General features: G+C 40.7%; 2 protein-coding genes across 3 annotated transcripts in view; both read left to right on the top strand.

Moving 5' to 3' along the window:
• Hbegf (heparin binding EGF like growth factor) overlaps window positions 1-6,854 on the top strand; it is a 12,311-nt gene extending 5,457 nt beyond the window's left edge. The window contains exons 4-6 of the mRNA XM_026384390.2: window positions 4,004-4,159; window positions 4,948-5,038; window positions 5,404-6,854. Coding sequence (XP_026240175.1) covers window positions 4,004-4,159; window positions 4,948-5,020 — 229 coding nt within the window. The 3' untranslated portion in view covers window positions 5,021-5,038; window positions 5,404-6,854. The remainder of the gene's footprint in view (window positions 1-4,003; window positions 4,160-4,947; window positions 5,039-5,403) is intronic.
• Window positions 6,855-30,001: 23,147 nt separating this feature from the next.
• Window positions 30,002-96,105, top strand: Pfdn1 (prefoldin subunit 1). 2 transcript variants are annotated; one of them, XR_013343372.1, is made up of 5 exons: window positions 30,002-30,073; window positions 32,732-32,898; window positions 57,351-57,435; window positions 95,685-95,837; window positions 95,994-96,105. XR_013343372.1 is itself a non-coding variant. In XM_077796482.1 (4 exons), exons 1-4 carry the CDS (start codon window positions 30,041-30,043, stop codon window positions 95,766-95,768), a joined length of 369 nt encoding a protein of 122 aa, XP_077652608.1. In that variant the 5' UTR covers window positions 30,002-30,040; the 3' UTR covers window positions 95,769-96,105. The 2 variants fall into 2 exon arrangements, 1 of the variants encoding a protein (XP_077652608.1); XM_077796482.1 differs by having other exon boundaries at window positions 95,685-96,105.
• The last annotated feature ends 34,958 nt before the right edge of the window (window positions 96,106-131,063 follow it).

The following is a 131,063-nucleotide window of genomic DNA, read 5'->3' as shown; positions in this document are numbered from 1 at the left end:
CTCTCTGCAGGGAAGGCAGGACTTGTTATCAACTTGAAAAATGAGGAAACTGTAGCCAGTAAGTCCGAAGTCATTTGCATGAGAGCAATAGTTAAAAAACTGGATGGAAACAGGACAGGGTCTCAGGTGCCTCATTCCTAGTACAGCATGCTTTTCATGCCCCCAGGCTGCACTGGGTGTTGGCTTTCATCCTTCTTTTCTACTACCTTTGTCCTGGCAGAGTTTGAGCAGGGTTTTATAGAGGGCAGCTGTTGTCTTAGAGGACTCTTAGGCTTTTGCTAAGAGTAAGAGCATAGTAATTTGACTTGAAGACTTTACGTTAGTTTCCTGGGCAGATTTTCATGGGGTGGATTCTGTGTCCAGTGTGGCTGCCTCTTGTCTTCATCCCTTGGTACTCAGGATAGCAGGACGCAGTAAGAAGACACAGACTTTATGGTTTGGGGCAATGCAACATTGCGCATTTACATTTGTGGCTTCTCCTCAGCTCCAGACCCAGGAACCACCATCCAGGGTGTGTCCAGGCTGCCATGGTGAGCTGCAGGCTAGTTGGCTTCCTAAACCAGCCCTCTGCAGCCACCACGAACAGGAAAACCCTTCTGTGTCACCAGCCAAAAGTTGCCCTCAAAGAGTAGTTTCCTGGGGCTCCTGACTGGCTGCTGACCCAGAAATTGGCTGCAGAGTTTCCTGTGGCTGGAGGAAATCTGGGAATGGTTGGACTAGGGAGGACTCTGAGCTGGAAGAGAGGTAGGCCTGGGGCCTTTGCTTATCCACACACACACATCTTGGCCCAGATGCTGCCAAGGAATGGAGGAATGGTGAACCCCCTTCTCTTGGCTGTGTCTGACTCGGGTGCCCCATTCTACCAGATATGGGCAGTATCCTCTACAGTCCAATTTTGTAATAACGCACACATATTTGGGGCCTGGCTTTTTATTAAGTGTTCTTACCCATATTATTTCCTTTTATTTTTTTCACAATGTTCTAGTGAGGTGGGTATTTATTATTCAAAGCTTGGAAAGGTAGTGTGACTTTATCAAGATCACCTGTCTAGAAATGGTAGCAGAACTAGTCTGGAACTCACGTATTCTAAGTCTCCTCCATCAAAAGGTGTCCCTTCTACCTCTTCAGGTAGAGAAATCCAATGTGAATGATGTCTCTGACACTAGACCATTCTTGATTTTGCTGTAATGCAGGTTCTGAAATGGGTCACAGACATGGGGAGGAGAAACATGTTCTATTTTCATGGGCACAGGTTCTGGGTAGGACATTCGATCTTGCCCCCACCCTAGGATGCTTGGAATGTACTCAACCCCCTCCTTCCCTAGTAGATTCCTAGTAGTTGGCTGCAAAGGGAGGGGGAGGTGGGTAATATTAGGATGTTTACATTATTATCCTTTTGACTCAGGGTGGAGGTGGAAGGATTATGTAACTGAATTGCGGGACTCTGAGGCCAAGCTTTATTTCTATCATCTGAGTAACTACCTGTGGGGTTTGGATGATGGACTGGAAGTACAAAACAGACTCAAGTTCAGTACTCACCCCCAACAGAATATAATCTCTATGGTCATCTAGACTGCTGGATTGAATCCGTTCACTATTTAATAGTTATTTAATAGAAGTTATGCCTCAGTTCCTTCATCTTTAACATAGGGAGAGTAACTCTCATTTCACAGAGGTGGTTTTAAAATTACATGAGGGCTGGGGATATGGCTCAGTAATAGAGTATCTAGCACACATGAGGTCTCATATAGTAAGGCTTTAATAGTTTACTATTTATTATTAAAGCTATGAATAAAAAAAATAATAATAACAGGAGCAGGGTCAGACCAGGGACTTTTCAGATATCTATTTCCTTAGGATTACTTGCATTGTTCAGAGTGGAAACAATCAATCAGGTGTGGTGGTGCACACCTATAATCCCAGCTGAAGCTGAGGCAAGAGGATGTCAGGTTCCAGGCCAGCCTTTGCAACTTAGTGAGACTCTTTCTCAAAATTAAAAATAAATTAAAAGGACTGGGAAAGAAGTTCAGTGGAAAAGTGCCCCTGGGTTCTGTCCTCAGCACATTTTTTGGAGGGGTTCAATCCTCCCCCGCCCTGCCCCGCAAAATGAAGAGAATCATGAGTTTGGGATTTGCTAAGAGTGATTTTTGACTTGGCTCTATGTTTCCTAGTTGTGAGATTTGGCAAATCACTTAACCTCTCTGCCTACTAATTCCTGCATACAGGTGATTTTCCAAGGACATCCTTGGAAACTTTTTCCATGTCTTGGTAGTTTGGGGGTCATTGAGTTTTTTTTTTTTTTTTTTGTTTCTGTTTTTGTTTTTTCCTAGCTAGGCTAATGGGATAGAGGCATGGAGAAGCCAGGCAAGCCACTGTGTACTGTTCTGTGTGGATGGTTGCCCTGATCTACATTTTCCCTACAGTGAGGTGGTTCCTTAGAGCATCCAGGAGGAGCTAGGGCAGAGAGCAGGGAAGGACAGGAAGGCAGGGTCAGGGATGTAGCACAACCCAGCCTGACCCCTCTGCCACCGCCAGAGACAGTGATACTCAGGGCAGAAAGCAGCAAGAAGACACAGAGTTCCTGGTTTGGGGTGATGAGACATTTATGCTTCTTCATCTGAGGCCCTCTGTGGCTCCTCTTTGCCTCAGATCTGCTTCTTGAATCTTCCCTGGTGACTTGTCAGCAGGAAGAAGGGCTTCCTCACTCTGAAGCACCAAATACACTCCTTCTTTCCCAGAGAAGGTACAGCTTAGAAGAGGGGGCCTCCAGCTTCTCAGTGCTTCCTTCAGCAGCTAGTGGCTTAATGTCCCTGGGCTGTTAGTGCCATTGCACCCCCTGACTAGCAGGTGGGCAACTGTGGGGTATGAGTGGACGGCATGCTGAGCTCAGACAATTCACATCCATGCTTCTATCCTATTGTGAGCTTGGAAAGCCACTAAACCTTTCTGTAGAGTGGGGCTCCCACCTACATCAAAGGACCTCTGGGGTGTTCAGATAAAGGAAGGGATGTGAATGTGCTTCGTTAACTCTGAGCACTTCCAAGTCTTCCTAAAAGCTTCAAGGAAATGCTTTGTGTTATAAGAGGCAGTTGCCACATGATTTATTTCTTGAGTGAGTAGAGCCAAGGAATTGTTTCTGACATTCTTTTATGCTCTGGCAGAGCAGCTGGGCAGGAAGATGTTATCTTGGTTTGTTTGCTTTGTCCTGTGATGGAGGAGGCCTGAAAGCCTAGCATTCAGAGGCCAAAGGCTCCTAGGTTGTGCCCTGCACCCAGGGGGAGCTGGGAGTTAAATGAAGAAAGGGAGAAAAATGACTCTTGGCAAAGGAATAGGCCTATTAATAGGCTGGGCAGTGGTGGGGAGGGACTGTATGCTGGAAGCATTGATGGGCAAGGCTGGGTTTATTTCTGGGTCAGAATGTTGAGGGGCCTCACTGAGGGAGTGATACTGAATCCCCTCAACTCAGCCCATGAGCCCTTGTCCCCAAGTCCTCCTAAGTGGCCTGAGCATACATGTAATAAATCTGCCACACGTGGAATACATCTAAACTGAGAACTTCAAATCCTCACTTCTTCCTGCCTGGAGCAGGACTCTAGGTTAGAGAACCAGAGGGATTGGTAAAGATAAGGTGCCATATGGGGGAAATGCTATGAAACATTCAGAGGAGATTTTCCAGAATATTCTACTAAAGGAGCAGTATAGAAAAAGGGCAGATGGGCTGGGGTTGTGGCTCAGTGGTAGAGCACTCGCCTAGCATGTGTGAGGCCCTGGGTTCGATCCTCAGCACCACATAAAAATAAATAAATAAAATAAAGGTATTGCGTCCAATTACAACTAAAAAAAATATTAAAAAAGAAAAGGTCAGAGCTCATGGGCAAGGATTGACAGGCTAAGGGTGTGAGGAATGGGGTTTGGCTTAGGTAGTTAGGCCATTGCAGGGATGGAGAGAAAAGAGAGAGGAGACAAATCACTAACCCCATCTGCTTGTTCTTTCCTAAACCAGCTGTCACCCAGGCTACCATGGAGAACGGTGCCATGGGCTGAGCCTCCCGGTGGAGAATCGCTTGTATACATATGATCACACTACTATTCTGGCTGTGGTGGCCGTGGTGCTGTCGTCTGTCTGTCTGCTTGTCATTGTGGGACTTCTCATGTTTAGGTGAGTGATGGGGGGCCCTGTTTCTGTAAATCACTCCTCCTCTTCCTCTTATTGGACCTTCTAACTGATGATCACATGAACCCTGTTCTTATGCTCACAGATCCTGGGATAGTTCCTGGGTGCAGGTTCTCCAAAAAATCTCTTGTCTCAGGCTTGATATAAAGCCAGTGCCCAGACCAGGGTAACACTTACCAGGCCATGGCAGGTTCTATACCTCAAAGGAGTTTGTTTCCTACCTCTGTGGCCTGGTAACTCACCCATAGAGCTACTTCTTCACGTGTTTCTTTGTCTTATCTCTGTTCTTTGATGACATTGGTATGTGGTTTGGTAGTAAGGGTACAGGTGGGACTATTAGTCTGTCCTTGCAATTCTGAGGTACCTGGACCTTGGGCCAAAACACCAATCCAGATATGTTGTAGGTTGGGGGAGACCTGCCACGCACACTCTGCCTGTTTTCAAGCAGTGCGACTTATCCATAGTGAGACTTGGAATGTTACCTGTCTTTCTGAGAATTGTAGTCTTTTAGTGGTTGTACACTGTCTACCTGCCTATAAGGCTGTTATGAGGTTCAAACAAGTGAGGTGAAAACTCTTTGTAAAATGTAGCCTGCTGTTAAAGACAGGCATCCTCAGGACAGCTGGGCTTTGACCAGAGTTGTGTGGGGCTGCCACACCCTTTGGGCTTTTCTAAATAATGGAAGGAGCCTCCGTGGCAGAGTTGTTTGGAAGGACCTGCTCTTTGTCCATAGCAGGCAAAGCTTGCTCACAAAGCTTGCTTCTCTTCCTCAGGTACCACAGGAGAGGAGGTTATGATGTAGAAAATGAAGAGAAAGTGAAGTTGGGCATGACTAATTCCCACTGAGTGAGACCTGTGCTTAAGGTAATGGTTCATCCTTTGTTCCCTGGCAGCATCAAGGAATTAAGGCATGCATGGGTCTTGGGTCCATTTCAATGAGTGTTGACTTCTCTTGACTAGGGGTTGGGGGACAGCCTAATGTAGAATCAGGGTCCCATTTCAGAATTGTTTTCAAAAAGACTGTTGGTGAGTCATCACCAGTTAGGATGAAAGTTATTAGAGACATACCCAAGAAAGATACCTGAGAAAAAACAGTTTCTCCCACCCTTGGCACCTCTCTTCCTTCCCTTCCTAGATGATCTGCTGCACTTCTTAAGACTGAACCCAGGAGACTCCTGAGACCTCTTTAGATTGGAGCTGGCTTTAAATGTTTTTGCCTTATCTTTTAGGAATCTGTGGGGGATGGCTCCCTCTGAGAAGACACAAGTTCTCTGCAAACTCTGCAGAGGGAAAGGACTTCCCAACTAGCCATGAAGACTTCTTTGTCCCCAGTTGCTATCTCTATCGGGCCTCGCATCATTGCTTTGCCAAAATACCAGAGCCTTCAAGTGCCAAACAGAATATATCCAGTGGGATCTGGATCAGAAGAAAGTAAAAGTGATCAAAAGAAAAGCAAAAGCAAGGAAACTTCAGGCCCTTCTGATTCCCTTCCACCAAATCCACTTCCCCCATCAGTTTGTTTAGACACTTATTCTGGATTAAAATGCCAGTTAAATTCCATATGCTCCAGGATCTTTGACTGAAAAAGGAAGAAGGAGAGGAAGAAGGAAAGTTTTGTGGACTGGAAGAAAGCAATGAAGATTGAGAAGCCATGTACTCAAATAGCCACCAAGGGATCTGCTATTTGGACCCTCCAGCGCTGGATTTGATGAGCTAACTGTGAAATGCCACAAGCCCGAGAACTCTGAATTTTGGGACTTCTGCCCAGATGAAAAGATAACAACTATTTTTTTTTTTGTTATTGTTTGTTTGTAAAATGCCTTTTAAATTATATATTTATTTTGTTCTATGTATGTTAATTTATTTAGTTTTTAACAACCTAACAATAATATTTCAAGTGCCTAGACTGTTACTTTGGCCATGTTCTGACCCTCTTTCTTGCATCCCCACCATCTGGCTCAATGCCACACTCCTGAAGCAAATATGAGATGGTTCTGTGACCCATCTGTAGTAATTTATTGTCTGTCCACATTTCTGAAGATCTCCCAGTTTCACTGTGCCCCAGGGATGTTCTGTATGGTTGGGATGTAGGGGTTAACTCGGTCAGAGCCACTCTATGAGTTGGACTACAGTCTTGCCTAGGCAACTTTGTCTACCGTTTGTGTTTTTGCAAGCCCAAGGTGCTGATGTCAACGTGTAACAGAAAACAGTGTTTCCCTGTGTTCTCTCCCTGCCACATCTCAGAAGAGATGGAGCATCCATGCCTACAGCTTTCCTGTACCCTCGTCCCCAGCCCTGGACCTACAGAGCGGGGACCCACTCCCTTGTGTCAAGACATTTCTCTTACTCCTGCCATTCTTCTGGTGCTACTCCATGCAGGAGTCAGTGCAGCAGAGGACAATATAGAGAAAGTATTAGCAAAGAAAAAGACTGAGGAGGAACAGGGAACGTTGGAGTTGATTTTTCTTGGTAATTGATTACCTACCAGTTACTACAGAGAAGGTTGGTGGTGGGGAAGGCTTTTGGGTAACCCCACCTATCTCACCAAAACTACAAAGGTATGCTGTATGGTCCCTTCTGGAAGTTTCTGGTGCCATTTCTGAACTGTTACAACCTGTAGTTCCAAACATGGTTCATATTTATACTTTGCAATCCAAATAAAGATAATCCTTACTCTGTAGTCTGCTTGTTTTAACTGGAACTAGTTTAACATAGGTATTTTTCTATTTTTTGCTGTCCTTTTGATTTAATACAGGGTCTTGCTAAGTTTGTGATCCTCTTGCCTCAGCTTCTTAAGTAGTTGAGATTATAGGTGTCTACCACCCCATCCAGCTAACATTGCTTTATATTTCTCCATAACTCTAATCACTACTAACATATTTATTGTCCATCAGTTCTACTAGAATGTTGGCTGAAGATGTGGCTCAGTGGTAGAGTTCTCACCTAGCATGCATGAGCCCTGGGTTCAATCCCCAGCATCACATGCACACACACACACACACACACACACACACACACACACACACAAAAGCCTACTAGAATGTTAACTCCCAAAGAGTAGGAGTGCATATATTGTTTCAGTCTGATTCTTAAATAATATGACTGAGTTGTAGGCATTCAATCTTTGTTAGATGGATAAATGAATATAAGAAACAATTAAAATCCAATCCAAGGCCAGCAAATAGGTAGGTGCAATCCAACACTGCTCTGAAAGTGGTTAAGTTTAGAGAGGGGCTGCTATTGGGGAGGGTGAGTTCGATGACAGGATGAAAGTGGAATTTGGGGCCCATCATGTGGCGTGGTGTCCTGGTGGACTGAAAGCAAACAGATCCACTGGGAAGCCATTGGACAAATGCCTCTGGACTGCCCCTCCTTAACTTCATCTTTTTCCCTTGGAGAGTTGTGACATTCTGAAGTGTCTCCAGGGGGCCACACAGAGATCTTAAATATACTTCGAATATCCTTTTAGAACTTTGGGTAGCAGTAACTACCACAGCTGAACATATGACTTTATATCCAGCAATTCCACTCCTAGATATATATAAAAGAGAAACGAGTACATATGTTTACCAAAAAACATGTAAAAGTGTCATATTATCATAACTTACAATAATCAAAAACCAAAAAAACAAAAAATTACCCAAATACCCATCAGTATTTGATGTGAAATGAATAAGTTGTGGTAGATCTAAACAATGAAGTACTAAATAACAATACAGATGAATCTCACAACATTGAAAGAAATAAGCCCAATAAAAATAAGGACTTCTGTATGATTCCATTTATATAAAACTTAAAAACAGGCAAAACTGAGGCTGAGGTTGTGGCTCAGTGGTAGAGTGCTTGCCTAACATGTGTGAGGCACTGGGTTGGATTCTCAGCACCACATACAAATAAATAAAAAAGGTCCATTGACAACTAAAAACTATTAAAAAAAAAAAAAAACGCAAAACTAATCTATGGTGAAAAAAATCAGGAAGGAGCTCCCAGCTGGGAATGAACCTCCAATGTTTTGATAGTTTTTCTGAGACTGGTGTTCACTTTGAGAAAATTCACCAAGTATAACTCATGCATTTTTCTGTACGAATTGTACTTCAATAAAAAGATTTTGAAAAACTTGGACAGGGAATTCTTTTGCTATTTCATTCTGTTTAGTTCTATAAAGAACCAACATCTGACTTTAGTAGTCAGAAAGAATAGTAAAGATGTCAGAAATAACTATGGAGAAGAGAGTTTCTTTGAACTCTCTGTGGGGCTCCCTTTCCTGCTTCCAAACTTCTAGTCTCAAGCCCCTACATTTGGCTGGGCTTTTTCCAGCAAGCTTTGTTTCTCCAGCTAATGTTTCCTCAGGGCTTCCTGCCTTTCAGATGCTCTCTCCTACTGTCCCTGTTGCTGATGGAAGTTCCCTTGGAGGTCCTCTAGGCTTCTTATTGTTAATACAGTGGCCCTGAAGCCTCTGATCCTGCAGTCACTTCTCAAGATTGGATGCCAGAAGAAACAGACCCCTTAATTTTGCAAAGCATCTATCTTTTCTTCATGGGCTCCCCTTTCAGCCTTCTTTGAGATACTTTCTCTTATAATGGTCAAATAATCACTACTAGGTTAATAAATATTTAACATTCACAGAGTGCTTACTACATATGGGCACTGGACTGTATACTTCATAGGCAATATCTCATTTATAACTCACTTTGTCCTAGAAGGTAGGTGTTCTTGCTATACCTGTGATGTAAGTAATTGAGGCTGAGAGGTGTTATGTCATATGAAAAAGCTGTTAAGTGGTAAAGGCAGAATGTAAACCCAGAAAATCTAACCCCCAGGCTTGTACACTAACCACCAAGTTACACTCCTAAGTGAATTCTGGTCAGACTGGTTTTTTCTTCTTCCCATACCCAGGAATAATATAGTAAAGAAATCATAAGAAAAAGATTTAGTGAGTAACCCCTTTGAGCACAAGAATTTCTTCTCCTGCCCTTAATGTATAGATTCATAAAAGATGGTCTTAGCAGGGTGCAGCAGAAGGAATAGGAATGCAGGCTGACCCAACTTGGGCCCAAGTCCAGGCTCCACTGTTTATTTGCGAAGTACCTTCACACATGATAGCTAGCCCCTCTAAACTGTCCCCTGTTCATAAAATATACTAAAAAATCTACCTGGAAGATATTGTAAAAATAGTAAAACCTGAGTAAACTACTTAACTCAGGCACTTGCTAAGTGCTGAGTAAATGTTGGTTATCTGAATTGTCCAAGGAACAAATGAGTGGCGCATCTGGAATTGAAACCCAGGCCTTTGATTGTCAGTTCACCATTCTTTCCTTAGAAGGAAACAATGCTTTTCAATCACTGTTTCACATTTTAATGTCAACTTCAGTTTCAAAGGAGCCCTAAAAAGTCTTAATAAGTATTTGTGGATTTAAGCAGCCATGGAACAACAAACTCTGTCCAAATATATCACTTCAAATCTGCTGGCCTGAAATTCTTCTCTTTGTCAACAATGCCTGAAATTCAAGCTTCCTCTTTGAGAATGCTAATACTCCTGGGAATAGCTATGCGTTAAGAGGCTGACATTCTTTGCTGGTGTAATTCATTTTAGCTTCATTCACTTAGCAAATATTTGTGGAGCCCTCCCTATCACCTTCCAAATGAGATCCCCATTCTGAAGGAGGAGAGTTGGGGGAGAAAAGAAGTCATTTGGGGGCAAGGATATTTATTTTTTTATTTAAAAAACAATTGGGTACTGCTGGAGATGTGGCTCAAGCGGTAGCGCGCTCGCCTGGCATGCGTGCGGCCCGGGTTCGATCCTCAGCACCACATACAAACAAAGATGTTATGTCTGCTGAGAACTAAAAAATAAATATTAAAAAAAAATTCTCTCTCTCTCTCTCTCTCTCTCTCTCTCTCTCTCTCTCTCTCTCTCTCCTCTCTCACTCTCTCTTTAAAAAAAAAATTGGGTACTTAATTGTAAGGCATGGTGGTTCGAACCGTAATCCTAGCTACTGGAGAAACTGAGGCAGGAGGATTTCAAGTTCAAGGTCAGCTTGGGCAAATTAGCAAGACCCTGTCTCAAAAATTAAAAGGGGGGGGGAGAGAGAAAAGAAAAGGGTTGGGGAGGGGTTGGGGGTGTAGCTCAGTGCTAGATTTCTTGCCTAGCATGCATGAGGCCCTGGGTTTGATTCTTAGCACCACATAAAAACAAATAAACAAAATAAAAGTATTGTGTCCATCTACAACTTAAAAAATTTTTTTAAAGGTTGGGGATATAGTTCAGAGAATCCCTAATATGAGGGGGGGAAGCACTTAAAATGTGCCAAGTACTATTCTTGTCACTGGAGAATCAGCCTCTTGTTCAGTGAAAAACACTAATGCATGAACCAACAATACACATATAAAGAAAGTAACAGACTTCAGAAATAAGTATACACACACACACACACACACACCAGTGATGTTCTGGCATCAGAGGGGTCAGTTATGTAGGTGGGACAGTTATATAGGTGGTTCAGTTATGTAGGTGGTTACCTCCCTGAGGAGGTAACATCTGACCTAAAACAAGCAGGGATCAGTCATGTGAAGGCCTGAGACAAAAACAAGCTTAGTATGCATGAGACAGAAAGGGGCTCCTGGAGCTACAGCATACTTACCAGAGCTTGAGAGGGAGGCAAGAACCAGATCACAAGGAGTCTCGTAAAACAATTTGGAAACCAATGGAGCACTCTGAGCAGGGGAGTTACATGATTTGCTATATGTTTCAGAAGTATGACTCTACTAGGTAGAGAAGGAGTTCTAGGAAACAAAAGTTGAAGAAGCAAGACAATTAGGAGTCTATTGTATTGTAAGAAGCGATGGTGGCCAGGATTAGAGTGGTAGCAGAGGAGATGGTAAGGAATGGTCAGATTTGGGATGTATTCTAGAGAAATGAGCTCTAAGACATACTGATAGAATGAATGTGGTTGTTGGAAAAGAGAGGAACAAAGTATGGCTTCTTGGTTTTTAGTCTGAGCAACTGAGTAAAGGATGATGCTTTAATCAATATGGGGAAAAAGCAAGTTCGAGGGGTCATGGAAATCAAGAGGTTTTTTTTTGTTTGTTTGTTTTTTAGATGTGCTAAGTTCATGTAGGGTGAAAGAGGGCAGTGAGAATAAGGGTGATGTAGGGAGGATTTTAAAAAATAAATAAAAAAGAGGCACCAGGTGCAGTGGTACACACCTATAATCCCAGCAGCTGAGGAGGCTGAGGCGGGAGCATTGCAAGTTCAAAGCAAGCCTCAGCAACTTAGCAAGGTTGTGAGCAATTTGGTAAGACCCTGTCTCCAAATAAAATATAAAAAAGGGCTGGTGATGGGCTGGGGTTGTAGCTCAGTGGTAGAAAACTTGCCTAGTAGGTATGAGGCCCTGGGTTAAACCCCAGCACCATATAAAACTAAATAAACAAAATAAAACATTGTGTCCATCTGCAACTAAAAACGAACAAACAACAAAAACAGAAAGAGCTGCTGATGTGGCTCAGTGATGAAGCACCTCTGGGTTCAAGCCTCAATACCAAAAAAAAAAAAAAGTCAAAAGAAGTATATTTTGTTCCTGAAGATGGGAAGAAATAAAGACACCTGGCCTTTTGTACAGTGTTTCATAGCTCTAAAGTATATTTCTTTTATAAAATCTTATTTAATTCTCAAGAGCCCATCGAAATGGTAGTAATATTAGCCCCAGATTATTGACCAAGGGCCCTGAGGGGTAAAGTAACATGCACTAGGCTGCTATTAGCTAATGCAATGTCACTTAATGTTGGCCTTGCCCAGGACAGCCCCGACTCCTCAAAGTCCATGAACTCCTATACTTGCCATCATTCTCCAGAAAGGAAAGAACAAGTCTCTGTGATTTCCTACTTGCTGTGGTGAGGGGCACAGGCCAGGCCTCCAAGGAACAGGACCCCAGGCAGCACAGCTGCATGGAGGCCAACCTCATCCAAAAGCAGAGGAGGAAGCTAGAACTGTCCCTTTCCATGATTGGTTTCCGGAGTGTCAGTCCACAACCAAATTAATATAATTTGAAGGTTCTTGTGGTTTGGTTTTGCTTTTTGAACTTTTAAAATTGTGCATTTTTTTTTCTTAATTGCCCCACTGATTGATGGAGAAGAGAACAGGGAGCTCTTAGCTCATTGCCACCCACACAGCTGTGAAGGAAGCCAACTGCCCTCTTGTTCTTCAGAGACCATTCCTTCCTCTCTCCTTCTCTCCCTTTCTTTGTTTCTCCCTTTCTCCCTTCCTCTCTCCCTGTCTTCTTGCTTTCCAACATCCTGGCTATTACTAACTAGTAGGGCATCTCAGGAAAAGGGCTTCTTTCAGGGTTGGAGTGTTGTAGTTAGTGGATCATAGCTTGTGTGGGAGGCTTCCCAAAGACAGATGATGTGGGTGTAGGAACCAGACAGGCGGGAGGAATTAAGTCACCCTTTCCCCAACCCTTATTTTCTTGCCCAACCTAGAAGTCACTGGGTTGGTTTCCCTCTAATGAAGGACTGGTTTTATTTCTTCTGTCCCTCAGCTTCAGCACTGGGCAGACTTCAATGGGAGTGTGACAGAAGGAAGAAGCTAACAATTCATTCTTCCTTAGGGCCTCTTGAATGTAAGCTAAGGATGGTATGGAAACCAGGCACTCACCCAAGGCTCTTCAGGAAAGCCTGAATTTCTATTTTCCTACTGGTCCTGGGTGGGCTGGAGGGCCTTGGAAAGCAATATGCTCAGGAAGGGGGGCCTGATCAAGTCTATTTGGGAGTAAGTGCTGACCTGTGAAATCTGACCCAAAGTCAACTCTACAGACACAGATGTCCTTTGCCAGGTGTGCTTGGATACCTTCTGGAGAAAGTCCACCACCAACCCCTAGTCACTCCTTCTCTTGCTTCCATATCACCAGACCTTGGACTTTGCAAGAAAGATTGGTCCTAGCTCCACAGCTACTTTGGTGTTTCCCTCCATGGCTTTCATCCCATTATGCGTTATCATTATCTGTTTGCTGATTCACTTCTGTCACTGTGAACTCTAGGTCATAGAGCATATCCTTTTGCTGCTCTGCATTCCTGTACCCAGTCCAGTCTGTAGCACGTCATAGGCTCTCACTTAATGTTTGATAAATGCATGACTGAACAGAAAATTGAAAAACTGAATAAATGCATGCATAATTGAATGAGTGAAAATAGAGTGAAGATTCAAAGTTCAGGTTCTGAATTATATAAACCTGGGTTCAAATTCCAAATGTGCCATTTGCTGCTTGAATAATAATTTTGGATAAGTTTTTAATCTCTCCAAGCCTCAGTTTTCTTTCTTTCTTTTTAAACATTTTTTTAAAGAGTGAGAGAGACAGAGAGAGAGAGAGAGAGAGAGAGAATTTTTTTTTTAATATTTATTTTTTAGTTTTCGGCGGACACAACATCTTTGTTTGTATGTGGTGCTGAGGATCGAACCTGGGCCGCACGCATGCCAGGCGAGCGTGCTACCACTTGAGCCACATCCCCAGCCCCTCTTTCTTTCTTTTTAAATAGGGGAATTTTTTTATACCTTTATTTTATTTATTTATTTTTATGTGGTGCTGTGTATTGAACCCAGTGCCTCACACATGCTAGGCAAGCACTCTACCATTGAACTACAACCCCAGCCCCAAGCCTTAGCTTTCTTATGAGAGTTTATTTATTTATTTATTTATAATTTTTTGGGGGGGGGTGGATAACAGTGCATATAAAGCATTTATGTGCTTTATATATTTATATACTTACTCAACTGGATGGAGTAAGTACTCATCACATGATAGCTTTTACCATTGTTAACAAACTCTGACATCTAACTGCCAGTTTTTACCCACCTGAGTCTTGTTTGCACCTCCTTTTCTGGATTCATGGATCAATGGAGTCATTTCCAGACTCAAGGTTTGGCCTGCAGGGCTGCCCCTGGGAGTACAAGTCAGGCTATGTAAGTGAGTGTAGCATGGGTTTTACTGAGAAGGGGGAAACTGTGACTGGGGCCTACACAAAGCCAGGCCAATAGGTCAGCTGCCACCCTCATTGTCTCAGGCCTTCTCTGATGGCGGTGTCCTCAGGAAAACAGAAACAGTGCTGCATTTAAGGTGCCCAGATGACAGCCACATCAAATATGTGACCTTTTCCTAGGAAGCCTGGTTTCCATGGTGAGCGAGCCTCACGCTCTTTTCTCAAGCCATGCTCTGTGGCTCTCAATCTGCCCTGGAATGTGATGGCAGTGGCCCCAGCAGCTGGGTGGGGACATGTGCCCAAAGGCTGCCCCCTCAAACATCTCTAGGATGGAGGAGGGGCTGAGATAGCCCCCTAGGCTGTCTGATGACCATACTAGCCCTGCAACTGAGAAGGGTTTGCACTGAGGCCCTGACACTATCCCCTCCACCCCCATTACACACACACACCACACACACACACACACTTAAGGGCTTGAGGCCAACTGGCTGCCAGATTGGGTAGAAAGAAGGGGCCTCTTTCTTTGCACCCTCATCTCAGCAGAGGCTCTGACCCCCTCTACCTCATCTTGGCAGACGGAGCCAGGAGAGAGTGCCTGCCTCCAGGGCTTTGGCAGAGCGTGTGTGCAGCCCAGCCTCTGCAGCTGCCAGATCAGGAGCTGAATGCCCAGTGCCTCTGCCAAAGCTTGCTAGCTTCTTTCTTCTCCGGGCTATGCAAACGGAGTCCTCTGAGGAATGCAGCAACTACCCTCCCCACGTCCTGCCTCCCTCCTCCTGGGACAGCGCTCCTCCAACCCCCAGGCTGGAGTCACATCAGAAAAATGTAGGGGAAGAAAGAAATCCCCCAATGTGTCATGACATTACATTTCCGCCTGGTGCTCAGAAACAAGAAAAGTAGTGGGACGTGGGGGGAGGGGCAAGGGCGGACAGGGAGGGAGTGTGATTGTTGCCAGAGCCCAGTGACTGGCTCACCTCGCTGCCTCCCTGGGGCAGATCACCTGCTCCCTTGGGACTCTGTTTCCTCATTAATGAGTGGGGACAAATCACCCTGACTCAGATGGCAGAGAAACTCTGAGAATTAACTCTTCACTGTCACTGAGAGCACTGATATTCCTAAGAGGCCTCAAGAGGTGCCACATTGCAACTTGAACTTGGCAGTTACTGAACTAGTTCACTGCTCACTTGTAGTCACTTAACAGGCAGACGCTGACTCCTGCTTTGTTCTAGAGGGTAAGAACACAAGTGTGATCAGAGATCCAGGCCCTGCCCTCTAACAGGAAAGACAATTCAACAAGTCAACAATCAAGTGTCAAGAGAGCTGGGATGGACAGTAAGAAGTGCCAGATCCAGAGGTCAAGGAGGCCAAAGCTCTGAGGAAGTGAAATTCAAGCCGAGAGTTGAATGATCAGCTGTGGTCCAAGTGAAGAGGGAGGCTGAGAGTATTCTAGGTAGAGGAAATTGCCAGAGCAGAGAGGGAGGATGATGTAAATGAGGAACCGAAATGAGTTTGGTGTGACGAGTGTGACGGTGGTAGACAGCTGAGTTGGAGTCAGCAGAAGACACTGCTGAGGAAGGCCAGACCAGATCATGTAGAGCCCTGGTGGCTATGCCAAGGAGTTTGGATGGATTGTCAAGGTGCTGGGGACCAGCTTAGGGTGTTAAAGTGAGCATGTGGAGGGGAGTGACGTGAGTCAATCTACTTTTGGGTAGATGACTCAGGCTGGAGAGGGAATTAGAGGGGTAGCTGTAGCAGTGGAGAAGAGAAGCATATGAATTCAAGAGAGATATGGAGGCTGAGAGAAAGGGAAAGGGAATCAAGTATGACCCTGGGTGGAAAGTGATACCATCCCACAGAGCTGAGCCACAGTGGAGAAGGAGAATCTGTGACCCCGTTTTGGCCACGCTAAGTCTGAAGTGGGGACCACCTCATCAGTAACAATGCCCAATAACACAGTTGTAATAACCAAGTCTGTGGTCCTGGGTCTGGAGAGGTGTCATTTTACCTGTAGAGAGTAAGACAGAGAAATAGTTAAGATAATTTTAGCTGCTCTAACAGAAAACTCCCAGCTTACAAAGGCCAGTTGTAAAAGTTCATGAGTAAGCAAAGGAAATTCAGTGTGGTTGGAGTTCAAAGGGGCTGGCAGGAGCACTGCAAGAGGAGACAGAAGGGGCAAGCAGGGACCAGACTCATGGTTCAGCCCACGGGACTTCCTAAGCCTCTGTACTTTGTCCTGAAGTTGTATTGTTCAGTAGCTTCTTCGAAAAGTAGCCATTATATTTCAGGTTATTGTGTAATTTTTTACTTTATCAGTGATTCTTACCTCATAGTCTCAGAAATGTTAGACCAGGGGTCAGAATTAAAGATCCTGACTGTCTGCTTCTACTTCTTATGTAGAAACCTCTTACTTCTTTTTAGCACAATAGGCACTGAGACTCTCCTTCTTGCTGAAAGGTTGGGGAAACAACTGACTCAATTTACACAAGACCTCATATAATTATCACAATAGCCGTGAACAATTGGCATTACTACCCTATTGTATAGATGGGAGGATTAAGTGCTAAAGGAAATGAGAATTTGCAGTAAGGCTCAAGTGCATCTCACTACATTAGAGGGTTTAAGGGAAATGTGTGTTTATGAGAAAAACAGTAGCTCCAAACTGCTCAGGCAGGCTGCCAACTGGCAGAGCTTGGGAGCAGAATTGCAAAGGAGTCAGGTGAGGCAAAGCAACCAGCCAGGAAGTGTTTGTGGAGGACTTTTGAAGCACTCTACACAGTGTTTCAGAAGAGCAAAATATGGCTCTGACTTCAAGGAGCTCACACTCCACCAAGAAAGGACACGCAGATGAGAAGACAGAAGTTTCATTGCAGGGAGAGAAGTTGCCTCCATGAGAATTAGGGGAGCTCAGGAATATCCATAAAGCTCACCAAGTATGCAGTGCTCAGTGAGGGGATATAAGATGCATAAGAACTGGCCATGGAGATACTCACCCACTCTCTCTGTTCTCTTAACACCTTTTCATTCATTCCACCAACACTTGTAAATCACTGATTACATGCCAAGTACTAGGGGTAAGGTAATTAAAAAATAGACATAGTATCCTTCCTCAGTCTAATAGAGGAGATAGCCACTTAATAAATAATTACATAGATCCCCCCAAATAAATAGAATATCTCTGGAAAGACACAAAAGTGATAATACTATTTGCTCTGGAAAGCAGAACTGAAACTCAGAGGGCTAAGAGCAGGAAGCTAGTTTTCTTTTTACTAATTTTACTGTTTGCACTTTAAATCTGGGTATTGTATGAGTTAGCTTTAAAAAAATGCCTAACGCCTATAATGAATAGGCTGAGGCAAAATTTAAGAATGACACAAGTATACTATTAAAAACTGATAGATATCATTAAAAGTATAAAGTGCTCTGAGACAGAATAACAGGAGGAATGAAGAGTTGTAGGTGAGCAGGCAGAGTGCAAGGAAGAGTGTTCTGGAGGCAAGAAAATGCTTGGAGTATTCTATGACTCTGAGGGAAACCATGTGATAGAAACACTAACATGAAAGAAAATATCTCTATACCCCCAATCTCAGACACTAATGAATCCAGCGCCTATGCTAGACTGTAAGGATGATAATAGACACAATATCTATTTTGTTCAGGGCTAGAGCAGTACCTGGCATCCCGAACGCACAAATCCTTAATGCATGCATAATGAATAAAGCAATGTCTGAATAGTTTTTTGTTCAGAAATGAAAAACACCAAGAAGTAACAATAACCAAGAAGCACTAATGCTCCACTGCCCGGAGGATTGAGGATTCACAGAATCTGGAAGTAGCTGGAGGGTAGAGTCAGGGAAACCAGGCAAGGGCTAAGCAAGTCAGTGAAAGAGCTGATTTGCTTGGGTGTAAGGTGGGCTTACAACACAATGTAACAGAATCATGGTGGCCTTCTGAATTCTTCTGTTTTTTTTTTTTTTTTTTTTTCCCTGTGGCTTGTTCAGTTTCAGCTCCCTTTCCTTTTCAGGAATTCTAATTTTCTCTTTGTCATGAACACTAAATATTTACAGCAGAATGACCTCAAACTCCAAGGTAATTTTTCTCCTTTTCAGGAAAGCACTTCCATTAATATTTTCTTGTAGAGCTGCAGCTACTAAGCCTGGTGAACTTGTAAAAAAAAAAAATGCAGAATCTTACTGCCAAATCACAGATCCACAGAATCCACCCCTCCAGGAGGAGGAGTCCAGGTATCAGTGCTTTTAAGCACCTCTGGCAATTTTGATGACGAGCCATGTTTGAAAACCTCATTTTAGAGTAGTGGTTCTTAACCGTTTGAGGAGTATGGGCCTCTGTGAGATGCTGAGAAGACTATGCCTATCCAGATCCAGAAAAACATTTGTACACAGATATTTACCTTACGCTGTTAAAGACAACCTATACATGCTGCTGTGGATACCCAGAATTCCTGATAGCGTCAATCTGAGGGAACACTGAGAATATCTGCCTCAAAGGAGCTGAACTCTGGAGCTTTTTCTATCTCATCTTCTTTAGGTGCTTTGGGATTGAGGTCCTTCTCAAGATCCACTTATTTAAGTGCAATTAAGATTAGTAGCCCCAAAACAGAATCCCATATTCTCAAGATAAGTGGAGACTTCTGACTATAGACTTTTCTCCTGTTTAAGAGGATTTGCTGGAAGTCCCCCAAGAAAGGGTAGGATGGAAGAAATTCTAGAAGAGAGTCTAAGACTCTCAGGTTCCAGTCTTAGCTTGAACACCCATTTGTTATGATTGTGGCAAACCATTTCTGTTGTGTTTTCCTTCCATCATTCTTCCTTCCTTCCTTCCTTCCTTCCTTCTTTCCTTCCTTCCTTCCTTCCTTCCTTCCTTCCTTCCTTCCTTCCTTCCTTCCTTCTTTCCTTCCTATCTTTCTTTTTGTACAAAGGATTCAACCTAGGGATACTTAACTACTGAGTCACACACCCAGCTATAGAAATATTTGTTTATTTAAAGACGGAGTCTCATTAAGTTGCTTAGTGCTTCACTAAGTTGCTGAGGCTGGTTGCCAACTTGAGATCCTCCTGCCTCAGCCTCCTGAGTCACTGGGATTACAGGTGTATGTCCCCACACCCAGCTCCATTTCTGCTTTGCAGGTCTCATTTTCCTCAATTCTAAACAGAGAGGTAGACTAGAAGAACACAAATTTCCCTTCCAGTTCTTTGAGTCTAGAATCCTTGTCTGAAAATTTTACACAGGACCCTATACTTCAGATAGCAAGGTACTATGGAGATATAAGGAGTAACAGGGTCCCTTGGAGAACTTGTCCCTTGATTCTACATGACTTTCAGCCTTCAGATTCTGATGTTTCAGGTTAAGTATTCCCACTAGTGATCTCTTATATCCTCCACTAATCTCTGTAGTTAGAAAGGCAAGGACTTATGAGATCATGGAGGGTGCCTTCCCACAACCAGCCAAGTTTGCCATCTTCTCAAACCCACACAGAGATATTTGACCTTAGCTGAGGGGACAAAAAAAAGTGGAAACTTCTACCTCACCTAAACAGTAGCTCTTTTATTTAATGAAACAGAAAGACAGTATTTAGTCTCTCTAATGTAGGAAAAACAAACAAACTATTGCTTTGTCTTATGATCATTGGACCCTCTATGTCCAATGATCCAGGGACTCCATTGCAAGGTAAAATAGGCTGTTTCCTAAGGCTTTTAACCATTACTATCTGGGAAGAATACAGGCTACCATCATGAATTACATGGACCCATTGAAATGCAATTGACCTGTTCATTAGAAGAGAAGACTTAAAAAGTTGAAAATTGGAAGCTGTTATAACAGACATCTATTTTTTCTCCTTTGGGACATTCAGTATTTATTTCCTTTGATGAGTATACTCTACTCTTTTGGAAAGAAGTCACCTCTTTCACCCTCATTCTTTGTCATCTTGGATGGGGAATGATACCCCTGACCTTCCAGGAATGGCTACAGTACCAATACCTGGCCAATCAGCAAGTTCCATACTCTGGCTATTGTACTTGGTCCAGAGATGGGCATTTGACCTGGTAGCCAGGGAGATCCAATTCTGGGACTCTTTCTGGAACCATCAAGGAGTGAGGTATTGTCTCTTTCCATTGTGAAGATTAAACTGGTCCAATATAAGCAAGGAGTTGCTAGCGGCTATGTATGAGAGCTAGTAACAATGTGGATGGATCTGGGGCTTCCTGTTTTAAGGAAGTTCCTTGCCTATGAGGTATTATGTTCACTCCTGTTCCAGTTTATGAAAGGAACAATGTTAACTTTTTAAGCTTAATGCAATTTTGAAAACCTTTATTTAAAAACTTGTTGTTGCTAAAGTAGGTGCCCTTAGGGAAAGCCTTAATCACCTGTCCTAGGCAGGGCTCCAAGAATGGTATTTTTTGGTGCTTATTTAAAAGTGTATGAGGAGTTATATCCAGATTTCAACCCAACCACATTGTACTCCTTTTCCTGTTCTAAAGAACTATGAATTCTTTTCCTACTTGGTGAGTTGGGGTGATAGAGGCATGGATTCTCTACTAGGCTTTCAGTTTCTCAGATTTTATTCCTTTCCAATTCTTGGGCAGAGACTGTTCTTGGCTCTTACCTCTAGCAGGCTCCACACCCTTACTTTCTCTGGTGAACCATGATATAAATAACCTAGGCTTTGTTATGCTGTTTCCCAACTTTGTCTCTTACTCAGGTTTAAATCAGGAGGATTGATTGAAAATATCAACTTTCTTTGAATTTTTTATAAACAGATTGAATCAGATGTGGCAAGATACATGGGAAAAGCCACCATTAGTTCCTGCTAATGACAACTCACTTCCTCTCCTTGCAGAGTTTCCTATGACTGTTTCATCTAGTAGGTACAGATAAAGTCCCTTTCCAGCCTAGGAAGGTCCCAGCACCAAATTCACTTTGTCAGCTGGAAGGACTTGCTCAGAGTTTCTTGGCAAATGTGTCATTCGGGAAGGTTTCTTAGGCCCCGCATTTCTTAGGCCCTCACATAGTGACGATAGGAACTTACAAATGCCCCCCATGGTCCTACTCCTGCTGTACAGAGTTGGCTTTCATAAGAAATAGGTACAAAATGTCTCATTCTTTTTTTTTTTTTTTTTAGGAGGGTGGCCTTGGGAGGGGGCTGGGGATCACATCCAGGATCTTGTGCATGCTAAACATGATTTCTTACCACTGAGCCATATCCTTAGCTCTTTGCCCAATTCTCCTTTTCCCTACTTTTTTTTTGTATCAGGGATTGAATACAGGGGTGCTTTACCACTGAGCTACATCCATAGTCCTTTTTATTTTTTATTTTGAGACAGGGACTCACTAAGTTGCTGAGAATCTCCTTAAGTTGTTGAGGCAGGACTTGAACTTGTGATCCTCCTGCCTCAGACTCCTGAGTCACTGGGATTATAGGTTTGCTCCACTACCCCTGGCTGCCCAATTCTTGAGGAGATCAGAAGGTGGCCCACTTGGGAGAGAGTCTTAAAAGCTTCGTTTCTGTTTAATTCGATTCAGTATCCTCAGAGGCTGCCTACAGGCTAGAGAGTCTCCAGTATCACAGAATCACTTTTCTTACCATCTTTGGGTGGTGTGACTGAGAACTTGAAAGTGAAGGATCTGGAGACATCAAGACAGGATGATATAACAAGGGAATGTTTGAGACAGGTAAGTGGCCTGTATTTATAATCCTAGCTACTCAGGAGGATATGGCAGGAGGATGGTGCTGAGGGCCATTACCAAGTAGGTATTGACGCATCGTAATCCTTGCCAGTGTACCCCATGTTAAATGGACTTGCCTTGGAAATTTGCTGCGACCTTGCTTGTGTGTTTGAGAAAGATGACCCTGCTCAAGGTGATCGAGGGTGGATCCAGGTTTGAGGAAGTATCCTGCAGGTTTGAGGAAGTATCCCGGTCCTTGGGCTTAGGGTGTTCCCGGTTTAAGGCGTTTCCCGGTTTAAGAATATGGGTTTTAGGGAAGTTGAGGTTGAAGATTATTGCTGCTGGGATTAGGGTGTTCCTGTTGCTTGTTCCCGTTGAGTTCTCGTGAGATTCAAATGGGATTTTGGAAAAAGCCTCGTGGAGTAGGTGTAGTGTGCGGCAGAACGAGACTGCCCCTGAACGTGTGTGGAGGCTGGTGTGAGATCCGGAATAAAGAATTGCTGTTTGAACCTACAGAGCTGTGTGGTGGCTCGTGATTCTGTGCCAAGCCGAGTCATTGGCACTTGGCTTCGGCAGGATGGCAAGTTGAGGCCAGCCTGGGCAACTTAGAAAGACCCTGTCCCTGCCAAAACATACAAACAAACAAAGGCTGGAGTGTAGCTCACTGGTAAAGCACCCCAAGGTTTAATCCCTAGTACTGAGAGAGAGAGAGAGAGAGACAGACAGACACACACACACACATAGAGACAGAGAGAGAGAGAGAGAGAGAGAGAGAGAGAGAGAGATCAGGAGACATGTTTATAATGACTATAATTTCAAAATACTCATTACATTACAAATCCAGCATTCCAGGCACCATTCAAAATATTCAGCATGTATCAATTCATTTAATTTACAATGACCCTGTGAAGGTGTTACCACAATGCCTCATTTCCACTTCTATGTAGGGAAACTGAGGCACAAGTATTTCTTGAGGGTCCTATTCCCTATTACTGATGGGGCTGGAATTTGAATCCAGGCAATCTCATTTTAGAATTTGCTTTTAGCCTCTACAACATACTGCCTCTCCATTAGGCTCTAGGGGTTGGGTACCAACCATCCTGTTCTGCCCAGGACTGAGGAGTTTCTTGGAGAGCAGGACTTTCAGTACAAATGAAGGTAGTAACCTCTCTGTCCTACTTTCTCTCAATCTGAATACACCCTCTGGGTTTTGTCTAGCTCCCAAAGTGTGATGATCAAATGACATGATGAATGTGAAGTGGTTTTGTAAGCTGAAAACTTAAGTCAGAAACTTCTCATTTCCTCTAATTATCAGTTCTTTATTTCCTTTTTATAATAATAGAATTCCTGATGTTTAACTAGGCACATAGTGACCGATAATAATAACTAAAATTCCTAGCCTCTCTTGCAGCCTGGAATGATCATATGACTGTCTGGGCAGATCTGACGGGAATAAAACCATACAACTTCCAGGACATGCCTTTAATGGGGAGCAATCCCCCTGTCTTTTCTCCTTCCTTCAAGCTAGACTATGGACATGGTAGTGGCAAGTGATCTTAGACCACATGGGTAAGACAGAAAGAGCCCAAGAACCAGACATTCTGAGACTCAGACACTTGCTCCTAAATTGCTTATGCTGGATGATTGTAAGGCTTCTATGTTTTTTATAGCTGTTGCTATTTTGGATCCCTGTTATAGCAACAGAACCTATATTCTAGTTTATGAACCTGCATTATACTTAGTCCACTCACAGAGGGAAGGATTCTTTTTCTTATTATTATTCCTATGGAGCAGCCTGGGCATGGCATATAGTCTATATATTAAGAAATAATTTTTCCAGCCAAGTGTGGTGGCACATGCCTGTAATCCTAGAAGCTAAGGAGGCTGAGGCAGGAGGATCATAAATTCAAAACCATCCTCATCAATTTAGTGAGGCCCCAAGCAACTTAATGAGACCCCTGTCTCAAAATAAAAAATAAAAAGGGCTGGGGATGTGGCTCAGTGGTCAATACCTGGTACCAAAAGAGGAAAAAGAATTATTCTTCCAGGCCAGGCACAGTGTTGTACACTTGTAATCCCAGCTACTCTGGAGGCTAAAATAAGAGGATCACAGGTTCAAGGGCAACCTCAGGAACTTAGTGAAAACTTGTCTCAAAATAAAAATAAAAAAGGGCTGGAGGTGTTGTTCAGTTGTATACAACTGAACAGTTATATCCCCAGGACTGAAAAAATAAATAAAATTTTCCATCTGGGAATGGTGGGTGCATGCCTGTAATCCCAGCTACTTAGGAGGTTGAGGCAGAAGGATCAAAGTTCAAGGCCAGCTTGTACAATTCAGGGAGACCGCATCTCAAAAGGGGGGAAAAAAAAAGACAGTACTGGAAAAAGAAACCAAAAAGGAGTTAATTTTTCTTTCTCATTAAAAGATATTATTATTTAATTAGTTTGATCTGATTAAAAACCTAGGAGTTCTTTTTTTCCTTTTCTCTTTTTCTTTTCTTTTCTTTCTTTCTTTCTTTTCTTTTTTTTTTTTTTTAGGTACTGGGGTTTTAACCCAGGGGCACTTTAGCACTAAGCTACATCCCCGGTCCTTTTTATTTTTTTTTTAATTTTGAAAGAGTTTTGCTAAATTGCTTTGGGCCATTGCTAAACTGCCAAGGCTAGCCCTGAACCTGAGTTCCTCCTGTCTCAAGACTCCAGAGTGCTAGAATTAAAGTGGTGCACCACCACACCTAGCAGGAGTCCTTTTTTCTTAAACAGCTTCACTGAGATACAATTAACATATAAAAAACTGAATATGTTAAAATGTACAGTTTGTTAAATTCCCACCTAGGAAACCAGCTTCATAATTGATACGGTAAACACATCTATCATCACATAAATTGTCTCATACTCCTTGGTAATCCCTTTGTTTTATCTCTTTCCTAATCTTCTTATCATGCAACTACTGATATTTTATCACTTTAGATTTATTGCATTTCCTATAAATGAAACTCTATAGTATGTTCTTCATTTTTACCTGGACAATTTCACTCAGCATATTTATTTGGAAATTAGGGGTCATCTTTGATTCTTTCTTTTATTTTGCACAATTCAGGGAGACCCTATCTCAAAAGAAAGAAGGAAAGAAAAAAAAAAAAGACAAAAAACAAGTCCCTCCAAACAAACAAAAGACCAAAAAAAAAAAAAAAAAAAAAAATCAGGGTTGGGAATGTAGCTCAGTAGTTACTTATTTGTGAGGCCTACGTTCAATCCCCAGTACTTGGGGAAAAAAAAAAAGGTGTTAATTTTTCTTTCTCATTAAAAGATGTTACCATTTAACTAGTTTGATCTGGTCAAATCTGGTGATATAGTCATCTTTCTGATGTCATCTTGTACCGTTTTTCCTATCCAACCACACTTCTTCCTTTATGTTATTCAAATATGCCACATCTGACCCATTTAAAATTCTTTGCTCTTAGGGGCTGGGGTTGTAGCTTAGTGGCTGAGCACTTTCCTCACATGCGTGAGGTGCTGGGTTCAATCCTCAGCACCATATACAAAAATGAATGAATAAACGAAGATGTTGTGTCCACCTACAATAACAACACAAAAAAATTTTAAAAAAATTCTTTGCTCTTGAAATTCCCTCTGTCTTTCCCCAGTATTTTCTTGGCTGGCTCATTTTCATTTTTCAGGTCTCATCTCAAATGCTATATCTTCCTGAGAAATTCCTACACCCAAGTGGCCTCCACCCAGCCAATCTCTAACCATGTTGCACTTTTCTTCCTCAATATCTGAGGTTACTTATTTCTATGCTTATGTATTTTTTGCCTTTCCCCATTGGAATGTATGCTCCATGAGATCAGGAAGTTTTCTCTTGGTATTGATCTATCTCAAAGGCCTAGGACAGTAACAGTGCCTCATAGATGTTTAATAAATATTTGTGGAATGAATAAAAATTGAGCATTGATAAGCAGAAGTGAGTAACAATAGAACATCAACTTTTTTTTTTTTTTTTTTTTTTGTACTGGGAATTGAACTCAGGGGCACTCAACCACTGAGCCACATCCCCAGCCCTATTTTGTATTTTATTTAGAAACAGGATCTTTCTGAGTTGCTTAGTGCTTCTCAGAGGCTGACTTTGAAGGAGATCCTCCTGTCTCAGCCTCCCGAGGCTGCTGGGATTGCAGGCGTGTGGGGCGTTGTGTTAAGTCCTGAATGCAAAGTTTATTTTTTTCTACAAAAATAATACAGGCAGACACATCATGGTTTTTCTTCAGGCAAGTATCCAAGGATGGCAAACTCTTCAGAGTTTGCTGATACAGACTTTTCCTGTCATTTCAGAAGCTCTAGAGAGAGAAAGAAAATAACCATTTAGTTTGAAGAGTAGATGAGAGGGAAACATAGCAACACACTCCAGTGACTTCCAGTCCATAAATGTATATCATATACTGTCAACTTTATGCTCAGGGTAAGTTTTATCCTCCCACCCCCCAATTTGTTTTACCAAAGTGGTGCCAAGAGTTAAAGTGAGACCGAGGATGTAGGTCAGTGCTAGAGTGCTTGCCAAGCATATGTGAGGCCCTGGGTTTGATCCTTAACACTGGAAACCCATTTGAAACCCATAAATCTCAGAGGGTTTTTAAAAAATATTTTTAGTGTAATATTTAATATTTTTATGTGGTGCTGAGGATCAAATCCAGTGCCTCACACCTTCCATGCAAGCACTGTACCCACTGAGCTACAACCCAGGTCCTCTTTTGTTGTTGTAAATGTGAAGCCACCCAGAGATTCCACAGCCTAGGGCACACTGAACACAGACAACAGTGTGTCTGTGTGTATGTGTGTGTGTGTGTGTGTGTGTGTGTGGTACTGGGGATTGAGCCCAGGGGTACTCTATCATTAAAATACTTTCCCGATGGGTGTAGTGGGGCATGCTTGGAGGATTTAAAAGCCAGCCTCAGCAATTTAGTGAGGCCCTAAGGAACTCAGAGAGACCCTGTCTCAAAATAAAACAAACAAAAAAAAAATAAATAAATAAAAAGGCAAGGGATGTGACTAAGTGATTAAGCACCCCACGGTTCATTCTCTGATACCAAAACCAAACTATCTTCCTAGACGTTTTTTTTTTTTTTTTTTTTGAGAATTTTTAATATTTATTTATTTTTAGTTCTCGGCAGACACAACATCTTTGTTGGTATGTGGTGCTGAGGATCGAACCCGGGCCGCACGCATGCCAGGCGAGCGCGCTACCGCTGAGCCACATCTCCAGCCCGTTCCTAGACGTTTTAAAAAATATTTTAGTAAGTGAGACAGGGTTTTGCTAAGTTGCCCAGACTGGACTCCACCTCAGCCTCAGCCTCCGAGTTACTGGGATTATAAGACAGTGCCACACTGCATCTGGCTGAAGATGGTTCTTACTAAAAATCCCTGAGTTACTTGAGAAAATTAATTGTCAAAAGAGAGAGCCAAGCCTGGTTTGGTGGCACATGCCTGCAATGCCAAAGACTTGGGAGGCTAGATAGGAAAATTGCAAGTTTGAGGCCCGCTTCAGCAATTTAGTGAGAACCTATCTCAAAATAAAAAATAGAAAGGGCTGGGATGTAGTTCAGTGATTGAGTGCCCCTGGGTTCTTTGAATTAATACCCCCAAAACTTCAGGTGATAGGACATTGAAAAAAAAATTTAATATAATTATGTTCACTATGTTTTATATTTATGTTTACTATTAGGCCAAATCATGTCATTACAGAAAAGAGCAAGTGAATTTGAAAATGACCAAACAGGGGTTGGGGTTGTGGCTCAGTAGTAGAACTCTTGCCTAGCACATGTGAGTCACTGGGTTCTATTCTCGGCACTGCATATAAATAAATGAATAAAATAAAGGTCCATCAACATCTGAAAAATATTTTAAAAAATTTACCAAACAGAATTTAAAGAATTAAAATCTATAGTTACTGAAATAAAAACCCAATAACTGGCTTACATAATAAACTAGACATGTTTGAAGAGAAAATTATTACACTGACAGATAAAGTTATAGAAACCCAGGGTATAGAACAGGGAAATAGTGCAAAGTAGAGGTTGAGAGATGTAGATGCATCAACATACTTCTTCTTAATAAGGAATACTTCAACATTTTTCTTCTTTTTTACAACATTTTTTTTAGTTGTCAGTGCACCTATATTTTGTTTATTTATATGTGATGCTAAGGATCCAACTGGTACCTCACACATGCTAGGCAAGCGCTCTGCCACTGAGCTACAACCCCAGACCCACTTCAACATACTTCTAATGGGAGTTCTGCAAGGAGAGATGAGAGTCAACATTCCATGAGATACTCGTTGAACATTTACCAGAATTGACATGAATCTTCAGATTAATGAGGCATACTGTTCCAAGCAGGAAAAACAGACAACACACATCAGAGCAGATTGGCAGAATTCAAATGTGTGTGTGCCAATATGCTCTGTTTCAAAGTGTATATTTTAAAAGACACCAGAGAAAAGAGGAAATTTCTAACAAAGTCATAAAAAGCAGTCTTAACAGAGGCTGCTTTTCATCAGTATCAGTGCCTGTGAAGCACCGTGATAAGTGTAGAAGTTGATATAAGTAGTGAGAAAACTGCCTATTTTAGAGGAGTATATAGTCTAATACAAAGAATGTTTTTAGAAGGAAGAAAGTGTTGTCTTTTTTTTTTTTTTCTTCTGGCATTGGGGATGGAACCCAGGGTTTTGGGCATGCTAGACACATACACTCTACCACTGAGCTACATCCTTAGCCCTAAAGGGTCATGTCTCAAGAGAGGAACAGATGTCTTGAGCTGAGTTTAGAGGAGAAATTATCTTTGTTCTGTATGACAGGGGATATGGTACCAATTTGCTAGACTTTGAAAGACAAACAGGACAATGCTAACCACATCAATTTAACTATTTATTGAACACATATTATGTGTATGGTGCTACATTTGGAGCATTTCATCCTGGGTTCATTTATTTTTCACAATAATACTGTTAGATCAGTATTGTTATTCTCAATTAAATATGAAGAGATTAAAACTCTTTAAGGATAAATGAATTCCTGAAAACCACACAGCTAGTAAATTGTCCACCTTGGTTCAAGGTGGACCAAGCCTTGAATCTAGATCTGGCAAGTTCCCAATTCCCTGCCCCTTTACCTCTCTAATGGTTTTTAGAGTAGGTACAAAATTTTCATTTCCAAAAGCCAATTATCATCTGTCCCTTGGGTTCAAATACCAGGACTTGTCACAAGATGTGGTTTGCAGGCGATTTGCATCATCAAATCATGGGAAGAGTTGCCAAATTTCCTGGCCCTACTCTCCAAGGTTCTAAGAATTAAGTCTGGGAGGAGCCCAGAGAATATTTGTTTGAGGTGTTCCATATTGAACCCAGGGTTTGCGGATACTAAGCATGTGTTACACCACTGGGCTACACACCCATACACACCCAGCCCAGAATTTGTTTTGCTTTTTTTTTTGGGGGGGGGGGTACTGGGTTTTGCATGCTGGAGCGCTTAACCACTAGCCACATCCCCAGCCTTTAAAATTTTTTATTTAGAGACAGAGTCAGGCTAAGTCCCTTAGGGTCTCACTAAATTGCTGAGACCAGCGATCCTCTTGCCTCAGCCTCTGGAGCATCCCGGGATTACAGGTTTGTGTCACTGCGCCTGGCTCCGTTTGCTTTGTAAAGCAAATTTATTTAGTCTATCTTGAGCATACTGTATCTAGAAAGTCTTCGAAGAAACAAGTTCTGCTTTGGAAGAACACTCCAACTACACTTCAAGTTTTCGAATGGTCTTTTCCATATTGGTACGCCTAAAGCTTATCCTTGACAGCACAGGGACTAGTTGCAAGACTAAATGACTGAGTGGTTGAGGTGATCTTCATATATCTCAATTTGGAAGCACGAACGAAACTATTTGTCAAATTGCATAAAATCACACACAAAAAAATCTGCAGTTTCGGCTTGGAAGATGTAGAGGAGCAAGTTAGGCCTGACCAGTTACATGGTAAAGGCCAACTAAATTGGCATCTACGTCACCGGTCGGAGATGCTTGGGTAGGGTTGCGGGGATAGGGCTGCGAGCTTTAAACGAGGTCGTTTGAGTCTTGCACAGGCGCAGAAGGACAGCGGTCAACCAAACCTCAAGGCGCGCCCTTCCCCCACCCTCTTTCCAGCGTTCTCCCAGCGCGCAGGCGCATAGAGCACATCAAGATGGCGGCCCCCGTGGATCTCGAGCTGAAGAAGGTAAAACGGGTTTTCAGTAGGCAGAACCTCTTCTTTGGGGGATGAGGGACAATCATCCCTAGAATATCAACTAGAATATCGAGGGGGCTGGGTCTCAGAAGGAAAGAGGCTACAGGGGAGGGGGGAATGGTTTCCTAGAGTCTTGAGGCGGCACCAGCTCTTCTAGCTGGGGTTGGGGGCGAGCGGCTCTTGCTGGGTAGAACTGGTTAAGCTGGGGTAAGTGTACCTGCCAATCCCCGGCCTGTCTCCAGTCTGAACTCTAGAGCCATTTCACTGCGTTTGAAACCTTCAGATATTCAGCTTCATGATAAGAACTGAAGAGAGCGTTTCAAATGGAAGCCCCTTCGGACCGCTTGCCCGAGCTGAGGCATCTAAAATTCGACCTCATTATTTCCTTTGAAAAGCCCCGAGTTCAACCTTTGTTTTTGGCCATTTATTGGATACCATACCTTGAAAGGTAGCAGTATCAACGTTTCAAAAAATCAGACGTTGTTATAGCAGTGTTCTCCAGGGGTTAAGCTCCCCGCCCCGTTCCCTTTTGGAAAGACTTGTCCAAAAAATCTAGTAAAGTTTTCCAGTAAAGTATCAGAAGGAATTGTATTTCTCCCTTTGTTCAAACAATTACTTATAAATAGGTTGTTACTCAGAAACATTTGCCACCTAGGAGTGGGTCAAGGATTTTAACGACACTGCGGACCCCAAACCCTGTGTAATGTACCAGTTTAAATGTTTTTCTAGAAAGGTTTCAAAGATGGGGACTATGTCCAGTAACGTCTGTTTTACCGTTTACTTTTTTTGTTCATTAGTTAGGTTATTCAGGTTAGTAACATCTTACTTTAATGACTGCCTTTGGTTAACCTTTGCATAAAAAGCAGGACAGCTGAAATAGCTGTTTTGCCCAAGGAAGCTGTTATTCCTCTGGGGATATTAGGTGTCTGTGTCCTGTTTTTTTTTTTTTGCCATTCTTGAAACTTGTAAATTTAGTCCTTATATGGTGTTTTCTTACTGTGTAATATCTTGGCTTTAACAGTACTTGCTTCCTTAGCAAACTGTATACAGAGCAATCAGAGATACTTGGAATTTACATTTTAAAAAATCGTACATTTAAAAAAAATTACCTTCTTTTCCTGTTTAAATTTAAACCATTTCATGGTTTAGTGAAAAAGCTAACAGGAGTACAATTGTACTTACCTACATTAGAATTTGTTGCTAAGAAACATGGACTATGAATGCAAATAGAAAATGATTGCATACTTTAATAGTTTGACAACCGTTAAATAATTATAAAAAAGAACTTGTTTAAAGCTCTTATCTAGTGGCTTTCAATTTCTTTTCTTCTTGGTGAAAACTAGTAGGAAATTACAGACACCTGTCCAACTCCAAAGGAGATCTTTGGAACATCACTAGTATGTGACAACAAAGTCAGGATAAAAGTTAAGTAGTAGTCTTTGCCATGTATTGGTCCTACCAAATGTTGTTAAGGCATAAATCTGACAGCATGTGAAAGTCATTCCAGGCACTTCAATAAAAGTATCCAAGAACTGTGTTTATCTTCCCAGTTAAGTAGTGTACACAAGGGTCACATTTGGCCTGGTATGTGCAGATGAAGATCATGATGCAATTCTGCCACTGCCTAGCATTTTCTCTTTTTGTTTTGGTCATTCTCTTTATAATGACTGCTTTCTGAGTTGAGACAGTAGAATGAAAAGATTCCTGAACTAAGGGGTCAGAAGAATGGGTTGAAATATCTGTCTTTTCCACCTTTAGTTGTTCAATCTTGTGCAAACCAGTTTTCTTTCTTAACTCATTTAATTACTTGTTTGTAATATGTGAATGATGAAACGGCTACCCCTTACTTAGGATTATTGGGAGAAGTGAGATCTCTTTAAAGTTCTCAATAATATTTCTAAGCTAATATTTTGAACTAATGTGGGAAAGTGCTTTGAAATCCAGTTGTGTAATAAAAATCTAGTCAGTTGTTACTTGATGTTTCTTGCTTTGAGTCTCTGGGTTTCATCCTCTATTGGACTTATTGTTTTTATTATTTTTTGGCTACTTGATATGTTTATATTTAATGTGCATTTATTTTGCTTTTTTTTAAGAGAGAGAGAGAGAGAGAGAGAGAGAGAGAATATTTCAATATTTATTTTTTAGTTTTTGGCGGACACAACATCTTTGTATGTGGTGCTGAGGATTGAACCCGGGCCGCACGCAATGCCAGGCGAGCGTGCTACTGCTTGAGCCACATCCCCAGCCCCTTATTTTGCTTTTTAAAAATTGATTGCATCATATATACATTTATATGTGTGTGTGTGTGTGTATTTGTAGACACAATACCTCTATTTTATTTATTCACTCTTATGTGGTACTGAGGATGTAACCTAGTGCCTCATTACATGCTAGGCATTACATGCTCTACCACTGAGCTACAATTACAGCCTCTGATTGCATCTTCTAGGGAGAGGATAAATTCAGTATTTAGCATAACTAATTATAATGTTAATTGTAGTTAACATTACACTTATTGACTCTTTTATGTTTGCATTAGTAAATTTCACAGCTTAGTCTCTGGTTAGGATGTTCTAATAAATTTGGATTTGACTTAAATGTTTTCTGTAAAATGTTTAAACTGCTAAATCAAGAACTTGTTTTTATTAGGCCTTCACAGAGCTTCAAGCCAAAGTTATTGACACTCAACAGAAGGTGAAGCTTGCAGACATACAGATTGAACAGCTAAACAGAACGAAAAAGCATGCGCATCTTACAGATACAGAGATTATGACTTTGGTAGATGAGACTAACATGTATGAAGGTGTAGGAAGAATGTAAGTAAAATATGTCCTTAATGTTGTTATTTTGGGAGAGCTTTTGTCTGAAGTAAATCATAGAATTTGTTGTTCCTTTTTTTTTTTTCTAATGAGGAATTGAACCCCACATAGGTATTGTTTAAATTTACACTTTGAAGATGGTTGAGGTGATACATATCTATAATCCCAGCTACTAAGGAGGCTGAGGCAGGAGTATTTCAGGTTTAGGCCAGCCTTGGGAAACTTAGCAAGACCCTGTCTCAAATAAAATATAAAAAAGGTGGGGGATACAGCACAGTGGTACAGTGCCCCTGGGTTCAATCCTCAGTACCACCACCACCAAAAAAAAAAAAAAAAAAGGCACTTTGAAGTACATTTCTTAAATATTTTACTTTTTTTTTCTGTGATTAATTACTTAAGTGTGTTGCTTCAATGCTACAAATATGATTTTTTAAAAATTGGAATATGTTTATGTTTATGGGCATTTTGTATGTGAAGATTTATTTTGGTACGTATAGTTTTAATCTCCTTTTCCCTACGTATTAGGAATCTACAAATCACAAATCTTTTAGATGTCTGACCGGAGTTGTAAAATAAAATATAAAGATTCGCTTGCCATTTAAATACACTCATTCTAAGTGTCATGCATTGTTCTAATAGGACAACTTGTGAAAAATTTAGTAAGTCAGTTTACCTTTTCTAATTATTATTATACAATTAACCTCCAACATTTCGTTTTTTTCCCCCTCTTTTTGTTTTTAAATTTTTTTTTGTACTGGGGATTTGAACCTAGGGGTGCCTTTACCAGTAAGCTACATCCCTACCCCTTTTTTATTTTTTATTTTGAGACAGGGTCTTGCTGAGTTGCTAAGGCTGACCTTGAATTTGTGATTCTACTGCCTTAGCCTCCCAAGTTGCTGGGATTACAGGTGTATACCACTCAGCCTGTCTTACTTTTTTTTTTTTTTCCCTTTTGAAAAACATCATTCTTGGGACTGGGGTTGTGGCTCAGTGGTAGAGCGCTTGCCTGGCATGTATGAGGTGCTGGATTTGATCCTCAGCACCACACAAATAAATAAATAAAGGTATTGTGTCCATCTACAACTAAAAAAATATTAAAAAACCAAACAAACCAAAAACAACATTCTTGCTGGGAATGGTGCACGTGGCTCCCAAGGCTGAGACTGGAGAATCGTGAGTTCAAAGCTAGCCTCAGCAATGGGAATGGTGCACATGGCTCCCAAGGCTGGGGTTGTGGCTCAGTGGTCAAGTACCTCTGAGTTCAATCCCCGCTTCAAAAAAAAAAAAAACACATTCTTGGCCAGGCTCAGTGGTGCTCGACTGAAATCCTAGTGGCTCGAGAGGCTGAGGCAGAAGCATCTTGAGTTCAAAGCTAGCCATAGCAACTTAGCCAGGCCCTAGAGGAACTCAGTGAGACCCTGTCTCTAAATAAAATATAAGAAAAGGGCCAGGGATGGGAGGGATTGAATCTGGGGCACTTAATCACTGAGCCACATCCTCAGCCGTTTTTATATTCTTATTTACAGAGACAGGGTCTTGCTGAGTTGCTTTAGGGCCTGGCTAAGTTGCTGAGGCTGGCTTTAACTTGCAGTCCTCCTGTTTCGGCCTCCTGAGCTGCTGGAATTACAGGCATGCACTTCCTAGCCTGGCCAAAACGTTATTCTTAAAGAAAGAATAGGTCTGCTTCATATTCTCTAAGCAGAAAATGAGGAATGGAAAAGCTTTTAAGTTACAGATCACATTCCATTACTATGAGTTAAAAGGAAAAGACTTTTATTTAGGTGTGGAAGGTAGGGGAGGAGGGTTTTTCTGGAATTTGGTCTTTATTTAAAATGTACCATTACTTCAAGTTTGGAGGTCTCTTAGTTAGAATGGAATTTGACCTCAGTCTTGGGATGACTTGTTTTGTGATTGATTTGAAGGAAGCATAGCATGTGTAAAATTTAGTAATGACTTCAGGATGACATCATGAGAAATAGACCCCTGCTCAGGGGCTAGGGTTGTGGCTCGCCTCTCACGTTTGAGACCCTGGGTTCCATCCTCAGCACCACATAAAAATAAATAAACAAAATAAAGATATTGTGCCCATGTATAACTAAAAAAAAAAAAAAAAAAAAAAGACCCTGCTCATGACTGGATAGGAGATGGATTTTTTTTTTTTTTTAAAAAGAGAGAGTGAGAGAGGAGAGAGAGAGAGAGAATTTTTAATATTTATTTTTTAGTTCTCGGCGGACACAACATCTTTGTTGGTATGTGGTGCTGAGGATCGAACCCGGGTCGCACGCATGCCAGGCCAGCACGCTACCGCTTGAGCCACATCCCCAGCCCGGAGATGGATTTTAGTAAACTTTTCTGATTGGCTTTCTTAGAATGAAAGATATATCACATATAAATTTTATCTTTTCATTTTGGTTCCTTTTTAAGAGAGTGAGATTCCCAAATTGAGAATTTATTAATGGGACAAAAGAATTGGATTAAGAACAAGTAGAATCCTTGATTATGTGTCTGTGTAGTACATTAGTATTAACTATAAGGTGATTTTTATCCTTAATGTGAATATCCTGAGGTCTTTAAACAGTATTGCTAGCTTTTCTAGCACGATTATTAACATGTTGTGCTTGGATTTTACATCCTTTGTATAGCTAAAGAATCTTTTCAAAATAGAAACACTTTTTCAGCATCTTTGGTCTTTTGAGCTACACTGAAGTTTTTATTTTTTATTTTTTTAAAAATATTTTTTATTAGCTATTGATGGACCTTTATTTGTTTGTTTATATGTGGTGCTGAGGATTGAACCCAGTGCCTCACACATGCTAGCAAGCACTCTACCACTGAGCCACAACTCCAGCACTATTTTTTAATTTTTTAAAAAAATATTTTTTTAGTTGTCAATAGGCTTTTATTTTATTTATTTATCTGTGGTGCTGAGAATCAAACCCAGGGCCTCCTATGTGCTACGCAAGTGCTCTACCACTGAGCCACAACCCCAGCCCTGAAGTTTTTATTTTTAATTGCAATACTTTCATTTATTGAACATTCTACAGAAGTGATAGAATTGCTTTTTTAAAAAATATATCTGAAGTACTCCAGATAGATTATATTCCATGCAAAGAATGTTAGAGTTTAAAGGCTTGGATATGAATTAGTTAATAGTAGAATGATGTTTTCAAAAGATTTAGTTTATATAAATTATGTTCCTTTAAAGAAATGTGTAGTTTTAAGTGTTTGGATAATCTTTGGTTTTAAATTTGACTTTTGTGCTTTCTGCATCTTACTGGTAGTATAAGTTTGACCCTGCATTGTAGGGCATGTAAGGTGAATACTGTTTGTTGTTTGGCTAGAGTATTAGTGCCCTGAAAGGAAGAAAAGACTTGCTGAGTATTAGTCTGGTCATGAGGATGTTCTCTTTCTTGATGCTAAACCTGAAATATCTATTTCTGAATTTATGGTCTTGAGTAATCTTGGGTATCATTGTGATTCACTTCTTTAATTCTAGTGTTTACCTTAAATTGTTTTTTGACTATTATTTGTGAATTCTGATTACAATATTAATTTTTCCCAAATTCTTAGTTTTAAACCACAGATTATAAGATCCAAATTGTTTTTGTTTTAGAACCTGCAGTAGATTTTTCCATTGTGAAATTCAGGCTTCATTATTTCTTGCTTAACTATTATAATGGCATCTTCATTGTTCTTCCTGCCTGCATTCTGTCTGTCCACATCCATTCTTTATATATCTGCCACACTTGATCATATTAATGTTTTTTGTAAAATCCTTTGTGCATCCTGTTGTCCACAGGATAAAATCTAAACTTAGCCTAGCATTCATGGTCATTCATAAGCTGTCCTTAAATTACCCATCTAGCCTCAGGTCTACCAGCCTCAGGATAGCAAATAAATTTTATTTCTACTAGTTTTGTGTTATCTGTTGGGGACTTAAGGTTTCTTTGGTCTTTAAACATGCTCTGAGTGATTAGTGACATCTGTCATGGGATAAGGGTAGATTACTATCATCTGTACTAGCAATTATATCTTTACTCTGGCTATTTGGGTTTTCTCATCTATGTTTCCTTATTTCTTGGTATAATGTCTGGCACAGAATAGGTGTTAAATGTGTGTTGATTTGAATTGAGTCTGATTTTCTTTTTTTTTTTTTAATTTTTTTTTTTAAATATTTATTTTTTAGTTCTCGGCGGACACAACATCTTTGTTGGCATGTGGTGCTGAGGATCGAACCCGGGCCACACGCATGCCAGGCGAACACGCTACCGCTTGAGCCACATCCCCAGCCCTTGAGTCTGATTTTCTTTTGCTTGAAATAATTGCATTTTTCTTTTGGTTCTTCAAAGGAAAGGTTATGGTTAGAAAGTGTCAGAGCTTTAAGAATCAGTGTTATTCTATTTTATTATATGATTTAGTCAAGATGAAATTATAAAAGTAACATTTTGAATAAGGTCAGAGTTTCTAACCAAATTGTCCTTTTTCTGAAAGGATTAATCTAATAGGATTGTTTATTTGATTTTTCAAAAGTATTTTTAGTTGGAGATGGACACAGTACCTTTATATTATTCATTTATTTTTATATGGTGTTGAGGATCAAACCCAGTGCCTCACATGTACAAGGCAAATGCTGTATCACTGAGCTGTAACCCCAGCCCCTGATTGTTTGTTAATTCCATTGAGAAAGTTGATTAATTCTAGATGCCAGTCAGAATTGACAATGTAGAAAATCCAAACCTTTAGAAATATTTGGAGGGAAGTATAATTCTTATAGAATAAAGGCTGTTCTGTGCAAACTAATATCAGTATAATGGTATCTATTTTACCTTCTTCATCTTACATAGATTAGAAGTCAGATTTTTCTTGTAAGGGTATGTATTTAACAAATCATTGCAGACCTGCATGCACTTTAACTCATAAGTATGGAGAGATTTGAAAGTGTTAAATACTTCTTAAACATGGCTATTTTTGGTTTAAAACAAAGAAAGTCAAACCAAGAGGATCAGAGAAGATGAATTGCTATATACTGTAGGCTCCTAGTACTCATTGCTCAAAGCTATATTCCATCCAGTCCTTTGGCATGTTGCCAGCACATTTTAGTTCTCTTACTTCATATTCTTTGGAGAGGCTGTTATGTAGCCTGATACTACTACCACCAATTTCTAGTTTTGCTACTTAAGCTGTTTGTGAGCTGACCTCACCATACTGCTTTGAGAACTATGATGAAAGTTACAACTGTGGGATGATCTGTCTGAGTATTTGGAAGTGTTCATCTTTGCATCTTTCTAGCATGCAAGCAGTGAATACAAATCTTAAATGTGATGTGAATATTTCTTATATCCATTCAATTTTTTTCATGAATAAAAACTAACATAATTACTTGTAGGAGTTTTCTTCTTTGCATAGTAGAGGATAATAATTTAAAAAAATTATTTTTAGGGCTGGGGTTGTGGCTCAGTGGTAGAGCACCCACCTCGCATTGTGTCCATCTACAACTAAAGAAAAATATTTTAAAAAATTATTTTAATATTTTTTGTAAGAATTATATTTTAAAGTTCACATAACTGAAATTTAATCATGCTAGCATTTCAAAGGATCATCATTAGAGAATAAATGTCAAATTTATTTTATTACAGTAGATAATTTATTATCAATATAATCCTGACCCTGATTTGATGTGAGGACTTATTATTCTGATTCCCTTTTTGTTTGAGCATTACATAAATAACATTTCTAGTTTCTAAAAGAGACAAATTAGGCTTTTATTTTTTTAATAAAGGAGGAACTTGAGTAGATTAGCCTTTGGGAAAAATCATAAGTGCCTTTTTAAAGCTTGAACCTGACTAAATATAACTTTGTGCCACATTTAAACTAATTTAGAGGTATGTTACCATTCTGTGGGTATTTTTTACATTTGAGGAACTAAGAATGAACAATGGTATAAATCTACCAACTAGATAAGTGTCTAGCAATGCAGAAATTGCTGTTTGGGAGCAGGGTTGCTATTTCTACTTGTTGAAGTAATTTAGTGGTTGATCTCTGATGGCTGAAAGATCCAGAAGTATAAATTTAAGGTAAAAGTCATACAGGTAGAAAGTTAAATAGTAGTATTCTTGATAGGTAACACATTTTAGCCTAAATAATTAAGCAATTTTTCACCTAATTAGGTTGTAGAAATCTTTTTTTGTTTTTTTGGTGGGGTAGGGTGGTACCATGGATTGAACTCAGGGGCACTTGACCAGTGAGCCCTATCCCTAGCCCTATTTTGTATTTTATTTAGAGACAGGGTCTCACTGAGTTGCTTAGCACCTTGCCATTAATGAGGCTGTTTCTGAACTGTCGATCCTCCTGTCTCAGGCTCCTGAGCCGCTGAGATTACAGGCATATGCCTCCATGCCCAGTTTAGGTTGTAGAAATCTCAACTTTTTACGACAGCTTGGTTGAACTATCCTTAGTTTAAAATTTTAGGTTGGTTTTGTGGGGATTTTATTATTGTGGATTGTTGCCCTAATTTGAATTTTGTTGTTTGTAAAGGCAGGATGAATAATTTACAATTTTTCTAAGTTATGTTAAATGTTAATAGAAAACCTGCTGCCTTAGGTAGCCCTTTTATATTTTCATTTAGATTTAGAGTTGATCTTCCAGCCAATTTGATTTGTTGGTTTTATTTTATTTTATTTTTTTATACTGGGGATTGAACCCATGGGTGCTTACCCATTGATTCACATCCCCAGACTTTTTATGTTTTATTTAAAGACAGGGTCTTGCTAAGTTGCTTAGGGCCTCCTAAATTGCTGAAGTTGGCTTTGAACTCAGGATCCTCCTGCCTCAGCTCCCCAAGCCACTGGGATTACATATGTGTGCCACTGCACCTGGCCTGATTTGAGGTAATTTTAAAGTTGGAGAAATAGTCATACTATATTTTATTACTGAGAATAGAAAATAAAGTTAAAAAGTCTTGGTGTGGTAAATACTGTTGATAGTGTGGTAAAAATAGTCATGTTGTTGCTTTCATCAGAATCAAGTTTAAATTTTTAGTGCTTTCTACAGAAGGGGGAGAAAATGTGTAGAATACTTTTGGTGTAAGAGCCAAATTGCAAATTTATAAATTCTTTTAATGCTCTTTAAAGGTGTTAGTCTGTATTTTAGAGTAAAGAACACAAAGCAAAGATAAAACAATTTTAAAAGATAAGAAATTTTCGTGGGTTCAGTCCTCAGCCCTAGGGAAACAAAAAGATAAGAAATTTTGTAGTTTTCTTATATTTTGGATTTTATTTTAAAAGTTCTTGGTGCTCAGCTGCTTTTACTAGTAGAATATGACCCACCCTTTTCTTCTGTTTTTATACAGAGCCATTTAAAGTCATGGCTTTCATTGCTCAGAGTTCCAAGGTTGGGGGGGGAAAGAAAGAAAAAAAACAACTTTTCCTGTTGTGCAGGGGGAAATGACTTCAGTTCTGTTGATGTCAAATATGTAAGTAACCCCAGATGGACACGAGCTTCTCTTCCACAGATGTGGTACTCTAGGGAGAGATTTTTGAGTAATGTTCTTAATTTCCTTAAGTTGTCAGTGATTTGAAAAGTTGATGTTCATTATAACCCTGTCCTACTGCTGTCTAGAATGACATCACTGTTTTTTTTTTATGTCAGGAGATATTAGCAAACATTTTTGTAAGAGGTACATAATTATGTTTTTTCTACAGAAGAGTACTTTTAAATAATTCTTTCCCTTATTCCTCTTCCATGTCCTTCAGAATCTAAATATTTCACTGAAATATGAGAAATTAATTTTGAAAATGTCATGCTAATTAGAAGTCTGTTGTTAAAAAAGTAAAAAGAAGCCTGTTATCTTGAGTATTAACATGTTAAACTAGAATATTTCATGTGTGCCTGTTATGGGCTTACTTATTTTAGGCTCTGAATTTGTTTGAAAAACATAAATGTAATCCACTCATTGGTTTACTTGGAGGACTTTGTTTCTGTAGTTCCTGACATCAAAAGACCTGGCTTAAAAAAAAATATATATATAAATATATATTTAAAAAAAAATATATATATATATATATTGTGTGTGTGTACATATACATACATATATATATAGTGTGTGTGTGTACATATACATACATATATATACATACAAATATATATATATATTGTGTGTGTACATATACATACATGTATATGTACACACACACACACAATTTAACAAAATTAGCTTTTGTTGGATAAAAGTAGTAGTTTTGCAACAATACAGTGGTACTTCAGTGTGTCCCAATTGGTGATAAGCAAGAATAAATGTAGTTAATTGAAGGAAGGTTGAAAAGTACCATTGTACTTGTTGTTCCTATGTAAATAAAAACAAAGGTAGCAGCAGTCTTGAATTGTTGCTTTGTCCCTGGGGAACCGTGTGCTGTAACTGACTTAACTCTAGCTGAATTTCTGTGAAAAGAAAACAGTTTAAACAGTACCAAGAATTTTCTGATTTTAGCTGCCATTTATAGAGGCAGATTCAAGAACAATTTAGTGTCTGATCTGTTTGAGATGACTGAAATGTTCGTGTCATGGAATATAATCTGCTTAAAGAAATATCCAAAAATGAGCTCAGAAAAAATATTGACCTAAAAGGCAAAAGAGTCAGTCCACATGTATGAACAGATGGTTGGCAGTGGCTTGTTACTTTTCTTTCTTATCACTTATATTAAAAATTTGCTGGGTACTGCAAATAATTTTTACCCTGATGGAGTAAATAAGCTTAGAGTGTGTTGCTTGCATCATTTATGTCTGTGCTTCTGTGAAGAATGTATGCACATTTTATTTTTAGAATTTAAGTTTGGATATATCTGGGAGAGTACCCCATTGTCCTGTCCAGGAACTCTTACCACTTCTTGTTTTGAGGAAGATTAGTTAACTTGAATTGGACTAGATTTCTTTTTCTTTTTTTTTTTTTTTTATTAGCTACACATGACATTACAATGATCTTGGCAATTCATACATTTGAATTATTGGGGTATAATTTCTCATTTTTCTGATTGTACAGATTGCAGAATCACACTGGTCATAGAGTCACCTATATACATACAGCAATCATAATGTCTATTCTGTTCTGCTGCCCTTCCTATCTCCCCTACTCCTCCCCTCCCCTCCCCTCCCATCATTTCTCTCTATCCTGAATTGGACTAGATTCCTTTAAGACAGTATTCTTTTGGCTTTGGAGAGAATTTGAGATGTTCTTATGTAAAAATTTGCACAGTATTAAAAATGTGTCTTTTTTTTTCTTTTCTTTTTTAGTTGTAGTTGGACACAATACCTTTATTTATTTATTTTTATGTGGTGCTGAGGATTGAGCCCAGGGCCTCACACTTGCTAAGTGAGCGCTCTACTGCTGAGCTACAACCCCAGCCCCTTAAAAATATATCTTTAAATAGATAAGAGTGGGACCACCCTAAGCCCAACCTTTTATATTGTTTCAGAGTAAAAAGATTTGAACCACAGTACGCATCCTCTATGTGTGTATCTGAATACATATATATATATATATATATACACATATATATAGTTATTGTGTTTTTTAGACTATTTATTTATTTATTTTTATGCTGTGCTGAGGATCAAACCCAGTGCCTCACACATGCTAGGCAAGTGCTCTACCACTGAGCCACAACTGCATCCCCCCACTGGGCCATATTTTTAAAATATTTTATTTAGAGACAGGGTCTCACTGAATTGCTTAGGGCCTTACTAAGTTGTTGAGGCTGTGTGCTCAAGTATATTTATATTTCTCTATGACTCTCTCCTTTTGTACCAGGAGTTTTTTGTTCTGTATGTCTTTCAGTACTTGTGTGACAGTACTTTTTTTTTTTTTAACTGTCTAATGGTTATATTTTATTCAGTGTTGTATTTTAACCTACTAGTAAAATACAGGTCACATCTCAAAAAGTTGTAGAATAACTCATTGCTTGCTTATGTGTGGAAATGTTTGGGGTTTGAAACGGCCAGTGTAAAAGTGGTAAACATCAGAGGTGATTATTTACCAGAATTCTTAGAATGCCAGATAGTAACCCAAAATAAACATCATGTTTAAAATAGATTAACATAGTACAGCTTCTATTTCAGGAGGAGTAGTTTTGACTTTAAAATAGACAGTGATTTTTAATTCGTACAAATTGAACCTTGCAGTGTGAGTTACTTATCTAGAACAGGGAATGTTTTTATGTGGGATTGATTTCCTGAAGAGACTGTGATTCTCTTAGAAATTTCAGTGAATTCTCAGTTCTAATTTTACTTGATGTATAGGTAGTCTTTAGTCCAGCTGATCTTTCTTCCTTAATGCATTTTCTTCCCTTGGCTTCAGGGTTATCACCTCTTCTTGGTTTTCCTCTTACCTTGGTCTCCTTTACTATTTCCTTTTCTTTCACATTTGTAAATGTTAGATTAACCTTGGGTTTAGCCCTTGGATTTTTCTTTTCTCTACACTCATCATGATTTTACCCAGGCTTCTTTCTTTCTTTCTTTCTTCTTTTTTTTTTTTGTACCAGGGATTGAACCTAGGGGCACTCAATCACCAAGCCACATCCCCAGCCCTATTTTGTATTTTATTTAGAGTCAGGGTCTCACTGAGTTGTTTAGTGCTTCGCTATTACTGAGGCTGGCTTTGACTGGAGATTCTCCTGTCTCAGCCTCCTGAGCCGCTGGGATTACAGGCATGCGCCACCACTCCTGGCTGGGGCTTATTTCTTTAAATGCTATTTTATATACTGACAAGCCCCAGATTTTTATCTTCAGCTTAGAACCTTCCCCTGACTCCACAGTTGTATACCCAACTGCCTATTTTATATCTCCATATGATGGTGTAACAAGCATCTCAGAATTAGCTTGACCAATAAAATTCTTGCTGTTTACGAATAAATCATCTTTCTCAGTCTTCCTCTTCATAAAATTCAAATCTTTCCCAGAAGTCTTCTAATGGGTCTCCCCTCACATTTCATGACAAAAACTGAGCCATGTGCTTGGACTTAAATCTTAAGGGACATGCCATGATGGATGACATGAATTAAGACTAAGACTTGATTCAGCTTATACTTCACTTTCCTGGGGAAAGTGAAGATTTCACTTTAATTGGGGAAGTAGAGGGACCCAAAACTGAGATTATACATCAAAGAAAAAGAAACAGACATTGGGTAGCCAGCTGGGAGCATCTGCTAAAATCGTGAACAGATGGGCTGGGGATGCCGCTCAAGCGGTAGGTAGCACGCTTGCCTGGTATGCGCATGGGGCGCTGGGTTCAATCCTCAGCACCTCATAAAAATAAAAATAAAGATGTTTTGTCCACCGAAAACTAAAAAATAAGTATTAAAAAATTCTCTCTCTAAAAAAATAAATAAATAAAATAAAATCATGAACAGATAATCATTGTGGTGATCTACAATTAAGGGCTAACTGCATGAAAGCTGTTGATATATTTTGGATGAATTAAGTAGAGTTTAATTAGGGAGTATAGACAGGTGGAAAACCACTGAAATAATTAAGCAATATAGTAATGAGGATGTAAATTAAGGTGGTGGAAGTAGAATGAAGACAGAGGGTCAGTATGAAAAGAAATGGTAAATTGGGAATATAGAAAATGAGGAGGATACCTAAAGTTTTGGGACTTAGATGAGTAGGAATGTGATGATAGCATTAATAGAAGCTGAAGCTGAGGTAGTGAAATTGCTTGTCTGGAATGTTGGTATGGGTAGATAAAATGAGCTTAATGTGGGACATGCAAGTAGAATGACCTTTAGATACTGGATGTAGTGCAGATTATAGGGGTTGACATTGTATCATTGTACCAGTTGAACCTTTGAAAATAAATGAGTTCTTTGGATAGAGAGCTTTAGCAGAGAGCCTTGTATAAGTGCTTCAATCTGGGCAGTGGAGAAGAAAGGGAGGGGAAGGTTTTATGGGTGTCGCACTGGAGAGTACAGTACAGAGATACAGCAGCATCCCTCAGAGTTAAGACTTGAGCCTACCTACAGTGTTCTCTGTAGATTTCTTATGCCTGAGGTACAGCAGGTCTAAGTGCTCTATTTCTCAGTTATAATCTAGTACTACGTTATTGTTATCATTTTGGTAGTGAGGATTGAACCTAGTGGGGCTTTACCACTGAGCTACATCTTCAGCAAACCCTCCCTCCCCTCATTTTTTTTTAATCATTAGAATACTTTTTTTTATTGGTTGTTCACAACATTACAAAGCTCTTGACATATCATATTTCATACGTTAGATTGAAGTGGGTTATGAACTCCCAATTTTACCCCAAATGCAGATTGCAGAATCACGTCGGTTACACATCCACATTTTTACATAATGCCCTATTAGTAATTGTTGTATTCTGCTACCTTTCCTATCCCCTACTATCCCCCCTCCCCTTCCCTCACATCTTCTGTCTCTACCCCATCTACTGTAATCCATTTCTCTCCTTGTTTATTTTCCCATTCCCCTCACAACCTCTTATATGTAATTTTGTATAGCAATGAGGGTCTCCCTTCATTTCCATGCAATTTCCCTTTTCTCTCCCTTTCCCTCCCATCTCATGTCTCTGTTTAAAGTTAATCTTGGGGCTGGGGATGTGGCTTAAGCGGTAGCGCGCTCGCCTGGCATGCGTGCGGCCCGGGTTCGATCCTCAGCACCACATACAAACAAAGATGCTGTATCCGCCAAAAAAAAAACTAAAAAATAAATATTAAAATTCTCCCTCCCTCTCTCTCTCTCTCTCTCTCTCTCTCTCTCTCTCTCTCTATCTCTCTATCTATCTATCTCCCCCTCTCTCCTCTCTCACTCTCTCAAAAAAAATAAAGTTAATCTTTTCTTCCTGCTCTTCCTCCCTACTCTGTTCATAGTTGCTCTCATTATATCAAAGAAGACATTTGGTATTTGTTTTTTAGGGATTGGCTAGCTTCACTAAGCATAATCTGCTCTAGTGCCATCCATTTCCCTGCAAATTCCATGATTTTGTCATTTTTTAGTGCTGTGTAATATTCCATGGTGTATAAATGCCACATTTTTTTTATCCATTCATCTATTGAAGGGCATCTGGGTTGGTTCCACAGTCTAGCTATTGTGAATTGTGCTGCTATGAACATCGATGTGGCAGTATCCCTGTAGCATGCTCTTTTAAGGTCTTCAGGGAATAGTCCGAGAAGGGCAATAGCAGGGTCAAATGGTGGTTCCATTCCCAGCTTTCCCAGGAATCTCCATACTGCTTTCCAAATTGGCCGCACCAATTTGCAGTCCCACCAGCAATGTACAAGTGTACCCTTTTCTCCACATCCTCACCAGCACTTGTTGTTTGACTTCATAGTGGCTGCCAATCTTACTGGAGTGAGATGGTATCTTAGGGTGGTTTTGATTTGCATTTCTCTGACTGCTAGAGATGGTGAGCATTTTTTCATGTACTTGTCGATTGATTGTATATCCTCCTCTGAGAAGTGTCTGTTCAGGTCCTTGGCCCATTTGTTGATTGGGTTGTTATCTTATTGTCTAATTTTTTGAGTTCTTTGTATACTCCCCTCATTTTTTTTTGATACAGTGTTTCACTGAGTTGCTGAGGCTGACCTCAAACTTGCCATCTTTCTGTCTCAAGTCTCTTTTAAGTCATGGATTACAGGCATGTGCCACTACCCCCAGCTAGCACTACATTGTTTATTCTGTTGCTCAAATAGAGGTTGGCTTTCAGGGTCAGTCAGGGAAATGTAGTGAGATACGTTTGGGCATTGAGAGTTCTTTCAGATTGTTGCCTGTGTCCTTTTAACATGTTCCTAACATTCATTCATTCATTCATTCATTCATTCATTAAAATATAGTGTAGTTGGACACAACACCTTGTTTATTTCACTTGCTTATTTATTTATTTTTGTATGTGGTGCTGAGGATCGAACCCAGGGTCTCACCTGTGTGAGGCGAGCGCTCTACCGCTGAGCCACAACTCCAGCCCCTAACTTTTATTTTTTTGAAGCAGTTTTATGTTTAAGAGAAAAATTAAACAGAACAGACAGCTCTCACAACCTCTTACAACAGTATGGTGTAATTGTTAAAATTGGTGAAGAAATATTGATAAAACATTGTTTCAGCATTTTCCATATTGTTCAAATTAATGGGTTTAACTATAGTGTTTCCACATAAGCATATATCATGTTCCAATTGTATCCTCCCTTCTGGTTACCCTCTCTTATTCCTCCTCTTCTTCTCTAGTATTCATTCCTTCCACTACTTTTAGACTCTTTCTTTTAATTCTAGACTTGAATTAAAGAAAATTTAATTTCTTTACAAGAGAGAAAACTTGTCATACTTGTCTTTCTTTCTGGCTTATTTTATTTAACATGATGGTCTCTAGTTACATCCAATTTGACATGATTTTGTTCTCTTCTTCTTTCTCTTCTTGTGCACTGGGATTAAACCCAGGGATGTTCTACCATTGAGCTACCACTTAGCTTTTTATTTTGAGACAGCATCTCTCTTCCCAGGTTGGCCGTGAACTTGTGGTCCTCCTTCCTCAGCCTTCTCAGTAGGTGGGATTACATACAGATGTGTGCCACCAAACATGACTGATCTTTATGACTGAATAATACTCTAATATGTATATATACCATATTTTCTTTATTTGTAGACAGGCATCTAGGTTGATTGCATAGTGTAGATGTTATGAATAGTGCCTCAAAACATGGGTATTCAAGTTGACAGGTTATTGTAGACTAAGATTAATAATTTACATTAGGTATCATTCTTTGTCCAACCCTGGGTTTTGACAAATTATAATGTCTTGTATCCACTGTACATACCATATAGAATATTTTCCCTGTCCCTCAAATCCCATGTGCTCCATTTATCTATTCACCTTTTCCTTCCTCCCCACCACATCCTGCCTGCCTGCCTGCCTCTTCTTTTCCATGGTGACTGCTTGTTGATCTTTCTTCTATCTCCATAGTTTGGCCTTTTCCAGAATGTAAATTGGAATCACGTGGTATATAGCCATTTTACAGTGGCTTCTTTTACTTAACAGTAGGTATTTAAGGTTCCTCCCTGTCCTTTTGTAGTTGATAATACATTTTTTTTTGTTAAATAACATTCTATGTATGAAGACACAAATTGGTGTGAATATACTTTGTGTACAACTGTTTCACTGAGTTAGTTGTTCAGTGCCTCACTGTTGCTGACGCTGGCTTTGAATTTACTATTCTCCTGCCTCAGCCTCCAAAGCCGCTGGGATTAGAGGCATGCACCACTGTGCCAGCTCAGTACTGTTACTTTTTTTTTTAAATATTTTTTTAGGGCTGGGGATGTGGCTCAAGCGGTAGCACGCTCGCCTGGCATGCGTGCGGCCCGGGTTCGATCCTCAGCACCACATACCAACAAAGATGTTGTGTCCGCCGAGAACTAAAAAATAAATATTAAAAATTCTCTCTCTCTCTCTCTCCCCTCTCTCTCCTCTCTCACTCTCTCTTTAAAAAAAAATATTTTTTAGATGTTGATGGACCTTTATTTTATTGATTTATCTTTATGTGGTGCTGAGAATTGAACCCAGTCCCTCATACATGCTAGGCAAGTGCTCTACCACTGAGCCACAACCCCAGCCCTCAATACTACTTCTTTAAGGTTACTTTTTTTAAAAAAAATATTTATTCTTAAGTGTTAAATGTTAGGTGGACACAATATCTTTATTTTACATTTATGTGGTGCTGAGGATCGAACCCAGTGTCCCGCACATGCTAGGTGAGCATTCTACCACTGAGCCACAACTTCAGCCCCTAAGGTTACTTTTATTTATTCATTTGCAGTAGGTAAAGTCATTTTATGATAAGGCTGTTATTTCCATTTTGTTGGAAGTGAATTCATTTATTCATTTCCTGTATTGTTTATTGACCTTTTTTTTTTTTTTTTTTTTAAAGACATTCACTATGTTGCCTAGGGTGGCCCTGAACTGCTGGGCTCAAGCAGTCCTCCTGTCTCAGCCTCCAGAGTTGTTGAGACTGTAGGAATGACCATCATGCCTGGCTTTGGCTTTTTATTTTTTATTTTTTGAGGTGTAATGTACGTAGAGTAAAACTTATTCTTTATAGTTACACAGTTTTATAAGTTCTGACAAGTGCATGCTATTATGTAATTACCACTACAGTCAAGCTAGAGAATAGTTACATCAACTCAAAAAGCATGGCTTCATGTTTGGTACTCTCCTTTTACTTCCATTTCCTGACAACCATTGATTTTTTTCTGTCCTTGTAATTTTGTCATTTATTTATTTATTTATTTATTTATTTATTTATTTATTTATTTAAAAAGTGCTATGTGAAAAGAATTATACCATATGTAGACTTTTTGTATCTACTTTAACTTAGCATAATGTTTTTGTGATTTCTCCATATTGCTGCATGCAACAGTCATTTGTTCACTTTATTTGCAGCCACTTGGGAAAAAGAGTTAGTGGTTTCTTTTTTTAAAAAAAAAATATTTATTTTTTAATTGTATTTGGACACAGTACCTTTATTTTATTTATTTATATGTGGTGCTGAGGATCGAACCCAAGGCTCCACATGTGTGAGGTGAGTACTCTACTGCTGAGCCACAACCCCAGCTCTGAGTTAGTGGTTTCTTATAGACCAATCATATTCCATTCAACCCATCATTTCCATCTGTAGGTAACTGTACAGCTACACACTGAAATGCTATTCAATAATAAAGCAAATCAGTGATTTTTAGGGGTGGGAGAAAAGGATAATAATAATAATAATTATTATTCTGTGTTTTAACTTTTTTGGGTACCGGGGATTGAACGCAGGGTGCTTTACCACTGACCTACATCCCCAGCCTTTTCATTTCGTTTCGTTTAATTTCATTTTTATTTTTGAGACAGGGTCTCCCTGAGTTGCTTAGGGCTTTGCTAAATTGCTGAGGTTGGCCTTGAACTTGATCCTTCTGCCTCAGCCTCCAGAGTTGCTAAGATTCCCAGAGTTGCTAGGATTCCCAGTATGCACCACCACGCCTACTTCTCTTATGTTTTAATTTCTTAACTTCCAAACTGTTTTCCATAGCAGCTGTACCATTTTGCATTTTACACACACACACACACACACACACACACACACACACATACACACACTTTTTTTCATACCTTTATTTATTTATCTTTTTATGTGGTGCTGAGGATGGAACTGAGGACCTCACACATGCCAGGCAAGTGCTCTACCACTGAGCCACAACCTCAGGCCCCCATTTTGCGTTCTTGCCTGCAATGTGTGAAGATTCTGGGATCTCTCCAGGGTCTTATTATCTTTTTGATTATTGCTGTTCTAGTAGGTGTGATTATCCTTTTAATTCTAACCTGTTTATGTGTTTTAATTTGAAACAGTTTTCTTGTTGACTGAATGTAATTGGGTCATGCTTTTAATCTAGTGTGATAGTCTTTGTCTTTTAGTTTATATTAATTATATTTCTAACAATGGTTGCTGTTACTGTGTTTAAATCTACTACCTTGCTACTTGTTTTCGTTTCATTTATTCTTTTTAAAAAAATTATTTACTCTAATTTGTTATACATGACAGCAGAATGCATTTCAATTCATAGTCCAAATATAGAGCACAATTTTTCATGTCTCTGGTTGTACACAAAGTAGAGTCACAATATCTGTGTTTTCATACATGTACTGAGGGTAATAATGTCCATCTTATTCCACCATTTTTTCCTACCCCCATGCTCCCTCCCTTTCGCTCCATCTCCTTTGCCCTATCTAAAATTCCTTCATTCCTCCCATGCTCCCCCACCAGTCCCCATTGTGGATCAGCATTCACATATCAGAGAAAACATTCAGCCTTCATTTATTCTTTATTCCTTTTTTCCCCTGCTTTCTTGGATTCTTGGATTAATAATTTTTTATCTTTTTGCAGTGCTGGGGATTGAACCCAGGGTTTCATGTGTGTTAGGGGAATGCTTTACCACTGAGCTGAGCTAAATCCTCAGCCCTGATTTTTTTTTTTTTTTTTTTAATGATTCTGTTTTATCTTCACTTTTGGTTTACTAAGGTTTCCTTTTTTTTTTTTTCCCTTCTGTTTCAGCAATTGAACCCAATGGCACTTAACCACTGAACCACATCCCCTCCTTTATTTAATTAATTAATTTATTTTTGAGACAGGTCTCACTATATTGCTCAGGGCCTCATTAAGTTGCTGAGGCTGACTTTGAACTTGTGATCCTTCCGCTTCAGCCTCCTGAGCTGCTGGGATTATAGGCAGCTCCTGTTAAATTTTCTAAATTTAGTGTTTGTCTTGTGTTTTCTATTATCTGTCTCTAATTTATCATAATCTACCTCAGATATTATTATACCACTTCATCTTTATATGTCAGATTTGTCTCTTCCATCCTTTGTTTTATTGTTACACATTTTACATATGAGCTCATGGTGTGTTGCTATTGTTTTTGTTTTAGATGAGGGATTAGCAAGCTTTTTCTTTTTTTTTGGTAATAAGTCAGTAATAATGCATTTTGATTTTGCTAGTCATAGGATCTCTGCCACTACTTAATGCTGCCACTGTAGTGAGGAAGTAGCCCTTGACATTATATAAACAAATGAACATGGCTGGATTGACCTGCAAACTAGTTTGCCAACTAGTTTTTAAAATGATACCTCTGTTGTCATTATAGGACAAACATTTATTATATTAATTCTAATTTATACGATTTTCAGTAGTTTTGTTTATATGTTGCCATGTTATACTCCTTTTTAAATGTTTTAATTAAATTTTAATAGCATGTGTGAATGGTGTATATTAATGTGGTTCAGTGTGATATTTCCATGCATATAGTGTGTACTGATAAAATCCAATCACCATCCTGCTTCCAGGCTCTACTATTCTATCAGGTTAACTGTGTTTAGCTTCCAATATATAAAAAGAACATGTAATACTTTCTGCATCTGGCTTCTTCTTTCTTTCTTTTTTGAAGTTTTTTTCCCTCTATTTTTAAAAATTGGTGCATTATAATTGTACATATGGTGAGATTTGTTGTTAAGTATTTGTATATGCAGACAATATAACAACATAATTTGGCCAATATCATTCCCCAGAATTTTCCCTTTCTCTCCTCTCCTCTGCTCCCTCCCCCTTGTCCCTTTCCTCTATTGATCTTCCTTTGATTTTCATGAGACACCCCCCCCCACCCCTCTAGCTTCCACATGTGAGAGAAAACATATGATCCTTGACTTTCTGAGTTTGACTTATTTCATTTAACATAATATTCTCAAGTTTCATCCATTTTTTTTGCAAATGATGTAATTTCTTCTTTTTTTTTTTTTTAAAGAGAGTAAGAGAGAGAGAGAGAATTTTTAAATATTTTTTTTAGTTTTCGGCGGGCATAACATCTTTGTTTGTATGTGATGCTGAGGATCGAACCGGGCCGCACACATGCCTGGCGAGCGTGCTACCGCTTGAGCCACATCCCCAGCCCAATTTCTTTCTTCTTTATGGCTGAATAAAACTCCATTGTACATATATACACTACATTCTCTTCATCCATACCCCTACTGATGGACACCTAGGCTTGTTCCATAGTTTGGCAGTTGTGAACTGTGCTGCTGTAAACTTGGGTGTGCATGTATCACTGTAGTATGCTGACTTTTTAATTCTGTAGGATACATACTGAGAAATGGTATAGATGGGTCATGTGGTAGTTCCATTGTGTCTTGTGTATTTCATTTAATATATGACCTTGAGTTCATCCTACTTTTTGTTTTTGCAAATGGCAGGATTTTATTCTTATGACTGAATGATACTCCACCGTGTGTGTATCACATTTTCTTTATCCATTTATCTGTTGATGAGCTGCTAGGCTGATTCCTTGTCTTATTTATTGTGAATAGTGACACAATAAACATAAGTGTGCAGGTATCTCTGGTGTGTTATCATTTTCTTTGGATATATATACCCAGAAGAGGAGATAGCTTGGTATTTTTAGTATTTTTCTTTTTTTTAAAGAAACCTCTATACTGTTCTCTGTAATGGCAGTACTAATTTACATTCCTATCAACAGTAAATGAGTTCCTTTTTCTCCGCATCCTAGCCAGCATTTATTATAGTTTTTTTTTTTGGATAATAGCCATTGTAACTGGGGTGAGATTATTGTGTTTTGATTTACATTTCCCTGATAGCTAATGATATGGAGCATTTTTTTTCATATATTTGTTCCATTTGTATTTCTTGTGTTAGTGTCTATTTAGTTCATTTGTCCATTTTATAATTAGATTACTTTTTTTGTTAAGATTTTGAGTTCTTTACATGTTGTGGATATTAACTCTTCAAAATGAATAATTGGCAAATACTTTTGTCAGTGAGAGAGGGAGAGAGAGAGAGAGAGAGCAAATTTTAATATTTATTTTTTAGTTATCGGCGGACACAACATCTTTGTTTGTATGTGGTGCTGAGGATCGAACCCGGGTCGTGCGCATGCCAGGCGAGCGTGCTACCACTTGAGCCACATCCCCAGCCACAGAAGCTTTTTAGTTTTATATAATCCTATTTATCAATTTTTGCTTTTACTTCCTGTGTTTTGGGGGTCCTAATCAGAAGATCATTATCTGTGTGAATGCCTTCAATGTCTTGAAGTTGTTTTCTTCTTGTAGTTTCTGACTTTCAGGTCTTACATTTAGATTTTGATCGTTTTGAGTTGATTTTAGTATAGGGTGAAAGGGGTCAAGTTTCAGTCTTCTGCATGTGGACATCCAGTTTTCTCAGTACTGTTGGTTGAAGATGCTGTCCTTTCTCCAATTTATGTTTTTTTGGCACTTTTGTCTCAAATCAGTAGGCTATAGATATATATATATAGGCTTATTTGTGGGATTTCTGTTCTGTTCCTTTGGTCTATATGTGTGTTTTATGCGAGTACCATGGGGATGAAAATAGACACCTTTTTTTAAAATTTTTTTTTTTAGAGAGAGAGAGAGATTTTTTTTTTTTGAGAGAGAGAGAGAGAGAGAGAGAGAGAGAGAGAATTTTTAATATTTATTTTTTAGTTCTCGGCAGACACAACATCTTTGTTGGTATGTGGTGCTGAGGATCGAACCCGGGTCGCACGCATGCCAGGCGAGTGCGCTACCGCTTGAGCCACATCCCCAGCCCGAAAATAGAGACCTTTTACAAAGTAGTAACTCTAATCTAGGTTCTATAATCCTGAGTATTATAAGCATGTTATCTGTATATCATTTGTCATATTAGAATACTTTCTGTCTTCAAGGTTTATTTTTCCTTTTATGGCACATTATGAGCTCCAGAATTCTTTTTCTTCCATTTGGCTTTTCATTAACAATCAGGGTCTCTATGAGATTCTTTACTTGGAGAAATTGTGTACCTAATATTTATCTATGATAATAAGACTTAAAATTGTATTATGATATATCCTCTCAATAGAATCTGATATTGGGCTGGAGATGTGGCTCAAGCGGTAGCGCGCTCGCCTGGCATGCGTGCGGCCCGGGTTCGATCCTCAGCACCACATACCAACAAAGATGTTGTGTCCGCCGAAAACTAAAAAATAAATAAATATTAAAAAAAATAGAATCTGATATTTCACTGCCTTTTTATTTTATTTTTATTTGTTTTTTTGAAAAGGAAGAAGTAATACAGTCTGTATTTGTAGATTATATTAGTGTCTATCTGGAGAAGTAAAAAAATCCTAGGAGAAAAGTAGTGTTAAAGGTGGAGCCTGGTCCATCAGCCCTGAGCCAGCAGTGACATGCAACAGTTGGCTATAATGGATAGCAAATTAGGGGACTGTCATTTAGCATTACCAAGCCTGTCCCCAGTGATGCAAATAGAGGGCAATAGGAATCCCGAACAGGGCTGTTGGAGGTGAAAATAAGAGAACATTTTGATTGGAGGTGAAAATAAGAGAACATTTTGATGATTTCTAGTAAAGTTGACAATTCAGATACCCTGAATCAGCAATTCCACTCCCAAGCACATACCCTAAACAAACTCAGGGATGTGATTGTGAAAGCACACACACATTCCTGTACAATGTTCACAGTGACATTTAAAAAAATTCTCAGGTTGTCAATAAGCCACATGTCCATTAAGAATGAAATGAGTAAGTATGCTGTGGTGTATTGAAACAAGATGTACAAGCATGAATGAATTAAAATGAATTAAGAATTAGCTACATTAACTGAAGCGCTTTTTTTTTTTTTTTTTGTGGCCCTGGGGTTTAATCCCAGTGGTACTTTACCCTGAGCTACATTTGCTTCACTGCCTTTTTAAACAGCAGATAATGTGTTTCCTAAAGACTGTTTTCACAGAAATCTAGGCATTTCAATCTCCTGTAATGTATCTATGCCCTTTCTTGAATTGGAAACTAAACCAAATTTTTCATGAATTTTTATGTGTGAATATTGACCATGTAATTATTCTTTAAGGTAAACAGTTGAGTTTACACAGTACTCATCCTTGTTTAAAATTTCATGGCTGAGATGCCTTAGGCTTATGGTAGTAGGTTGGTCAGCCTCAGTCCTTTAAAGTTGGCACAGTCCAATATAACTACCTCGGGGATGTGTGACCATGGAAAAATGTTTTTGTTGTTAGTGTTCTTGCTTTCTAGTAATTTTATTTTCTGCTCAAGGGATTTAGTATCTGTGCAGATAGTTTCTTTTTAAAGGCCACATAAGTAATGACTTGACCTCTAATCTTAGCTTTGAAAATTTCCCAGACACTAATAAAGATTTGATGTCTGATGACCTATTATTTGAGAATACTACTAATTGGCCAGCAATCAATGCTATTTAAAAATGTGCATTTTACTTTGAAAATTATTTTCGTGGCTAAAACACTTGGTGAAATTATGCATGCAATGCTAAAATTTGTCAACTCTTGGGCCTTGTTTTATAATGCCTTTTACTTGGTGTCACTAAGACCTAATGCAGTTCAAAACAACTCTTCTTCTCAAATACTAGCATGATTCAGTTCTGAAAAAAATATTCTATTCACTATAGTCTTATCCAAAGTATTCTTGGACCCAATAATAAGAACATTTTAGACACCAAGTGTTCTATAGGAAAAGACCTAGATTTAATCATTGTTTTTCATGAATATGGTCCGTCTTTCTAGTACATGTATGAGCAAGTTGACTTTTTTTTTTAAAACAAAGGATCAAGTTACTGCTGAAGACTTGATCATTGATTAAATTATCTAGGATGACTATTATTAAGTCACAGTGGTAGTGTGACTTAATAATTACTAGAGTGAAAAAGAGTAGTTCACCAGATTGTATTAATATATGTGACAAAGTGTAATTATGAGTAAGGAAAAATAAATTTCCTCCCAAAATGTCAAGGAGTAGCTAGGTGTTTTTTTTTGTTCTCTTTTTACTTGTCTTGTATCTATGATAACACATATATCCTCTGCTTGAGAGCCTAACTAGATGGTGGTGTTTTTGTGGAGCTAGCAGAGAAAATTGAATATTGCTACCTTGATATGTTTTCTTTGTTGACTTTTTTGTTAAGAAGTGTTATTTAGTTCTTTGTTGTTAAACTCTATGTGCAAAGAGAAGAAATAGTCTGATTAATTAATTATAATCTTTAATTGAAATCTGTTTTAGCTTAGATAATCCTGAAAGCGGTTTGAGCACTGGGGTTTTCTCTTGGTTCCAGTTGAAGGAAACTCCTTTAGTTCATTTGAGCAATAAAAGAGCTTGTTCTTCCCTTCCCTGAAGCAAAAATTATGAACATAAAGCCACAAAACAGATTCAGTGTTAATTTTTAAAGAAGCTTCCCCATATTTCCACCCTCATCAGTGGTGAATAATGTGCCTATGTTGGAAAAAGTTGAAATTTTCCACTTGTGCATTTTGAGCTTTTCAGAGGTATTATACACTCTGGAAATAATAATAAAAGATACTGGGCTTATACAGTGCTTTTTGTGTGAGAAACTCATATAACACTAATGCATTGATCCTAACACAGTACTTGATTGTGACTTTAAAAGGTCATGAGTTACTGCTGTTACAAGGAAAAAAGAAAAGAAAAAAGATGAAGGGAAGCTTCAATTTACAAATATTATTTAAAAAAATCCAGATAAAATTAAATTGTATAAATGTAAAAATAAAAGTTATAGGGATTTTTATCATTTGTTGACTTTTTTGTTAGTTTGTGGTATTTATTTTTTTATTATTTTTTTTGTATCTATGATTCTACTTAAAGTCTGATTCCCTTCTTAAATTAGAAAGCAGAGTGTACTTTTAAGCTTTTATTCCTTTTTAGCTAAGAAGGCTTAATACCTGTGGTGGTTTTTGAGTTTATTACAATATAACAGTGTATTTTATTTGTTCTGAACTGGGAAATTATCCTCTTAGGTTTTCTTAGTTTTATATTTGTGGTATATAGCTATTGATTTTGACAAATACAGTGGTCATGTGGATTAATCTTCAACTTTTTGTGTTTTGTAGGTTTATTCTTCAATCCAAGGAAGTAATTCATAATCAGCTATTAGAGAAACAGAAAATAGCAGAAGAAAAAATTAAAGAATTAGAGGTAAGGTTTGAGTGAATATTGACAATAGCAGTCAGCTTTTATGAAAAAGTAATTATTTTGTGTCATGTTAAATGAAAATGTATGTCTGCCAAGGTTCATGTCACATTTTTATTGTTTATGTTAGAGCTGTGAAGTGGTCATATTCATGGCAGTGCATAAAACAAACCAAACAGTTTCTTTGGAGCTGTAGGCAGTTTTGAAGCTAGGATGCTATTAATCTGAATGTATTTTCTCTATTACCTTTGAATGGATGTTTCTATTTATTAAAAACCGTAAACAAGAGAGCAATGCATATTTAAAAACCATGTAGGTAGTGGATTGTGGAGGATGGTAGGAGTGTGGGTAATGGTAACAGTTGTTAGAGACTCCTGGTATAATGTCTCTTATGTGTCGTAATTCCTTTAACCTACTTTAGGTTCTAGACAAGTGAGGAAAACAAATTTTGCTTTATTTGTTTTAGTTATGGAGAAAGATGAGAGGTAAGAGTAAGTTAGTAAATCTTTGGGACCTGGAGTTTATTGTTATAGTTCCTTTATACATATTAAGATTCGATGGGGTGTTTTGGGCTTTAGTGAAAAGTCCATCATGCATACAGTAAAAGTTAGATTTGACAGACCACTGGTAATTATTTCTTAGGGATTAAGATTTCCCAAAGTGGGGGTGGATATGTCATGATTTCATAGGTCACTTTATCTAATTTCTGTATTATTTGAAGCACTGGTTTAGAAACTGACTCAGCCGTCTGCTGGATTGGGGAGCCGCCTCCTATAGTCTCCTGGGGATTTTTCAGGGCACTGACTTGGCATTGCCTGGTAGTGTATAGTATCTTAGGTTTCTTAGTTTGACTAACTGATCATTTAAACAAAGTCAATGAAAGATTTGAGTTTGAAAGATGAATTGTAAAAACAAAAAGAAGCAAACAGTGAAACCTAGTGAAGAAAAAACTGTTGACCTGTGGTAACCAGGTAATTGTTGTATCTAGTCGTATCATTTTTATCAGCACACCTGTTCACAGTAAATTTTATATCCTGTAGTGTTTTCACTTAAAAGAAACAAAATATCTGGAAATCCCCCACCAAAGTATTTTCATGTGTAGGTAAGACAAATACTTTGCAACTAGATATATGATTCTGAAAATTTTTCTTATTCATAAGTAGCAATAAGGGCATTAAAGTTTTCAAATGGTAATTTTATATAGTTCTCTTTTTATGAAAAGAAAGATCTGTGTAAGGATATTGAAAATGATATATGGGCTTTAAAATTGTTAACACTGTTTACCCTAAGGAAATTAGAGAGTTCTAATTTTCTGTTCTGATTTTCTTTTGCTTATTCAGTTAGTTGATCAGAAAGATGTGTGAGGTCTCCTAGATGATATTAAAAATTTCTCCATAGTCTGTTTAGTGAGCGGTGGTATTTAGAGACTTTTATCTGATGTGCAAATGTTAGTCGTTACTGCATACAGAACTCAAAGTTGTGTTTTATGTTTTTAGGAACTTTCAGCTGTTTTAAATAGCATTCCACATTTCACTGACCTCTGATTTCCATTGTTGCTATGAGGTGTTTAATTGTTACTAATTTGTCTTTTCTCCTTGGCTACTGTGTGTGTGCGTGTGTGTGTGTGTGTGTGTGCATTGTACGTTTTACCAGGGATTTATCTCAGGTTCTTGCACACACTAGGGAAACTATCTATGTCCCAGCCCTTTGTTTTGTATTTTGTGGACTAGGGATTGAACCCAGGGGTACACTACCACTGAGCTACATTTCCAGCCCCTTTTGTTTATTTATTTATTTTATATTTTATGACGGAGTCTTGCTAAGTTGCTCAGGGCCTCTCTAAATTACTGAGGCAGGCCTCGAACCTGCAATCCTCCTGCCTCAGCCTTCAGAATTGCTGTTTCCAGCCTACATTGCATTTTAACTGGTTTTCCTCCTTCTAGCCTTCCCTCTTTTAGTCCTTTTAGCACATTTAAGTTAGGATGACCTTTCTGTGATGTAAATTTGGTAATATTACTCCCTTTTGTAAAAATTAATTGTTGTTCTATGGTAAAAATCAAACATTTTAATATATTTTCAGGACTCTTTATGAAATGACTTCTTTATATTTCTCTGTCTTCCCTCATTTCCTCAGCCTTCTGAAATATTCTGAACTTTTGGAATTTCTTGTGCTTTCTTTGTTTCTAGTAGATTTTTCAAAGATCCTTCCACCTGAACATGTCCTTCTGCCTTTACCAGCTCCATGTACTAATCCTTCAGTTTCTAGAATAGGGCTACTTTTCTCAAGAAGCATTTTCTAATTTCTTAAATTATGTGCTGCTTTCTTCTACTCCCTATTTATTCTTTTAGCTTCTTAGCACAGTTTGGGAATTTGGGAATATAAACTATGAATAGTTGAAGTAAATCACAAATATGATTTTCTATTGACTAAGATAGGATAGGGAATCCTATTAAGGCTTTTATTCCCCCAAAGTAAAGGCCACTCCATGAAAATAAACCAGAAGCATTCCAAACATTCCAGCCAAGCCTTTGTCTCAAATTGGGGAAAATGGAAGTGGGTAGGAGTAGACTTGAATAGAGGGTATAGGAAAGTTCAATTTCAAGGACTAAAAGGGCATAGCCAATTAGAAGGTCATGGGCTGAACCAACAGCATTGGTACTTTTCTAATATCTGTTTACCAGAGATTTTGACCAGTAGCACTGGTACTTTTCTAAGACCTGATTAGCATAGATATTGATCAGTGCCCCTACTCTATAGCTGTATAACCCCCAAGACTAGTACATTTAAATGGCAACCTCTATTTGATTCCCTCTCACCCTGTAGGAGCTCTTTCTCTTTTCTTCTCCCTTAAAGAACTCCTGCTCTTAGGCTCACTCTTCCTCGTCCAGGGATTTCATTCTCTTCATTTGTGAGATAAGAATCTAGAAGGGAGGCACTGGTAGGAGGCTGGGTTCTGCTGTAACACTAAAGCAGCAGAGGCTGAAAATCTAATTTCAGTGTTACTTAGAAAGCTTGATGTAGATTTTAGAAATCTAAATGTTTTTTTCTAAAGCCTCCCAGTTGTTATTCATCTTCTAAATACAGTCTTTTCTTTTGTACCCTAGTATTTATTGCCAGTACAATTTATTTCATCTTAATCCTGTATAATTATCATCACCATCATTATACCTTGCAATTAAGTGGGGAAGCACAATTTATATAAAACTTTGCAGACAAAGGACAGGCTGTTTCCTTTTATATGTATTCATCTCTGAAAGAGTAAGTTTCTTTTTGGTCTGGGTCATAAGTCTAATTTTTAATTAAAGTGTTAACTTGTTTCATTAAGTAGTCCATTGTGTATGCCTCATCACCCTCTACCAACAGTCTGTATGAATGACACTGTGGACAGACCTTTTCTTTGATATAGTTGTTCAACTTCTCTGACCTGAAAGCTCATCTTCATGGTATTTCTTAGATTCCTTTTTACTCAGCTCTGTTCTTACTGTTTTTTTGTTTGTTGTCTTCAGATCCACTCCCCATTTATTTTATGCCATTTTTTAAATTAATGAATGTAAAGTTTACTTAGAATTTGTTTAGTTTTTGATAGCCACTAAGTTGGCTGACATGGATGGAGGTCCTTTTGATAGAGAGTGATATTCTTACTAGAAGATAAAGACAATCACTGTCTTAGCATGCATCTAAAATTATGAATGTGTATATGTAAAATAACCATAATCATTAAATTTTTTTTTTAGTTGTAGGTGGACATAATTCCTTTATTTTACTTATTTGTTTTTATGTGGTGCTGAGGATCCAATCCAGTGCCTTAAACGTGCTAGACAAGCTCTCTACCACAACCCCAGCCCAAACATAATTATTTTAATGAAGCATTTTCAAACAGTATTACAATATGATAATGTTTTATAGATTTTAATTTTTCCTTTATAAAGATGATAGGTCAAGTTCTAGGAGGAAATTACAACCATGTTATCAAAATAGTGATTAGTAGAACAATGATGCTGGTCCTGTTCATGAGAACATACAAAACAGTGCTTTGGGGATGATAGAGTAACCATGTTATTTATGTCATTATTTGAGGAGGTTCTTTATTTTTAAAAAATACTGATAGTAAGCCAGGGTGATAGTACATACCTGTAATCCCAGCAATTTGGAAGGCTGAGGAAGGAAGATCAGTAATTTTGTGAGGCCCTGTCTCAAAATAAAAAATAAAATTGTGCTGGAAATGTAGCTCAGTGGTAAAGTGCCTCTGGGTTCAAACCTCAGTACCAAAAAAATACTATATAACTTCTTAAAGCAGATAACAGGTGTATAATATTTAATATAGTATATGTTGTTATTAGAAAAAAGTGTAAAAGCACAGTTTTAAAAAATAACTGGGCTTGGTGGCTCAGGCCTGTAGTCTCAGCTATTCTGGAGGCTGAGGCAGGAGGATCATAAGTTCAGGGTCAGCCTGAGCAATTTAGTGAGACCCTGCCTCAAAAGTTTAAAAAAAGGGCTGAGGATGTAGCTTAGTGGTAGAGTGCTTGCCTACACAGGCTCTGGTTTGAAACCTTAGAATAGCAAAACCCAACCAAACCAAACAAACAAAAACACTCACCAAAAACATAATTGTTTAGGATTTAGAATTATGATTTTTTTGACTCTCATTAGTCTTTGTAAAGTAGTTTTTTAAAAAGATGTGTAACATTATTAGGAAGAAATCCTTTTTTGACAAAATTCAGTTTTAAAGTTTAAATTATTGATTGAGGAGATTGGTGTCTTCTGAAGAGTGCAAAATGCATTTTATATTTTTGCTCACTCTTTTGGATATAAGAAGGAAACAATTACTTATTGTCCTCTTTTGCAGTTTTGAAAACTTAGCTTCAGCATTCAGATGAGCTAGAATTTCCACTATTGTGAATTCTAGGCAGTAAGCTTTTAGTGATATGTGTGAACACATTTAGACAGTTGTTCCCATATGTCATTTATGTTCTCTGTCTTGTTTCAGATGTGGACCAAAAAATTACTAGTTAAGGCTAATCTGCCTTCAACTAAAAGCCTCTTATATTTTAGGTGCATGCATATACTGGTAACCACCATCCTTCTCCTCTATCTCCAGCAGGATTACCACCCCTTCCACCTCCCAGTAAGCTCAGCAATGACAGAATAAGGAAACTCGGGGCCTTCTGTCCCTGGCTTAGTACCACTTCTGATACAGAGTGTTGGAATTCTTGGATTGTTGAAATAGTTCTCCAGCCCAGGGTATCAGTAAAATCTAAAAAAAATTATGTAAAGCTCTGACTTGCAATGTCCTGACTCTCCCACAAAAATGACAGTTTTGGTCACCAAGTGGTTCCTGAACTTAAGTGGGAAGAAAAGTGATGAGAGAACTGGACGGGAAGTGCCTGTGTCACCCTGCAATTGGGTTAGTTCTGATATTCTGATGAGAACATGTTTTGGAGAAATTCCCATGATTTAGGAAATTTTATTCTGCCTCTTGAGGGTGTTCCCCCCCCCCCCCATAGCATGGATTGTACTTGGGTAGATGTCCAGTTTTGCCCTGGGTACTTCATTTTTGAGTTGGTACTATTTTGTGTATCATGGGACCCCTCGTTGGATGTGATATCCAGTGGACTCTACTATATGATAGGCAGTGATTCTTTTTTTTTTTTTTTAATATTTTTTAGTTGTAGATGGACACAATGTCTTTATTTTGTTTATTTATTTTTGTGTGGTGCTGAGGATGGAACCCAGTGCCTCACATGTGTGAGGCAAGCACTCTGCCACTGAGCTACAACCCCAGCCCACACTGATTCTTATCTGTGTTTTCAGTGAAGAGGGGAGGTGAGAGCAGAGCCAGTGGTGTAATGTTTTTATACGAAGTGTCCGAATGGTTCAACTGCTTGCATAACTCAAAGTTTAGAATCCATTAAAATTTTAGAGATTTATTTATTTTGTAGTAAAATGAGCATTTATAGAAATATGCATTAAATAATGTGTATAACTGAATAAGTAGTTATAAAGCAAATACCTGTAATGATTTTCAGGCTGAGCAATTGAATAATTGAATATTGGCAAGACAGTAGATCTGCCCCGTCCACCCCTGTTGTCCACTCCCTGGTCCACTGCCATCCCGCCTACCTGCTCTGCAGCTAACCACTACCTTAACTTTGTTGATACCTTAATTTTGGTGATAATTATTTCCTTTTTAAAAAAAATTTTACTACTTGCAATGTGTCCCTTAAAACAATAAAATTTAGTGTTTTTTTTGGACTTTATAAACAACATTACTCTATATTCTTTTTTGCCTTCTGTCTTTTGCTCAACATGTTTGTGAAATACATAGTTATCTGAGATCGTGATTTGTTCACTTTCATTTCTTTTTGGTAGCCCATTATATATAAGTGCCAGGCGGACAGTCCATTTTTATCCTTAACAAATTGAGATGTTCTCAGAGTGTACAGATTATTTCAGCCTCTTGTTTGGGGAGCTGTTGTTCAGAGATATAATCCTCATTTGAGTTTTGGAAAAAAGTATAAAATGTCTCTATCCTCTTGCTAATTTTCTACCCTCAGTAGTAGTAGCTAAATAGCTAGGTACTTATAGGTGCCTTTTCTTTCTTCTTTTTTTTTTATATATTTATTTTTTAGTTATAGATGGACACAATGTCTTTATTTTACTTTATGTGGTGCTGAGGATTGAACCTAGTGCCTCACACATGCTAGTGGTAGAGCAAACGCTCTACCACTGAGCTACAGCCCCAGCCCGTCTTTTTTTTATTTTAAAAAAGTGGATGCAAGTTGCCAGCATACTTTCTTTTCTGTGTTGTTTTCGACTTGAGGAGTCTTGAGTCAAGTGGTTTCTCTTATTGTCACATATGTTGGGATTTCAGATATGAATGCTTATATCTGTAGAGTTCATTTATATTCTCAACATTTGTAAAAATGGATGTTTGTTTTAAAATAGTTTTCAGTTATTTAAGACCTAAGTCTAAAAGAGCTTGGTGGTTGGAAACCCCAGAATTTATAGTTACCTGTATATAATCTCTGTGTCCTGATATATTAGGGCTTAATGTAGCTGCAGAATCATCCTCTGTGGTTTTCAGAGAAGAGTAGGTGTATGTCCCCAAAAGCCATATGTGTTCTTTTTCTGCTTGATCATTCTTTTTATCAATATTATTAATGACTTTGTCTGCATATGTGTTGTAATCTGCATTCTAAAATTTGCCCAAATGTAAACTATCCATGATATATTTTATTTCCTCAAGAGAAATATTTTTTGGTTTGAGAACTTAGAGGTGAACTCTACAGTTCAGATAGAGTGAGCCTTTTAACTGGATAGCTTTTATTTATGAATTTGTATAATACATTTTTACACATATTTTATATGCACATAATACACATAGCTTTGATATGATATCTTCCCTGATGGTACATCTTTATTTTGGTTAAGGAAGGGAAAAGACTTGAGGAAATTGGGTTTGTATTCCAGTTAGCCAAGAGTTCAGTTTTTTTTTTTTAAATTTTGATTCAGTTATTCTTTTCTTCTTGTATACATTTGGAGTATCTTATTTCCTCTGTGAAGTACTTGCCTGTGTCCACACCAGACTATTTCTTTGAATGCTTCAGAGTTATTGACCTTAACCTTCATTGTTATATACTTTATGTAGTATATACTTTTCTCTGTGTCTAACCATAAATATATGTCCTTATCCTCCTCTCTCCCATGCTTGAAAGTTCCTCAAGTGATTTTCGGACTTCTAGAGAGTAATTTCTTTCTTTCTTTCTTTCTTTTTTTTAATATTTTTAGTTGTCAGTGGACCTTTATTTATGTTATGTGGTGCCGAGTATCGAACCCAGTACCTCACACATGCGAAGAAGAAAAAAAAAAAATGAATCAGACTCTCTTGTATTTTTCCTTAACCTAGTTTCTTCCTTTGATCAGTCTGTTTTCATACATCACAAATGTCCTCTAACCTGAAGTTATAGATACTGGCCAGAAAAAGCAAGATTGTTTGTACTCAAAGTGGGGAAGGCCATACCTTTACGAATGAGCATGGTTCATATGTCAGATCAAATGAACGGAATTCAAAGAACTGGCTTTGAACCAGCAGAGGTCTCCAAGTCTGTTAGATTTACTGTAGAGCATTTATTACCCTAAATTTCTAACTTAAAAGCCTATGTTAGAGGTTAGAGTTCTTGGTTCTAGAATTAGGTTGATTCTAGTTCTAGGTTGTTGTTCTCTAAACTTCAGTTTCCTCATCTATAAAATCAGAGAATTGAATTCAAAGATCTTAGGGTCACTGCAGTCACTGTGCCAAGTTTTATCATTGTAGCTTTGACCCCCCCCCCCCCCCCGAATAACCACTTCAGGAACAAAAATGCTCCCTTAAAATGAAAAGACAGAAAGAAACAAAATAAAAAAGTAAAAACCACAAACAAACAAACAAACACAGTTTCCTTTCTGTTTAGATCATGACCTTACTTGAAATGTTTTATTGGAATCTTGTTTTTGAAGCAAAAATAAAACCAGTTGTCTGCCTACAACTTTGCCATCTAAAATGTAATATAAGATGATGGCATCTCCTTTGATACCTTTTGTAGTCACTTAAGTCATAGAGGTGTACATATGATGGCTTAAAGGTAGTATCTATTAGGCATCATCTGTTTTAGAGATGCACACTTTTGGGTAGAACTGTGCTGACAGCTTACTAACTTCACATACATAAGTCAACACGCCTAGAAAGATAGCATTTTATTCATTTGTAGTGCTTTATCCTATACTGTTTTATAAAATACTTGGCACTTAGAATATTAGCATGTATGTCTGTGTTCAAAAAATGTTCATAATGATTAGATCCCTTCATGTACAAGGGCATTTTGTAACATGTATCTAATTTTTACACAATATATTTTATGAATTTCAGTTAATCTGATGTAGTTGTGTTACTTTCTTAGAGCTTTACCATTTTTATTTTACCTGTTTATTCATTTTTCAAATAATTTTTGCTGTTATTTCATTTATAAAATGGGGATGATGCTATTGTTGCTGATTATGATTAATTGGATGAGTCTCTTCAGTCTCACTTTGTCTTATTTTCAAACAGATCTCTCACCTGCCACCAGCAAAATAAAAATATTTGAATTCCATCACTGATTATGTACCCCAAAGCCATTCTTTTGGGTACATAAACATTCTTTTTGGTACATAATCATCTTGTGAGGAACTTTTTCCAGAATGGGCACAGAGGCATTGTACTCCTCACTTTTGTATAAAATAGTTCAATTGCTTCTGCTTTTGTTTTTAGGAAAACACATGTAAGGGTGGAACAGTACTCCAAGCCAGGAAACCTTATCAGTTTCCACTGGTGTTTTATACATATTCTGTTTTTATATGTCACTCTAAAGGCTCAAACTGTGTGATGCTGTAAAGACATGGAAAATGATTCTTTCTTAGGGTTGGAGGAAGTGATGACTAGTGTGTTTTTTTGCTGGTAGTATCTGATAATCCCCCTCCCTTTAGCTATTCTAGGCATGTTTAGTTGTCAGGCGTTGTCGGACTAAATTGCTAAAAATAACAAATAAGGGGAAGGCTGTTCTGAGGCCAGTTCTTGCCACTATCTGTAATCTGTTTAATTTAGTTCCTAGGGAGAAAGGGCAAAAGGAACATGGTGCCATTCTCACTGAATGGATTTTTTTGTTTAAAGTGCTGACGAGAGAACATTGTTTGAGCTCTCCCTTTTCCCAAACCCCTAGGGCTTGTGTACCCACATCCACTTACAGTGTTGAGCCAGAGCTTGGGGTCCCAAAGAGCATGCTCTGATTCAGTGGTTGTGCTAGAGATTAACCAGGCAATTGTGGTCCTTTACTTATCTTTTAATGTGGCTTTTGACAGTGGAAATGTGCAGTTAGCCTATAAGAGAGAGAGAAAGAAGTCAAGTGCCTCTGAGTTCAATCCTCAATAACCACTCCCTCACTGCCAAAAAAAAAAAGACTAAAGCTTTGGATCTGGAATCATACATTTTCCTCCCCTTTACAATATTCACTGTCCAGTTGGAGAGGTCTGGGATGATTTCATGGGAGAGCGGGCATTTCTCTTGAGCTTTGTTGTTATTGTTTGGATTGAACCCAGGGGCATTTAACCACTGAGCCACATCTCCAGCCCTTTTTAAATTTTGAGACAGGGTCTCACTAAATTGCTGAGGCTGGTTTTGTACTTACAATTCTCCTATCTCAGATTTCCTGAGTTGCTGGGATAATAGGCATGCACCATCACACTTGATTCTCTTGAGCTTTGAAAGTTAGTTGGAATTTTGCTAGATAGGGCTGAAGCAGAGAAGAAAAGGCATTTCAAATCAAAGATAGCATGGACAGAAGTCTGGAAGTGGAATGATAGTTGTTCTGGAGTGTTGCAATGGAAAATTAGGCTACAAAGATTCATGGGAAAGGATTTGAAGCTAAGATGAATGAAATGAGCATTGCTTCTGCTCACCTTTTCTGTATACTACTTATTCTGGGCAAGTGATGATTCCCAGTACCAGTGTGATTCATTCACTGGTTTGCACACAGCGTTCCATGTGGACTCCACAGAGGTTATCCTGCTGCAGACATTCCACATGTTTGTAGGAATAGATGTACTATTGTTAATTCATAGATTAGTGTTCTCTGGTCATTTTCAAATTTCATAACCAATTTTAAAAGCAAATTGAAAGTTTGATTTGGGCCATATTGTCTTTTCAATACTTTTCAGGTAGAGATGATGAGTAGACAATTGGATATCTAAATCTAGAATTCTGGGCTACTGAAATAAAATTCTAAGAATTTCTATAAATTGTTAAATTTATAGGTGGCATTTAAAATATAGTACTGGATTATATCAACTAAGGGAAAAGAGTAGAGAAAGTTTGGTTTTGTGACCTGAGCCTTGGTTCCCTTTAGTGAATGTAAAGTGCTTTCAGAGGTGTGAACAGTGTACAGTGTACAGTGTGAGAGAACTGAGTGAATATTCACATGGGCAATCCTCTGCTAAGAAAAGTCCAAGTTGAAGGATTGTGACCAATTTCCTCCATGGTTAGGGGGCTGCTTTTTCATGAGTTGTTCAGGTTCATGGCTTTGTGGCGCAGTAGGGCCCTTCACCTCTGTTGGACCTGAGTTGCAAGTGTTTTGCAGCCTTCCCTTATTGTACTGATTCTGGACTTGGACAGGCTTGGTTAGCTGAGGGAAGCAGGTTAGTTCTTTGTGGGAGGGGAATATGGAAGGTAGAGGTTGACATCAAGTTAGACTCAGAGCTGAGCACTCTCTGAGACCAACTTCAGGGAGGGAGTGGTTGAGCTCATTATCAAATCCCTCTAGGGACTTTTTTTTTAATATTTATTTTTTTTAGGTGTAGATGGACACAACACAATGCCTTTTATTTTTATGTGGTGCTGAGGATCGAACCCGGGTCCGCCCTTGCTAGGCGAGTGCTCTACAGCTGAGCCACAATCCCAGCTCCCCTCTAGGGACTTTTCAATCTTCAAATTTAGTTCAAAATTAATAGACAGGGCTGGGGATATATCTCAATGGGTAGAGTACTTGCTTTGCATGCATAAAGCCCTAGGTTCAATCCCCAGCACCACACACACAAAGACAAAACAAAAAGAACCTACTAGATGTATTTGCTTTTGCCTGTGGAAATACTCTACACACCCCTGAATTTTACTCATGATACCATAATATATATGATGGAGTTTCTAATCTTCTTTAAACAAATTAGTACCTTGACTATTCCTTATGCACAGTTAAACACATGTACACACACTTTCCTACCCTCTTTGATATCCAAGTATATGCTAAGAAAAGCGTCAACCTTTTAGAATAATTTTTATCTTAAGGGTTCTTAGGAAAGTAGTAGTTACTTCTTTTCTTTGCTCTGGTCTGCATAATGAATTTGACTCTGCCAAATTTGGGCAAAGTTGGGCAGAAAAATGTAAAAAAAAAACTCATCTTTTTAATATATTTGGCCTTTATTACTGGTAAAGATTTGGTTGAGAGATGTGGCTTAACTTGTAATAATAACAGGTTTCTAATACTGGTCCAGAGTTGGGTGTATAAAGCATATGTACTTATTCAGAAATCTTTGGAAGGGTGGGACAGCCACAGGTATATCTCTGCAGAGGTATATCTCTTCAGAGGCAGGCAGAACCTATCTTCAGACTTAACAAAGAAATATGTGCCTTCTGCATGCAAGCAGCTCCTGGCAGAGCCAAAGAAGCATGCCATTCAGGAAAGATACTAATCTTCTCAAGAGTAGGTAACAGCTGTAGCTAATGAAAATGGTAAGGAGAAGAATTATCTGCCTTCTAACTTCATATACAGTGATCACTTAGTACATGCCTGTCACATAATATTCACTAAATATTTGCGTATGGTGCATGCTTAGTAGCTATTTTCTGATTGAGCATATTGACCCCCCCACCCAGTGCCGATGAGATAAAAGGGTGAGGTGGAACACGCTTGTAATACCAGCTATTCAGGAGGCTGAGGCAGAAAGATCACAAGTTTAAGGCCAGCCTTGACAATTTAGTGAGACCCTGTCTCAAAATAAAATTTCAAGTAAGCGTTGGGGATGTAATTCAGTGGTGGAGTGCCCCTGGGTTTAATCCCTAATACTACCTCCCCTCCATAGCATAAAACATGAAAAAGGATAAATGGTATTTTATACATAATTTGTACTAAAATTAAATTAACAAACACCTGTGCAGTTTCCACCCAGATTTAATAAATGTTAGGGTTTTTTGTAATTACTTTGGGTGTGTGTGTGTGTGTGTGTTATACAAAGATCAAACAATACTGATGAAATTGAAGTCTTAAAACATCTCTCCCACATCTATGCTCTTACTACCGTTGCTCAGAAGCATTTACTGTTTCAAAAGTTTGGTCTGTATCTTCCTATTCCATGTTATATATGCATCCTATATTTGGCAGATGAAATGTTCATCTTTTAGCAGTTTGCCTTTTTCATTCAACATTAGGTTATTGAGCTCTGTCCACACTAGTACATGTATATAGCTCATTCTTGTCAACCACTGTCATGTAGTCCATAAGAATATGTAACTTTCTGTATTTTATTTAAAGAATCCATTAAGTGTGGCCAAAGGGCTTGGTGACTCCTCTGTGAAACGTAAATATACCCATGGATAGGACTAGTTGTTGGGTTTAAGGATGGAAGTGCCAGCAGGTCAGTGGTAACTGCCATTTTTATTTCCTAACAGCCATGAATTCTGTGGTGAAGCCATCTCAAGAACTTGGTTGCCTCTGTTCATGTTTTGAAAATGGTGATCACATGTCTTTTTCAGAGCCAGAATTGGAGAAAGAAGGGGATCGGAGTGGGAATCCAGGATTCCAGGTTCTGGACTCTAATCATTATACCACATATTTTGACTTTCAAAGAAATGGGATTCTTATGCAGTAGTTGGATAGTCTGAGTATCTGGGCTATCTAATATTCGTGGTCCTTTTCTTATAAAATGATAAACACCCAGACACCAACTCTTTTTGAGTAAGAGATTAGGAGTGGTTTCTAAATGGTTTGGCAGCTGGAAGTTGAAGAAAGAGCAAAATGAAAACCACCCCTTGAATCATGTTTGCAAAGAGAATTGTGCCAAGGGCTTGTTTATTACTCCAGTGTCATTATAAATTTAATTGGTATTATGTCAGCTACTTAGATCAGAGCAAATAACATATTAAACTCCATTCTGTTTACACCAGTTCCTTGGTAACTTGGTGGGTGTGGAGTTGGGGACAAGTGACAGCCGTGACGTTTGGTCTATAGAGTGATTTCATCATGGTCTGATCCCTGTATCATGTGGATAAAGAGTGGGTGATGTGGACCTGACCTCTCGGTGGCCCTCCGAACACTCCGAACTATGAACAAAGATCCTGTTGCTTGTGTGACCTAGAAGTTTCGCTTTGAGTCATAGAACAGCATTTTCTTGGGTGCTACTGACAGGTATAGCTATGAGTTTTCCTTTTTTCTTACTTAATGAAAAGAAAGCTAGGGATTTTGGAAAGTTATAAATAGTCTTTTGATATGGGACCATATTTGTAGTTCTCCAATTCTGCCCTCTGCTGACCCATACAAATCAGATCAGGCGGTGCCTATGAGTCATGCATCTCTGCTTGTTGGGGCTTTGAGCTCTTGCTTGTTTTCACTGTCTCCAGGTCCTTTTATGGGTTTCCGGTTGCCATATCTCTATTTTTTTAGTTGTATAAATATGTTACTTGATTGGAAAGTACTAATGTGATCACATAGAAATTTCCTTGTCCTTGTTTGTCCATTGGCTCTCTGAGTGTACTGTAGTAACACATTAATCTAAATGCTTAGTGTTACTTCTTTATATTGAAGTTAATTTTCATAAATTTTTAGAAATAAATGCCAGTTCATTTTATCCTCGCCGGTTTGTGTATTACTCTAAGTCTGGGTGGAGTACAGACCGATTTGCTGGTGAAAATAATTCATTAGAAACTTGCTTGGCTGGGCCTGTTTTCAGACAGTTTTGCTGTCCCTTTCTTTACCATTTGTGGTGTAACATTTTGAGAACAGTTCCTCTTTTTTTAAAAAATTGAGGTAAAATTCAAGTACTATAAAATTCACGGTGTTGCATAATCATCACCACTGTCTGATTCTAGAATATTTTCATCATTCCAGAAAGGAACCCATTACCCCTTAAGCAGTCACTGCCCATTTCACCTTTTGCCAAACACAGTAACCATTGATTTATTTTCTGACTTTGTAGATTGCCTGTTCAGGATGTTCATATAATAATGTGGCTTTGTGTGTGGCTTCTTTTCACTTATCTTAATTATTTTCTGACTTCATTCATCTTGTAGCATGTATCAGTAATTCATTTCTTCTTTTGCCTGAATAATATTGCATTGTACGATTGTCCTGCATTTTCTTTATTCATCAGTTGATGGATATCTAAATTGTTTCCACTTTAAAAAAAAATTTTTTTAAAAATTTTTTTAGTTTTCGGCGGACACAACATCTTTCTTTGTATGTAGTGCTGAGGATCAAACCCGGGCCGCACGCATGCCAGGCGAGTGCGCTACCGCTTGAGCCACATCCCCAGCCCCTGTTTCCACTTTTTGGCTGTTACAAATAATGCTGCAGTGAACATTCACAAGTTTTTGTTTGAACACTTGTCTTTATTTCTCTTGGGTATATACCTCTTGGTGGGATTGCTGGTTCATATGGTAACTTTATGTTTTAACTTTTTGAGTAACTGCCAAATTATTTTCCATAGCCGCTGAGCCATTTACATTCCCATTGGCAACCCATGAGGATTCCAGTTTCTTCCACATTCTTGCCAATACTTGTTATTTTCTGTTTTTTATTATAGCCACTCTAGTGGGAATAAAGAAATATCTCATTGTGGTTTTTATTTGTATTTCCATAATGATTAATTATGTTGAACATCTTTTCATGTGCTTAGAGGCCAGTAATTTATCTCCACTGGATAAATGTTTGTTCAAGTCCTTGGCTCGGTTTTTAACTATTTTTTTAACAAAAGTCTTTGTCTTTTTGTTGTTGAGTTGTAAGAAGATAGGAATTCTGGATTGCTTTGAGCAGAGAGCAGGCTTAGAGTGACTCCAGGTTTTGGCCACACATACCTTCGTGTTATCCTGCCTTCAACTGAGTTGAGTCAGTAACACCTCCACTTCTAAGAATGCAAGGTGTTGCCCTTCCTTCCTCTTTCAACAGCAGACACACCCTAATTTGCCTGTCCCTTACCTTGCCTGCAGGTCAAACTCCACTGCTGTGCTGCTGACTTCATTCTGTAGCTCTCCTTCAAGACTAGGGCAGATTAAAGATGAAATATTGGGACTTTTTGGTATTATTATTATCTGCTCATTTGGTAGTTTTCACAGTCCCTTTGGTCCTTCTTATTATTAAAAAATATTTGGGGTTTTTAATTGTGGAAAAAAAGAAAAATAATATCGAGAATTTCTTGATTTTTATAAAATGTGTTTTCATGTTTCTTTATTATGTACTGGACACATTTCTTTTTCTTCTGTGATGGGATTTAGAAGCCTGTTCTGTGTAGGCTCTAATGTTGAGTTTGTTTGAGAAAGGAAACAGATTGCTGGGTTGGGTTTCTTGGTGGTGATATTGGTAGTTCTTTTGGTCCTTCTTTTTCCTGATTTTTTTGCTCAATTCTTGAAACAAATATACATATCATGTTTACTATCCTTTTAGTACATTTGCACTGCACAGAATTCTCAGATGTGGTATTGTGTGATCTCTTGAAGAACATTCTCTTGGCTCCTTAATTTCTTAATGCTTCTTGAACATAGCATTTCAGTCCTTCTCAGCATTTCTTTAGGTATAATTATACTGATGCTTCTATAACTTCGTGTTGGGCCGTACAAAACCCAGTGTCTCCTTGAGCATAGGAAGTAAAATTATTTGCTCTTACACTGTATTGCATGTGCATGACTCAAGAGGCTCATCTGTATCACTTAAAATATAAGCTAATTTTCTTTCAGGGAACTTTAGGGTCTGGTCTCAAGTTGGAAGATATCCTAGAGGCCATGTGATATCGCTATCTAGCCCCTGGCCATTTCTGTTATGCTATTATAACTGTACCTTATTTAAACCCATCTAGTGATTTCTAGCTATTGCATCCTTTTTTTCTGAACTACTCATCTCTTGGTATCTTTGACACAGTTTTTCTCCTTGTTAGTATTATTTGCTAGTTCCTCTTCTTCCTTCCAGTCTTACAGTTTTTAAGGCTGAGTCCTCTTATTCTGTGTTCTTTCTATGAATTTCATCTATTCTTACAACTTCAGGTCCTACTCTTATGCAAAATTGTATTTCTAGCCCAGATTGCTTCTGTGGACTTCAGAGCCAATCTGTTCTTCTTTTTACGTAAACTTGAATTTAGTAGGGTGCAAACAAAACTCATAATACTCCCTTTTAAACTTGGTCCATGTTTCAGTGGATCCTGGATTCCTTATCTTGGTGAAAGACAATACTCAGCCAGTGTGCAAGCCCAATCAAGGCACATTGGGAGATCATTCTTTTCGCAATTCGGAGGCTTGAACTCAGGAATTCTTTATCACTGAGCTACATTCCCAGCCTTTCATATATTTTGAGTCAGGATCTGTTAAGAGCATATGCTGGCCTCGAATTTGAGATCCTTCTGCCTCAGCCTCCTGAGTATCTGGGATTACAGACGTGTGCCACTGTGCCCATCTAGGAGGTCGTTCTTGACATTGTATCCCTCCCCCCAATTTCTGATCCCTAATGAAAGTTATTTCTTAAATCTGCTTTTTTTCCATTTCCAGTGTTACCACCGTACTCTTTTTCCAAATACTTGTTTTGCATTGTGCCGCAGTCTGGCTGAGCACAAAATCATGAGCCACTCACAGCCTTGTAGATTCAAACAGCAATTCTTTATTTCCGATCTCACACCGGAAATCCAAGTTCTGCCCACAGAATTCACGTACTCCACCAGGCTTTGAATCCCAAATACTTTCTGAATCCCAGGAGAACTCAACAGGAACTCAAGGATCGGGCATGCCTGAGGCAGCAGGATACGCCCTCTTCCCAGCAGGGTACACCTTAAACCTGGAACCGCCCTAATCCAGTAGGATCCTCCCTAAACCCAGATCAACCCTGGTCCTTGAGCAGGGTCACCTTTCTCAAACATACATGCAATGTCACTGCAAATGTCCAAGGCAAGTCCATTTCCACGAGTCCTTCCTCTAAGCAACATGGGGTACGCTGGCAAGGAAATTGTCATACCTACTTGGCAATGGCTCTCAGCATCTCCCCCCTTCTGATTAATTAAACAACAAGCAATGTGGCTTAAGGACCATGCCTGGTAGGTTGTCCAATTTAACATATGGTTCTTACCCGTCATGGGAAAAACTGACCTCTAGGCGTCAGCCTCCTGTCTTAGGTTGATACCACTGCAATTGGATCATACCCGTCATTGACTACCGGTCCATCATACAGCCATATTTGTGGATAGGCCTACTCACCAGTGTGTGGGGGGGTGAGGTTCTTGCCTCACCTCTGTTGGCTCCCAAATTTAGCCTTGGTGCCAGTGGGAGGGTGAGGTTCTTTGCCTCACCTCTGTTGGCCCCCAAATTTTAGACCATCACTAGCAGAAGGGAGGAGGATACAGAAATGCCACGACACCAAGCCAATTGACGGCTCCTTTGGAAAAATTGCATCACTGGTGACACCATCAGCAAAGATATGCCAGCACTACCACAATTCGCTGCACCAGACGATAGTTCACAATGCATACAACTGATATATAGTCCAGGCAAGTTCTGCAAGCAGTTCAAAGCGGAGGAGTCTATCAATATGTCCATTTCCTCCCAAAGTAAATCGAGTCCTTGATTGAGCATTACTTGTTGAGTTATATTCATTGATGCATCAGTTTATACAGTTTACTGTGATATAGCTATCATAGAAGCTGTAGTTTGGTTTTATCTTAGTCTTCACTGGCACTGGGATGGAGATGGGAATTCTGGCAAAGATGCTAAAGAGACATTATCCTGAACAGAATTATTAAATATAATGAAAAGGAAAGGTGAAAGTAAACAAACAGATCTGTTAACCTCCTTTAAAAACAATCCTTAACAGCTGTTTACCTAATTTAAATTAAACCATTTAAATCACGTGAATAAAACAAATAATAATTCAGATCCATTTTTTCATGAGCGCTCTTCATATATGATATATGGACATACGCACACACAGACATACAACACAAAACACAAATGTGCACACAAACGTACAACACGTAAGACAATAATAAAGGCCTTGTAGCTTTACCTAGGTGAAATCTCCATTGCAATGTTTAAAAACTCCACAGTCAAAAAATAAAACTGAGGGGCTGGGGATGTGGCTCAAGCGGTAGCGCGCTCGCCTGGCATGCGTGCAGCCTGGGTTCGATCCTCAGCACCACATACCAACAACGATGTTGTGTCCGCCAACTAAAAAATAAATATTAAAAATTCTCTCTCTCCTCTCTCACTCTCTCTTTATAAAGAAAATATCAGCTGAGGCAATTTAGCAAGACCTTCATTTAAAAAAAAAAACTGATCAGAAAAACATTAACCTAGGTTTGTATGAGCTCAAAAAATAAAATAGAACTTTATGATGTGGGAAAATGCAATAATAAAATAGATATTGAAAAAAGCACCCTGGTTAATCACTGTCACAGATGTAAGAATAGCCAAGCTGGAGCTCTAGATATCAGCTGTTATGGGTTTGAGTCGAATCATCTTCTTTTTGGTCTGTAGAAATTACTTTAGTTAATCTCTCTGGAATCCAAATCGGTTGCTGTTCTCCCTGTGGAGAAACACAAACAGAACCCCGACTCCAGACAATCACTGGGTCAGGACCTTTCCATTGTCCTGTTAGAATATCTTTCCAAAGTACCTTAGGCTTATGTACATTTTTTGGATACACATGTCTTTCCGCAGCACTAAGTCCTGATGAATCCAAATTTAAAAAGTTTAGAGTAAAAAGCGTTATTTTAAGTTTATCTTTGGGGGATATATATCCCTTTGCAATTCCCTCTTTTTGCTTTAATAAGTACGTTTTAATAGTTTGATGAACTCTTTCAACTATGCCTTCTCCCTGTGGATTGTATGGGATTCCTGTTATATGAGTAATACCAAATGATGAGCAAAATTGTTTAAAAGAGGTAGAGGTATAGCCAGGACCATTATCTGTTTTTAACTGTTTAGGGAACGCCCACGGTGGCAAAATTTTGTAAGCAATGAGCTATAACATCTTTAGTTTTTTCTCCGGCATGAAGGGAGCCCATCAAAAATCCGGAAGAAGTATCAACTGTAACATGCAAATATTTTAATTTTCCAAATTCTGGCAAGTGTGTGACGTCCATCTGCCAAATATGGTTAGGTATCAGTCCTCTAGGATTGACTCCAAGATTAACTTGTGGTAAAAAGATCACACAATTTTGACATTGTTTTATTATATGTCTGGCTTGTTCCTTAGCTATTTTAAAACGCTTTTGTAAAGTATTAGCATTAACATGAAACCTTTTATGAAAATTTGTAGCTTCTTCTAGTGTAGAGAAAATATGTATGTCATGTGTAGTTTTATCTGCTAAATCATTGCCCAAACTAAGGGCTCCAGGCAATCCTGTATGTGCCCTAATGTATCCTATAAAGAATGGATCTTTTCTGTCCCAGATTAGACTTTGTATAGTGGAAAACAAAGAGAAAACAGTAGAAGAAGGGGAAATCCTACCAGCATCTTCAAGGGATACAATAGCATTAACTATATATTGATTATCAGAAAATAAATTAAATACAGAATCTTTAAACATTACAAAAGCTTGTAATACTGCATTAAGCTCTACCTTTTGAGCTGATTGTTTGGGTACTAAAAATGTAAAAGTTTGGTCAGGGATAACTACTGCTGCTGTACCATTATTAGACCCATCAGTGAATATATTTGGAGCATTCATGATAGGTGTTTTTCTTGTCATTTTAGGAAAAACTACAGGATGCTTAGACCAAAAAGACAACAAAGGATTAGATGGTAAATGATTATCAAATGAAACATTAGATTTACACATGATTATTGCCCAAGTATTTAACTCATTAGCTAACTCATCAATTTGATCCTTAGTATATGGAATAATAATTTTATTGAGAGAAATTCCAAACACTCCCTTTGCTGCTTTTATTCCTTTGAGTATCAATTGTCCTAGAGCCTCAGGATACCTAGTAAGAATAGTGTTAGGAGAATAAGATAAATGTATCCACAATAATGGACCTTCTTGCCAAAATACTCCTGTAGGAATATTTTTTGTTGGTAGTACAATAAATAATAAAGGCAAACTTATATCAATTCTATCCAAATGCATATTTTCCATATATGTTTCAATAATTTTTAATGCCTTTATAGCTTTAGGAGTTAACATGCGGGGTGAATTTGGATCTGATGGACCTTTTAGAATATCAAATAAAGGTCCCAACTCTCCTGTTGGTATGCCTAGATAAGGCCTTATCCAATTTATGTCTCCCAATAACTTTTGAAAGTCATTAAGTGATTTGAATTGATCTACTTGTATTTGAATTTTTGGTGAGCGGACCATGGTTGAGGATAAGAGAACTCCTAAATAATTAATTGGAAGATTTAATTGTACTTTATCTATTGCTATCTCTAGATTATAATTTTTTAATAAGTTTGTAAGTGTGGCATAACATTCCAGCAATATGTTTTTATCTTTATGTGCTAATAATACATCATCCATATAGTGAAATATTTGTAGTTCAGGATTTTGATTTCTAAGTGGCTGGATTGCTTTGTTAACATAGATTTGACACATAGTTGGACTGTTAGCCATCCCTTGAGGGAGTACTTTCCATTCATATCTCTGATCAGGACCTTCATGATTTAATGCAGGGATAGTAAATGCAAAACGTGGACTATCCTTGGGATGAATTGGAATCGAAAAAAACCAATCTTTAATATCTATAGCTAAAACATGCCAGGATTTTGGCAAAGCAGACAATTGAGGAATCCCTGATTGAGCAGGTCCCATAATAACCATCTCATTATTAATGGCTCTTAAATCTTGCAATAATCTCCATTTACCAGATTTCTTTTTGATGACAAAAATGGGAGTATTATGGGGAGATATGGAAGGTTGTATATGTCCTTCTGCTAATTGTTGTTTGACCAGATCATGGGCTACTTGTATCTTTTCTTTAGTCAGGGGCCACTGAGGAACCCACACTGGTCTTTCTGATTTCCAAGTAATTTTGATTGTCTCAGTGGCCCTTTCTGAAAATCCAACCCATGTCTGTCTGTTCCTTGATCTATTTGTATTGGTGCTGCTATACCTTGTTCTTGTTCTCCTAATATTTTTTCTTTCCTAAAACCTTGTCTAGCCCTAGTAGTGGGCGCATTAGGATTGATGTTATTTGTTAACGTCAAACCTAATTGATCTAGGACATCTCGTTCCCATAAATTTATAGGAAGATGATCCAATACATATGGCTGTATAGTTCCTTCGCATCCTTCAGGATCCTTCCAATCTAATATCATTGCACTTCTATGGGGATTAGTCGCCACTCTTAGACCTCGAAGCGTTTGAGTGGCTTGTTGTAATGGCCACTGTTTTGGCTATTCTTGACGAGATATGATGCTAAGGTCAGCACCTGTGTCCAGTAGCCCATTAAACTCATGTCCTTGAATATTTAGTTTTAGCATTGGGCGAGAATCTAAATTTAAAGACAGCATAGCCCAATCTACACCTGTGGAGCCTAATCCCCTGGAACCTCTTTCTACACTATGACTAGAGAATTTATTATGTAGGCTGGGTATTATTAACAACTGTGCTATTCTATCTCCAGGTGAAATTACTGATATACCTCTTGGAGAACTAGCTATAATTTTTATTTCACCTACATAATTGGGATCAATTACCCCAGGACTTATAATATAAGTCCTTTTAATGTAGATGAACTACGTCCCAATAATAAGCCTACTGTTGCTTGGGGAAGAAGTCCTTTTACTCCTGTGGGAATGGTTTGAACTCCCATCTCTGGAGTTAGTACTGCTCTGGCAGAGGCACAGATGTCCAACCCTGTGCTCCCTCGGGTTTATCTGATGAGGGATTTAATGGACAATGTGTCCTGGGCACTACCCTGATGGTGTTGCTGGGTTCCTCCACTGCCCCATATATTTGTGGTTGTGGGCCCCGGAGCATTGGGCCCCCCAGTCCGTTTTTTGGCAATGGAGCCCGATGCCTTTCTCCATGATATTGTGGGTAAATACCTGGTCCTTGTCCATTTTTTGATAAGGGAGTACCGTCTATGGTGGTTTGACAACGGCATTCATTAGCCCAATGTCTCCCTCTACGGCATCGTGGGCAAATACCCGGTATTCTATTCCTTTGATATCTAGTTTTGTTAAACCCTCCTCCTATGGGGTAACTCCTTTTAAAATGTCCTGTTTGTTCACAATTATAGCATGTTTTTGGCCTGGCATCTAAAGACTGTTGAACTGCAGCTGCCAAGACTTAAATATATGTGTTTAAATCTTCATTTCTCCATGGTCTAATAACCTCTCTGCAGCAACGATTTGCTTGGTCATAAGCCAGTTGTTTTATTAATGGCATTGCTTGTTATGTATCCCCAAAAATTCTGGCAGCTGTTTGAATAAGCCTATCTACAAAGTCAGCGTAAGGTTCATTAGCTCTCTGTATTACCTTAGATAGCTGACCTTGTAAATCTCCATGTCCTTGTAAAGTCTTCCATGCCTTAACTGCGTCTGCAGCAATTTGTGCATATATAGCAGGATCATATTCAATTTGTTGCCGTTGACCCTCATAAGGTCCTTTTCCTAACAACATATCTAGATTCCTTTGAGGATAACCGGCTGCTGCTTTTCGCCTAGCTGACTCTGTGCAAAATTCCTCATTGGCACCCTTCCATAACAAATATTGTCCTCCATTTAGCACAGATTTACACATGCTAGCCCAATCTGCTGGCGTCATGTCCAAGTTAGTAATGGACTCGACCATGCTTACCGTGAAGGGAGCTTGGGGACCATAGGTTGTTACAGCCTCCTTTAAGTGCTTCACCGTATTAAAATCTAAAGCACGGTGAATTCGCTGCCCTCCTACCTGTTCAAGTACAGGGCATGCTAATCTTTGAGGTCCTGTCTCAGGATCCCATTTATCAACTACGGGGTTTGAGGGCCACTCAGCTGTCTCCATCGGTGGGTCTGTTGGTTGAATTACGCCCTCTGGTGATAAAACGGAGTTAGTAACAGCCTCCTGTTGTGGCCTTTTTCCTAATAACCCCTTTTCCTTTAAATTTTCTTCCTCTGTCTGACTAGCTCGAGAGACCTTCTCTTTTGCTTGATCTAAAATGTCTTTCTCCATGATCTGAACCTCTAACAATTTACTTAACACCTTTTCGGTTTGTTTTTTACTAATTTCTAATCTACTATAAAGATAACGCAACCCAATAAGATAACACAAAACAAAACTGAAACTGAATGAAACAAAAACGGAATAAAAAATCGCTGTATCAATTTTCTCTTCCTCGGGGCCGACAAACTTCAAACCTTTAGCCAACCATTTTTCCCAGTTTGCCTGAGAAATTTCTAGGGATAGGCAGCTTGAAACAAAAACAAAATAAATCAAAACAAGAACACATTGTTTTGTTTTTTGAAATGGTCACCCATTCTCTCGCCTTCCCTCAGGGGCGAGCAATTTCACTTACCTCCAAGTTTCAGACGTTCTGCGTATGGACCACCAAATGCCGCAGTCTGGCTGGGCACAAAATCACGAGCCACTCACAGCCTTGTAGATTCAAAAGCAATTCTTTATTTCCGAACTCACACCGGCCCTCTACAAACACGTTCTGGGGAAATCCAAGTTCTGCCCGCAAAATTCACGTACTCCACCAGGCTTTGAATCCCAAATACTTTCTGAATCCCAGGAGAACTCAACGGAACTCAAGGATCGGGCATGCCTGAGGCAGCAGGATACGCCCTCTTCCCAGCAGGGTACACCTTAAACCTGGAACCCCCCTAATCCTCCCTAAACCCAGATCCACCCTGGTCCTTGAGCAGGGTCACCTTTCTCAAACATACATGCAATGTCACTGCAAATGTCCAAGGCAAGTCCATTTCCACGAGTCCTTCCTCTAAGCAACATGGGGTATGCTGGCAAGGAAATTGTCATACCTACTTGGCAATGGCTCTCAGCAGCATTGGCCTCCTAATTGTTTTCCAGTACTCAACACTTGTAGTCTCTAACCCAGTCCTTCTTAATCTTTTTTACATCATAGCACCCAGAAAATTGTATTTGCACGATTCCCTGGGGTAACTGGGCAAGAGTATCAGAGTTGGAGGCAGCTGCTCCAGGGGCCACAGGGATCAGTATCTTGACTACCATCCACTACCTCTTCATGACTCATAGAACACTCTGTGGGAAGCAGTGTTCTAATTTATTATGCTTCAGCCAGAGTGAGACTCTTTCGATGGAGATTTGATTTTTTTGTTACTTTTGCTTAAAACCTAGTGACTTTCTATTGCCTACTAAACACCAAGATTTAACATGTTGAGATCCTACATGAATGCCTTTATAATGCACCAATAAAAAAATGTGGGAGTAAGCTGGATATGGTGACACATACCTGTAATTTTAGCAATTTAGGAGGCTGAGGCAGGAGGATTGTGAATTCAGAGCCAGCCTCAGCAACTTATCGAGACCTCGGCTCAAAATAAAAGATACAAAAGGGCTGTGGATATAGCTCAGTGGTTAAGTGCCCTTGAGTTCAATCTCCCCCCCATCCCCCACCCCCCATACAGGAGGGTGGGGGGAGACAGTTGCATGATTTGAATAAGTCTTATTAGCCTCATCCCTCTACTCATTCATTCTTTCTCCACACTTCAATTTTACTAACCATCATTTAATTCCCCAAACATGCCATGTACCATTTGACCTTTTGCACATGCTGCTCCATTACTCTGGAATTGCTCCTTTTCTTCCAACTTGAACCTCTCCACTTAGTTAATTCTTTCTCATCCTTCAGATCCAAGTTCAAAAGTGCCTCTGTGGTTTCTTTGATTGTATCAGGTGTTTCTTCCATTACATCGTGCTTTCCCTCAGACCCCTTATTTAGTTCAGTGTCCATGTGTCCTTTGATAGTGAACATGGGGGTAACTTGTTCACTGCTCTAATATTACCCAGTCCTCATGCACATTAGAGCATCTAAAACTTCTCTGAAACATAATTTTGGATGTTCAGTAAATGTTGGTATAATGAATTCTGTGCTAGTGAAGCATTAATCAAATCAGACGATCCCTAGTTTTATGGAACTTACACTGAGATGCAAACAAGAACTAAGCAAGATACTCTCTTATAGTGAAGATGGTATTTTAGAGAGTAAATGGTAACTGCTTTTATTTGAGCCTTCAGGAAAGGCCTTAACAGGGTGAAATTTCAGCCAATAAAATAAAAAGAAGCAGCTAGCCTCTTAAAAGTATCTTGAAGAAGAACATTCCAGGTGGAAGTATATGTAGTAAAATGTCTTAAGATAGGAATAAGTTGGGTGGAGTTATTTAAGCAAATGAGAGGGGAATGTGGCAATGTGGTTGACAGGGACCAGATCATGTACAGTCTTACTGGCCAGGTTGAGAAGTTTGGATTTTATTCTAAGTGGGACAGGGAAGCCAGCATGTTTTTTTTTTTTTTTTTTTTTTGTATCATGGATTGAATTCGGGGGCACTTGATCACTGAGCCACATCCTCAGCCCTATTTTGTATTTTATTTAGAGACAAGGTCTCTTAGCACCTCACTGAATTGCTGAGGCTGGCTTTGAACTTGTGATTCTCCTGTCTCAGCCCCCTGAGCTGCTGGGATTACAGGCATGCGCCACTGTGCCCAGCTAGCAGAGGGTTTAAGCCGAGAGATTAACCTGATTTGCATTGTTAAGGTAGCCATAACAGATTTCCAAAATAAGACAAATGGAGTTTGGACTAGGATGGTAGTAATGGAGTTAGAAAGAAGAGTATGGTTTGGGAATACATTGGAAGTAAATTAGTATGAGTTGCTAATGATATATTAGAAGTAAATTAATATTTGCTGGTGAGGGAGATAGAGTTTGGGTGGGGGGAAGGAAATCAGGGATAGCTCCTGTTTTTTTTTTTTTTTTTTTTTTGGTAACTTTTGGTACTGGGGATTAAATCCAGAGGCTCTTAACCACCGAGCCGTATCTCCAGTCTATTATTTGGTACCAGGAATTGAGCCCAGGGGTACTTAACCACTGAACCACACCCCCAACCCTTGTTTATATTTTTATTTAGAGACAGGGTCTTGCTCAAGTTGCTTAGGGCCTCTCTAAGATGCTGAGGCTGGTCTTGAACTTGCAATCTTCCTAGCTCAGAATCCTGAGTTACTTGAATTACAAGCATGTACCACCATGACCAGCTCTTTTTGTGTTTATTTTTGTTGTTGTTGTTGTTGGCTTTTTATTTATTTATTTTTATTTATTCTGATTTGTTATATATGATGGTAGAATGCAGTCCATTTCATATTATACATATAGAGCACAATTTTTCAAGATGCTGATTGTACACGAAGTATTTTCACACCATTTGTGTCTTATACTTAAGGTAATGATGTCTAATTCATTCCACCATCATTTCTACTCCCTTACCCCCTCCTCTCCCCTCCCTCCTCTTTGCCCTATAAAGGTCTTCCATTCCTCCCATGCTCCTCCATACCCCCCCATGCCAATCACCATTATGCATCTGCATCTTCATATCAAAGAAAACATTTGGCCTTTGTTTTGGGGAGGGATTGGCTTGCTTCACTTAGCATTATATTCTCCAACTCCATCCATTTACCTGCAAATGCCATGTGGTGTTTTTGGTTTTTGAGTACTTTATATGTCCTAGAGATTAGTGCTATATATGATGTGTTTGTGGTAAAGATTTGCTCCCATTCTGTAGGGTAGAGAGTCTCTATTCACCTCATTATTGTTCCTCTTGCTGAGAAGAAACTTTTTAGTTTGAATCCACCCCATTTATTGATTCTTGCACTACAGGAGTTTTATTAAGAAAATTGGGGCCTAATCTGACATGATGGAGATTTGGGCCTACTTTTTCTTCCATTAGTTGCAAGGTCTCTGGTTTAATTCCTAAGACCTTGATCCACTTTGAGTTGAGTTTTGTGCATGGTGAGAGATAGAGGTTTAATTTCATTTTGTTACATGTGGATTTCCAGTTTTCCCAGCACCATTTGTTGAAGAGGCTATCTTTTCTCCAATGTTTTTGGCGCCTTAATATAAGATAACTGAAGTTATGTGGGTTAGACTCTGTGTCCTCTAGTCTGTACCACTGGTTTACAGGTCTATTTTGGTGCCATTACCATGCTGTTTTAGTTACTATTGCTCTGTAGTATAGTTTTAGGTCTGGAATAGTATTGCCACCAGCTTCATTCTTCTTGCTAAGGATTGCTTTAGCTAATCTGGGTCTCTTATTTTTCCAGATGATTTCATGATTGCCCTATTTCTATAAGGAATGCCATTGGGATTTTGATTGAGATTGCATTGAATCTTTATAGTGCTTTTGGTAGTGTGGTCATTTTGACAATATTAATTTGCCTATCCAAGAACAAGGTAGATTTTTCCATCTTCTAATTTCTTTCTTTAGTGTGTTGTAGTTTTCATTGTAGAGGTCTTCCATCTCTTTAAATTTATTCCCAAGTATTTTACTTTTTTTGAGGCTTCTGTAAATGGGGTGGTTTTCCTAGTTGCACTTTGAGTGGATTTGTCATTGATGTACAGAAATGCCTTTGATTTATGGGTGTTGATTTTGTATCTAGCTACTTTGCTGCTTTGTGGTTCCATTCTAAGTTTTCCAAGGAATTTCCTCCATACTGCTTTCCAGATGGGCTGCACCTGTTTGCAGTCCCAGTAGCGTGCATTTTCCCCCACATCCTCACCAACACTTATTGTTGTGTTCTTAATTGCTGCCATTCTGACTGGAGTGAGATGAAATCTTAGAGTAGTTTTGATTTGCATTTCTCTAATTGCTAGAGATGCTGAATTCATTTATTAGTTCTAGGAGATTTCTGGTGGAATGTTTTGGGTCTTCTAGGTATAGAATCATATTGTCTGCACATAGTGATAATTTGAGTCCTTTCCTCCCTATCCTTATCCCTTTAATTTCTTTTGTCTATCTGATTGCTCTGGCTAGAGTTTCAAGCATAATGTTGAATAGAAGTGGTGACAGAGGGCATCCCTGTCTTGTTCCAGTTTTTAGAGGGAATGCTTTCAATTTTTCTCCATTTAGAATGATGTTGGCCTGGGGTTTAGCATAGATTGCCTTTACAATGTTGAGGTATGTTCCTGTTTTCCCTAGTTTTTCAAGCATTTTGAACCGTGATCTTTTTTGTGTTTTAAATTAAGCAGTTGGATGAGTGCCATTCACTGAGATGGGGGAAATGGGAAGGGAGTGAGGTGATTGTAAATCAGTTGTATGTGTTTTAAACATGTTGGAGGGTTGGAGATATAAATTTGGGAGTCATAATGGTTTTCAAAGGTATGAGATGACTGAGAGTGTCCAAGAGGTGTCCCTGAAAGAAAGGAGTTCCAGATCAGCTTCCTAGAAACTACCAGCATTGGAATTTGAGCAGAGGAGCAGCTATTAGTAGGCAAGGGGAACTTTCTGTAGGAAGAGAGTGCTATGTGGTGCTATGAAAACTAAGAGAAGGAGATATTTCAAGGATTGTATAGAGGCATGCACACCTGTAATCCCAGCCTACTCTGGAGGCTGAGGCAGGAGGATTGCAAGTTTGATGTCAGCCTGGGCAACTTAGTGAGACTCTTGTCTCAAAAAATAAAAAAGAGCTGAAGGTGTAGCTTCATGCTTGCCTAGCATGCATGAAACCCTGGGTTTGGTCCCTGATACTTAACAAAGTCTTTCTCTTCTCCTCTTCTCTTCTTTCTCTTCTCTTCTCTTCTCTTCTCTTCTCTTCTCTTCTCTTCTCTTCTCTTCTCTCTCTCTCTCTTTCAATACTGTCAAGAGATCAAGTTAGATAATAATAGAGAAGTGGCCCATGCTTTGGGCAACATAACGGTCACTGGGTCTGGACTATAGTTAGTTTGGTATGCCAGGTGGAATGATGGTTGGAGAGGGCTGAGGAGCAAGTGGAAGTGGAGGCAGCTATTAAAAACAGTTGGCTCAAAAAGCTTTGCTAAAGGGCTGGGGCTGTGGCTGTGGCTGGGTCTCAGCGTTAGTGCACTTGCCTGGCATGTGTGAAGCACTGAGTTCGGTTCTCAGCAACTCATAAATAGATAAAATATAGGTCTATCAACAACCAACCAACCAACCAATAAATAAATAAATAAAAATAAAAGTTTTGCTAAGAAGAGGAGTAGAGAAAAAGGGGCTGTCAGGTCAAGAGGAATTTGTAATGGTTTGCCTCACCAAGAAGGATCTTGCAGAGAAAGAAATAAAGACTAAGAAGAAAGGATAACTTAGGGAGATAAATTTTTGAGAAGGCACATAGGGATGGAATCACCATCTAAATTGAAGATGGTTTGATTCTAATTGAATCACCATCTAAATTGAAGATGGTTTTTGATTCTAATCAAAACATCTAATTGTTTTGATTCCTTTAAAAACACAAGGACACTGTACATTTCAACAATAAGGAAAGGAGACTCTGTATATAAGCATAGTCAGTAGATTTAGTAGTGAGAAGAAGAGTGACTGATTGCTTTTATTTTCTTAGCTGGTGTAGGAGATTTGAGGAGACAAGACAAATTTTGAAATTGTTGTTTTGGAGAGCAGACAGTGAACATATCTGACAGTGTTAAGTGCCCGTTTGATATTCATGGCCCTGAATTTTAAGCAAGACCCTTGTCACAGTTAAGTGTGTTCTTTCAGCAACATTCTGCTGTTAGGTATAGGCATGGACTGTGTGGGTGGTTGGGTTTAACCTGGTGTTGGCATTTTGCCAAGGTAAGTGCAACAGATGTGGGGGGCAGCAAAAGAGATATGGTATATTCAAGGAGAATAAATATAAATGATGGACCATGGAAGCTAATCTGTAAGAGGGAAGAAGGCTGTGAAAATATAATGAACAGTGAGAAACTTGTTGAGTGATGAAGCTAAAGAAATGCTAGGTGAAAAGTATTGGATAGAAGTGCCTGAAAGAATATGAGGTAGTGGTGGTGAAATTGAAATTTGAAGGGTAATGCAATTACTGGTATTATTGACAAGATCTATGTGCTTTGGACTGGGTGGCTGAAGTGGTGTAAAGTAAAAATTGTGAGGGAAGAAGAGGTCATGTATTGGATGGATTATGTGCATTCTAGTGGAAGTTAACTTTCATTGTATAATCAGTGGTATGGAGGAAGACGAGCCATTGATGAAGAAGGGATAAAAACCAGCCTATTGGAGGGGGAATCATCTGGGCGTGCATGATGCTATGAATTTCAAGAACCAGGGTTGTTGAAGGAAAAAGAGTGAGAGATGGTTTGACAGCGAGCTGAATGAATGGAAACTTACGCTTTTATTAGATAACTTTCATTGAAAATTTAAAGTCTCTGAAATCTCTACTGGTTGTACTCAATTCTACTCTTAAAACTCCATCTTTTTTTTAAGAAGAGAGATTGGTAAATTATAGGCTGCTGGCCAGATCCAGCCTGCTACCTGTTTTTGTGGTCTGGAAGCACAGCTGTGTCCATTACTGATGCCATACCCATTGATTTGCACATAGTCTGTGGTTGGTTTTGTGCTACAGTGGCAGAGGTGAGTAGTCACACAGCTCCACAAAGACTGAAATATTTATTATCTGGCTCTTCATAGAAAAAATTTGCTGACTTCTGATTTAGAGCAGTGGCTTTCTTACTTTAGTGTGCCTCAGAAGCACCTGGAAGGCTGTAAAAACAGATTGCTGGACTCCACCCAGAGTTTCTTATTCAGTGGGTCTGAGTTGGGGCTCAAGAATGTACATTTCTGACAAGTTCTTGGGTGATGCTGATGCTTCTGGTATATTAATCACACTTTAAAGAGCCATTGCTTTAGATATATAAGGTAGTGATCAGGTTCCTTCTACCCTTAATCTACTGAACCAAATATCCTGACCTACTTCACTGCTATCTCTTGACATGATTTACTGAATTGTCATCATTGCTTTTCAGCTTGGTACTCCCAAGTGCGGTGATTCTTTGGATGAAGTCTCATCAGTGCCACATACATTGGAACAGTTGCCATTCCTGGCCCTACACTTAGCTATGATCTTTCTTTCTTCTTTGTCTTCCTTGATTGTCAGAGGCTTGGGACTCAAATGGGGTTCGAGTGTTAGGGAGAACAGCAGTAAGTAGAGGTCATCTGAATTATAGGGAGACCAAGTGGCTTACTTCTGTGGTTTGGAAGCAGTAAGATTACCCTGTCACCCCAGTGTGTCTATCTGCTTTAATGTGCTCTACTGTGTAGTAGAGGTTTGTCATGTGTTGAGAGCCACAGCCGAAGGGTCCCCAGCAAACTTCCAGCTGCCAGCTGATGATTGGCTCACAGCGGCCCCAGCAAACTTCTAGCTGCCAACTGATTGGCTCCTCTGCCGTGATGCTCATTGGGCTGTTTCCCAACCAATTGGCCTCAAGAGCAGGAGGAGTGGGGGAAGTTGAGAGGCTTGTGGGAAGCCGGTGGTGGCAGTTGGGCTCTGAGGGTTTTCCTGAGGAGCTGTGTGGTGCAGTGTGTGTGTTCTAAAAATAAAGTTTGTTTCTTTTGACAAGTGGCTCCTGAATTGTGCCCAGCCAGACTGTGGCAGTCATGGCAGATTTGAGTTGGAGGTTGATCACAGAAAGGGTCTGGGAGTCTGATACCACACAGTAGCAGTATCGGTCTCTTGGCAGGTCTACCACACCTGGGAGAAAAACAAGGAAAAATATAAATGGTATTTCTAAAAGAATTTCTAGAAGATTCAGGGACTGAACTTTCTCTTTAGTCTTTTGCTCCATGTCTAAGTTTGCGTTGTCTTTCTTTGAGCTTGTCTTCCAGCACTATAGTTCAGCAGTTAGCATAGAGCCTAGGGTGGCCTCAAGTAGTAAAGTAGATGTAACCTGGTGAGTTCACAAATGGTTGTGACCTGAGCTCTCTTAGCATCAAATTTGGGGTCAGGCTTCACCTGCTTTCTCTCTGCTGAGTGCTCCTCACCTGTTTAGGTCATGGGAGCACTTATTCTGCCAGAGCTCTACCCTGCTCCTGGTGACCACAATCCCTCCTCTCCCTTCATTTCCCTTTCTGATTTCTCTGCTTGTGCCTTGTCGCCTTTCTTTTTTTCTCTTTTCCCTTTTGCTCCACCAGCCTTCCTCGTTTTGCTTCCTGTTTGCCAAGACAGGCCTCTGCAGCCCCCAGTGAGTTCTTGGCCTCTTGCTAACCTCTCCCATGACAGGCAGCTGGCACCTTCCAACCACTACAGTTCTGTGACAGAGAAGACAGTCAGTGGGGCTCTTGGGCTTTTGATTTGGAAATCATGGGAGAGGCAGTGAGAAGGTAGCCCTTACTTCGTTGTTTTTTTTTTTTTTTTTTTTTTTTTTTTTTTTTTAAATTAAAGTTGGCAGGGGTCTACAGAAGCTGGAAGCTTGGAGTCAACACAAGGCAGAAGTATGTGGCCATGGTAGGCGAGACTCAAAGCAGAAAATCTCTGTCACAGAACACCAAAGACAGAAAACCTAAGACTGCCTTGTGTGTTGCGCCTGTAGCTTGGATTGGAGGTGGGGGCCAGCCAGAAGAGCTGCTTTGGTTCACCATGTCTCCCTTTTCCTCTGAGCTCCATTTTACTTGTTTTATTTGTTTAGTCTTTAAGACAAGAGTTCATTAGAAGAAAGGATTCTGTGACTAAAGAAAAATTGGGGAAAGAGCAGGACACACTGATATTGTCTGAATTCTCATTTTATAAATGGAAAAATAGAGAATCAGAGAGGAAAAACTTTTATATCCTAAGGCATGACAGACAGGAGAATAATAATAATTTAGAGAAGGAGAGCTTGGAGAAAAAAGTCTATAGATATAGCGTCACAAGATGCATTACCTCAGGAGTCTATTTGAGAGATTGTGTAATGTCAGGAAAATTCTAGGGACTTGAGCTTCTTCCCTTTGAAAGGGGATGAGTATGAAATGCCAGCCCCTCAGTCTCTCAGAAAAAGAACCTCAGGCTGACGAGCAATGACACTTCCCCTGGCGATGCTGAGCCCCACAGGAAATCTCAGAATTTCTCATCAGGACAAGGCCTCGCAAGAATGTCGCTACATCCAGAGCTTTGTGGTTTGTTGTCACTGTAGAATTTCCTAGGTACAGGGTTCTGAGGGAGATTGCACAGAAAGAAACTGTAGCGAGAACTGCACAGGCCTTCCTAGGACTGCTGGTGAAGGTGTGAGCTCCACTTGTGCCCTGGAGCTTATAAAAGAGTTGTTGTCCCTGTACGGCTTATAGCAGCCCTGAAGCCAACTCCAAGTGAAGCTGTTAAGGATTTCAGAGTCCAGGACGTGGGGAATTTAGATGGTTTGTTTTGTAGTTTTCCAAGACCACCTACTAAAGCCTAAGAACCTGACCCTCAGGGCCTATTCTTTTGAGTAGAGATGTTCCCCCTGGGATCAGTGAGATTGAGTCATATATATATATATTTATTTATAAAATCTGGGGGGCAAGAGGTTAAGAGGGCAATGCCAAAACCCAAAGACCATTACAAAGAAGGATGGTCAGTTTCTGTCTTTGCTTCCTCAGGTGCACGTTCCTCATTTATTTAATTAGGAGGAAAATATCAATGTGTGTCCAAGTTAAATCTTTAGACATTATATTCCCATAATAATGCACTATATTTAATAAGGGACAAGTTTCTGTTGTGTACCAGCCATTCTTCTAGACGGTAGAAGTGTATCATGAAACAAAAAAAGTCCTTCCCTTGTGGATCTTTCTCATTATGGAAGCCAACAAATACCATTTTAGGTAGTGATAAGTGCTACTGAGAGAAATCTGGATAAGGAGACTAGGGAATATGGGGTGGCATGTAATCAAGAGGGTCTTTCAGATAAGGCTGCACTTGAGAAAGCCCTGAAGGAATTGAGGGAGCAAATAAGGGTTGATGGGTATCTGGGGAAGCAGTTTCCTACACAGAGAGAGTAGCAAAGGGCAGACACCTGTCAGAAACATAAACCTGGTAGGCTGGAGGAACAGCACAGAGGCCAGTGTGGCTGGAGCCGAAGCAGTGAGGGGAGAGGTGTCAAAAGTTAGAGACTTAGCCGAGAGCAAGACCATGCATGGCTTTCCCACAGTTGAAAAGCACAGAAATCTGAATGTTTGTATTCTCCCTACTCCCTATCACCAAATTCATATGTTGAAACCTATTCTGTGGTGATGTTAGGAGATAGCACATTGGGGAGGTGATTTGATCATGAGGGTGGAGTCCTTTGAATAGGATTAGTGCCCTTATAAGAAGAGGCCAGGGGAGATCGTTTGCCTTCCCACTATGTGAGGATTCAGTGAGAAGGCACTATCTGAACCAGAAGGCAGGCCCTCACTAGTTCTGAATCATTCTTGGTATTGGACATCCAGCCTTCAGAACTGTAAGCAATAAATTTCTGTTGTTTATAAGCCATTCAGTCTATGGTATTTTGTTTTAGCAGTCCCCAAATGACAGAGCTTTGCCTTTTATGCTTAAGATGGGAAGCCACTGAAGGGCTTTTAAGTGTTAAGAGACGACTGGTCACAGTGGAAAAGGAACTGAAGGGCGAAGAGCAGAAAAAAGGAAACTTCCTAGGAAGCTAAACTTTAAGGTCAGATTCTGGATACATTTTAAGACACAGCTAATAGGTTTTGTTGCTTGGTTGAATGTTGGGTGTGAAAGATTCAAGGATGATGTAAAATGATCTTGTCTAGAGCAGTTGCACAAATGGAGCTGTCATTTACAGAAATGGAGAAGACTGCATTTCACAGAATTTCTGTCTTGACTAATAGTGTCATAAATAAGCTATGGAGATTCAAGGAAGATAAAGGTTAATTTAATCACTGGCTCCTTAATTTTCTTCATTTCCTCTGATAACATTTATATTTGGTAATTCTGGCATTTATTTTTGGGATAAGTATGATCCTGCCATGTATACTTTTAGGGACATTTACCCAGGTCTCTGCATTTCAGTGTGGCTTTCAGAAGAGCTTTGGGGATAAACTTGTCTCTGGGGGCAGTCTTTTCATGGCTTCCTATTAACACAAACTGGTGGTGCAAAGCAACAGAAATTTATTCTCTCACAGTTCTAGAGGCCTGGAGTCCAAAATCAAGATATTATAGGGCCATGCTCCTTCCAAAAGATTTAGGGGACAATCCTTCCTTGCCTCTTCCAGCTTTCTTGTAGATCAGTCACTCCAGTCTCTACCTCCATCAACGTGTGGTGTTCTCTTTCTCTTCATCCCTGCCTTCATGTAAGGACATTAAACATTGGGTTTAGGGTCTTCTGTAATCCAGTATGACCTTGATTTAACTTGGTTGTATGTGCAAAGACCCTCTTTCCAGTAAGGTCATGTTCACAGGTACCAGAAATAAGTTCTGTTTGTGAAATATGGTGCAACCTCCTTTCTTAGGTTTGGGTTTGATTATAAGGATCTTGTGGACTTAGATCTGCTTGAGAATGTGTTAGGAACATTGAAATAGTTGGAAAATGTGTCCCACTGTGCTAGGGCTGCCCCATCTGTTGGAATTAATTTTTTTAAAAGAATTTATGTAAACTAATTAAATATTGATGAAATATTGATAAGCATCATGTGCATTAATGTTTGAAACTTGAAGACCTTAGGATTTTCAGGTGGTAAAATTCATGAAAATGGAAGACAAAAAGAAGAGAGGTTATGGGACAAACCATTTTAAAAGCTGAGAATTATAAAACCTGAATTTGGCCAGAGGCCTGGCAGTAGGGCACACAGGCCTTGATGATGTTACAGGTTTATGGTTTTGCCAGATGTGACTGCAAGCTGGTCAGGATTGAATGCAGCAGACTTCAGTTCCTGAGCACTGGCCATGGCAGGGGAAAACCCTGCTTCGTCCGCCAGCTCATCCCTTAACTTTCAGATGTGCTAAAGATGCCCAGGGTGGTGTATGCTGCTCACTCTGGTTGCTGCCCCCCCTCTGTACAATACCCAGTGCGAACATTCTTTAGCAGTGTGTCAGGAGTTATTAAGATGTGCCTCTTTTTAACTCACAAGTCTAAGGGTTGTTTATCAAAGGAAGTTCAAGTTCCCACTCCGCTATCATGATGATAGAACTATATCATGTTTAGCAATGTAATTAAATAAAATTCCTTAGCAACAGTATACATTTGTGGTCACTGAATTGTTATCATAGTCACAGTGAGTTTTATAGAGCCCCTGTTATATTACAAGGAAGTACGCACAAATTGGCAGTAAAGAAATTTTGAAGTTAGGAAGGACAAGCAGGAGTCAGAGTTTCGCACAAAACCAATGAAGATTTGTCTTGCCTGTGACATTTGGCTCCTATAGGCAAAAGCCTCAGAATGTATCATATAATAAACATCTAGACAGAGTGGAAGAAGTTAGAGATGGGGACATGTGCACCAGGCACCCGATAGGTTTGCTGGTAAAGGCAGTGAGGAATAGATTGTTTAGATTTACCCATGTCAGCAGTGGCAACCAGTTTTTAAGCAAGGCCTGCGGAGCCACTTGAAGCCTTCTGCCCCAGCCTTTCCCAGGTTTCCCTAGGTCATTTTTAGGTACTTGGATGAATGAAGAAGGGCTGAGGAGGGCATTGATGGCCCGTGGGCTGCCTGGACCAGACATTACTGGCTCCAGCCTGGCTCAGTCACATGCACTGTGGGAGGGCATAATTTTGAGTATTCCTTCAGAACATGAATCTTATTCCTTCAAAAAAAGAGCCTTCATTTCATGTTTGCTAGGTGGGGATACAGCCACAACTATGTCCTCAAGGGAGGGAGCAGTGTGGTCAAGCCACCATACTTCTGGGGTGAGCACAGGGCAAATAATGTACACACATCATTTCCTTTGACTAATCTTTTGTAATAGTGGTCCAGATGTAGCTTCTAAAAGGAATTAAATTTCTTTGTCTAAGTTGAGACTTTTAATTTAGGACCCAGATGGGGCAGGAGGTAAACTTCCAAAAGGTCTCTGCTTTTGTCGGTGTGTCACTGTCCTGGATTCCTGGCGGCAGCAATTTCATTAGAAAAGCAGATTCCACCCTGACTCATCTGCCTCAGTGAGACTGTGATCTGACTCCCTGCACTCACAGCAGCCTAAGGCCACTGGACAAACCAATGTACACTGTCCCCTCTGTGGCACTGGTGTGCTATGGGCTCCTGGCCTGAGCCATGGAAAACCTTGAGCAGAGACAGTCTGTTAGTGGGCAGGAGCTTTGTCCTGGAATTTCCTGGCCTTTGTCTGGTATAACTTCATGTATCAAGATGCCCATTTTTAAAGCCCACTTCCTTCTGGAAGAATTATTCAGCTGCCTGCCCTCCACAGAGCATTTCTGCTGCTTCTTCCAGGCCACTGCCTCTCCTTGCCCAGGGGTCTACCTGTGGGTGGCAGGAGACGGGAGCACTGTGGGTACACCTTGCTTCCAGTAGATAGTATGCTCCTGGAACTGATTACAGGAGATGATATAACCTATGGGCATAAAAGCTGCATCTGCCAACCTGGCCTGTTCACCATGATCCTAACCCTTCTTTCTCATATTGCAGCAGAAAAAGTCCTACCTGGAGCGGAGTGTTAAGGAAGCTGAGGACAACATCCGGGAGATGCTGATGGCGCGAAGGGCACAGTAGGAGCCTCTAGGGGGAAGCTTTTCCTCTTGACACCTCCCCTCCTGGCAAGGGTGGAGGGGCCTTTGCAGGGTAACTGCTTCCCTCTCCCTGGATGGACATTTTTATCTGGATGGCTTAGCAACCCCACATTTTCTGTATTGTCTCAAACCCCTTTTAGGTCCCACCCCTTTAACTTTCCCCTGGCTCTGCCTGCCACTTCTGTCCAGAACACTCTTCCCTCCGCAGGTGAGCCATGAACTCCCAGGAGAGGGAAGATGGGAGCCAGGGCAGATAGGGAAGCACTGCCTGTTCCTACCACTTGGCAAGCTGGTCAGACCAATAAAAAGCTTCTGTCCTACTCTGCTGTCTGCTTTTCTTGAGTCAAGGGATGAGAAAGAAGAGGGGGCAGTGACATCTCCTTCACATTGAAGCCCTTCCCTTGTTGCGGAGTGGAGTCTTGCCCTCTTCCCTCTTCCCTTTTGGTTCTTTGACCCCTGACTTCTGGTCCTGTGTGTAGCACACAGAGAAGGAAGCTTAAGTATGGTTCCTCTGCAGCACTTGGCCTCAAGATTCCTTTCCCTGCTTCCTCCCAAACATTTCAAAAGAAAGTTCAATAGTAATCGGCACCTCTAAGTCCATCTCCTTTGGCCAGTATCTAAGGTGGACACTATGATTCTGAAGCCAGAGAGAGGCTTAGGAGCAGTGATGTGTTGAAGCTGGACCTGCTAAGGAGAAACGGTGCCAATCTTAAGAAACTTTGTTGCAAGCTAGTTGTTAGATACAGTCATTACTAAAATCTAAATTAAGTAAACCTAGAAATTATATATTAAAAACGAGGACAGTAAATATTAAAAACACCCTTTCCTAATACTTCTACATTTGGTCACAACATATGCGCTTGAGGTTAGGAGTATGCTGCATTCTGGGGGTGGGGAGTACTACTTAATAGTGTGCTTCTGAGCCATGGCATTGTGGGGACATTTACATCATAAAACAAAAGAGATGGTTCAAAATATGGCTTTGAACTAACAACTAAATGTATATTGGCACAGTATTACTTCCAATTGCAACAGGCAGGCAGAGGCTGGCAGGGAGCTGTCAGCTGTTGCAGTAGAACTCACTCTGTGGCAGATCAGCGCCACCCCGTGGCCAAAGGTGAGATGAGTGACATGGCTGGGTAGAGGGAAGGGGTGGGTGGGAACAGCAGGAACAATCCACGTGACTGCGGGTTCCTGGGCTTCTAGAGAGCAGGCTTGGGACAGCCCACAGTTACCAAGAGGCTGGCTCCTTTCCTAGACCATGGCAAAAGCAAATCTGAACTGTACTGGTGAATGCTTCTGCCTGAGACTGTCATAGCGGCACCAGGAAGCAGAAGGACACCTGGTCTGGGAGCCTGCCTTCCTCATAACATCCACACTATTGGTGAAGTGGCCAGAATGAAAAATGAAAGCTGCTCCTTACCATGTCCACTAATTAAGTTATCCATATTTTTACCAGCTTTAGTGAGCAGACGAATAGATAGAAGTGGTAATAGAATTCAGGAAGCACAGACCCAAGATACTTAAATTATTTGGAATAATTTAGACAACTGAGGTTTGGACAAATTTATTGAAACTACAGGGTGTTAGCAGAGAAATCATCCAGTGGTATTAAATAAATCTCATCACTACTTTGAATGTATAATTTAAAATTATAAATATATATATTTCATAACTAAGCCTTTGGCCAAAAAAATAAAAGGAGAGTCATTTAGCACATTTGTTAAAGATCAATAAGAAATGGATTTTGAACATTAAAAAGATCAAGTCACTGAATTAAACAGCAGCAACCCTCACTAATCTAGAATCCCATAGTGTGGAAGGTAGAGGTGTCTGCGGAGCTAGTCACTTATCATAGCAATCAGAAGAGACGGGGTGGGCACACCCATCGGAGGTGGTGGCATAGCTGTCAGGGCAGAAGGACTGGGTTGATCAGGTAAGCATGTCCCAGAGGCAGCAGCAACAGAGAGCAGTCCAGCAAGCTGTGAGGCAGGTGGATGGTCCCACGTCATCTCTTCTTTGGTCTTCCACCACATACACTGGAGGGAGAAAGGGAGGGTGAGAATGATCTGGTGCAAACCTTAGACCTTGCAAAGTTAATGTCCCAGGACCAAGGGAGAGCCACAGCTGGCAAAAGCCATTAAACAGCCTTTTTGCTCCTACATGTGCAGTACATGAGGAAGAGTAGCTCATCAACTATTTTTCTTCCTTCAGACTAAGGACACACTCAGTCTCACAGGAATGAGTACTAGGGAGATTACAGAACAGCCCTGTGCCTGGGGAGCCAGAATTGGCAAACCCTAGGTGGTTGATAAGCACCTCACAGGAGTTTGGGGAGGCATTTCATCACTCAAGAGTAAGAGGAGGGGCTGGGGTTGTGACTCAGTGGTGGTACAGCACTTGCCTCCCACACGTTAGACACCGGGTTGGATCCTCAGCACCACATAAAAATAAATAAGTAAAATATTGCCTACGGTCACTGCAGCAGGAAAGCCCCCAGCAGAGAGTCATAAAATAAAAATGTTTTAAAAAAAATAGGAGGAATAGGAATAAAATCTCCTAAAATGGGGCTTTAAGCCCTGAAAGGATAACCAGGAACCCTGTTTTTTTTGTACCTTGGCAATACACCATTGCAGAAACTAAACTACACTGTGACACAAAGCATTAAAGCAGGCAGGGAGGAAAGTCTGGTCAAGTGGGACAGATGGCTGGAACCACGTGGGGTGGTCTCCTGAGTTTGATACTCTGCTTTCCTCAGAAGGGTGTTAGAAATTGAGTGCTAATCAGATTCACAGGTCAAGAAGGACCCCCCACAACACACACCTTTTACTTGTCAGCTGACTTTGTGTAGGACCTCTTCTAAACGGCTGGTAGTCAATCTGTAGTCACTTTTTAAAAACCTCAAAACAGGCATCATCAAACTCATAAGCAGTTACAAAGTTTTGCAAAGCTTATGAATGTATGAATCTTCTAAAGTAGAGCATTCCTTTTGGCAGTTTTCTTTCAGTTCTATTTCTGTGTTTTGTATCTATTTTTATACCTCTTCTCTTGGCGGCTTCTCTCTGGTGCTGGTGTCGTAGCTAGAATGCGCTGGCTTAGCAGGGAGCTTTCCCAATCCTCCCCTTGTATCAGTGGTCCTCTCCCAGGACCTTCCTCTTCTTGCTTTCATGGCATAGGTTTAACCCATCCATTTTAATTTGGCCTCATTTAGCAACACAGGCAAAGGTGGTCTGGACTGGGAGATAGATGACCCACCTCCACCAGGAAGCCTGGTCATAGGGAGAGGCCGACCTGTTTATTCTGAGGCTTCATAAGGTACATTCCCCAATTTAGTCCTCACAAGAATCCCGAGATAGATAGGTAACATCATTAGTCACTTGGCTGATGAGCACTTTGTTTTAGAGAGGTTGTCTCTTGTTCCAGTAGAGAGGCAACCAGGCAAAGTTAGGGCAGGAGGGTCTGAGTCCAGGCCTTTGAAGCCTAAAGCCTCTGGCAAGCCAGTCCTGCTCAGGCCCAACTGGGAAAAGAAAAGGGACCAGGAAGAACATAGGGGTGACTGGGGCTACAGTGCAGTCCTCTCCCACACCAAGCCAGAGCCCTAACCCGCTGTAGCCTGGGCACTCCAGGCCTACGGTCACTGCGGCAGGAAAGCCCCCAGCAGAGAGTCATCTGCATCTGCCTGGAAGATCTGCCCATGTCCTCAGCCTCCCTGATTCCTGTATGGCAGGGAAACAGAACACAGTGGGCTCCAGAGCCTGTGTAATAACTCCTCTGCCAGTTTTAGAACTAACCTACTTGATTCACGCATAGGCCTTCCCCGAAGGCCAGAGTTCATCCTGCCAAGCCTGTTCTGTGAGAGGTCCTGTTTACTAAGGTGCTCACAAGAGCCAGGACACCAAGGTGAAAGCCTTTCACCTTGCACAACCTAACCCTGAACTGCCCTGGCAATAGGCACAGGACACCCACTTCTCCAACCCCAAGGACTGGGCTAAGGTGCCAGTTGTGCTTTTCCCTCCTGTCAAAACTACTGAACCTTAGCAACTGAACTGGGGAAACAAAATGTCCTAGTCCTGCTTTATCCATTGCTTTTCTCCTTCAGCTCAGCCAAGGTTATTTTTGCTGGGGTTTATTTCACATCACAGTCTCAGAAACCTGGGGAACTAGGGACTTTGAGTTCATTATTCTCAGACAATGCTGACAGAGGTTAGAAATGGTAGGCAGCTACAGAACCCAGACTTCAAACTGGAGAGCTGTCAACTGTGACAGGTGAGAGCCCACACAACCCTTAGACTCTTGAGGCATTGGTTTCCCAGAGCCCTTAAGAGTTTTCCCCCTTTAATTAGCTTAGGACAGACCTACCCTGAGCCATCTGGAGGGTGAGGGTGGGTAGAGGGTGGAGTTTGAAGGTAGGAGTGGCCTGTGTTTTCCTTTTCAAGTCACTTAAGGTGGGGTGGGGTGGGGTGTGTGTGACTATCCCAGGAGAAAGCCCTAAGGCGGGCCTCCCAGTTCTTCAAAGCACAGGCTGTGGGGCCCAGAAATGGCAAATCTTCGAATCATATCTTTTTTTGAGCCATCTCACCAGCCCTTGAGACAGATTTTTACAAAGTTGCTTAGTGCCTCACGAAGCTGCTGAGGCTAGCCTCAAACTTGAGATCCTACTGCCCAGACTTGGGAGTTGCTGGGGTTACAGATGTGTACCACTGCACCCAGCCCAAGATGTTTTTTAAGAAGAGAGAAAAGGAAAGGGTCAGCAATGGGTGAATGTAGGAGCAGGCCATGTCCTATAGGCAAGATCAGTGTTTAGTGCTTGGCTTAAGATCTTGGATATCAAGTGCCCCACTGTGGCAAGCCTGGGAACAAAGGCTGGGCTCCAGCCCTGACTTCCTTAAAGTCTTAAAGACTTGACTTCCATTTCCATCACCAAAAAGCTATCCTCTCATTGACTATCCAGTGTCACAGATGACCCTATCAGCCAGTGGTAGGGGCCTGTGCCCTGGTCCCAGGCAGGGACTGAGGGATTCTTATTACCAGGGGACTACAGTTGGACTGACTGGGGTTCATGTCAGGGGTCCTTTCATTGTTTGCCTCTCTTGCCTGCAGTTGCCCTTTTGAACTATCCCTCTGAATTCTCAACCCAGTCCAGTATGGGGCCTGCACAGGAGCTTTGGCAAGTGGATACAAGTGCAAAGGGATGAGGGGCAGGTTAGGAGAACATGCAGGGAACAGGTGTATGAGTATGCAGGTATAACCCAGACGACCAGACTAGGTCATAAAGGGCCAGGATAATCTTGTGTCTTGGGTACAGTACAGTGCAGCTTTGCGAGGAGCCGAGCCATTTCTGGTGGGGGCCTTCACCCCCTTCTTGCTTTTGTTGTGGAAGCAAAAAGATCGAAGATACCGGGAGCCAGGTAGTTTCCTGTAACCCACTGCCTGATCTCTAAGCTCAAGGACTGTCACCAGTGTGCACTGTAACTTCTGGCCACCAGACAGACACCAACAAGTTGCCCCTTGGTCTCAGGATCTAGGACTATTTATACCATATAACCCCAGATACCATCCACATGGGCTTCTCAGAAACCTGGTTCTGGGTAGTGGGCAAGTGGGCCAGGGTGAACTGCAGGAAATGTGAGCAGAGGCCTTCTCAGGGGAAGGCTCCAATTCTCCATCACCCTGGAATATAAAACCTTCAGTTGCTCAGCTTGGACCTTTTAAATGAAAAATAATTAAATAATTTGATGTGGTAATAGAGCCTTATTATTATTAGGTCCTTTATGCATGATGGTGAATGGACCTGTATAGTCCCAACCCAAAAGAGTTACAGAGCAAAGACAAGACGTCAAGAGGCTGGGGCCCCAGAAGGTTTTGTTGCCTGGGACCTTCAACAAGAAGAAACAAGGAGCCAGGAGGCAGCACCTTGGGGCTGGCCTTCTATTATTAAAACTACCACATCTAGTCATGGTGGTACACACCTATAATTCTACACTTGGGAGGCTGAGGCAGGAGGATCCCAAGTTTGAGGTCAGCCTTAACAACTTAGTGAAACCCTGTCTCAAAAAATAAAAAGGCGGGCTGGGGTTGTGGCTCAGCGGCAGAGCATTCGCCTCTCACATGTGAGATCCTGGGTTCAATCCTCAGCACCACATAAAAATAAATAAAATAAAGGTATTGTGTTCCAACTACAGCTAAAAAAATAAATATTAAAAATAAAATAAAATAAAGGAGTGGGGATATGGTAAAGCATCTCTGGGTACTTCAGTCCCTAGTACCAAAAGACAGCCATGCTACTTTCTGAGAAAGTGGAGTTGATGGCTTTGCCAAGAGCAGAAGAACCTGTAGTCTAAGCTGCCCACACGGGCATCTAGATCAACAGAAGGTTGTCAACCAGCCTTCAGGGAGGTTTCAGAAGACACAAGAATAACCTTTCTGCTGCACATAAACCAAGACACAGGGAGAATGAGATCTTTAAATATTTCCAAAATAAGTAAAACCTCAAGCCATCTTGTGGCTCCTGTCCCTCATGCAGGAGCAGGAACTTGCTGGGGTGTCAGTTCACCTTTCCTTGAGTGTCCATGTACAGTGGGATCATTTACTACCCAGCACAAAGGGTCACACTACTGAGAACAGTATCCTAAAGGTACTTGCTCAAGCCCAGTGAGCACCAGCTAGGTCTGCCCAGAGAGAGAGAGCGAGAGCGCACGAGTGCGAGGAGGAGGACGCTAGAGGGAGGCAGCAGGGAACTAGTCCAATTTCCATCCTCTTAAGGGCTTATTTGGGCAGACCAGGAGCATGTAGTTTGGACTCTATAGATTTCTTTGAAGGCAGAAGGCAGGAGACACTGGGAACCCTTCTACTTTACTCACCCCCTGCAGAGAAACAGGGTAGCAGGATTGGTGTACCCATAGACCCATTGGTGCTCTATCCCAGCAGCTGCCTGTGCCTGTGAGGCAGGCCATCCCAGGCTCCAGGACCTGCCTGTCCTACTCTTCCAGCCACCTGAAGCTTAAGCTCTTGCCTTGCAGTCTCTTATAAAGCTGATGCTAAGAGAGAGCAGGTCTTCTAAGTCCTTCCTGCTTCAGTGACCTAAGAACTCTGAGGTAGACCAGCGTGAGCCAGCCCTTCACCTGATCCAGCAGGCAGCCTGCCACTGCTTTCCATACCATCAGTGCCCCTGATATGGCCTGGTCTGGAAAGGGTGAGAGCCTGTTGACCTGTGTAGGGTCTCTGCTTCCAGGTCTCCAGAAGTGCAGGTGCCAGTGGCCATCCTGTGAGGAGGCAGCTATCCGAGGGCCAAGACCAAGTCTGGGAGACTGATTGAGCCGAGGCAACACCAAGTGAGTGGTCATCTGAATGAGTTCCAAGCCCATCCCACCTCTACCCTGGGCTTATTCACAAAGTCAACTTGTTCTTTAGTGCTGTCCACTCCCAATGGTGTGAACAGATGATCCGATAGAACCATTTTTGGGTAAACAACAGAAATAATTTAGTACATTGGCATAAATGTGCCAGCCCAACAAGTAGGACTGTCCTGCTACACCTTCCAGCCAAAGCCCTAACCTTGGAACCTTGGACTAGAGCCACTTACGACAGGGGTGGTTGTAGATACTGGGAACTTCTCAGAACCAGGGTTGCAGTGAAATTGCCCGAGGGATCACCTGGGCCAGTCATATTTTGATGATAAGGTGCTAAGCTCAAAGAAGGGAAGCAACCTGAAGTGGGATCATGAATTGAAAGGCAGGTCCTGACCCATCACTTTACCATTCTGCCTCCTGACCCAGGGCTCTCTGTACTTCAAGACGGCTCGCTTCAAACCAGACAGCAGTCTGACTGCCTGGGACCGGAGATGTGACTCAGTGGAAGGAATAAAAAGCCTCTTTCCTTGCTGTGCCCCTCCTGTCCCTCTAAAGCCAGGTTCTATTGTGTGAGGTCAGGATCTAAGCTCTGGCCTGTTCCAGAGCATGTCTCAAGGAGTTGGGGCCATCACCGGAGAGTGACCTGATTCAGCAGGCAGCTGAGATGGAGTGAATTTTCAAGTCCCACATGCTTGGCGAGGGGTATAGTCGCCCAGAACAAGGACAAGGCACTTGGGGGGCAAGGCAGCTGGGCCCTGAAAAATCTACTTCAGCTTTTCCTTGGCCACCTCACCACCCCCTCAGGTTGCTTAATGTTCTAAGGCTCATCACCTTGTACAAAGGTGAAAGTTGCAATCCTGATTCTGCCACTGACAAGGTTATATGGTGTGTCTCAGACTTCTCACTTGCAAGATGTGGGGAAATATTAAAAGTTAGTTGTGACAAAAACATAAAAGAAGACAGTTGCACTTGGCAGGACCTGGTGGGAAGTGAAGAGAGGACTTCATAGGAGCCATAATGTGGTGACGTCCTACAGAGAGATGAAAGCCTAGGTTTTCAGCTATGTGAGGAGAGGGGCTTCTCTAACCAATCCACATTCAGACTGGAATTTTTATGTGTGGCTCTAAGTCATTACAGGATTACAAGGGTGGAGGAAGCGGCAATCCGGATGAGGCAAGGCACAGCTGCTCCCAGAGAAGGGGAGGGAATAAGCGAAGCCAGGGCACTCTATATGGAGTGCAGGAAGGATACACACCACTTTAGCTCTTCAAACCCTTCAGATGCTAGAGAGAATGAAATATTGAGAAACATCCATTTCCTTAGATAATGGGTGGAAGGAGAACCTAAATGGATACATGTGAGCATTTTCCTAGGCTTATGAGTCTACCACCATCATTGACAAAAAAGACTCTACTGTGGTTTGCAGAATGTAATATGAAACCAGTGAACAGTCAAATTGAAAGACAGATTGTAAAGAATAAAAAAGTCAATCAAATGTGAGTAGTCCAAAAACTGAATGTCAAAAATTCTAGCAAAACTTGTGGCTTTGTTCATTGACACTCAAGGGACTAAATCCTCCAGGGACAAGAGAGTACCTTTAAAGAGGTGGCTGCCTATAATCTGTTTTTTTTTTTTTTGGATGAGGAAACTGCTGAGATGCAGTAAGGGAGCTAATACCTCTCTTGCCCCAGTTCAGAATATTCAAGTAAAAGGTTGGGCATCCTCTACCCCCATCTTTGGAGGAGGAAGAAGGATGCCGAGGAGCTTGATGGGCGCGTATGAGAGAATGCATTGTGCGGCCAGTTTCCTCCTGTGAAATGTAGCTGCTACACTGGAGGCTGACTATTGTGGTGCCAGTGGATGGAGGTTCAGGAGTGTTTGGTGGTTTCTAGCCAAGACCACACCTGCTCAAGTTAGAAGAAATGAGGGCTTTTTAAGTAAAGCATGATCAACAAAAGAAGCTAAGCCAGGGTGTCCATATCCCGTCTGTATCTCTGCTACCAACTTGGGAATTGGCCAGTCCTGAACCGAGGTCCCAGCTTTGTTCTTCCATAGCTGGGCATCTTCAGGTAAGTAACTTGATTTCTTTGTAAAGCCTCTGCTGCCTCCACTCTAGAATGACAGTACAGGGTTGTGGAAGCTTCTGCTTGGGACAAGGCAGCAGGATGCAATGAGGACAAAGATCAGTATCATTAAGACAGGTCAAACATGAGAGCTCTCAATTTACAAAGTTTCATCACTGGATTTCTTAGTGAAATCATATAGTACATTTCACAAATTAACTTTCATGACAGTGCTACTGAAGAACTGAGCAGCTCCTTTCCAGCATAGCACACACACATACACATTCTCGTTTGCTGGCCAGCTGCACTTGCAAAGCTGGATCACCAAGACATAATGAGCAGACATCCCCCAGAGTGCAGGGATCGGTGTAGCCACAGACATGCTACCAGCTGACTGGGGGCTCTACCCAGATGAGTATATAAGATGAAAAATTTAGATACTTAAGACAATTCATTTTACTTTTATAAGCCTAAGGAGATAACCAATAGTTTCTCATGCTGGTGAGAGCAGGAAATAAGTTGCCAAATGGGAATCTCAAATGGTTCACTAGGGTGATGGCCCCATTATGCCTGTACAAAACTGTAGCAAGTGATTTTAGATGCCTGGAGGGGAGAGGGAAGAGACACTTGAGTTCAAAGTAGATAGCAGTTTTTCTTTTGTCTTGAAGTCAGCCAGGAGACTTGGCGTGGGACTGAAGGGCAATAATGGGAACGAGTATATAGGACAGGATGAAAACAGCAGTTCCTCAGCACCCTACTGTTCCACTAGAAGTCTCTCATCCACTGCCTGACATTCAGACTAGACCAGAGGAACCATGGGTGTGAGCTGGGGAGGATGTTACTGTAAAAAGCAGGTGGGAGAAAAGGAGTCAACAAGTATGAGAAGCCCCAAAACATACTTGGGAAGAGGACATATTTTTTTCTGTCATAGGTAACATTACTATAACATAAGGCAGGGAAGCAATTTATTATAAAATAAACATATCCTTAATTCAGTTTGTTGTTACTTTTGTTTTTGTAGTACTGGTGATTGATTCAGGGCTGCTCTACCACTGAGCTAGGCCCAATTAAGTGGGTAAAGGACTTAAAGAGACATGTCACCACAGTGGGTATCACAAGGTTAGCCAGGCTATACCTCCAACTCCTTTTATTTTGAGACAGGGTCTCACTAAGTTGCCCAGGCTGTCCTCCGGCCTTAGCCTCTTGAGGAGTAAGGGGTGTGCCACTGCAGCCTTAAAGTAGTTTTTGGAGAAATAATTATAAGTGGGGCTGTTTAAGTCCAGGCAGGGGGAAAAATCAAGGAATATCTAGAGCCAAAAAATATGATTGTGCCTCATGCATGAGAGTTCTATGACCCTGGCACAGGGGAAATCCTCTAACAGCTGGCAAGCAGTGCATGATTCTGCTCAAAAGTGAGACACAGGAGACCAAGGCTATGAATGGTGGTGGCTGACCTGATCCAGAGCACAACCTGGCTCACAAGCCCCTCTACATCCTGAACATCTCATAATGGGTGTTTCCAATTTGATGAAGACCACACCATATTTACTGTTAGGCTTCAAAAGACACCAATGTAATCATATGCTAAGGGACTTTAACACTGAAACCATCACAACACAGTGAGTGAAGGAGCAGGCCACTTTGTGTTGTTAAGGGTTCTGGCACATAAGAGCGAGTATTGAGTGAGCAAGCAAGCAATTCCATTTGAATGCCCATCATTCCCTGTGTGGGCTCTCTCTCATCCAGCAAGGAGGTCCACAGAACAGGGTAGAGGAGAGTGTGGGTGTGCGGTCACTATTCAAGACCTCTGGAGACCAAGCAGGAAGCATGTCTGATTTTATTGCGCAGTTACCATGTATATATATTCAGGCAGTAGCTAAGCAGATTACAGGCAGCCACCAATGCAATTTCTTGCTAACTGTCCTTGCAGCGACCAATCGAGGAGTGGGCTGTGCCTAAGGGGTAAGCAGCCTGCAGTTCATGTGCCTAGCACAAGGGGAGTGGCCTGCCACTCAGACGCCCTTAATGTATGCCATGTATCCAGTACTCTATGCACTTGTCCCCACAATGCTCCTTTTTTAAAATAAATATTTATTCTTTATAAATATTTATTTTCTTTATTTATATGTGGTGCTGAGAATCGAACCCAGGGCTTCACACGGGCTAGGCGAGTGCTCTACCACTAAGCCACAACCCCAGCACCCCTACTATGCTCTTTTGAGTTGATGTAATCCTGATAAAAGTTGCAGCAAGTTTTTGTTTGTTTTGTTTTTTGTAGACTGATAAAATTTACAGAAAGGCAAAAGAATTAGAAAACTAAAAGGAGATTTCACATAAAGCTATAGTAGTCAGACAACTCACAGTATTGGCAAATGTTGACTATGTATTCCAACAAATAGAACAAAGGAACAGAACAGAGAGGACATAACAGACCCATATGAATAGGACTAACTGGTTTGACAAATATGCAAAAGCAACTAATGGAGAAAGGAAAGTCTTGACAAACAAAGGATGTAGGAAAAATTTTGGTGTGCAAAACACAAAAAGCCCTCAACCATTTTAAACCTTCCACTTTATACAAAACAAACCTAAAGTGGATAATAGATCAAAATGTAAAATTATAAGACTAAAAGACTTAGAAGAAAACAAGAGAATCTTCATGACCTAGAGTCAGTTTGGCATGATCCAGAAAAGAAAAAAATTGGTAAACTGGATTTTATCAAAATAAAAACTTTGTTCTGTGAAAGACACTGTTAAGGGGATGAAAAGAAAACTGCTCTCTACTTTGAACTACAGGCTGGAAGCAAATACAACAGGAGACTTGGATTATAGAAAGAATCAAAACTTCACAGTAAAAACAACAACAACAACAAAAAAAAAACAATTTAAAAGTGGGCAAAGGACTTGAAGAGACATGTCACCAAAGGGGATATGAGGAGCACATGACATCATCATTAGCTTTAAGAAAATGCAAGTGAAAGCTACCGCAAGATACCATTATATACCCATCAGAATGGCTAAACGAAAAAAAATAATCTAAATACTAGTAAGGATGCAGAGCAACTAGAACTCACTACAGCCACTCTGAAAAACAGTAGCAGTATTTTTCTTTTTCTTTTCTATTTTGTGGTGCTGGGAATAGAACCCAGGGCCACCATGATGTGTGCTAGGCAAGTACTCTACAACTGAGCTACGTCCCCAGCCCAACAGTAGCAGTTTCTCAAAGGTTAAAACATTTTGATCCATGAAGTTTCTATTGAGTATTCACTTAGAGAATGAAAACTTACATGTTTATAGCAGCTACATTCATAATTCCCTAAAAGTGGAAACAATCCACATGTTCCTTCCACAGGCTGAATGAATAAATTGTGATATCACACAGTGGAATCCTACTCAGCAGTAGAGTGTCTATCCTCCAGAACCTCACAGAACACACCAGCAGTTCCACACTCCATTTTGCTTGCTAGGCATTATCCAGAATGACATTTTAAGCAGGATTTAAGTATCAGCCCAAATTTCCCTTGGCTAACTCTACTGGACAATTCTGAAAAAAAACTTAGGTACTTAGGCTTCCATAGAATTCAGGGTGGTCCCTTCCCTCAATGACAGCAATTCCATATCTATTTTCCAATCCGGAGTTGTATGTAGGATTTCTTTTGAAAAGATATTAGCACAATCTGCAATGGTGTTTATGAAGGCTCAGGAGAGCCTCCCCAGAGCATGGGTGGTTTTCTGCTTGATTACCAGTGTGCTGGACCCTTGGGTACAAGGACCTGATCTGCTCGAGGAATAATGTTTCTCCTGTCCAGGCTCAAATCTGGGTGAGTGACATTAGTCAGTCTTCTCACTTAGTGTCTGACCCTTTTGAAACTTAGTGTTTTGTGGCATACGTTTGGTGTTCATGTTCCAGCTGGTTCATTACACCTCTGAGCTTGCTGGTCCAAGCTTATAAAAACGCCTGCCTGCCTTCAGGCCTGAGGAGCCCTGTCTTCCAGTCCCATCAGTCTTGTCTTCCCTCGATTGGTGTCCTTTGGAGAGAAGTTCACTCCACAGTGGTGGCTAACACTAATGGACACTTTTGAGTTACCATTTTACCTAATCTCTAAGCAACAGTTGATGCCATTGATCACTCCTCTCTTAATACAGGATCACTCAGCTTTCTGGAAATCCCATTCTCCTGGTTTTCTGCCTCTGACTCTCTTGCAGGTTCATTATATAGTCCATGCCAGAATTCCTTAAAGCTGAATCCCATGCTGCTACTTTTTATTTTCCCTTTGTTTCCTACCAACTTGATCTCATTTCAACCACCACCACCATTCCAAAGCTTTCCATATTTGTATCTCGAGCCAGACCCTCTCCTCCAAGCTGAAGGCATACATACTAGCGCTTACCTGACATATAAATCTGAATGCTCAGAACCCAACATGATCTCCTTCCAACCAAACATAGTTCCTTTCCCCTTTCCTAATATTTGCAGACAATACTACTGAGGCATCTGGTTCCAGTCAGAAATTGTCCCTGACTCTCATTTTCTCCCTCAACCTACGTATCCAATTCATTATCAAATTCTGTTTATTTTACTTTAAATATCTCAGATGTTTTTATTTTTCTCCATCATCAGCACATGTACTTGTGCCTCTCCAAGCCACTCTCCACACAAAAATTAAAGGGATCTTTTAAAAACTAAAAAACTGATAACAACTCTCTGCTTAAAATCCTTCAATGGCTTCCTATTGCCCACAGGACAAAGATCAGAACCCCTAAAACGCTGTCTAACATCCTGTTTCTCTTCTGTTGCTAACATCCCATTGCTCTCTGCCACACCAGTTTCCTCTTCTAGACTCTCACATGAACCTCATTCTCTCTTGCCTTAGGGCCTTTGCACCTGCTGTTTCTATAACAATTTTTTGCCTGTTAACACTGATTCATCTTTGAGATCTTAGTTCATACATGCACCTTCACTGGGAAGCCCTCCCAGACTGTGCTGCCAAATTGTCCTTCCTTTATTTGTTTTCATAGCATTTTGTTTTTTCATAGGAAAGTGTATCGGTTATAGAAAAACCTGGTATATGAGAACTGCCACTAAAGGTGAAAGGTGCTGAAAGACTGAAGAAAGAGGGGGACAAATCCAGAATTGCACAAAGTGCAACTTATTAGGGACTTATGTACAGAAACATGTCTTGGGTGACAGCAAAACAGAAAGGATCTCCACTCCTGAGGCTGGAGGAAGGGGTTTACATACTAAGTTAAACAAAGGTGGCCCAAGACCAACTGGAGTGTACTCAGGTTTTCTTGGGAGACGGGGAGAAGTCAAACTGTTAGTTCTGTATCCATATTTGAGTACACAACTGGCGTGATTCTGCATCATGTACAACCAGAAGAATGAGAAATTATATTCCATTTGTATTACTGTCATGTATAACTAATTAGAATAAAAAATTTTAAAAGTAAAACTATTAATATCTCAATCTTGAGTTAAGAAGTAGTCCAGGTACAATGGCAGGGAAAAATACTGGGTTGGTGTGTGTGTGTGTGTGTGTGTGTGTGTGTGTGTGTGTGTGTAGTGCTGGGGATGGAACACAGGGCTTGTGCATGCCAGGCATGAGTTCTCCCACTGAGTTTCACCCCAGCCCTAGTCTGAGTACCTTAACAACTTTATTCATCCAATAGTGTTTGGAATGTGTGCCAGCATCACCTAGCAGGTAAAAACAATGATAATGGCAAGATAGCTTTGTTAGGATCCCTACAGTGTCAATTACCAACTAGTGATTAATGTCTGGGTCCCTTGTAAGGCCTGATGAGGGCATGGAATGGATGACTGACCCTGGTGAAGTGGGTGTTCCCTGAAGTATGAAAAACGCAGACTGACAACTGGTCCTTCCACAGCTAAAGTGCCCCAAGATAATGCTGTGCTAAAAGACTGGGCTAAACTTTCCCAATCTGTGACCTCAGTTATATTTTTCAATTTACCAATTGAAAAATATAACATTTTTTAAAAGGAATCCATTCAGAATAGGATTAAAATTATAATGTATCAGAGGGAAATATAATTTTAAAACCAACAAAAGGTATGTGAGAACTATATGAAAAAAAATTATAAAACTTAAGGATACGAGACAAAAACTGAGAGATACTTTCTTTGTTATAGGAAGAAGTGTTATAAACATGTCAACTCTTCATTCCAATGCCATTCCAATCAAAGTCAAATTTGTTTTTCTGTAGAAACTTATACACATTCTTAAATAAAGAGTAAATAGTCAAGAATAGTGAAGAAAATTATGAAGAATAAGAGGTTTGTGTTCCTGTGTGTCCTAGAGGTAGGGAGCATGCTTATCATACCAGACTCCTGATTCTAGAACATATGAATGTATACATGAACTTGGTAAGCAACAAATCTCATTTCAAATTAATGGAGAAAGGATGACTGTGATATTATGATATACATATTTTGATTTTTGAACATAGTTCCTAGTTTGTAACTCTTTCACGTTAGGAGGCCCTCTCTTTAGAAGGCCCTCTTCATACAAACCATAACTTCTCTTCCTAAGGCAGGTCACAAAAAATAATCTTCCCCTGCCTCTCTGTGAGCTAGCCATGTAGTAGTTCTCCAATCTGACAGACTACCAGAGAGGAAGGAATGCTGCAGAGAGGCCTTGGATGGATCTTGCTAGATTTCCCATTCAAGTCTATTTTATTAGATCTCTCCCTTCTTGTCCAGTCATATTTCTACACAGACGTTCAAGCTTCAATCATGCCTATGTCTCCATAAAAACTCTAAAAAGACAGGGTTTAGTGTGCTTCTAGACAGTCGGACATGTTGAGATTCCTAGAAGGTGGGGTACCAGAGAAGGCACAGACGCTGTGCACCCTTCCCCTCACACCTTGCCCTCAGCATCTCTGTCTGTACCCTTTGTAATATCCTTTATAATAAACCAGTAAACATGTTCCCCTGAATTCTGTGTTCCACTTAAGCAAATTGACAGAATCCAAGAAGTGGGTGTAAGGACTCTAATTTATACTCATTGGGTCAGAGCACAGGCAAAACAACCAGGGGCTTGGGCCTGGCTAGCATCAGAGGGGTAGCAGCCTTAGGGACTGAGCCCCCAACCTGTGAGCTCATTCCCCAGTACCAAAAAAAAAAAAAAAACCCACAAAAAAAACACCAAAACCAGAAAACCAGATTCTCTATAAGTCAATAAGAAAAGACAAACTAATTAGAAAAAGGGAGGGGGGGGCTAAGAAAAAAATGTATAAACAATTCACTATGTGAAACAAAAAAAATGGCCCCAAATTTCTATTTTTATATTCAAAGTCACTAGTAATCAGGGAAGGCAAATTAAAATAGGTGCCATTTTATACCTATTATAGGTACTAAAATTTCAGATTCCAGATTAGATTTTTTTCAAAGAAAAAACTTGAAATTATGCAACTGTAGTTGTTTATTGCAGTAACAGGAGGTAGCAGAGCTGCAGGGAACACTTGGGTCTTGGCTGCTCAGTCAAAGTTGTCCAGAAGGCAGCAGCAGCAGAGTGCAGTCCAGCACGCGGCCAGGAGCGCCGCGCACCCACTGTCTGTCTTCCTTTCCCGTTCCATCACGTACACTGAGGGGCAGGGAGGGGGGCAGGCAAGGGAGAGAGAGACCCAGTCAGAGGGGACTTGAAGAGGCAGCACTTACCACACTGCATGGAGACTTGTTCACGCTAGACTGTTAGCTCTATGAGGGAAGGGCAGGAGTCTGGTCTACTGCTCTGTCCCTGCTCCAGTGTCTGCACACATCAGGTACTCAGCAGCTGTCAGACTACAGTTTCCTGCCACCTCTCCTTCTTCAGCTATGAAACCCAACCCAGCACCTCGTAGGGTGCTGTCCAGAGTGATCCAATCTGCAGCAAAACTATTGTCCTGAGCCCCACCCCAGCAGCCTGATTGGCAAGAACTGACTGGAAGCCTTATAACAGCTCTATGTACCTATTATGTAACTTCTGTATACTGTTAGCAGAAGTATGATTTGAGGAAATCTTGTTTTTTTTTTTTTTTTTTTTTTTGGTATTGGGGATTAAACCCAGGTGTGTGTTTAACTACTAAACCATGTCCCCAGGCCCTTTTAAATTATTATATTTTTAATTTTGAGACAGGAGCTTACTAAGTTGCTCAGGTTGGCTTTGAACTTGTGATTCTCTAGGAGGCCTGTGTCTCCCAAGCTGCAGGGATTACAGGTGTGTGCCCCCACAACTTTGAAGGGAAATTTGGAGGAAGGGAAACAATTTTGACCCAGAAAATCTATATCTAGAATTTACAGAAATAATTGCCCCAGTGTTCAGAGTTGTACATAAAGTAGGATTGCTGCTCCATCAAAACAACCCCAAAGCAGCAACAATGCCAGTGTCTATTCACTGGAGTCCAGTTGGCTATATTAAGGCAAACCATATAAAAGAATACCAAGCATCCATTAAAAAGATCTAGGTAGTTCTTCCATGTGACCAAGAATTTAGGCAGGAATGAAAGCAAAGAACATAGCAGTGTTTTGTTTTATTTGTACAAGGACACATATATGTCTCTGAAAAGAAGACAAGAAACTAAAAGGTCAGAATGTGGGGAAGAGGTGGAGGTTTTCACTTTTTGTATTGTTTTGGTTTTTCTCAAATCCAGCTTTGTCTTATTCCAAAGCCACTCTTCAAAGCCACTCCTCTACAGTCCCTGCAGGAGTCCTGCCATCAGGACAGCATCTGTAGCTTTTTAGCAGCCCTGACCCCATCTAGCTTCTCCACAAGTACTGGCTGTAGGGTATGTGGGGGCAACTGGCGTGGACTGACCTGGGCTCCTAGCCCAGTAGCCCAGTCCTCTATCCTAGACTGCCTCCCAAGTCTCTGTTACCTAGACACTCCACTCACCCTGTTCCACCAAACCTGAACTGACCCAGCCCCTCCCAATCCCTGGTCCTATATGCCTTACATCCCCTTCTGACTCCTCTTTAGCTTTGCTGCCTCTGTCAGCCCTGAGTGACCTCTGGGACTCCTCCTGGGCAAATCTGGCAAACAGGAGATGCCAACAAATCACCATTCATCCCAGCACAGAACTCAGAACCCAGAAAGCACCCCTATCCTTGTGCCACTCCTACGGTGGAGCCCTTGTGAGTAAAAACACCTCCCCACCCCATGCCCAGTTCTAAACAGCTCCCTGCCAACATTCCTTTTGTACCTACATCCCTCTCCAGCAATACCAGTTGGCAACATTTCAGAATTTACCAAACCAATCCCAGCTGCTTCTCTCTGGATATGGGCAGAGAGTCAGAAGCCCACTGATCCAGGTCCTGGAGGAAGAAGGTACCAGAGAGCAGGCCCACTCAGTGGTCCCTGGCTCCCCTCTCTCTGCTCATCCCAATGACTGTGACCCCCCATGCTCTTCTTTCTCTTCTCCCCCTCAGCAAAGCCCCTCCATCCTGACTTGCACTCAGTTGCTCTCTGCTCCTGCTGGCGCATAACCTCAGCAGTACCCTTATCAGGATCTTCAGTGGCTTCTCTTCTGCCATGCTAAAAGTAGTGCTCCTGGACTTCTCTCACCAACAACTCTGTTGTTGAGCATGTCCTGTCCTTTTTCCTGCAAACATCTCCCCATTTCTCCTCTCCTGGTCCTCCATCACCACCCTGGAAGCTGGGATATGGGACTGAATCCTCCCAGCCAAGGCACTTGCCTACTTCTCCTAGACTCAGCCTCCGTCACCCTCTCCATCCTCACCACTGTGCTCGAGTGTGGAAAGCCCTGCACATCAACAGGTAGAGAACACATTATGGTCCCATTTTATGGAGGAGGAGACCACTTCAGAGTGGGTTACATGGTTTGTCCAAAGTCAGCTAGAAAGGAGCATTCACAGCGTGCTCTGCAGCGTGCTCCCATGATTTTACATCAGCTACCTATCATGTCACTCCTTTGCTCAAACATACAGGCTTCTACGCCCTATAGCACTTTTTCCTAGACTGTCCATAGATGCCATGGGTGTCTCTGGCCATGTTCAGCAACCCTCATATCCAGCCTACCAGAGCCTCCAATGCCTCAGAGCCAAATCCCTTTGCATGTATAAGACCTGGATCTACAGACCTATTTGCCCCACAAGGCAGGCTACTTCTTAGCATAGCACAGGCCTGACTCAGCTGGCCTGAGAAAACAGATCCTCTCAGGAGGTCTTCCAGTGCTCTAGGGAAGGCTGTACCTCCTCTTCATGTAAGCCAAGGAATTCAATTCTAGGCACATGCACAGCATAAAGGCAAGTGGTTGGCTGACTAATAATCCAAAGAGAAGTGTTAATTCTGTGTGGTGAAATTCCCCTCTGCTTCAAGCACCAAGCCTACACTTTGGTGGCTGCAGAACTCTAGCCACTGAGAGGGTGGGTGAGGACAACTCTGCCATGAAGAGGCAAAAGCCGGCTTGAGGCTGGATTTGGGCAGCAGAGGTAGAGCTGCCCTGAACACAGCCCTACTGTAGCAGGCGGGTGTGTGTGAGCACCTCTCTCCGGTGGGCAGACTGCCTACTGCACACCAACAGGCTAGTCCTCTGTGAAGGAGGTAGGTCAAAAACTCCAAAGGACAACCCTCGCTTTGTTCTCAGACAACCAATGTCCCTGTCTCCCCAGCCCTTCTCCCTACCACAGGTGTGTTTCAGAATCTCTTCCAAGGAACCTGAGGTTCAGCAGGAAGCAGTGGGTGGGGTGTGAGTGGAAGGGGCAGTAAGTTCTTGCAATCTTATGGTAATGGGAAGTTCAGAGAAGAAAAGGGGAAGGAACCCTCCTTACCTGATACTGAGTATGAAAGATGTTTAGTATATATTTTGGATTTCATCCATGTTTCCTGGCTTATAATTCCCTTCCCAAAACTGGCGACAGAAACCTAGGGTTTATCCAAGGAGCATTATGGAAATTCTAACCTCTTTGCCTTCCTGTCTTGGTGTTGGTCATAAAGAAATTCTCTGAATTGGGAATGGTGGGGCAGCCTGTTATTTCAATGCCTTAGAAGCTGAGACAAGTGGATGACAAGTTTGAGGCCACAACCTGCAATTTAGCAAGATCCTCAACAACTTTACAAGAACCTGTCTCAAAATTTAAAAAAAGGACCGGGATGTAGCTCCATGGTAAAGTAGATCATAAGACCCTCTTCATTCCAGAGGGTCCTGCCCCACACCTTGGAGGGAGGACACTTCTGTCCAGTCACATTTCCACACAATTGTTCATGCTTCAGTTGTGCCTATAAAATGAAGTCTCCATAAAAACCCAAAGGACAGGGGCTGGGGTTATAGCTCAGTGGTAGAGCGCTTGCCTCACACTTGTGAGGTACTGGGTTCAATCCTCAGTACCACATAAAAAAAATAAATTAATTAAATAAATAAAGATATTGTGTCCATCTTAAATAAAACAAAACAAAACAAAACAAAACCCAAAGGACAGGGTTTGGGAGCTATCAGCTGACTGGTGGAGGTTCTTCGAGGGTAGTGCCTAGAGAAGGCATGGAAGTGCCACATGCTTTTTTCTACATACATCTCTTCATCTATATCCATTTTAACACCTTTCATAATACACTGGTAAACAGAAGTGTTTCCCTGAGTTCTGTGAGTCACTCAAGCAAATTAACTGAAACAAGAAGAGGATTGTGGAAACTCTGATTAATAGTAGGTCAGTTAGAAGTACAGGTAAAACTTCGGGGCTTGATGCTGGCATCTAACGGGGAGCAGACTTGGGAACTGACCCCCAAACCTGTGGGACTGGATACTGTCTCTAGGTAGATAGTATCAGAACCAAATTGGATTAGAAGACACTCAGGCTTCTATAGAACTACCTGCTTTCTCCCTGGTGGGGAAAAAAAAACCCAAAACATAGCTTTCTGAGGTCACAGAAGTCTGTGGACTGCTATCGTGCAAGAGCAGAGGAAAGATGGGAATTTTGTTTACTGACACAGGGAATATCCCCCATCCAGGTCACAATTCCCAAAGACATCTTATCCCATTTTAATGGGAAGGACTACAATCAGGATTTCAGAATAGGGATTTAATAACATCAAATTGGATTTAAGTATAGGGTCATTGGCCTGGCATGGTAGCACCCACCTATAATCCCAGTAACTTGGGAGGTGGAGGCAGGAGGATCTTGAGTTCTTGGTCAGAACTTAGTAAAGCCCTGATTCAAAATAAAAAATGAAAAGGGTTTGTATGTAGCTCAGTGGTAGAGTGCCCCTGAGTTCAATCCCCAGTATCACAAAAATAAATAAATAAATAAAAAGAAAAAAGAGGGCTGGGGATGTGGCTCAAGCGGTAGCGCGCTCGCCTGGCATGCGTGTGACCCGGGTTCGATCCTCAGCACCACATACCAACAAAGATGTTGTGTCCGCCGAGAACTAAAAAATAAATATTAAAAAAATTCTCTCTCTCTCTCTCTCCCCCTCTCCTCTCTCACTCTCTCTTTAAAAAAAAAAAATTAGATAAATGAGTTGAAGATGCAGCTAAGTGGTAGAATACTTGCCTAGCATGCACAAGGTTCTAGATTCAGTCTGCAGTATTGCTTCAAATAAATGTATTTATTTGTTTCTAAATAACCCTGGGCAGGTGATAACCTCTCTTAGCCTCAGTTTCTTTTGCTATAAAACAGGGTAATCCTAGTACTCTGTACCAAACAAGTTGCTGGGAAAACTAAAAGATCATGCATGTAAAATGCTTAACACACTGTAAAGCATTCAATAAATGCTCAATGATGTTATTACAATTATTCACAAGACTATGACCTGGCTGAAAAGCCAGTCCACTCCCTTGACTGAGTGAAGAATTGGCCTCTTGTAGACAGACCTAGACAGGGGAAAGGAAAGGAAGCTCACCTGGGTTCTGGGGAGAAGCTTCAGAAATAAACAAGAGTTCAGAAGGTAAAGCCATAACCTGTTTTAGAAGCAAGGGTCTTGCAAGATGAGTTAGCCCTTCACTACATGTTGACGAGAACAGCTCCAGTGTGAGGGAGGGATGTACCCAAATCTATTGAGGGAGCAGAACCAGGGTTCTAGCACTAGATATCTTTGGCAGGAGAATATAAGAATGCTGGATGGGGGACTGCCAGGAACGCAAGGCCCTGCCCATGTGTACATACTTCATTAGACCAACTCACGCATACACAGAGTCTCTGTCACTTCTCCTTTGGTCTCAAACAACCACATGGTGCCAGAGCTCAGGTCACAACTTAGGAAAGTATGACACTGGGAAGGCCAGGTAAGGACCAGGACAGAGCAACTTCCAAGATTAGGGGACAGGGAGCTCATATACTGCGTCCGTATCATGGGAACAATCAGGAGGGCAGTATAGGGACTGTCTGCCCAGAGGCCATAGGCACATGGGTATCCTGACTGAGCTCCATGCCTAGTAAAAATCCACCCACCTACTGAAGGCCTGGACACTGCAGGCAATGTTGGTCCCCTGACTGGAAACCACACCATGGCCCACCTACACCTGCCTAGACCACTTGCCAGGCCTGTCTTCCATGGATCTTGAAAGGGCAGTGACACCTGTGAGGAGAGATGCCTCCTCACGTCCAGAAACTGGTTTGGCTGCATACCCTTTAAACAACTCTTCATTCTTCTCTCCCTGCCAGAGGAATGGTTTGCCTGCCCCAGGGCAGAGAAGTACCCCTCACCCCCAAGTCAGCTCCAAAACCAGCTGCCTGATTCATTAGCAGGCCCCTCCTAGGTTGAGGCCAGAGACCCAGGTCAAAGTTGAGTTACCCTGTGAAAAGCTCCCCTTCCCCCAACACAGATCTCTTGCTTCTCTGAGAGGCATCTGATCTGTCAGGCAGGCTCTTCCCTTCACCCTCCAGCATCCAGAACTAACACAAATAAGAATCATCAGGGAAATAACATGGCAGCGTGGTAGTAAGCAGGTACTAGCCCCTTTTCTTTCACTCATCTAGCTGGGACCTGTCTGACACTCCTTCCTTCCTGGTTCAGGCTCTAGTTCAGTTCTGCCCCTGACTTAGCCTGTCTCTGCCATCTCCTAAAATTTTATTTTGTCTTCACTTGCAAAAAATGGGGTTGATAGTGGTACTGAAGATAACTCATTGGCAACCAAATGTCACCTCATCATTCCCCCTCCCACTCCAGCATCCATGTGCCAGAGCCCCAGGAGAAGCTGGGCCAGCCTTGAGAAGAACCCAATAGAGAAGCAGCAGGGGATCTGAGATCCTTCCTCCTCCTTTACTTGTTCAGCTGGATCCTGCCCACTGTCTGGGGCCTCCAGGCAGACTGGCCAAGGGGGCTTTTCCCTAGCCCACCAAGACTCTTGTAGACTCAAAATTCCTGCCAGCATAATAATCTAATCGTAACTATTCAAAAACAGCCTTAAAAACAGAAGGAAAAAAGCACAAGAGGCAGGGAGGGTCCCAAGGAGGTACTGAGATGACAAAGGTAGGCCCCAGGCCAGTCCATGCTGTGCAGCGTCCAGAACAGAGAATGCTGCAATAAGAAGAGACTTTTAACTTTGTGTGCCAGGGATGTTTTCATTTAAACTCTTGTCACACGAATAGAATGGAAAAAATAGGACCGGCTCAGAAACATTTCTGTCTATCCTAACTAGACTCCAAGTTCTTCTGATGTGGGGAACAAACTCTGTCCATGTACTGCCCCACAGGGCCTGAAACATTGGGAGGACAATGCAGGCTGCACGGGAATTGTGAGCAGGCAGTGTCGATCTACACAGGCTGCACCAAAAGCCTTGTAACCAGGGGCAGGTGATTACAGGGCTGTGGCAGTGGCAGGGTCCCTGAACTACTTGGAAGGGCTGCATGGCCCATAGTCTAGGTTCTTATCAATGTCATAGGCTCAAAGCCTACCAGGACACAGGGACTGTTCTTAGTGTCCTTAGCTATGCAGAAGTTTGAGTTAGTTCATTTGTGGGTCTAGAGCATTTCTAATTAGAAATTAACACAGAAATAACCACATGCCCATAAGACAAGAGTTTTGTAACCAGTCATCTCTACTTCCTTACTGTCCAGCAAAGGGCCACTGGTTCAAGGAAACATCATCTAGAGGTAGAGAGACTCATGACAGGACAGTGCATTCCTCAAAAGCCCATTATTGGCCAGGGTGTTGGCACACACCTATCACACAAGCTACTCTGGAGGCTGAGGCAGGAGGAACACAAGTTCAAGGTCAGCTGAGAAACTCAGCAAGAACCTGTCTCAAAATAAAAAAGGAATGTGGATATAGCTTAGTGGTAGAGAAATTTCCTCACATGTGTGTGGCCCTAGGTCCAATACCCCTAGTACTGAAAAAGAAAAGAAAAAAATAAATAAAAGAAAGCCCATTATCTCCCCAGGTGTGCTCTTAGCTGTTACAGGAAAAACCTGTTCAGTAACAAATCCAAATGCCAAGGTATTTCAGAAATGTGTTTTACTTTCAACTAGGAAAAAAAGTACATTTCATTCCAGTAATTCTACATGTTGTGTAAAAACTACATGAAACAAAAGAGGATTATCAGAGCCACCAAATGGGGGGATAACACTGTGCTTGCACAAAACTGACACAAGTGGAGGACAAGTGACCTTGTCTTCAGCAGGCTTGTGTTTCAGGCTCCCAGATGGACTCAGATTTGGGGACAGGCCAAAAGACCAGTCCTACTCAGGTCAGAAAAGAGGAGGGTGAAGGCCTGAAGGGCCCCATGCTCCTAAAGCAAGTTGCTGTAGTAAGGCACAGTTTAGCTCAGTGCCTACCACCAAGTGTCAACGAAGTGCCTGCATAATCATAAGGAAGTGGCCAACTAAAGCGTAGTTAATGAAAGATGATACATAATACTGAAATTGTAGCATGTTGCAAAAGCCTATCAAATATCAAAATGAAGCATGACAAAGCATGATGTTGCGAGTGACCAAATGTGATTTTGCTGGAGTCTAAAATTAGAAGGTGAGTAAAGCTGACTTTTGGTCTGAAAGTCTAGCCCAAAGTAGAGAAGGGTGATTCATCAGTAACTAATCTTTAAAGACATCTCACTTCTTGAGCTTTACAAACCTTACCCAAAAGAACTGAAAGCAGGTATTTGAACAGGTATTTATATAACCACATTCACTACAACATTGTTAACAATAGCCAAAAAGAGGAAGCAATTCAAGTATCCATTGATGAATGAATAAATGAAATGCTGTGCATCCACACAACAGAATATTACTCAGCCTTAAAAGGGAAGAAAATTCTGACATATGCTACAACATGGATGAACCTTAAAGACATTAATGCTAAAAAGAATTCAGCCAGTCAGACAAGGACAAATACTGCATGATTCCACTTAAATGAAGTACCCAGAGTACAAATTCATAGAGTCAGAGCAGAATGGTGATTGCCAGGGAACAGAGGGAGGGAATACAGGGAGCTGTTGTTCAACAGGTACAGAGCTTCAGTTTGGGAAGACAAAAAGAAAAAAAAATGTTTTCGAGAGAATGGTGGTTATGGTTGCACCACAGTGTGAGCGTACCAAAGGACCACACATTCAAAAATGGTTAAAACATCAAATTTTATGTTACAAATATGTTATTACACACATGAAACCCTGCAGTCTTTTAATCTTCTGCTTATTCATGAAGAATTCAGGCACCTCAACAGCCTGGGGAGGTGACACCAGAGCTGAGCTTTGCAGCATGAAAAACTCTTAAGTTGGTGGCTCAGGAACATTCTGTTCTGGCAGCAGTTTCAGTTCTCTTCACTTTGGTAGCATGGATTAAACCTGCAGTCCCTCGAGCCAGCTAAAGGCACCTCCTGGTCACCAAAACACCAAGTCCACTCTGGCCTCCTGTGTAGCCCACCTGCCTCCACACACTGTTTCACATGGCACTTGCTAGCTCTCACATCCACACACATGCAGGGGGAAGAAGCTAGGGCTGCTGACACTTGGCTCCGTCTCCCTCCCACCTCACATGCCCACTTCTCGTTTTCCTGACACAGCCAAACCTGCAGGGGAGTCCAGAAGTAAAAGACACTGTCCCTGACTCAGGCAGCTCATGGACCACTTGGTAAGAAGAGACAGAAAACCTATCTTAGGAAGTGCACAGTCACATGGCAAATTGGGGAGGACCAATAATAAACAATTGGAACTCAGAATCAGGACAGGTCCTTTCAGTGAGTGTAGGTGGGAAGAATGTCAATCTCATCACTGCCCTGCCCTCTTTTTTCTTTCTGTGTGCAGCTACAAGAAAATTGAAGTAAACAATGGCTAGTAAGTGGCTCACCAAGAAGGGAGCATCCCTATAAACTGGCCCTGACTGCCATGGCCCATCCTTATAGCCCTAGCTCCTCTCCTTTTTTATGATGCTAGGGATAGAACCCAGGGTCTCACACAGGCTAGGCAAGCATCCCACCACTGAGCTGCATCCCCTGTTCCGGCTTCTCTTGACTGAGAGCCACTGTGGCCTGATGGCTCCTCTTTCCGGAGTGGAATATTAGTGAGGGGGGTAAGGCATGACCTGCTGTTACATCCTTTCCAGCAGGAGAGATGCATAAAAAAGGGGATCATGGAAACAAAACAAGAAGAGTGGAGCAAAAATACTAAGTGACCCAGAGAACCACAAGCCCTCAACTCAGAGGCTCTGAACATAAGATAACTTCTGCCATGATTTTAGAAGGCTGAATAGAAACCAGAAAAATAATTATTTTCTTGGTTTTCAGGCACTGGGTTATAAGGAGAGAAATGGAGAGGTTACTTTGAAAGGATCATGCTCTTTGGAACTTGCCCAAATGGGCAGAGATCATCAAGGAGGAAGCTGTTGGGTTTTGCCAGTTAATGCCCAGACACAGAAAGGCACAGGCTGCTCTGTTATCGGCAAAGTCAGCGTGTCTCATACTGAGTGCCAGCCTCAGGAGTCTCATTCAAATAGTACTTGCCACATTTTCTAAGAAGGCAAACACTGCCCTATAGTTTTTACTGGGTACAAAGTGTGTTTTATCTTAGGTATACAGACCATAACTGGCTTCTACCTGTACCAGATTCCACTGTTACTGATTAACAGCTCCTGCAGATGTATTCATGCAAAATATCCCAGGCTGTTTTTTTCCTCCACTGTCAGGCTTAATTTTACACCAGTAAAAACAGTTGTGTTTTCTCCTGCATGCACCTCAATTTAGAGCCCAGTACACAGCGAGTTCTGAGGCAGGGATGGGACAGAATGACCAATCTCAAAGAATATGGTGAGACTATGGTACATGGCAGACCTCACTTGCAAGAACTGTCCCCTACGTCTCCCCTCTACTTCCTGAGCACGCTGGCCACACTTCAGGGGGGGAAAAAAAGGTTAACCTCGCATATCTGGAAAGAACTGTGCGGCACCAGAACCCTGCCCAAGTGATTCATGGCAACTATGTCGTCATGCAGCACTGCCGTAAGCTGTCACCCACCCAAAAACCAACTCAAAAGGCCTGAAAGTCACCACCTTACCCACACAGACATACTTATTTGGCAAATGTGAGGCCAGAAATGTCCCCAGTGGAGAAAGGAACATGGAAGGAGTGCCTGGCTTTCAGGACTGTGACTAGTCCTCTGCTGGCTTGGGAGACAGGGCTGGAGCTTAGGAAACAACTCTTTCCATGGTCACCTCTATCAGTTTTGTCACTGAAGGCACATCAAAGTCTCCAACATCAAAACCAACCATTTTCCCACTAAAATAGGCTAATGGTTGCTATGAAAAAATCCTCCCGTGGAAAACTAAGTGGGCTTGACCTTGTAGAGAGGTCAGATGTGTAGGGAACCTCCAATATGCCAGGAAGGCAGAGGCATCTATTTCTCCCCCTGCACTGAGAAGAACTCAGCTACCCACCGTAGTGGGTTTATTTATAGCATCACTGGTTAAGTTTGGAGAAACCTGAGACAGAGCAGAAGCACTCTCAGACTCTGAAAGCCCAGCACTCTGCACACCCAACCTGAGGGACACTCTTGGTTGGACAGGCTGTTTGCAACGCTGAGGTCATCATCTGCCCAGATCACAGCCAAGCAGACCCAATCTCTTGGCCTGGCAGCCCACCAAGGAAAACAATGCAGAGACAGGAGAGAGAGAGCACTAGAGCTCAACACCTTAGGGTCTAGCCTCAATGCCACCTTAAATGTGTGACATTTAGCATCCTCACCTGTAAAATGCATTTATTCCCTCACTGCACTTAAGGGACTTACTGAGTTAATCCACATAAACCAGCGTCTAGTTTACAGCAAGGATGCAGTGTATGTTAGCTGCTATTGCTACTCCCCAAACAGAGACCTGATGGGTAAGTGGCTAAGACACCTGGAAGCAACATGAGCATCATCAGAAAGCTGGAAGATCCTACAAACAGTTCCATTTTACACATTCCACAATGAGCTCAGGTCTTTTTGAAGACCAAATAAGGAACAAGGAAATGGAGTAAAAGAGGTACCTTTCCTCAGTGGAACTTCTTGTGAGTCAGGCTTCTGGGTGACAATCCAAGAAGACTGAGGGCACCATAACCACATAGCCACCCTTGTTACCTACACCTACCATGCCAGCAGGCTGGTGCTGGCTGACACTAAGAACCCCATACCTCTGGCCTCACCACTCTTCTTCCACGACTGAAGAGGAGAATGGTTCTATTCAGGAATGCTTTTTGACCCCCAAGAGGAACCCTGGTGACCCTCACCTAATTCTACCTGGATAAAGATGCCGAGGGCTCCAATGCACGGGTCACTCTGTGCCCATGGCCAAGCACAGAGCAGTCCATAGGCCCAGCACCAAGGAGTCACCAAATGAATGAATAAATGAACAATTTGCTTTGCCCCCATTACCTCCACTGGAAATACTGTTTCAAGCTGCATGTAAGCGAGCTGCAGACATGGGCTTAGCTGGCAACTCACTAAAGCAAAGCATTTATAAGAAAATGCATGAAGACCCAAGCTCTTAAAAAGGTACTTACCCCACTTCTGTCAGTTCATACCTTTCCAATGAGATTTTTGACAAACCCCAAACTTTCCGGAAAGGGGCTGAGGACTGTCCTTGGCATCACTTTATACTATATAAGGGAACAATGTGCCTAGGAGAAGATCTGAGAGCCAAGCAAACAAAGGAAGCTCAGAGTCTGAGCCATTAGGCCGGGGAAAGTAGGCCCTGTGGCCTAGAATGTCCCTTCCTAGCAGGGGTTCTTTTGGAAGCTTTCCTTCAGATCTGCAGCTCTAGGACACCCTGTCCACAGCCCTGGGGAATTCATGGCTACCCACAGACTGATAGAGGGTCTTGGATGGGGCTATTTTGGAGGCTCAGGAAGAAGGGAGAGGAATATTGATCCTTTCTAAATGATTCATGATACACATATTGTCACAAGCAAAAATCCATTTTTACTCATTAAAAACAACTCACAATAAATGCAGTCTTACACACTCTCTAAAATCCTCCAAGCTGGGCAAGTGCTTGTAGTCTGGGGGTGTAGCTCATGCCATAGTGCTTGCCTAGCATGGGCAAGGCCCTGGGATCAGTCTCCAGAAATCAGAGGGATCCCAGATGCTATTTTTTAAAAAGTCTAATAGAGACCCACCTCTTCCCTCCACCAAGAAAAATACAATTGAAAGGCATTTAAATATTTTCTAGAGTATTTTCAAATTATGTTAAGCACATGTATCCCCAGGAAAAGTATTTAGTGCCTAGGGCCCCGAGGAGAAAGCTAAGGTACAAAGAAGAAGAGTGTGTGTAGTAGAGGGTGGGGAGGCTCTACAGAACAGAACCTGGACTTCAGAAAGCCTCTGAAGTCTAAAAGGTGGAGAATGGTTAGGGTGACCCTAGGAGAAGCTACCTCTTCCAATCAGGACACCAGCCTGAGTATGCAAGTCACCTTTGATCAAATGAGGGAAAGATCACTGAGCCCAGCAGGAAAGGAAAAGGAGGGGAACAGTACTGGCCTCTTCAATCTAAAAGGGTAGCAACCCTGACAGCACATAATAGCAAGCTTCCTGGTGCAAGGTGATAAGACTTTTCATGAGTTGATAGGAAAGTAAATATTTGCTGGAAAAAAGACCCAGTCCCTCAGGGGGACAGCAAGACTACAACACCAGACCAGGGCAGAGACTCAAATACTGCCAGGATCTACTCACTGGGTCTGTCTCCATGGACCCCTGGCCTCTGCCAGCCTGTCAGCTTGCAGGACAGGAGCAGGGTTCTTTTCATCTCTTATCCCCAAGGTCCAGCTCTTAAAGATTCTGGCTCATAGATTGATAGGTTATGCTTAATAGTCCATTTAAGTAAATGATAGTCCCATACTCTCTCTATGGCTCAGTTTCCTCACTTGAAAAATGAAGATAATAACAATACCCACTTCTCAGGATTGTTAGAAAGATTATATGAAATAGTCTTTGAAAAGTAGTTAGCACAGTGCCTGGCACAAAACAAACAACAAATTGTGGCTACCATTCTATGACTAATTTAGACTACGGGAAAAACACAGCATGAAGTCAGTGCTGTGAGACTAATATCTAAAATGGAGAACTCAGTGAAAATCAGTGATAGGTACTGGTAATTGAACCCAAGGACACTTTACCACTGAGTCACACACCAAGCCCTTTTTATTTTTTATTTTGAGACAGAGTCTAAGTTGCTGAGGCTGGCCTCAAACTTGCAATCCTCCTGCCTTAACTGCCCAAGTTACTGGGTATAGTTGCACACCCTGTACATAGTCTTTAAGATTCATGTTCTCAGAGGCCAAGATGCAATTAAGAATAGACTTGACAAATTTAAAATGAAAACACAAACATCAGAATATGTATCACTTTCATATAGTATTAAATATAATACTGTAAATAATCCCCTGGACAGAGACTAACACACTAGATGAATTTCAAAAAGGCTTGCATCATAAAAAAATTAAAAAATATCAAAATTCTAACTACCATCTCTGGATAGTAAAATTATAGGTGTTATTTACTTTCTAGAAAGAAAAAAAAAATATATATATATATTTTTTGCATTGCTGAGGATGGAACTCAGGGCTTTGTGGCTGCAAGGCCACACACTCTACCACTAAGCCCACCCCAGGAAGACACAGTTCTGTAATTTAAAAAGTTGTTGTTTTTTTTTTTTTAAATCTAGGTACTAGGAATTGAATCCATAGGTTCTTTATCACTGAGCCACATCCTCAGCATTCTTTTTTATTTTGAAACAAGGTCTCAGTAAATTGCAGAGGTTGGCCTCGAACTTGTAATCCTCCTGCCTCATCCTCCCAAGTCACAGGCATGCATCACTATGCCCAGAGATAAAAAGTTATTTTTAAAAAGTAGCCATGTTTCTCCCTGAGAACCTGGATATGAGTGGGACCAGAAGCTCTGGAGTGCTAGCAGAGCTCAACTAAGCAGAGCTTGGGAAGAAACCAGCTCTCTGGGCCACTGATCATTCTGGATTTGATTCTCACACTGTCACTGTCTGCTAGGCTAAGTCCTCATCCAGTGATGCAGACACCAATCCTTGCTACCTTCTTTGTCAGCAATCTAATTATAAATCACCTTGTGTCATATCCCAATTTTTAGAGCATCTTAACTCTGGGGAGCCACAAAATAAGTAGAATGCAGACCTTTTCAAAAAGGTACCAACTTCTACCAGTGTAGCCGGTTCTTCTGAGTAACTTCCATGAAAACCCAAGGGAAGCTTCAGAAAATGAAAAAGCTGTCAGTAGTCAAGAGGTTCTTCCTCAGGTTTCCCGTGTGGCTAACCACACTGACCACTGGGAGGATGGCAGTAGGTGCTTCTGGGCACTGTACCACACAGGCAGCTGGTGTAGTGAGAGCCACATCACTCTGTGCACAAGCCCTGACCCTTGGGCCCCTCCAGTGCAGCTAATGCTTCATTGCTATTTGGAAGAGTGCATCCTAGGGGAAGATCCCTGTCACCCTGGGCATCCCCTACACCTTGAACTTGTTCTGCAGAAGGAAGCTGGCACAGGGAGGTCCCAATAGTGCCTGCCTGGCTCCAATCCTTCTGGGACTGACATACTCTATAACCCAGCGGCACCTTACAATTTCCTTAACTACCTTTTCCCCAAAGCAGTCTTTTTTTCCCTTGGCCACTAAACCAATGTGCTCACTCTTTACAACAGCCTAACTGAAGAAAGCTATGCAAGAGCTGAAGGGACTAGCTGTGTCATGTTTTCAAAATGGGGTAATGTAGTATTAGAGCAGAAGATCCAGGCTGCACCCAGGTAGCAGAGGGCTAACAACAATGAGAAAACCGGTCTGAAAGCAGCCAAAGACTTCAAAACACATTCTGTTTCCCCAGGCCAGCCAGGTCTGGCCAACGCAGCCTGCTCCCAGGCAGCTCACCAGCCAGCTGAGGAAATGGGATCTGCACAGAGCAGTTGTTTTTTCATACTCCATTACCTCAGAGTGCTGTGCAGGCCAAGGCATTCGAAAGGCAAGATGGAGTATTTTGTATAAAGTACTTGACTAAAGCGGATTGTGCCTCTATTCCCGAGAAGATGGAAGAAGCTGAGATCATCTTTAGGAGTCTAGAGCACCTCATGTCCTCATGATCAGACTCTCTTCAAATGACATATAGGTCCATGAAACTCAATGCAGTCACTAGGGAGACCATCACTGAAGTGTTGGGCCTAGCTGAGAAAATCTGTCAAATTAAGGCCTGAAGTCATGAGTCCGTGCCAAGTCCCCAGTATACTCACTAAACACCCGTCTCATCTGCTTTTGTGAAAGGAGTTACAATTGAGTGCCACCAGAGAACACATCTTACCCACAAAGTCTTTCCTCACAACTGCTAATAATGTGTGATAATTCTAAAGTACTTTAAGGATATTCCCTAACAGAGTGCAAAAGAGCATAACAGTTATGAATACAATTTAGAACTACACAGGCCTGGGTTCAAGTCAAGGCTCAGCTAGTTACTATTTCAAAAGAAATTAGGAAAGTTATTTCATCTCTCTGAGTCTCAGTCTTCTCATCTACAAAACGGGATACCACCAGGATTATTGTAAGGATTAAATAGGATAATGGACACAAAGCATCTGAAAAAGATCTAACTAGAAATGATGACATTATTTAGTTACTAATACTAAATTACAGAGGTCAATTAACTGTTTTTTTTTTTTTTTTAACAAGTGAATGGTGGCTCCAGGGAAAAAGAAAGACAAGATCATAAAAAATTTTCACTTGGGCTGGGGCTGTAGCTCAGTAGTAGAGTACTTGCCTAGCATATGAGGTATTAGGTTACATCTTTAGCACCATAGAAAAATAAACAAATAAAATAAAGGCATTCTGTCCATCTACAACAACAACAAAAAAAAAAAAAAAAAAAAACTTTTTTTCACTCATTCGTGGGGAGCCACGTGATACATGTAAGTATGTCAGGCCTCTCGCTTAGAGATATGGGGGATCATGGGCAGGACACCGCTTCCCCAAGCCCCTGATTCCACATCTGTAAAATGTGAGATAATATAACTTACTCTGAAAGACTATATAAAAATTGGAAGCCATATATACAAAGCTTTCAGCTTAGAACCAGGGATGGCAGAGCAAGCTCAGTAAATCATGGCTGCTGAGGAGACAGGCTCTGGATGGAGCGAGACTGCTGGGTTTCAGTCTGACTCCACCGCTTCCTAGCTGTGTGCTGAACAAGTTCACCCTTCAGGTTTTTTTTTTATCTTTATGACAGAGATAATACCGAGACCTACCCAGAGGTTGTTCTGAGGACTAAATGAGTCAATATATAAATATGACCAACCTACACTAACTAGTAGGCAAATATTAGCTCTAGTATTCAGATAGTATTTATTAATTATTACATATAATAAATATCTAATATTTAATATTAAAAGACTTGAACCACTGGTCTCAAACTTCTTTTGTTCTGTTTTAACATAGGAATTGCTACTGAACACCAGATGATCCAGCCTCAGACTGTAAAGAGGCTCAGGAACAAAGCCTGACCAGTCAGAGGGAGTTTTTTATAGTTCCAAATTCCCAAAACTACCTCCCTCAGCAGGCCACCAGAAAAAGTCATGTATTTTTCAGTTGCTGAAGAAGCTAATTAGGAAAGCTTTTTCCTTCAATGGGCTCAAAGGCAATGACCCACTTAAATTTTTAATTATTCAGACTCTGTGGTAGTGGTTCTCAAAGGAAAGTGATGTCGGCCCCTAAGGGACATTTGGTAATGCCTGGAAAAATTTTTAGTTGTCAAAACTAAGGAGATACTCCTGGCATTTAGTGTCTAGAGGCTAGGATGCTGCAAACTATTCTACAATATACAGATATACAATATACAATGATCTCTACACTTCAGTGACAGCCAGATACAAATGACATGAAATAACATGAAAATGATGAGATGATAGAGTATCTGGATTATGAGTGGAATTTTTAAAAAGTCAATGAATGTTATTACTATGCTTATAGAGCAGAGAAAGAATAAGGGCCGGAACTCAGTAGACAGAGGTAAGGATGTCATCAAGCCACATCTCTCTTTTTTTTTTTTTTAAAGAGAGAGTGAGAGAGGAGAGAGAGAGATAGAGAGAAAGAATTTTTAATATTTATTTTTTAGTTCTCGGCGGACACAACATCTTTGTTGGTATGTGGTGCTGAGGATCGAACCCGGGCCGCACGCATGCCAGGCGAGCGCGCTACCGCTTGAGCCACATCCCCAGCCCCGAAGCCACATCTCTCAATTCTGATTATTCAGAGGTCTATGACTACCCAGGGGTCCAGCCCCTGCTACACAATGAATCTTCTGCTCAGACCTCAAACCAAAAAATGAGTAAGTTTGAAAGAGAGAAAAGTAATGCAGTCTGTTCTGCAAAATCAAGCCCAGATTTAACAACCTGAAAAAACTTTTTCCAGGCTCATACTGTCCTCTCTCCTATACTACTTCTAAACTCTTCTTCATCTTTA

Source organism: Urocitellus parryii, chromosome 1 (genome assembly GCF_045843805.1).
Source record: "Urocitellus parryii isolate mUroPar1 chromosome 1, mUroPar1.hap1, whole genome shotgun sequence".
Classification (NCBI taxonomy): domain Eukaryota; kingdom Metazoa; phylum Chordata; class Mammalia; order Rodentia; family Sciuridae; genus Urocitellus; species Urocitellus parryii.
The sequence above is the reverse complement of the archived record's forward strand: the minus strand, read 5'-3'. Positions and strand labels throughout refer to the sequence as shown.

Coding starts and splice junctions, on each gene's coding strand:
- Pfdn1 (XM_077796482.1), top strand. CDS start 30,041: ATGGCGGCCCCCGTGGATCTCGAGCTGAAGAAG. Junction 32,899..57,350: donor TATGAAGGTGTAGGAAGAAT/GTAAGTAAAATA, acceptor TGTGTTTTGTAG/GTTTATTCTTCAATCCAAGG. Junction 57,436..95,684: donor AAAAAATTAAAGAATTAGAG/GTAAGGTTTGAG, acceptor CTCATATTGCAG/CAGAAAAAGTCCTACCTGGA.